The 144,179-nt window shown below is 44.6% G+C and overlaps 4 protein-coding genes across 16 annotated transcripts; 2 read left to right on the plus strand and 2 right to left on the minus strand.

The window, feature by feature from the left end:
• Positions 1-11,168: 11,168 nt before the first annotated feature.
• On the minus strand, positions 11,169-38,220 carry CGA (glycoprotein hormones, alpha polypeptide). Of its 6 annotated transcripts, none has more exons than XM_069974722.1 (5): positions 38,004-38,219; positions 27,510-27,597; positions 18,891-18,997; positions 16,331-16,512; positions 11,169-13,233 (listed from the first exon to the last, which is right to left on the minus strand). In XM_069974722.1, exons 3-5 carry the CDS (start codon positions 18,988-18,990, stop codon positions 13,156-13,158), a joined length of 360 nt encoding a protein of 119 aa, XP_069830823.1. In that variant the 5' UTR covers positions 18,991-18,997; positions 27,510-27,597; positions 38,004-38,219; the 3' UTR covers positions 11,169-13,155. The 6 variants fall into 6 exon arrangements, with proteins under 6 accessions (XP_069830823.1, XP_069830824.1, XP_069830827.1 ...); XM_069974723.1 differs by lacking the exon at positions 38,004-38,219 and adding an exon at positions 37,906-37,926; XM_069974726.1 differs by lacking the exon at positions 27,510-27,597 and having other exon boundaries at positions 38,004-38,220.
• ZNF292 (zinc finger protein 292) lies at positions 38,018-77,104 on the plus strand. The gene is made up of 8 exons (XM_069974721.1): positions 38,018-38,606; positions 58,276-58,430; positions 61,405-61,483; positions 62,692-62,827; positions 66,467-66,669; positions 67,415-67,551; positions 68,319-68,460; positions 69,708-77,104. The coding sequence occupies exons 1-8, from the start codon at positions 38,436-38,438 to the stop codon at positions 76,728-76,730; spliced, it is 8,046 nt and encodes a 2,681-aa protein (XP_069830822.1). The 5' UTR covers positions 38,018-38,435; the 3' UTR covers positions 76,731-77,104.
• A 28,819-nt stretch (positions 77,105-105,923) lies between these two features.
• On the minus strand, positions 105,924-141,450 carry GJB7 (gap junction protein beta 7). 3 transcript variants are annotated; one of them, XM_069973544.1, is made up of 2 exons: positions 141,241-141,450; positions 105,924-107,644 (listed from the first exon to the last, which is right to left on the minus strand). In XM_069973544.1, the coding sequence occupies exon 2, from the start codon at positions 107,622-107,624 to the stop codon at positions 106,866-106,868; it is 759 nt and encodes a 252-aa protein (XP_069829645.1). In that variant the 5' UTR covers positions 107,625-107,644; positions 141,241-141,450; the 3' UTR covers positions 105,924-106,865. The 3 variants fall into 3 exon arrangements, with proteins under 3 accessions (XP_069829645.1, XP_069829643.1, XP_069829644.1); XM_069973542.1 differs by lacking the exon at positions 141,241-141,450 and adding an exon at positions 138,626-138,684; XM_069973543.1 differs by lacking the exon at positions 141,241-141,450 and adding an exon at positions 117,257-117,360.
• SMIM8 (small integral membrane protein 8) lies at positions 141,287-144,112 on the plus strand. Of its 6 annotated transcripts, none has more exons than XM_069973546.1 (3): positions 141,287-141,365; positions 142,339-142,545; positions 143,838-144,112. In XM_069973546.1, exons 2-3 carry the CDS (start codon positions 142,399-142,401, stop codon positions 143,994-143,996), a joined length of 306 nt encoding a protein of 101 aa, XP_069829647.1. In that variant the 5' UTR covers positions 141,287-141,365; positions 142,339-142,398; the 3' UTR covers positions 143,997-144,112. The 6 variants fall into 6 exon arrangements, with proteins under 6 accessions (XP_069829647.1, XP_069829646.1, XP_069829650.1 ...); XM_069973545.1 differs by having other exon boundaries at positions 141,289-141,370; XM_069973549.1 differs by having other exon boundaries at positions 141,360-141,383.
• The last annotated feature ends 67 nt before the right edge of the window (positions 144,113-144,179 follow it).

Here is a 144,179-nt window from a genome sequence, read left to right on the forward strand (position 1 = left end):
ACATTTATGAAAGGTACGCCAGGGAGAAGGTGCAGATTTGCCCCTTCTCCCTGGCGTACGCCTGCCATACGCCCGGCTCACCTGATTGGTGGGCTGGCGGAGCTTGAAAGTGTGTGATAAGGCGGGGAGGAGGGGTGGCCTCCTCCCACGCCTTATTTATCATGATTTGCGTCTGCTGGAAGCAGGTGTAGATTTGTATTGCACTGCACTGTATTACTACCAAGGCACCTTCCTTGTATTGCACTACATTCTACTAAGTAAACTGTTCTGTTTTCCAAAAGCAGTGGACTCTGGCCTATTTCTTGTGCACCTGCGCCTGCACCTGCACATACACCTGTACACTTGGGTTTAAGCTTTTGTGGTGTTGGTGAAGTGTCAGACTGTCCGGAGTGGGTCCTACACCACTCCAGGCTACAGTGACAAGTCCCAAGTGACCTTAGACCCACTTAGCTACCACATCACCGTACCAGCTGACCCGGCAGGAAGTCCAACCAAAACTCTTCTTACCACTTCACCTCGCTACATATGTAAAAAACATATAACATTACCCTAGTTGAAGACGTAAGCTTTGTGTATGCATTACATACTGTATATTAATGATTACAAAAAACTGAACCGTCATTGTGTTACTGACTTTTTGGACTTCTTCACTTTTGAAGGAGAACTCCGCAGCGCAGCATCAACAACTCACTGACAGCTGACAGCCCCCTGCAGCTCCTGGTCCTGCGGCTGAGAAAAGCCCACTCGGCCAGTCACTGGGGCGGGGCACCTTTGCAGCTGCTGACTAGCTGAGCGGGTAGTTCCTGCTAGGACGTGACAACGCAGGAAGGCGAGAGAAACAGGAGACAGGCAGCTGTCAGTGAGCTGGTGACGTTCCACTGCAGGGGCACAGGGGAAGGGTAAGCATAGTTTCTGCATGATGTTCCCCAATACCACCCAAGTGCCCCCACCCAAGATTTTTATATTTCCCTGGAATCCCCCTTTAACTCCTTTTATTTCTATCTTGTTCTCCACCATGTACATTTGCTAGACACCTGGCCCTTGCTGGTGTGAACATAAGGGCTTGTACACACAGAAGAAGCAGGATTTCTGTGTTAATTATGCTCTATGGAGAGGGGAAGAGTCGAGGGGGGTGAGTGAGCATGGAGAGGAGAAAAGCCAGCCCTGCAAAACACTTCATCTTAAAATCTGCCTTCACCAAGCTCAAAGATACACACTGACCTTTCTGACCTGTGAGTCCAGTGTTTTATGTGCCCAGTCTCCAAACTGTACAGCTGCTTCTCTGCTCTCCCTGCTCATCCCCCCCCCCCCCTCAATGGGTTAGGAGGGACTCAGCAAATCTGTCTTCACTTTGCTCCTCTGTAATAAAGATGGCTTTGCCTGATATTGCACAAGTAAGAAGTGAAGGGGGAGGCTGGAAAACAGCTTTTTAGGTACAGAAAGTGGATTTTTTTTTGCCTAATAAAACCTATAACAGAGTTTCTTAAAATTTTAAGTAGACATTCACCAGAGCACACTTGCTTTGGATTTATTAAGAGACGCATGCAGCTCACTACAATTTACATTTCATAGCTAGTACACATCACAGTACATGCCCCCCCCCATATGAAACCACGCCCTCTTAATGACAAGCCACACCCACTCACTGAGCGCTGCATACCCGGCCCAAAAGTGTAAGGATTTTGCACACAGCAAACAGTTTGCATAAAAATGTGAAACTTTTGTGTATTTTATGGCAGGTTTAATGCTTAATAAATTCACCGCATTGTGTCCAAATAGTTAAGAATGGCCTGTTAAGAGACCAATAGATAGCAGGCAGTATGTGGCCACTAACAGAGTGTGGGTCCCTTGTTTAGATTCGTTTGCATTATGGGAGATGAACAGCACTGCTATGAGTATTCTAGTGTCTCATTTGTCATATATATATATATATATATATATATATGGTGTCAACATATAATGAAAAGGGGAACACTATAGTGATATTGGGGTTCCCTTATTGTGGTACCTGAGATGTGCCTTTGCATTATACTGTTTATTAGAATATATTTGTAGTGTTGTTCTTGTGTCCCATACTTGACTGACTGAAGTATTGTCAAGTATATGGGTGATTCATATAGTATTATACTATGCAACTGTATACGGGGATGCATAGGGAAGATAAGAGTTCTGTGTCCTTCTGCTAAACCCCTAATGTACAGCAGTGTGTAAGTGACTCAATGTTCACTTACATGCTGTAACATTAAAAAAGGCTTAATAAGCAGAAGACAAGTAGATCTCTGCTTCACTGCACTGTTAACCCCTGACCTCTGTTCTCCAGAGCTCCATGCAGAGGTCAGAGGTTATCAGTGCACGAGCAGTGAAGCACAGATCTCCTTGTCTTCCTTTTTAACCCTGTTTTGTGTTGCAGCATGTAAGAGAACACTGGGTCACTTACATACTGCAGTACATAAGGGGTTAAGCAGAAGGTAGTCAGCTTCTGCACCTATGTATTTAACCATAAGGGCTCCTAATGGGCCCTTATAGTTATATACAGTGGACTGACAGAGCAAGCTACCAGTGACTCTCTGCTCTGCCAATCACTCCTGTAGCTGCAAGCAGGATTCTGCCTCTGGTCACAAGAGATTTTAGTTTTTGGCCACATCACCGAGCCTGTATATATACAGTATGCAGTACTTTGTGTTGTGCATAGGGGAGGGGAGCCCCATACAGTTTTTTGCTATAGGGCCCCATGAACTCTAGCTATGCCCCTGCTGGGAACAGTAAATTTCTTTACTTTTTCGGTTGTTGGAAAGGGACCACCAGGTGGAGGACTGTGTGGAACCATATTTAGAGGGCTATCTATAATACAAGAACAGTATTATGGGGCTAACTACTGTGTTGGGGTACTATTGTTATCTATGTTATGGACACATCGAGACTCAGTTTAAAGTTACCTACCTGCACTTTATTGGATTAAAGATACAGATACAGAAAAAACAGCACCAGATATGGTAGGGGAGCTGGTTAGAAGCTAAGCTTTGGCTGTCCATGCATGATGGGTGTTGTAGTTTTGCAATAGCTGGAGAGCCAAGGTTCCCTACCCCTGCTATAGGGAGTGCAGGTGGTGGAGTTGCATCTAGGCTCAGGAGCCCATAAAGTCTTTCTTTCCCATGATTTCGACTTTGCACGAGGACCCACTGGCTCCAAGTCACGCCTGTTGACCGGTGCAGTCTGAAGGTAGCAGAGAACAGCAGAGCCGTGTCAGCCCTTGGTTAGCTGTAAGTAGGGTTTCTGGATGTTCTTCTGATATGGGGAACTCCCAGAAACACCATAGACTGTAATACACTTACAATTCAGTCTGTGCAACCCCCCCCCCCCCCCAGCTTTCACTCTGTTCACATAACTTTATCCAAGATGCTTGCGGACATAGAGAAACAGCTATTGCCCGTAGCACCTTATTACCTGTTTCATTAAACTACATCTGGACTGATGAGTGCTGTGGTCTTCATCCTTTTTATCCCTGGATCTATCGTATGTGCTGTTACTGCTGAGCAATATGATGGGAAACATCAACTAATGAGTGAGTGAGTATATATTGTTGGTGATTTTATGCCTAACATCTTGCTGGCAGGCTCCCCTTAGGTTTGACACATACATTCTTTGGTTTGAATGCACAGGCAGTGACAGCTCTGTGAGAGAGAACCTGCTGTAAAAGTGGAAGAAAAACTTCAAAAAGATGTGCTTTTATAGGATATCTCATGGGTCTCCATCAGCTCAATCCATACAGACTTTTCAGACACAGTTTGAAGCACAGTCCAAGCACAGCAAATAGATGCAATGATCTGGTTGTATCTTTCTTGCCCATTGTTTAACCCCTTCAAGACTGAGCCCATTGATGCACGGATAAATTTAATGCAATGTTCCTCCCCGCCTTCTAAGAGCCATAACGGTTTTATTTTTCCCCCTACAGGGCTGGTTGGGGTGTCATTTTTTCCGCCATGATCTCTAGTTTGTATTATTATCATATTGGGGTAACAGAAAAATTTTGATCACTTTTATAAAAAAAAATTCTGATACAGTGCAGCATAGCAGGGATCAGTGTTATCGGCGATCTTCTGACAGAGCCTGCCTGTGGCAGACTTTATCAAAAGAAGAAGGTAAGAGACCCCTCGCCCCTCCCCCGGCAATCAGGACCACCGCAGACACGTTGCAGGGATTCCGGTCAGTAAGTGACAGGAGCTGCTACTGTCACTTACACTTAAAGGGAACCTGTCACGTGGGATGCAGACACAGAGCCTGCCCGACCCCCCGGTGCTCCATTCATTCTCTATGGGCATCAGACTCATCTCAGGTAATTTACATACAGCGGCCGGGACCGGGTCCAGGAGCGGGACTCACCGGAACAGGTATCCAGGGGCTGCACCCGGTGACAGGTTCCCTTTAAAAATACCTTACCCATATCAGAGCAGCCTGGTTATGTCCCCAACGCACGTTTCGCTAATGCTCGCTTCCTCAGGGGGCATTCCCAGCATCTGCAGCAGTAGCTTTACATGGGGGGAAAAGGTGTTTTATTCAAGCACATGAGGCTGGAAGAGGGGCGGCAACTAGTCATCTGGGCAGGGAGCCAGCCAGCCGTGACACACATAACACACTTAACACTTGAAGCATATATTCATATACAATAAATGTAAACTCTTAACGGTTTATCTCAAGGCATCTCATTGGTAAGTGATTCTGCACCGCCAGGTCTGGCACCGTGATATAAATCTAACCAGTCAACGTGGAAATAAGCCCCAATTTATTTCTCCAACATAACATTTTGAATGAGATTGTATTTGGTAAATGACATCGGAGTCTACTCCACTTTTATTTTTACATGTCCACCTCTAGTAAATAAAATCGATCTGGCCTTAGGGTCCCATTAAACGGCCATCAATAACGTTAACAAGCACCGATGTGCTAGACCGGCGGACGTTTACTGAGCCTATAAGACGGCTCGATTATCGTGTAGCAAGGGCTGCATGGACAATGTTAAAGGGGTAGTGCGGCACTAAACTTTAATTCACAAAATAACACACATTACAAAGTTATACAACTTTGTAATGTGTGTTATGTATGTGAATGGTCCCCTTCCCCGTGTTCCCACCCACGCTAGACCCGGAAGTGTGGTGCATTATACTTACCGCATTTGTGTCGACCCCCGGCCACGTCATCAGCTGCTCAGCCGCGATTGGCTGAGCACAGTTATACTCAGCCAGTCACGGCTGAGCAGCTGATGACGTGCCAGAGGGGGGCCGGCATGAGGGACGGCTGGAGCGGTCTGGCTGGCCTCCTGAAGATGACATCATTGTCACAAGATTGCGGCCTGGGGTCGACACAAATGTGGTAGTATAATGCACCGCACTTCCGGGTCTAGCGTGGGTGGGGGGAACACGGGGAAGGGGGCCATTCACATACATAACACACATTACAAAGTTGTATAACTTTGACATGTGTGTTATTTTGTGAATAAATGTTTAGTGCCGCACTACCCCTTTAATTATGTCCATGCAGTCCTAAACTGTTCATACATCACCTCTCCACGCTCCCCGTCTCCTCCTGCCTTCTGGTCTCTTTCTGGCACCGTGTGCTGCAGCTTCTCTCAGCTGACAGGCCGCTCAGCCAATCACTGACCGTGGTGATCCCGGACAGTGATTGGCTGAGTGGCCGGTCAGCTAAGAGAAGCTGCAGCAAATGGTGCCGAGAAGAGACCAGAAAGCAGGAGGAGACGGGGAGCGTGGAGAGGTGATGTATGAACAGTTTATTTAATTGTTAGCCGGCGTTCGCATATCACTATTACACGTAGCGATGCACGGTCAGCAGCTGATGATTTTAAGTCTGGACCTAAAGTAACAATCAGCCAATGTTTCTCTATTATACAGAGCAATAATCAGCCAAAACGATGTGATTTAGCCCATAAGCGCTCCCTGTAATAGGGCCCTTACACTGTTCTTGATTTTGTAGGAATTCATACTGTACCATCATTTGCATGTGGGTGCAAAAAACATTCTCTAGTTTTTGCTGGATTATGTGGGCATTACTAAAATTACATACACTTAAGTTCTGACATGGAGAAGTGAGTACGCGTCAAATGCATGTCGTACGGTGATATAAGTGCACTAATGGATATTTGGATGGGTTCATTATCAAACTATAATAACTAAAATGCCAAAAGCAATGGAAAAGTATTCAAAAGAGAAAATGTCAACTCCCTTATGGTTTATAAACACACCCCAGTAACTTGTAGCTATCGGACACATCAACCAGACAGGCCGTGTTTGTAAATCTCCAGCAATGTTGTATTTTCAGAAAAAAACAGAGCTCCAGCATAAATATTACTTTAGTGAAAGAATAGTAGGTGCATGGAACAAACTTCCAGCAGATGTGGTTGGTAAATGTAAAGTAACAGGATGTAAACCTGCCTGGTGTATACACATATCTATCCTAAGATAATAAGAAGGAAAATACTAAGGGGCCTTTATCTACCGACAATTTTCTATGTTTTAATGTTTCCAGCAGCATATAATAATATATAATAACTACTGCAGACTTATGGGCACAGTACAAGGTACTAGGGAGCTGACTGTTTCCCTTTAAGTAATTAGATTAACTGTTGAAATACACTGTGTGCACAATAATCAGGTAAGTTGTATTTTTGAGGATTAACCCTTGGAGGACCAGGCCCAAAATGACCCAGTGGACCGCGCAAATTTTGATCTTTGCGCTTTAGTTTTTCCCTCCTCACCTTCTAAGAGCTCCAGCACTTTCAGTTTTCTATCTACAGGTCCATGTAATGGCTTATTTGTTACAAGAATAGTTGTACTGTGTAATGGTGTCTTTCATTTTACCATAACATGTATGATGGAATCCCAAATATATTATTTATGAAGATATAAATAGGTGAAATCGTAAAAAAGAATGCAATATGGTAAGGTTTGGGGGGTTCCTGTGTCTACGTAATGTACTATATGGTAACAGCGACATGATACCATTATTCTATAGGTCAGTCCGAACACAACCATATGCAGGTTACACAGATTCTCTTATGTTATATATATATATTTTTTTTATGAAATCCTTTTTTTTGGCAATTAATTATTAATAAAATGGGCCTATTGTAACCCTTATAACGGTTTTACTTTTTCAATATATATAGTAGCCGTTCCGCGCTGTGCCAGCGAGTGGCAAGGGGGCAGGGTAGTTTATTGTAAACAGCCTTGCTGAAAAGATACACTGTAATTGCTAGCAGTATTGTCACTATAGTGTAGAGTATACCGCTGTTGCGTGTGTATTAGCACTGGTATCGCGAAACTGACCTGTTCCTAGACGTGGGCTGCTGGCTTCAAAGATGAGATGCTGAGATGATTGGTAGCAGAGAATGTCGGTATCCACATCGATGGTCTGTAGGTAAGTAGTGATCCACTGGCAATAAAGCTGGTTAATGAGTGAAGTTGTATCGACTTGTTGTCGATATTGGTCGGTATATTTATTTTCTGGCACATGGCGCGCTCCGGCCGGTAGCGCGCTCACCTCTGCCAAACAGTTTGATCAGTCACTGGAGACTGCGTGACGTCACAGCAGTATCAACGAATCCTGGTAGGGGTCAGAAGGCTACTGCACTTCTACATGTTTCAAGAGTCCTGGCTCTCTTTCTCAAGAAAGAGACTCCTCCTGTCACTTACACTTAAACGTTCAGCGTTTAAGGAGTTAATGGCACGCTGCAGCGCGAGCACATTAACGGTGAAGTGCCGACTGCTGAGTGCAGCCGGCCCCCACCTGCTATGAAGCGCGCTCCGCTGCGGAGCGCGCTTTATAGCTCAGGACGTACCTGTACGTCCTGGGTCGTCTGAGCACAGACTTCCAGGACGTACCAGTATGTCCTAGGTCGTCTAGGGGTTAAAGGAGAAGTCCGGCAAAAATTTTTATTAAAGCATTGCATCGTCCCCCAAAAGTTATACAAATTACCAATATACACTTATTACGGGAAATGCACATAAAGGGGGAGATTTATTAAAGGGTGTAAATATACACCTGGTGTAAACTGCCCACAGCAACCAATCACAGCTCAGCTTTCAGCTCTGGTAGAATAAAAGAGGAGCTGTGATTGGTTACTGTGAACAGTTTACACCAGGTGTATATTTACACCCTTTCATAAATCTCCCCCTAAGTGCTTTTTTCCCTGCACTTACTACTGCATCAAGGCTTCACTCACTGGATAAAATTGTGATGTCACGAGCCGACTCCCAGAGCTGTGCGGGCTGTGGCTGCTGGAGAGGATGATGGCAGGGGGACACTGAGGGACATAGGGCACTGGAGGGACACTGAGCATCCCTCTGCCATCATCCTCTCCAGCAGCCACAGCCCGCAGAGCTCTGGGAGTTGGCTCGTGACATCACCATGTTATCCAGGAAGTGACATCACCATATTGTCCAGGAAGTGAAGCCTTGGTGCAGAAGTAAGTGCAGGGAAAAAAGCCATTTATAAGCATTTCCTGTAATAAGTGTATATTGGTGATTCGTATAACTTTTGGGGGGCAAAACAATACTTTAATAAAAATTTTCAACGGACTTCTCCTTTAATTTTATTATTGAAAAACTACAGTTCTGTAGGTCAATCGGGTCAAAATGGTAAAAACTTTAAACCTGACTTTGTAGAAAGTAAAAGTGAGGCTTTGGTTTTCATAAAATATCTCTATTAGGGAGATTTCCATCACACGTCTTTATTTTCATCTGTTCAAGTGAGAATAATAAACAACAAAAAATTTACAAGTGACACTTGCCCCCCCCCCCAAAAAAAAATAAAATTCTATGACAAACATCACCACCCTCCTTTTTTTTTTTTAATAACAATCATAAGCCGTTCATCCATGGAGTCTGTCTGTTTTGTTCTGTTGACAATCGAGTTTTTGTGCAGAAGCAACTGACTATATGCTTTTCTTTCGCGTAGATCTCCCATTTAAGAGGGTTCTAAAAGTTCTTAATAGGATTTAGGTCAAGTGAGAAGAGGAATATTGCCATCTCAACTAATATAGTTACACTTGTAGGACTGGTCAAGTTAAATATTTTTTAGCTACATGTATTTAAAAAACTTTCCTCCTCTCGATATGCCGCTCATTCCCATTGTTGACAGCTCATTGTCTAGGTTACCGACCAACACTATGCTCCAAAAGCAGTGGTCTGGCTGGTATACAGTCCACCACTGTCATGCCCAAACATCAGTTTTCTTGAAAGATGCAGACTTTTTCCTCAATCACTGCTTGAAGAAAGTAAAGTGAAGTAAAACTGGCAGTAGGTTTGGGAACGGACTTTGGGTCCAAATTCAAAACGAATAAGACCAACTAGCTGATCAATAACAATACCAGCCTACAGCAACACCCGTCTTCACCTTACTGGCTTCTGAGACAAAGCACAGCTCCGTCCTCCTTAATGATCCAGCCACAGAGCCGTTCATCTCATCAGTCCGTAAAACATTTAAAAAATCTGTCTTCACTTGTTTCTTGGCCCTATCTTGATGTTTCAACTTATGTGTCTTGTTCAGAAGTGGTCTGGTCTTAAAGAGAACCTATAACCTAATGTTAATTGTCTCTATTCTTAACCTCTCTCTTTCCCTAAGTACACTGATAGAGGTAAAGACTGCCTTTGCAGTCTAATCCTGCTGTCTCTAATCTTTTCTGTCTGGTGCCGACATCTTGTTTTCTTCTTTGCATTCCAGCGCTGCGTTCCAGTGGAGTTTTAAACTCTATACTTACCTGTTCCCGTGCCCCCGCGGCGCTGCGTCATGGGCTCACTGACTACCTCCAGGCTCTAGTTTCTCTCGGTTTCAGTTGCTGTCACAACCTGGCTTCAAGGTATCCCGCTCCAGTCAGGGAGGGGACGACGGTGGATGTTGCCAGGCTAGCTGCTGCGCTAATACACTGTTGAGGGATGTGTGGGTGGGAGATGCAGGGGATGGCACAGACTGCATCTTCTAAGAGGGCGCTAGTGTCAGAGGATGGTACCAGCTGCAGCAGCTGCCGCGTGGTGGTGGGGGGTGTGGGCTGCTGGTGAGCTCTCAGAGGCAGTGCTGGAGGGGCAGTTCGTTAGTACCATGGAGGCAGGCCATGTGGTTTGCTGAGGGAAGCCCGAGCTCCCATGCCCCACAGGCACCATGGCAGCTGTGTGGTCAGCCTCCATGGTAGCTATGCTACTGTAGCTATGACACTGGAGGCATCCAGTTGTCATAGCTACCATTGCCTCAATGGTCTTGTTTTGCCCCAATGTTGAACAGAGGGAGAAATCTATAGGGGCAGGACAGTGGCTTAGTGGTTAGCACTGTAGCCTTGTAGCCCTGTAGTTCAAATCCCACCAAGGACAACATCTGCAAAGAGTTTGTATGTTCTCTCGGTCTATTCAAGCAGGCTTACCAGGTTCCCTAATTTTGACTGCTACCCTCAACCTCCCCCCTACACACACACAACTACCTCCGCCACACACACACACACACACACACCAAGCATTTAAGCACCTAGACCTGTGCATGCAGGCATTGGCTGGTGACAGGTTCACCCACCCTTACCTGCACTGCCTTATTTATAATGATGGCCGGACCATAAGTACAATGAAGCACTTTGCCCCTCTGCTATTCTGTCCCGCACCCCATCCTGATAGTGTGTAAGCTGATGCATGCGAGCAGGGCCCTCACTCATGTATGGATAATTATATGTAGATCTCTGTAATGTCTATTTTTTGTCTATGTATGTACCCCAGAATTGTAAAGTGCTGCGGAATCTGTTGGTGCTATATAAATAAAAATTATTATTATTATTATTATTATTTGTGTGGGTTTCCTCCCACACCCAAAGACATACAGATAGGTGAAGTGCTGCGAAATCTGTGTGCGCTATACAAATAAAAACATTATTATTAGGATTAACTGCTGCAATCCGAGCTCAGCTCGGGTCTCAGCAGTTGTGGCAGGTATCCGGCTATCACTAACAGCTGGAACCTGTCCTGGATGGCAAGGACACAGAAAGAATTTATAAAAATAGGTTGCAAAGCAAACGTATGCTCCGATATGTCTATGACCTATAAGTACAGATTTACTGATGATTTACTTACGTTTACTAATACATTGAAAGACAAAACAAAGTCATATGATAATTACACCGAGGATGTTTAATGATACGAATGTCAGAAGACTGCAAAACATGCTTAAATTAGAATATTCCCACTAGTTAAGACAAATTTTGTCAAATGCTATTAAGACACCCTAAAGGGACACTGTCACCCAAAATCACATAGAAATCATAAGTAGAGACGAATACAAGTAGATATGGTTTGAGCATGTTGTGGCTTAAACATTACATAGATATTAGTATAGTCCTGATGAAGTTTTCTGTGTGACTGCATTGCAAAGTTACAGATCTATTTTTTACAGAGTATTTTCTCAATTTTGTAACCTTTCATTTTAACCTGGGCGGAGAGTATCTTCCAGCTGACTGCATTGTATAAGGTATATCCATACCAAAGGACACATTGAACCTTGAATCCTTACTCAAATACAAATGATGATAACATACATTGCAGGAATAAACCACAATGAAACTGCTCCTTGAGTTAGTGGCCTTTAAAATGTGGTCCTGACCATACCAGAACTATACAACATTGGGGGGACTCATCACATTGTGAGTCTACCCTCTGTATGGTGGTCATTAAAGGAAAAGTCCCTGGATTTCTATAATATGGCAGCCGGCAGGGTGAAAATTGATTACAAGTAGGAACTTACCTCTCCCCAGTGCCCATGGTGAGCGGCAGGGCTGGCCTCGGGACCCCCGCTAGAAGTCATGACGTTGTGATAACGTTAAGACTCAGGGGAAAATGCCCGTTCCAGGTGATGGACTGGACGCCCAGCCAATCAGTGACTGGAGTGGCGTCCCTTCTTAGTCACTGACTGGCTGAAAGGCCAGTCCATCAGCCGGGTCGTGACGCTTCAGTGCCAAGGTCCCAGAGCCTAGGGGGTCCCGAGGCCAGTACTGTCGCGCACGGGAAGTTCCTACTTGTAATTTCCCCCCTGCCTCTGCCTGCTGACGCATTTTAGAAATCTCCGAACTTCTCCTTTAAGGCTGGGTTCACACACTACGTTTTTGCAATTCCTTTTTTTTTTTAATCCGTTTTTGCAAACATGGATGCATTTATGTGCATACATTTTGGTCCGTCTTTCCATTGACTTCCAATATAAAAAAAAAAACGGATCAAAGCCGATCTGTTTTTTTTTTAACAGACTACTAGTGATGAGCGAATACTGTTCGATCGAATATCTATTCGATCGAATAGTGAGATATTAGAATATTCAATATTCGTACGAATATCCCGCAAATATTCGATAAATATTCGATAAGCGTTCAAATCCCCCAGCCTCCGGTTTTACCCTCCAAATGGTCAAATAGATGTTTTTCACTAATCGAATACTTGTTCCCATAGACTTTAATGGGATCGAATATTCGATCGAATATTCGCGGGATATTCGTACGAATACGAATATTCGCTCATCACTACAGACTACATTTTTGTGTACGCTAAAAAAAAGTTTTGATCCTTTTTTTTAAATAATGGAATAATGGAAAAATGTTTCCATACGTTTTTTCATCCGTTCTTAAACGTAGTGTGAACCCAGCCTTACTGGTGGATCGACTAGTTGTTGTAAAAGCACAAATCCCTACAGGTTGTCAGAAGATGCTGAGAGTTGTCCTCCTGCAGCAGCTAGAGAACCATGAGTTGTAGACCATTGCTTTATAGTGGTAGCGGGATGTGTTTATCTGTTCTGTGCACCCGTCTTCCGGAGATGAATCAGTCTGTTTTTCTCTCTCGGTTTACAATTAGCATCTGCAGACAGTGACAAGTTGTGGTGATTTACAAAAGGCACATCACATGCTTACATTCCCAATAAAGCAAAGAAACCTAAAAAAAAAAGTATCAGTTCTATCTTATTGGATGCAGAAAGGCATTTTCCATTTTATTTTAATGCACTGACAGTAATTATAGTGAAGAATAAATGTACTGACGTTTAGACACAGAAGCCTAGGAACAGTTTTTGATGTAAAAAAAAAAATAAAAAGAAAGATGTTTAAAGCGAGTATTTCCGCATAAGATGTAGCATTCAAGATTTGTGGTACAGACATGTACTGCAGTGACAAGCAGTGTGGTTCTCAATCCTCACATTATCCATTATTTTCACCTGGAAATGAATGAAACAAATATTAAAAATCGAGAATAAACTAAAAAAAAAGACCATGAAAACTATGATAGAAGTAATTTAAAGGGGTACTCCGGAGACTCAACTTCTTTTATTTTGCTAATACATTGCTTTAAAGGGGTACTGCAGCGAAAATCTTTTTCTTTCAAATCAACTGGTTTCAGAAAGTTATATAGATTTGTAATTTACTCCTATTTAAAAATCTCAAGTCTTCCAGTACTTATCAGCTGCTGTATGTCCTGAAGGAAGTGGTGTTTTCTTTTCATTCTAAAACAGTGCTCTCTGCTGCCACCTCTGTCCAGTGCAGCAGCAAATTTCCACAGAAAACCTCTCCTGCTCTGGACAGTTCTTTTCTCAGACGGAGGTGGCAGCAAAGAGCACTGTGTCAGCCCAAAAAGTAAACACCACTTCCTACAGGACATACAGCGGCTGATAAGTACTGGAAGACTGGAGATTTTTAAATAGAAGTAAATTACAAATCTATATAACTTTCTGAAACCAGTTGATTTGAAAGAAATTGTTTTTTACTGGACAACCCCTTTAATAAAGAAATATAACTTGGCAATATAACTTCATTGAAATAAATTATACTTTTAATTATACTTTTTTTTTTGTAAGGGGCAGAATGGGCTCCTCTGCTGCCCCCAACATTTATATCTTACAACCCCCTGCAGTTCCTGATCCCCTGCTTTGATCAAGCGGGCGCACACCGCTTTTGATACAGAGTAGTGCCCCCTGTCCAATGTACTTAGAAAGCTCTGCAGTTCCTGACACAAACGTTGTTAGCAGCAGAAGGTCCGGTGTTGTCCCTTACTGCAGCCACTTAAAGGAGAAGTCCGGCAAAATTTTTTATTAAAGTATTGTATTTTCCCCCAATAGTTATACAAGTCACCAAAATACACTTATTATGGGAAATGCTTATAAAGTGCTTTATTCTCTGCACTTACTACTGCATCAAGGCTTCACTTCCTGGATAACATGGTGATGTCACTTCCTGGATAACATGGTGATGTCACTTCCTGGATAACGTGGTGATGTCACTTCCTGGATAAACATGGTGATGTCACTTCCTGGATAACGTGGTGATGTCACTTCCTGGATAACATGGTGATGTCACGACCCGACTCCCAGAGCTGTGCGGGCTGTGGCTGCTGGAGAGGATGATGGCAGGGGGAGACTGAGGGACACAGGGCACTGAAAGGACACTGAGCATCCCCCTGCCATCATCCTCTCCAGCAGCCAAAGCCCGCACAGCTCTGGGAGTCGGGGCGTGACATCATCATTATTTTATCCAGGAAGTGACATCACCATGTTATCCAGGAAGTGAAGCCTTGATGCAGTAGTAAGTGCAGGGAAAAAAGCACTTTTTAAGCATTTCCTGTAATAAGTGTATATTAGTGATTTGTATACCTATTGGGGGGCAATACAATATTTTTATAAAAAATTTCGCCGGACTTCTCCTTTAGTAGAAGTTTTATTTATATATATATATATATATATATATATATATATATATATATATACACACATTTATTTTAATAAAGCTGTATTACAAAGTAATATAACTCCATGAACTCAATGTATTAGCAAAAAAAAAAGTTGAGTCTCCAGACTTATAAACTTATCAAAAGCGAGCTCTCCGATGTTCTCAGCTCAAAGAATTGACATGTCAATTCTTTGAGTGGAGAGCATAGGCCCACGAGGCATCCCATTGAGGCAAGCAGGAGTCTGCCACGGGGGCTCCGCGTGGAATTCCGCCTGTTTTACTCAGTGTGAACAGACCCTTATAGTCAGAACTGTATAGTCATCTCATATTTACCAAACCCTTCCACTACCTAGCTATGTAGCAATTCAGTATTGGAGGCTCAGCGCCCCCCAGAGACAGTAGGGGTACAGTACATGCACAGAATGGTGGCAATATATGTGTAAGACAATTGAATCCAATATTCTATGACTTATGGGTAATGCAGTGACCTGGTATAGTTTATTATCACTTGTACAGTAACAAATCACTATAGATACAAGTAGAGTGTGAATGATAGATGTGGTACAATAGACATAGGTACTGCATTATCCTTATACACATGCAGTTTGCATAAAGGAATTGAAGGGAACAAATCAGCAATCTGAGACTGGGCTCCCAGAGCGGCTGCACAGACCTCACAGCCTGCTCTCCTGTGGTTTTGGGGTTACGGGCTCCGTAGGCTTTATGTTGGGTAAAATTTCCGCTGTTTTCCGCAGTGTGAACAGCCCCCAACATGCTCCAGCAGCTCTCCCTGACCACTAACAGCAAGTAAGTCAAGTGTCTGAAGACCTGGGTCTATATACACTTATGTCACCTGATGCAGCCAGCCATCTGCTGGGCAGTAGGATCTTTCGGCCCCTTTCTCGCATGTTTATTAGCTGATTAAGGGTATGTTCATACGTACCGGATCCGCAGCAGATTTCACGCTGCAAGTTTGCAGTGAAATCCGCTGCGGATTCAGTACTGTGAAGCTGAATGGGTCCCATACACGCCACGGATCTGCTGCGTGTATGGGACCCGGCCCCTTTAAACCCCCGCACCGCTGGCCGGCCGCCCGTCCACAGCCCCGGCCCCGAGCATACATTACCTGCTTGGCGCCACGGCTTTGTAAGGCTCCCGGCTCCCCTCACTCCCCATCAGCCAATCAGTGCTGCCGTGCACTGATTGGCTGAAGAGGAGCGAGGGGAGCTGAGAGCTTCACACAGCCGTGGCGCCGAGCAAGTAATGTATGCTCGGGGCCGGGGCTGTGGACGGGCGGCCGGCCAGCGGTGCGGGGGTTTAAAGGGGCCGGGTCCCATACACGCAGCAGATCCGCTGCGTGTATGGGACCCATTCAGCTTCACAGTACTGAATCCGCAACAGATTTCACTGCAAACCCGCAGCGGATTCGGTACGTGCGAACGTACCCTAAAGCCGCGGGGAGGAGCCTAACAATTTTATTCAAGCGCCATATGGTATTCATTCACGTATTAAATACATTCGAATCCAGCTATACTCAAGCGAATAGTGAACTTGAACGAGCATGTTCTCTCATCTCTAACATCAACCACTCACCCTGACTTGTGTTTTTGCCACGCAGCACTTGGCTTCAGATGTGATGTTCTTTGGCACCAGCATAGTCTTCTTTGATCTCATTGGGGTAGGGTAAGCCCTAGAGTAGCAGCACCCACTGCACTGAAATATCGGTCCCACCTTCGAAAAATGTATGTTTTCTCTCAGCCTGCATTCTGGACAACCTGGCACGGAGAAAACAAAAGCAACGTCAGCCTTTAATATTCAGATTACGGCACAGTCGGGGTCCTGTATAAATTACATCCAAGGCGTGAAAAGCTGTCACTCATTTGAGTAATGTCTGAGTCATAGTCTTCAAAATATCTCACAATTCATGAGAGACGTCTCTTACATTGTCATGAAATATTGGCCTCTAGCAGGTTGCCAGATTCCGGAAAATGTATGAAACATATTTTGAACTTTTCTAATGTTGTATATCTTGACTAATGATTCATGTTACATTTTGGCTTGCTCCAGGACACAAGTGTGACAAGACTTTGGATTCTCTATTCGCAGGAGACGGGAAACTGAGAAGTTCTTCTGGTTCTTTTGTCTCCTTTAATCATTTCTATGTACGGCAACTTCTCTGCACTTCTGCTGAGGAGAGTGATCGTGTTTTCTCCTTCCCCCTATATAACAGACACTTTTTTGGTCATGTTTCATTTTTATTTTATTATTTGTTTTTTCACATTTGTTGGTTATCTGTAGTGTAGATGCTCAGTTTTATAACATGAATTGTGCATAATGCTATTTATTCTATGTCATGTAAAGGCTATGTTCACAAAACGTCAAAAAAAAAAGAAAAGGCGTCCGCTTTTTCTATTTAAAAAGATGTCCATTATTGCCGCGATTTAATTGACCTCAATGCAATGCATTGAAGTCAATGGGGTGACGGGCATCCAATGCACACAGTGTACAAAATGAGGGACACTGTCTGCGCGGACGTCAAAATAATGATCATGTCAATTATTTTCGGACGTCTTTTGCAAACAGCGGATGTTTTTTATTTGTTGTTCAGACCGTCTTTTCACCATTTTTACTATTAAATTCAATGGACTTTTCAATTAAAGACACATCCAAAGGCCAATAAATCCATCTGATCTAGAATAATGCACCAACAGCCATTACTGGAATGACGGGCAGCCAGACAGCTAAATGATGTCCGTCGTTTTAGGTTCAAAATGACGGACGTCATTTTAAACGGAGCTGAAAAAATGTTGTGTGAGCATAGTCAAAAAAATCCTATACATGTAGCCAATACATTTCTTGCTATGAAGGAACGGTTATATACTGTATTTTCCGGCGTATAAACTGACTGGGCATATAAGACGATCCCCATCTTTTAAGAAGATTTTCAGGGGTTCAAAAGTCATATTATACGGCGTAAAGTGGCGGAAACTCCTGACTGACTGCAGTAGGGCTCACCAGCTGCAGTCAGTCACCTACTTCTAAATTATAATCTATACAGATTATAATTTAGAAATGGGTGACTAGCTGCAGATGGGTAGCTTTACGGCAATCAGGCGGGGGATAACCCAAGCAGGAGGCGGAAAAGCCTGCAGTGTAGTCTCCCTATTAGGTTGCATTTACACTGAGGAATCCGGGCGGATTACGTTGCTCGCATCTCCTCCCGTGCCGCAGACTCCATTCTATGGTCGGGTGAATTCCACCATCCGCCCAAAGAATGGGCGCCGAAGTGCGTGCTGGTGGGTTCCTCAGTGTGAAATGACTCCCACCGCCCGACTCCCGCTGGCTGCAGGACCCCCATTGCAAAAAAAACAAAAAAAAACATCAACTCACACACAGGAACGGGTGTCAGGTGAGTTGATGTTTTGGTTTTTTATTGTTTCCTACGGGAGGAGGGGGTTGCGAAGCAGTCTGCGAGGCAGTAAAGTGCTGCGGAATCTGTGTGCGCTATACAAATAAAAGCATTAATATTATTATACGCCAGAAAATAAGTAATAAGGTAATTGTGCTGTTAAATAGTGTTGGGCAGAATGGCCAAACTGTTATGTGTCCATGTTTTCCCTGACTCCTCTCAGGACTGCATCCAACCTCTGCAGCATCAGGGAGTCAAATAATGAGCGTTAGGGTTCAGAGAACGTTGCCAAAGACGAACAGTTTGGCCTCTCTGCTGAACACTACTGCTAAGCCTCCTGACAAAATTCTGATATGAACCACATGAAAACATAAGGGCCCTGTTACACAAAGCGATAATCAGCCAAATTGGCCTAATTCGGCCGATTATCACTCTGTGTAAGGGCGCCTTCACACCTACCGGATCCACAGCGGAAATCCGCTGCGGATCCGGTAGGTGTGAAGGCACCCTAATAGAGACAACAATCAGCTGATGCCAATGATATGGGGGAGATTTATCAAACATGGTGTGAAATGAAACTGGCACAGTTGCCCCTAGCAACCAATCAGATTCCACCTTTTTATTTTCCAAAGAGCCTGTGAGGAATGAAAAGTGGAATCTGATTGGTTGCTAGGGGCAACTGAGCCAGGGTCACTTTATATTTCTATGAATAACTCTATAGCTAATAGTTGGCAGAATTATTACCTGGAGGCGGTGGATTCTCTTCAGGAAAGGAATGAATGATGTGCACACAGAGTGAGAAAAACACCAGGACAACTGCTATGTACTTTCCATAACAATCCATAGCGTTCCTTCAAGAGAAAGAAGCAGTTTATTAGATTCATCCTATACACGCAGACATACAAATTATAGAGACAGCTGATCTTTACACATTTAGGCTATGTTCACACTGCGTACGATTCCGTCCGCAGTTCTTACGCCGCCGTACATGTGCGGCTTAAACTGCGGGCGTGGGAAAAATCGACATGCGGCCGGATGCGTACGCACCACGAACATACACCCGTAGTGCAGTTATGCTTCCCTAGCTTGTTTCGAAGCGATCTGAGGCAGGTCATTTACTTGGAAATCTTCGCCCAGCCCAATAAAACTCACAGAACCTTTTGGATCGAAAAATCAAGTTCATTTTGGCTGAAATAAGTACATACGGAACCGCATGGAAATCCACGGCGGTGAGTTCGAACATTTCCGTCCTCAAACAATGGTCTAGTTCATTTTTCACGGCGCCGCTTACGATCCGGCTGTAAGCTCATACGTAGTGTGCACTGTGCGGGCGTATATCGTATACTTTCAAGCGAACGCATCAACCTCAAAACTACCTGCGTATATTCGCGGTTCGCACTACGAGCAGAAAGATACGTAGTGTAAACCTAGCCTTATGGTGCGTGCACACTACGGAATCGCAATGGAAAACCCGCTTGCCAATTCCGCAGTTCGCACCCTATGTGTCTATGACACAGGTGGAGATGCACGCGACCGCCAGAGTCCGCGAGCGGGTGCGAGCTGCTGAAACTGCAATTGGTTTTCTGTCGCGATTCCGTAGTGTGCACGCACCCTTACAGCACCCTTACACATATATGAGAAACAATGTTGCATTGAACAATATTACACCCCACTCCTGACTCTTCCTCATCACTAATCTATAATTTGATCAGCCTTATAATTACAATTTTCCTTTATTCTCCGTCCCTTTTCTTTCTCTCTGGATGGTGAGAATGGCCGGCGGTAATTGTTTTTTTTTCTTTTAAAAAAGAACCTGTCTTTAAAAAATTTTTCGTTTGTCAGAGAGTAAAGGCCCTATTACACGGAACGACATCGGCCGATATCGGCCGTTATGGCCGATAATCATCTTGTGTAATAGAAGGCAACGATCAGCCAACATGAATGATGTCTATGTCGCACGCGTAATAGGGGCGTAAGTGTTCAGATCCTGCACATTCTGTTCAAGACTGTTTAGGTCAAATGACACAAAGTCACAAGGGAATTCTCTGTGTGCCAACTTCTTCTGGTTCGTTCTTCTGATCGGTTGCAGTCTAAAACTTTTAATATGTCTCTCTGACTGTCCAGAGCAGGAGAGGTTTTCTATGGGGATTCGCTACTACCCTGGACACTTCCTGTCCCGGACAGAGGTGGCAGCACAGAGCACTGTGCCAGACTGAAAAGAAACCTTTCCTGCAGGACATACAGCAGCTGATAGGTATGGGAAGACTTGAGATCTTTAAATAGTAAGTAAATTACAAAACTTTCTGTAACCAGTTGATTTGAAAGAAAATATTTTGGCGGAATAACCAGTGACCATTTATGATATGAAAGTTATATATGTTCTATACACTTTTTGACTTATTTAAGACAGATAATTACCATAGATATATTTAATATTAACTGTATTCTACACATGAAGGGCTGAAAAGACTAAGAGCTACAAAACCAGTAACGGTAATGTTAGAAAACCAACATTGATTGGTGCTGTTTACTGAGCTAAGCTGAAGAGTGAAGAATGGATTGACTGCCACCTAGTGGCAAATTGATGGATTGCTATTGATGATATCTAACCACAGGCTTTCCAGGTGAGTGCGAATATGAGTGAATTCTGAACTACAAATCCTCAGCAAATTATTTGTGGGGTTATGCAAATGCTGTTATCATGTAGTGGAAAGAGCACACATAAAAAAGAAGCATGATCCACCAAGTTCATTATCTTGCAATGATGGTGCAGATTTTCATCACAGATTTCAGTGTATGAGGTGATGTGAGAATAAAATCCACCTGTAAGGGTGCCCTCACACACTTTTTGTCTGGTGTTTTTTATGCTCTTGCATTTTAATTTTTGGGGGCATTTTTTTTATAGCATTTACGCCTTTATGTGTGAATGATCTTGTTTGTGGTTTAGGCATTTTTGTGTGTTGAATTTTTCCCTCCGCCATCACTTGACCTAGCAGCTGGACAACAAAAGATGACAAAAACGCTATATGCACAGCAATAGTGTTTTTGAGACAACCAGAACAATCCCTTTAAGGCTTGGTTCACACTACGTATATTTCAGTCAGTATATGTATATTTCAGTCAGTATTGCAACCAAAATCAGGAGTGGATTAAAAACACAGAAAGGCTATGTTCACACAATGATGAAATTGAGTGGATGGCCGCCATTTAATGGCAAATATTTGCTGTTATTTTAGAACAACGGCTGTTATATTCAAATAATGGCCGTTATTTACTGATATATGGCGGCCATCCTCTCAATTTCGACATTGTGTGAACAGATCCTTTCTGTGTTTTTATTCCACTCCTGCTTTTGGTTGCAATACTGACTGAAATATTAGTAGTGTGAACCCAGCCTAAAAGTCTATGGGAGGAAAAAGCCAAAGCTGTCTCTAGTTATTGCCACGGCTGGGGCTTCACCGCCCCCAGCCGAGCGGTATAGGTGAGGTTAATTAAAGAGACAGTGACTGGCGAGTCAGTCAAATCACAGTATCTATTGTGGAGCTGGAGTCGCAGCTCCAATCAGTCCTGGGGGTTGGAACTCCGGGCTCCATATAAACCCTCCCCTGTCCATAGTTCTCTGCCTGCAATAGTGCCTAGTTTACTAGTGTATCTTGACCTAGCATTATCCTGCATTGTATTTCTGGTTATCTGGCTTCTGACTTTTTGACTACCCCCTTGAACACGTTTATGTACTGTACCGCTGTTATTGACTCCTATTTCTGACTTCGCTCCTATTGTGTTGAGTCTGTCTTGTTTTGTTCTGTTGCATTTTGGTTAGCTTAGGGACTGCCGTCCAGTTGTCCGTTGCTGCTTAGAGCATCTGAGGCAAGTAGGTAGGGACAGAGGGGGAGGTGCCAGGGCGCACCTGTCCTTGTGTCTTCCTGTCCCTATCCTAACATTAGGCCTTTCCTCGTGTATAACTCTGTCCAGATGTGACAGGAAGAGTCATTTACCCCTTGCTTGTGTATCTTGTACCAAATAATCATGCCAGAAATAACCCTTTCTTCATTACTAAATTCACTGAGAAAACATACATCCCTCTAGCCACACTCTTTTTCGAAGCAAAATCTCCAAGAATGAACATATCTAAAAAGTAGTGTACAATAATAATAAATCACATGTACCTGCCATACGCAATTTGTGCACGAGGAGACAAAAATGTTCCACATTCAGAATAGTCACTGACATTTTCATAGAGACGTTTCAAAAGAAGACCGTTCTCACGATCGGTACGGGTCTAAACACTCGATCAAAACTTGAACACCCACACCTGGACCAACTAAAACTTTTGACATGTCTCTATGACATTCTAACAAAGAAAGTGCAACACCTTGTGGGAACAATCCTCAGTAAGACCACTACGTTTAAAGATGGAATGCACGCTGGAAAGCCCACTATCCTCATGGTGGGCAGTGAAGACTTTAAGGAAAAGAATCCCTACAACATCCGTAGTAAAGCAACGTGAAATTTATTCACCTATCAGGGTACAGGGATGCAACATTTCAACCCTATGCTAGGGTCGAAATGTTGCACTCCTGTACCCTGATATGTGAATAAATTTAACATTGCTTCACTACAATTCTTCTCCTTAATGTCTCTATGACATGTCAAAATGACCGTGACACTTTAATTCCCCCCAATATATCTTTCTTCTGAATAGAAGTGTAAGAAAGTGCTCTTCTACCTGTATCCTCTGGGGCAGAGACTCTGTAAGCCTGTAGTCAGATTCCCTCTCACTGTCAGACTGAAGTTCTCTTGCAGTTTCTTGCTCCTGTATCCTGCTGTCCCCTTTTATATCAGTCTGCTCCTATAACACTAGATATTCTAGATAAGCTTGGGATCAGCTCCCCGTCTGTTGGCTGCCGAGCAGCTCTCCATGTAATTACTTTTAAATCCACTTAATCACTTGGTGTTTTTAAAATCCATATTAAATGTATCTCTTATCGCACTGCCGGTGTCAGGTCTTAAGATGTACAATCATAGAATTAATTCCCGAATCATCGGCTTGCATCATGTCCTTCCTGACACGAGTTACCTGTGGCAGCTGTAAGTTAAACAGTTTATAAGAGTGCAGAGATTGTTATATATAACATATGATGGGTTCATTATAACTGTCTTATAACATTTTATGCACAGACGGATTCCGCTTTCTGTCCAAAGAATAAACCAGTTCAGCAATTCAATTAGCTGATGTGCCCAGAGCCTCATAAGCAACAAGTCTAAACTAGCCTGTAGCCTATAAAGATGGCTCAGAAGAAAGATAAAAACCAGGAAGAGTGGGATTGGGGTTAGATGACTATCCATTTATTTTTACTTTACAGCACCCAGGGGTCAATATTAAGTTGGGGTGGGAGGCAAAAGAGATAAGATTTGTGACCTGGGGGCCAACATTTATTACTGGGGGCAAGAATATTATTTAGTAGGGGCTAAATGGTTCAATATTGTGTGGGGGCACAAAAGAGGGCATGTTACTGTGAAGCATCTAAAATAGGCACTATTAGGGTCCGATTCCACCGGCGAGAAGGGCCTGATCGACGATGTAAACGAGCGCCGATCTGCTAGATGGGCGCTCATTTACTGGGCCAATTCCACGGCCCGACAATCGTTTAGCAAGGGCTGCAGGGACATTGTTACCGATGTCCTTGCAGCCCTTGTTTCATACATTACCTGTCCAGGCGCAGGTCTTCTCCTTCTCCCGGTCCCGCGCCGCAGCAGCTTCGGAGCGGCCTGTCTGAACTGACAGACCGCTCATCCAATCACTGGCCGCGGCGGTTCTGGCCAGTCATTAGCTGAGCAGTCTGTCAGCTGAGACAGGCCGCTCCGAAGCTGCTGTGGCGCGGGACGAGGAGAAGGAGAAGACCTGCGCCTGGACAGGAAATGTATGATGTTTTAAAATCGTCGATCGCCTGCCGCACCCACTATTCCACGTAGTGATGCGCAGGTGGCGACCGATGATTTTAGGTTTGAACCTATATGAACGATCAGCTGGTGACACGATTATCGGCTGATCGTTCTCTCTATTCCACGTAGCCATGATGTGGTTATATTTTTTTGTCCTTATAGCGTTGTTATTATTGGTATTATAAGTAGTGTCCTTTAGGCTGGGTTCACACTACGTATATTTGAGGCTGTATGTTTGAGGCTGTATAGCAACCAAAACAAGGAGTGGATTGAAAACACAGAAAGGCTATGTTCACATAATGTTGTAATTGAGTGGATGGCCGTCATTTAATGGCAAATATTTGCTGTTATTTTAAAAAAAAGGGCTGTTATATTGAAATAATGGAAGTTATTTACCGTTATATGGCGGCCATCCACTCAATTTCAACATTGTGTGAACAGATCCTTTCTGGGTTTTCAATCCACTCCTGGTTTTGGTTGCTATGAGGACCTGACATGAGGACCAAATACAGCCTGAAATATACATAGTGTGAACCCAGCCTTAAAGGAGAAGTGCAGAGAAATTTTTTATTCAAGTACTGTACTGCACCCCAAAAGTTATACAAATCACCAATATACACTTATTATGGGAAATGCACATAAAGTGTTTTTTTTTCCCTGCACTTACAACTGCATCAAGGCTTCACTTCCTAGATAACATGGTGATTTCACTTCCTGGATAACATGGTGATTTCACTTCCTGGATAACATGGTGATGTCACGACCCGACTCCCAGAGCTGTGCGGGCTGTGGCTGCTGGAGAGGATGATGGAAGAGGGATGCTCAATGTCCCTCCAGTGCCCTGTTTCCCGCAGGGTCACTTGGTTGTAAAAGGAGAAGTCTAGCCACAAGAAGAAATCTTTGAAATGCAGGGACAATGGGGAACATAAACTATCTAGAATCACCTCTCCAGCTCTGGATTGCCGCTCTAGGACTCCCGTCAAGCTCTGGGATATCCTGCACTGCCAACGTCACAACCCGGTTGGTGGACAGCCCACTCAGCCAGTCAGTGATTTTGGCGCAATATTTCTCCAGTTACTGATTGGCTGAGCATGCTGTCCATCAGCTGGAAAAGGCATTTTCCCCTGAGTAATGAGGTCATCAGAACATGGGTGTCCCGGAGCCTGTCAGATGGTGCATCGCGGGCACGGGGAGAGGTAATCAATGCTTCATTGTTATGATATCCCCTGCCCTGCCGCGTGTCAATTTATGCAAATGGACAGGCTTCTCCTTTAAGTAATATGGCCCTAACAACCGGCATGTTTCAAACAACAGGCTGTACCAGCTCCTTGCTGTGCTGCCAGTGAGCACGAGAAGGGACAACTGCTGGGAAATACTGATCTGTGTCTTTACCTATCTCAGCTGGACACGGTATGAATTTTATTTAAAATATCCTTACGTAATGTTCCCCAGCACATCTGGTAACATAGATCGCTAGGGATTGCCACTAAATCATGTGATTATTTTAAGAATAAATATTTAGGAAGCAAAATACAATACAAACAACTTTCCCCACCATTGTAACAATGTGGGGCTAGTATACCTAAATTTATTTATAAAACCTAAATTTCCCTATTTGTAAAAAATCTTTTCTGAACAAGTAACGTCTACACCAGGGATGGGGAACCTTTGTCCCTCCAGCTGTTTCTAAACTACAATTCTCATCATGCCTTGACAGCCAAACCTTTAGGGTCCTATTACACGGAGCGATTCCTAACGATAAACGATCGCAAACGAGATTTTTTTATCATTAACCTGAAATCCTTCACCATATTACACAGAACGAAGGTCATCAGATACGATCGTTACTACAATCGTTATTGCGATTGTTACTATGATGGTTAATTCCCTCTGATCCCAGAAAAACAACGAACAATGTGCACTTACACTGAACGATTAGTGAAAAAATGCGAAACTTGAGCAAACGAATGTGGAATTACAGCGAACAATTACCAATAATTTTATGTTCAGAACTAAATTGACGATCAACGACATACGAACGATTTTTCAATCCTTCCCTGCAATTACACAGAACAACTATCGTTTAAATTCGAACGATATAACGATTTTACACACGATAATCGTCCAGTGTAATAGGGCCCTTAGCTTTGGCTGTCCAGGCATGATCAGAATTGTAGTTATGCAACAGCTGAAGGTTCCACATCCCTGGTCTAGAGGAACATCCATAAGTGTTCTATTGCATTGCTTCAAAACTAAACGCGTAGACGTAGTCGGTGGACCTCATCAAGCAGTTGCATTTTACATATGTCCTCGATTCGAATATTTAATCCGGTAAGTCGATAACCATGCTTCTTGTCGTGCAATAAACAATTTCATACACTGTTGAACTTCCCTTTCATACTTCTCCTCTTCGAATTCTCATGTACCCAACCATATGTGTCATCAATGCTTCCTCTATAGATTTGGCACCGGAAGGATGTATGAACAGTTCCAATTTAGAAATGGTTTTCACTCTCCGATGAACTTAGACCGATATCCTTTCCCCCCCCCCAAAAAAAAAATATACAGTGGGGGATTTTGCACATATACAGCCCTGTAGATTTCAGATTTTCATGTTTGTTCGTAAGTCAGCATTGCATCCAAGATTCTTGTAAGCCTAGCTGAAACCCATAAAGCTTTGTTTGTATACCTTTCATAGGACGGTCATTCACCCTACCTATAAGAGGTCAAATATTGCGTGGTATAGAATAACCGCATATGTTGTTTGCGATATATTAAAAACCTTTATTGCTTAAGGGAATCCTAATGATAGGGGTCCACATTCTACTTTTAGCCCTTCAGTGTTTACCTACTATGTATGTTCTGCAGCCCCTCCCTTGTGTTCCTCCTATCCTACAGTGTAGCCACTCCTTCCTTTACAGCTCGGCTCTTTCACTTCATTGCTCCCTCTCTGTCTACTCTGCAGTCCTCTGTATCTCCTCTCTTTTCCTCCAAGTAACTCCCTCCCAAGCAGTATGTTTACTTTCAAGCTATTTTCTCAACACTGCACTGAAGTCTATGGGAGAATCAGGATTTTATTTTATTTTTTACTGTAGAGTGGAAAGACTGCTCTTCACCCTTTTACACAAAGAAATCCTCCTGCTCTTCCTTGCATTGCAATCTCTCAGCTCTTCCCTCAGACCTTGCCTTGTTTGCAGTTTCCCCAGCTATCATGTTCTTCTGCCATTCAGGTCGTCATCCTTTCCACCCTTCTCTGTAATGGAAACAGCTGAAAACCAGAAACATGTGGCCCCACCTCTCTCTGACACGGTATCAGGAGATCAGGAAACAGAAGAGGATAGACCAGCTTGCTTCATACGCATGATGCCTGCTCCTAGGAAGTAATTGAAGAGGAGGGAAAAGTAGGCATTTTGTAGTTACCTTCGGAAATAAACCGGAAGTCGTTAACATTCCGTTAATAATCAAGTTGAAACTTTGGGTTGCTGAAACTACAATGGCTCTGGCCGTTCTGGAGAGAAAATGCAAAAATAAGAGAATATTAAGTGTGTTACTACGTAGACTGTATATATCAGATGCAAAAACCTGTGGGCTAGACGGCCTTACGAATTGTGAATGGAGTTACGGCAGAAGAAGGAGGAAAACGCAGAATAGAATTTGGTTTGAGAGCCAAGTCTGCATTTTACTGCTGCTGTTTGAGCTTCAGATAAGGAAATTCTGCAGCATTGCCTTCCTTGTCTCTCGGTAAAGCAAAACTGGATATACTGAGACGAGCAAGATCCTAAAAAATGACCACATGGCACATGGAATCAATGGGCCTTCTTCAAGCAAGAGTTCTTGAAGGACCTGCGCCTAAAACCACATATTCCATTTGCTGTTCCCATTGAGACAGGTACTACAATAATAGAAAGAATGCTTCTAAAGTATTGTTTTCTTACAAGTGAAGGCAGCTTTGGCTTATTCTAATGTTATAAAGATATATTATGTTACATGAGGCCTGTCTATGGAGGATCTGCATCTTTTTATATGCAGCGTATGCAGAGTATTACTTGTCTTTTGGTGACCTCTCTTGGTAAGATTGCTAGACACTGTTGTTTTCGAGGTTCGTGTTGAGGCCTACCAGGATATCTCGGAGGCCAGTTCAAGTCGTAATGCGTTAGATTTCAGGTTAGTTTTAGAATTCTCATTTAAAATTCTGCAGCCGGAAGGGGGGAATTTGATAACGAGTAGGAACTTATCACTCCTCGTGCCCGCAGTGAGCAGCAGGAACGGACGTGTGTCCCTCGCCAGCACTGCACATGTCATGACCTGTCTGATGGACTGGCCGCTCAGCCAGTCAGTGACTCGGACAGGACGCCGCTCCAATCACTGATTGGCTGAGCGGTCAGTCAATGAGCCAGGACAGGCATTTTTCCCTGAGTCATGGCGTCATCACAACTTGGGGAACAATGCCTTTTGGCAGGGGTCTCATGGGCGGTACTGCTGCTCACCACAGGTAAGTTCCTACTCTTATCAAATTTCCACTTGCCGGCTGCCGCCGGATTTTAAAAATGGCCAGACTTCTCCTTTAAAAATCTCTGTTTGGGATACCATTGGACATGATATCCAAGAAGATGTTCACATGACATTTGTTCTCAGATGTATTTTTGAACAGTTGTAATTTTGAGGCGAAAATACGGCCATCCAAAAATGTGGCTGATCATAGCCAGAACCTGTAAAAAAAAACCTAAAAAACAAGGCCGTTAGAAAAAGCAATGGATCGAGCCAGAGAGAGGGGGCTTAACGGACGCTAAGCCCCACCTAGGTGACACTGTCCACCGATGAACTAAAGCGATTTTAGAGTATAAAGAAGTTTCTTAAAGGGGTTATCTGTTGCTCATACAATTTCAACATGTTGATGCCATTTAAGAAAACATAACAAACATTATATGCTTACATCTCCGAGCTACCACTCTGTCTGTAGCTGCCGTTACTTCCTAGACAAGCTTCTATTGGGAGTGACAGCCCGCTCAGCCAATCACTGGCCGCGGTGCTGTCCCATCTCAGTCAGTGATTGCCTGAGCTGCCTGTCACACCCAAGACGAGCCTGTCTCAGGAATATTGGCGGCTGCAGACAGCAGGGACACCGGCAAAAGCATCAGGAAACCGGGGCAAGGAGCGCAGAGAGGTAAGCATAACATGTTTGCTATGTTTTCTTATATGGAAACAACGTGATAAAAATGCGTTAGCGCTGGATAACACCTTTAAGATTCATGGTAACTCTTTATTAATTTTACTTCCATTATTTAGATATATGTCTATAGAAGAGACAGGATTGGGGGAAAAATAAAAAAAAGAAAAACTGTTAAGCAACCACAGTGTTTGTTAAGATTTGAAAGCTAAGCTCTGATTTTTTGCTTTGGGAAAGCGAGACAATTTTTTTTGGTAATTATTTTTTTTAATGTTTAACTATTCTGTGGGGGTTACTATATTGCAGGTGAATACTTCTTACTGTATTGTCAGTTTATAGAGTACAGCAGTATGCTTTATGGCAGTTGAAATTAATGGGAATAATTTTTATAGAGAAATATCATACAAAATTACAGTCTCACAGAACTTGATGGAGTATAGCTTGCTCTTTTAGCGTAGCAAATGCACAAATCAGAGCTACTGTGTGACAGAAAGAAATGTTTTTTTTAATAGCTAAACATTAGGCAGGCCTCAAACAAATGAAAGTACATAATTTTAATTATTGGCGTATCATTTTTCAGATCAAGTAAAAGCATTATAGAATCACTGTATGTTGAGGATCAAAATAAACAACCCGCACTTTTTCGAAAATAAATACCGGCACAAGTCTGAAAATGTAAATTAGTCTGCTGGTAAAAGGGAAGGCGCTTACAGACCTTTAAAAAAAAAAACAAGGCCATTACAAGAAAGTTTTCAGTTGAAACAATGTTTATAAAACTGCTTCACAATGGAAATCCAACACAAAGTATGGCAAAAGATGCAGGTTGTTCCCATTTAGCTGTTTGTAAAATTTGGTGCATGTATTAATAAAAGGGAAAAGTTACAAAAAGAAAACACAGCATAGAGCAAAAAAGACATTACATATATCAGGATTTAAAATGCACATCAATATGCCTTAAAAACAAAACATGCAGAATAAAACAAATGAAAACAAAAATGGGTAGGAACAGGAATCTGTGTCTACAACAGAACGGTAAGAAATTAACCCATTAATGACGAGCCAATTTTAATTTTTGCACTTTAGTTTTTTTCCTTCTCGTGTTTTAAAGGCCACACCTAAAGACCCCAAAAAATCCATAAAATATGCTGTGAAACAGAAAAATAAATATTTTTTTTATTTGGGGATATTTTGTCTTTTGGCTATTCACCGCATGGTAAAACTGACATGTTATCTATGTTCATATAGAAAACTATGCTGGTGCTATGTACACTGTGTGACCCAAACCAAGCCGCTAACTTGGTGTTATCTATGTTCCTCAAGTCAATACAATTACAACGATGTATAACTTTATTTTTTATAAATTTATACATAACTTTTTATTTGACAAAATTTTAATTTTTTTTCCTTTTTTAAAATAAATAAATGTGCATAAGGCTATGTTCACACTACATATAAACAACGGCTGTTATTTGCCACTCAAAACAATGGCCTTTGTTTTAAAATTATAATTGCATTGAAGTCTATAGACGATGGCCGAAAATAATTCAAATGATCATTATTTTGATGACTGTAGCAAACAATGGGCATTGTTTGCATTGACTTAAATGCACATTATTGCATTATGGAAAGAATGGCCATTCTTTTCATAAAATGTATGTTGTGCAAACATAGCCTAAAATTGCTCTATAACATTTCATTCTTATTTTTTGGTCTTTGGCGCTATTTGAGGGCTAATTTTTTGCACTATAATGTGTACCTTTTATCGGTATCTCACCTGCGTATATGTGACTTTGTGATCACTTTTTATTAAATTTTTCTGGATCTGATGCAACAAAAGTCAGCAATTGAGCACTTTGCACTTACACAGTTTACCGTGCTAGATCAGGAATCTGATAATTTATTAGTTCAGGCCATTCCGCTGTGGCGATTTTACCTTAATTATGGAATGGGAATTTTTATATTAAAAAAAAAAAATTGTACTCCCACCAAGTGACTACTATGAGCAATACCATGATTGCTCATAGAGATCAATGCAGTTCCTATGTACTGCATTGATCAATGTTATTAGTACTTTATTGCCACAGGCTGCCGAAGGACAACTTCAGATTGTCACAGAGGCCTTGGACGGAAAGTATAAAAGATAGTCTTCCTGTGATCGCATCATAGGGAGCCAAACCCCCTATGGGTCACCATGAAAGCCATTCTAAAGCCATTTAAATGCCATTGTCAGTTTTGACAGCAGGATTTAAATTGTTAAATAGCTGGCATAGACGATCAGTCCGGGTTGGCTATAAGGTGTAATCCCCGGCTAATAGCATGCCTAGAACCGTTTCTGTACTCCCTTAGGGATGCCATCATGTACTAGGTATGACACGGCTCGCTAAGGTTTTGAAATGAATGCATCAGCACTCAGTTTTCAGACCCTTTCACTATTTCACATTTTGTTATGCTGCAGCCTTGTGCTAAAACAGAAATGAAAATAAAGGTAAGTGTAGGTTCACACTGTTTTTGCAGTCCATCCAACAGGACTGTTTTTAAAAGGTTACTTTTATAATACACAAAAACGTGATCAACAATGTTTTTGTGTACACTTCAAAGAAGAAAAAAAAAGGATTTGATTGGATCCTTTTTTTAATGGAAGTTAATGGAAAAATGCATCCAAATGGATGCGCACAATTGCATAGTTTTTTCCCCCCCATTAAGCATATCCATTAAATGGACTGCAAAAACACATTGTGAACCTACCCTTACTAAAATATTGTACTGACATTAAGTATTCAGTCCTTTAAAGGGGACCTGTCACCCTGGCTGCCGGGGTGAAGGACGCCCGACCCTTGGTGAAGCTCCTTATACTTATCCCCCTCTCTTGAAATCCTGGACCCCGTCCCGCCGGCGAGATATCCCCGTTGGAAGCCGTGCACACGCTCACCAGAGATGAGTCCGACGCCCATAGAAAATGACAAGAGCAGCCATTCTCTATGGTCGTCGGACTCATCTCTGGTGAGCACGCTCACGGCTTCCGACAGGGATTTCTCGGCAGCGGGACGGGGTCCGGGACTGGGACTTCAAGGGGTAAGGAGAAGTAGCTCTACCTGGGGGTCGGTCGGGCTTCACCCCGGCAGCCGGGGTTACAGGCTTCCTTTAACGTCAAGGAAGGGGTAAGTATAAGTAGCTCCACCAGGGGGTCGGTCGGGCTTCACCCCAGCAGCCGGGGTTACAGGCTTCCTTTAACGTCAAGGAAGGGGTAAGTATAAGTAGCTCCACCAGGGGGTCGGTCGGGCTTCACCCCGGCAGCTGGGGTTACAGGCTTCCTTTAACTGAGCTACTCCTGTGTTAGCTACTGTCCTGTCCCTGGCTGTGTGCTTAAGGTCATTGGGGAACATCAGGTTTTCATAAAGAATATCGCTGTACTTAACTCCATTTAGCTTTCCCTCAACCCTGACAAGACGTGAACCCTCTTTATAGAGATCGTCCATGCCGGCTATTTAAAAATTAGATGCCCGCGATTAGGTTCATGGAAATCTGATCCATTGCACAGACAACCCAAGGCCTCTGTTAGGCCTTAGATGCTGCAATAGCTCGGCCATTTAGCAACCTGTAGCAATACAATGAAGAGAACATCAATCAATGCACTGATCTGCATTGATCTTTATAAGCAATCATAGTATTGCTCATAGAAGCAACTTTTTTTGTTAAAAAAGTATCATATATAAATAATCCTATCGTAATAATGTTAAATTACTCCCCTTTTCTATTTTTTAAATATGAAAATATAAACATTGCCACATGCGGAATTGTCTGAACTGTTAAATGATCACATTCCTGATCTCGCATGGTAAATGGCGTAAAGCGCAAAAACCCGCCAAAGTGCAAATCAATGGTTTTTGATCACATTGCATCCAGAAAAAAATTTAATAAAAAGTAATCAAAAAATCACATATAGGCTAGTAAGATACCGGAAAAAAATTACTCAATATGGTGCAAAAAATGCATGCTCAAAAAGACCAAAAATTTTAAAAAGTTTAATAAACTAGGTATTGTAATTGTACTGACTCAAGGAAAGTAGATAACATCTCAGTTTTATCACTTGGTGAACAAAGTTAAGACGAAACCCTCTCAAAATTTAAATCGTTTATTTTAAATTTCCCCACGCAAATCTTCCCCCCACCTTCCCACCCCCAGTATATTTCATGAAAAAATGAAGTGTGTCATTACAAAGTACAATTGGGGTGGCAAAAAATAAGACTTCATATGGATCTGTAGGTGAAAAAAATGCTATGGCCTTCTAAATACAAGGAGGAAAAAACTCAAGTGCAAAAACCAAATTCGCTCGGACCTTAAAGGGGTATTTCACTCAGATAAAATACATGCAAAACATTCCCCCCTCCAGGAGACTAACAATTCATTCCATATATGTCATTACCTTTTCTGTCTCCTTCCCCCAACTCTGAGCCGGCTGCTTCCCGATGAACACTTAGAAAACTGTATAAAAACTGTTCTCTCCATCTCCCCCTCCCCCCTCCTTTCTGAGACAGCTCAAGTAAACAGTGTCCCAGCCCACCTGTATCTGTACTATTTCTGCTCTTTGTGAGGCCGGGACAGTTAATCATAGTAAGGTCACAAGTAGCGCCCCTCACTTATTGAGCCCATACACGGCTTGATTATCTTGCAGCAAGCCTGTTTATATGTATCTTTAGCGATGTTCGTGCAGCCCTTGCTTTTTACATGAAAAATAATAAAGTTAATACTTACCTATTTTCCCCTGTTGACCTGAAGCCTTTCTCCCGTCTTCCCTGCTCACCGCTGATGCTTCTAGACTCATCTCTACAGTGACAGGCCACTCAGCCAATTACTGGTTGAGACAGGACAGTGATTGGCTAAGAGCCCTGTCACTGAAGAGATGGGTCTAGAAGCATCAGTGGTGAGCATGGAAGACAAGAGAAAGGCTGCAGGACAACGCATAGGTAAGTATAAACTTTATTATTTTTACAGTGTCATCAGTGGTTGGCCACGTACAACTACACATAGTGGTTTTTATTATTTTGAAGCAGGTTTAAATGACAATCGTTTCATCGGCTGATCGTTGTCTTTATTACACAGCGCGATAATCTGCTGATCCCTGTGTAATAGGGCCTTAACTCTCCTACATTAAAGACTGCATTGTTAGCCAGCCAGGAACACTGTTTACATGAGCCACCTTGAAAGGCAGGAGGGAGAAAAGGGGGAGACGGAGAGAGCAGCTCTCATACAGTTTTCTGTGTCTTTATCACAAAGCAGCAGGCTCAGAACTGGGAGAAGGAGACTGATAAGGTAATGACATGTATTGAACTGTGAGTCTCAAGGGATGATTCAGTATGTATTTTACCTGGGTGGAATACCCCTTAGGGCTATGTTCACACTACGTAAGAGACCGGCCGTTCCGTGACCCCAGCCGGGTCACGGAACGGCCGATCTCTGCCCGGATCATCCCAACCGGTACTTAAGTGCCGGACGGATGATCCGTCCGGCCGCACAGCTCTGATGCGGGCGCATCAGCGCGCGCCCGCGTCAGAGCTTCCCATAGCCCACAGTGAAGCAAGCGGCTCTGGCCGCTCGCTTCACTGTGTGAACTGACAGGTCTTTCTGCGGCCAGAATTCATTGAATTCCGGCCGCAGAAAACTGACATGTTGAGTGTGACATGTTGATGTGTGTACGCTCCGGCCGGGATCCCATAGCTTAATAGGCTGTGTTCCGCTGCACTAAAACTAGTTTTACGTAGTGTGAACATAGCCTTAAGGTGTTAATATGTCTTTTACTAAGGAGTGGCTTCTTTCTGTCCACTCTGCAATAAAGAACAACCTGGCTCAGAAATGACTGCTAGAGATATTGTAAATCTTAAAGTGTATTTCTGAGACAGTTGCTGACTTTTTTGATGCTACATGCCCTCCTTCACTTTGGAAGGAAAATTTGGATTCAATATGGCGGATTTCAAGATGGCTGCCACGTTCAAGACATAGCCTAAAAAAAGGCTGGGGTATTCAGATATGTCATTTTTCCTTTCATTTTTTAAATAAAAGGGTGTCCTGAGACTTTTGACTTTTTTTCTGTATTGTGGATTTTAAGGTGTGTTTTGGATCATTATACATTTGTAAAGTCATCCTCTTCTCAACTGCATTTTTTTTTTAAGAGGAACTATCAGCAGGTTGTACAAATTGCTGATGGGGTGCTGAGGATGAAGGTATGTCTTACCTTCATCCTCAGCACCGTTCCTCTGCGCTTAATAGTATAACCCTATGTTTGGTATGGCCGTTTTGTAAGTCTAAAGAATACAACTCTTTTTTTCTTATACAGAACAGAGTGGACGCGCTGGAGCACAGTCCTCTCCCCACTCCCAATCAGTACGAGTGATCAAAAGTTTTCACAAACCACACATACACTTTAAACTACTAAGTCTATTAGAATGGCGCCCAGGATGAAAGTGAGAAACATACCTTAAACCTCAGCTCCATGTGCACAATAGGGACATATCAGTGGTAAGATTTCCTGCTGATAGTTCCCCTTGGGGGCTATGTTCACACTACGTATATTTCAGTCAGTATTGTGGCCTCATATTGCAACCAAAACCAGGAGTGGATTGAATACACAGAAAGGCTCTGTTCACACAATGTTGAAATTGAGTGGATGGCCGCCATTCATTGGCAAATATTTGCTGTTATTTTAAAACAACGGCTGTTATATTGAAATAATGGCCGTTATTTACTGTTATATGGCGGCCATCCACTCAATTTCAACATTGTGTGAACAGATCCTTTCTGTGTTTTCAATCCACTCCTGGTTTTGGTTGCTATATGAGGACCACAATACTGACTGAAATATACGTAGTGTGAACCCAGCCTAAATCCATTATTTCCTTTATCTGTGAAACATTTCCTGTGCCACTGGCTGCAACACAACTCCAAAGCATGAGTGACCAATCCCAATATGTTTAATGGTTGGAGAGGTGGTTTTTCTTTTTTCTTTTCATGAAATACCCTTTTTCCTCTAAGTTTATTTTTGCTGCCATCTAGCCTGATATTTTTTTCATCATTTAAAGCGAATCTATACTCACTAACCCACCCCCCAAATCATTGGTACCATCCAACTGCTGACAGTAAATCCTTCCTGGTTGTGTTACTCATAATTCGCCTGGTGCTGAGGGTAGGGTGAAAAACTTTGTTTTGTTTATGAGCAGAGGCGTCACTAAGGTGTGGCCTAGAGCTTCCATTCCCTAGGCCTGCAACGCCTCTCCTCCTTCTTCCTCCCACCCCTCGACTTTAGTTCTGACCCCTGGCTGTATTTCTTCTATTCAGCCCTGGTTACAATACTGCGCATGCACTGGAGCGATCGGAAGTGGCACTGGTGCACTGATGTGGCCAAACTTCTTAGTTCTAGGCTACCATGTCAGTGCGCCTGCTGTCTTCATGAGTATTTGGGATCTGTCATAACCTCTACCCGCTATTAGAGGTAGGGGCTCCACTTTGCAGTCACCCACACAGCGCTTGCGCCACACAGATCCCGGATGCTTACCTTACAAAAAAAACTTTTAACATGTCACAGATATATCAAAACTTTTGAATGTTTGGGTCTGAGTGTTCAGACTGCTACCAATTAGGAGAATGAGGCAAGAGAAGTATCCGCTTAAAGGAGAAGTCCGGTAGATTATAAAAACTTGCAGGGGGAAATTGATTACAAGTACTAACTTACCTGTCCCGTACCTTCACCCGAGTTGTGATGATGTCACGACTTGGGGGAAAAGTCCTGTCCCGGCCGCTTAGTCAATGAGTGACTGGAGTGGTGTCCTGTCCCAAGTCACTGACTGGCTGGCGGCTAGTCCATTGTGACGTGTCAGCTCGAGATCCCAGAGCCCAGTGGGAGTCCTGGGGCCAGGCCCGCTGATCACCCCAGGTTCGTACTTATAATCAATTTCCCCCCTACTCCTTTTATTCTATAATCCGCCAGACTTCTCCTTTAACACGTTCACTCCCATCTCTGTTTCACCAGGACTCCCAATGAAAGGCTATGGTACCGTCCAAAGAGTTTCAGAGGCTTACCTGAGCTGAGGAGGCCTGACCTAACAGTGCACAGTTAGCAGTCTGGAACCTGAATTACAGCAGACGCTTTACTGCCATAGCCAAGGGTCAGAACACTTAGATCCGTGCAACATTTTAATTCATTTTTAATAAATCTGCAAAAAATTATTTTCACTTTGTTATTACGGGGTCGTGAAGGCCGATCGATGGGGGAAAACTTGGTAACAAAATGTGAATTAAAACTCACTTTGGGGGAGATTTATCTAACTGGTGTAAAGTGACACTGGCTCAGTTGCCCCTAGCAACCAATCAGATTCCTCCTTTCATTTTTCAGTCTGTGAGGAATAAAAGGTGGAATGTGATTGGTTGCTAGGGGCAACTGAGCCAGTTTCACTTTACACCATGTTTGATAAATCTCCTCCTTTGTTTTACGAAATGATACGCTTATAGATCAACCTTGTATTAGAACCTTCTTCATCCTGAATCTCTATGAACAGGCTGACACTTCTCTCCTGTACAGTGGGACTGATTGGGCGGGCTCAGTCATGCAAGGGGCGGGGTCAGTGTGGGGGCGGAGTCCTGCTAGGGGCGGGGCTATACCTCACTGACAAGGGGGAAGTCTCAGTGTATTTGCCCATTGTCCAGTGTGAGGAGACATGTTGGTGTGCTGTCAGTCCCGTGACCCACATTACACCTACCTGATGCCAGTGCCAGGATCCTCGTGCACCACATGACACCTTAAGCATCACGTGACTACACCCTGGCACCGGGCAGACTGTAACCACCACATAACCATCCCCCTTAGGGCTGTATCCGTATTGCCGCAGCAGAGCTCCCCGTATATTACGGCTACACTCTGTAAATATACTACATAGCACCGACCAGCTCCCTCCCTCAGCCGGTATAACGCAGCGGCCACCGCGGGCTCCCCGCTGCAGTTCCGCGGACTGAATACGAAAAGGAAAGCCGAAGGGGGGACGAGTCACGTGACCGCGCGCCGAGAGCACGTGACCTCCCCCCACGTCAGACCTAAGCAGGCGCAACTCCATTCTAGACACGACCGCCGAGTGGCGGTGTGTGTGTGTGAGAGAGAGAGAGTTTGTGTGTACGAGACGGAGCGGGGTGTGAAGATGGCGGACGGGGAGGCCGAGAGGGAGAGCGGCCCCAGCTCCGGCCCCGACGTCTCCACCGAACTCCCCCACCTGGAAGAGAGACTGCGGGAGCTGGAGAGCCACCTGCGGCGGGTGGGAGAGGACGAGGCCTTGCAGGCGGCCAGCGATTACTGCCAGCGCTTCTGTCAGGTGAGTGAGTGTGAGGCGCTGAGGTACGGGGGGTACGCCGCGGTAATGGTGGCTCCTGCACTGGGCGGGCTCTCGCCTCCTTTGTGTGTTTACATGCATGTGCGGGCCTGTCAGCCGGTGCCTGAGCCGCCTCCTGGCTGGGGGAGAGGCCCGGGGCCGCCGGCCATTGTACGTGCAGGGAGCGTGACCTCCCCGGGATCCCCTCGCATCCTCCGTGCATCTCCCCGCCGCCGCTCGGATCCGCCATTGGCCTGGTTTTGTCCCTCGCCGGGCCCTGTAGCGCTATGTGTGATGGGCTCTGCACGGAGGGAGCCGCCGCCTCGCAGCTTTGTATTGTGAGGGGAGACATCGCTGCTCACGCCCCCTCCTCCCTCCTCCATTCAAGTTAGATCCAGTTGCTGCTGCAGCACAGCCTGAGGGGATTAGGGGTTAACTGCCCCCTGCAGATGGGGGGGACTATTGGCAGGCCACCTGTCACTAGTGGCTTCATGGTTCACCTTGCTCCCTATAGTGCTGCACTTGGAACAGGATTGGGCCTGACACTGTTGCCCATAGCAACCAATCCACCTGTCATTTCTTAAACCAGGGATGGGGAACCCTCCGCCTCCAGCTGTTGCAAAACTACAACTCCCATCATGCCTGGACAGCCGAAGGCTGTCCAGGCATGATGGGAGTTGTAGTTTTGCAACAGCTGGAGGGCCGAAGGTTCCTCATCCCTGTCCTTAAAGGGGTTATCCAGTGCTACAAAAACATGGCCACTTTCCCCCTACTGTTGTCTCCAGTTTGGGCGGGATTTTGAAACTCAGTTCCATCGAAGTAAATGGAGCTTAATTGCAAACCGCACCTGAACTATAGACAACAGTAGGGGGGAAAGTGGCCATGTTTTTGTAGCACTGGATAACCCCTTTAAACTGATCTGGTAAAATGAAAGATGGACTCTGGTTGCTATGGGCAACAATGACAAGACTTCGAAAATCTGCTCATGTCAATGCGTCCTTGTTGCCCACAGCAACCATCCAGGGTCAGCATTTAAAGGGAAACGAACAGGTTTATTTGAATGTATGAATCTTCTGGTATTTACCTGTAGTTCATTTAGGGTACTATTACACGGAGCGATAATTGGCCGATTATAGTTCTGTGTAATAAACACAACAATCATCCCATGATCGTTGATATAGGTTTGTACCTATAATTGTCGGCCACCCATCGCACACCGCCGCTACGTGTAATAGGGGTTGCGGCTGACTATTTTCAAAGTAAATACATTACTAGAGATGAGCGAACCTGGAGCATGCTCGAGTCGACCCGAACTTTCGGCATTTGATTAGCGGTGACTGCTGAACTTGGATAAAGCCCTAAGGCTATGTGGAAATCATGGATATAGTCATTGGCTGTTTCCATGTTTTCCAGACAACCTTAGAGCTTTATCCAAGTTCAGCAGCCGCCGCTAATCAAATGCCGAACGATCAGGTTCGGATGGACTCGAACCCAAACCTGATTCGCTCATCTCTAGTTTGGACCTATAATTGTCGGCCACCGATCGCACACCGCTACGTGTAATAGGGCGGTTGCAGCTGACGATTTTCAAAGTTAATACATTACCTATCCATGGGCCAGGGCAAATACATTACCTATCCATGGACCAGGGCTTCTCTTGCGCTCTGCTTCTCCCCGGGTCCCGCACGCTGCAGCTTCACAGTGGCCTGTCTGAGCTGACAGGCCTCTCAGCCAATCACTGGCCAGGACCACCATTAGTAAAAAGCCAAAATTGTAAACTGGGTAGTTTGGTGCGCTGGGGGCATTCCCTGTTTCCTCGGTACTCTGGTCTGCCTGTCTCTTCCACGCCACCTGCCTATGCATATTGCCGGCCAGGCCCCGTACTTGTGTTGTATCTTTGGACAGGGAAAGGATTATTACTGCATTATACGTAAATATGCATAAGTAGGTTGTGTGGAAGGGCCTGGTGGGCAAACTGGGACAGAGGGACAGGGAACACCTTGGATTTTGCAAACTGATTGGGCAGCAAAGGTTATTATTTGAATATGGCCTGCAGGTGCGTACCAGTAGGTTCATATGTACCAACCTGCTGAGGTGCTGCCAGTGTGCATTAAAATTACTGTACCACCAGGCCCAGGCTGAAGCACTGGAGGCGGGCCGACCCACCCTTAATGGGAGGAAACCCCCGCCCCTCTATGATAGGGTTCCATTGATTGTAATGGAGTCACGTCATGGAGGGGCTGGAGTTTCTTCCCACTAAGGGTGGGTCGGCCCGCCTACAGTGCTTCAGCCTAGGCCTGGTGGTAGTCACTTTAAGTGACAGCTCACTAGGTAGCAGGTTCCCTTTACCTAATGTGTCGGATTCGTGGCACACCTCAACACTGCCTTCTCCTCCCACTTATTCATGAGCCAAAGGGAACCTGCTAACTAGTGAACTGCCTTTTAATACGCGCTGTCAGCGCCTCAGGTCGGGTCTGAAAGGCTGCAGTTTGGAGACCCATGACCTACTGTGATGTCTCCCCTGTCTCATCATCCTACTTCCTGAACTCACAACGACAGTAACGTCCCGCACAGCCAATCACTGACCTAGGTGGGATGCTGTTGCGGCCAGTGAATGGCTGAGCGGCCATCACTACCGAGATGTCACATTGGGAGCTGGTAGGTGGGTATGTATATTTCTGTATTAGCCCAGCAACATATAAACATTCTTTATGCCCAGAATACCCTCTTAATACAATGTGATTGGGGAGGGCAGGGCTTTACCTGCAATGTTTTTTTTAATTTTTATTTATTACTAAAGAGTACGAAAACAGTTTGCATGGCGTGACCGAGTGTGTGCTGTTCTTTCCCACCTTGTTGATGAATGTGGTAATTGCTGCATTGAGTAAGGGGGCACACTGGCACATTGTGTAATAATAATAAGGCAGGGGCTACACAATAATCTCCTGCCATTGTGACATGTCATTCTGTAGACTGTAGAGAGAGAGAATATTGCTTTGGTATAATGGGTTACTGTATCCCTGCATCATAGCTCTATGGGGCTTATCGCAAGATATAATAAGTCCTTTTACACCGCCATTTTATTGCCTGTTAATGAGCGTCAACCAATTGTCTACTAATCGGTCAATATTCATTCAAAGGACCATTTAGACAGCCTTGTTGTCAGACGTGAACAGGCGCATGAGGGCTTGTTCATATGTGCGGGCGTTTACTTCCAGTATTGTCAGCAGCACATACTCTGTTTACATGGAGAAATGTGTTTTGCTAACAATGTGTTTTATGTCCTTTTTAAAAGTGCCAAAGCGTAGGGGCCTGCGATCGGCAAATGTTCATATCCCTGTGTAACTTGAAGGGATATTCCAACAATGGGTTAAAAAATATTGCACATATATATAATTTTGCTTACTGGGCGGTTTCGGGAAAAATTAACTTTTCCCCTATCCAGGGAAAAAGTACAAGATCGTGTGGTGTCCCGACCCCTGAACCCTCTGGCGGTTTCTGTATCGGGCCCCAGCTGGCTCTGTTATGAATAGAGCCCCGGGTCCAACATGTGACCTGCAGCTCTATTCATTCCTATGGAGTGTTGGAAAGAGTAGAGTACAGCGCTCTTCCGGCGCACTCGGCTCTTTCCGACACTCCATAGGAATGAATAGAGTCGCGGGTCACATGCCAGACCCATGGCTCTATTCATAACAGCCAGCCGGGGTCCGATACAGAGATCGCTGGGGGGTTCAGGGGTCGGATACTAATTTTCCCCTGAATACCCCTTTAACCCCTTAACGACATCGGGCGTAAACTTACGCCCTCGCGCCCTGGTACTTGGCGCATCAGGGCGTAAATTTACGCCCGATGTTTCCCCGATCGCTGCGTGTTCACACACAGCGGTCGGGGAAGATGGCCTGCTATAAATCATAGCAGGCCATCATAGCTTCTCGGCACGGGGGGTGGTTAACACCCCCCGTGCTTACGATCGCCGCTATAGGCTGATCAATTCAGATCAGCCAATAGCGGCGATCGGAACCTTTCCGGGTCATCGGCGACCCGATGACCCGGAAAAAAATGGCGGTCAGTGCTGTCCGAGGACGGCACCGACCGCCATTACTGTAAAAAGTAGTGGTGATCGCCGTGCCACCGGCCCGATCGCCGTGAACGGCCGGCCGGTACCGGCCGGCCATTCACGGCGATCGGGCCGGTGGCACGGCGATCAGAGTCCCACAATATAGTAAATACCTGCCCTGGACCCCTCAGCTAGGTAGCCGAGGGGTCCAGAGCAGGTATTTGTACATTACTCACCTGTCCCGGGCTCCTGATCGGCGTCTTCCGGGTTCGCGGCGTCCTCGTCTTCGTTCGGGTCTTCGGCTTCTTCCGTGACGTCACGTTGGGCTTCTCTCGGCTATTTTCGGCTCCAGCGTCGGCTTTTTCCGTATTTTGCGCTCTGCTGCCCTCTAGCGGCTGATATGTGTAATACACTTATCAGCAGCTACAGGGATGTTCAGAATGTAGAAATTTTTTTTTTTTTTTTTTTTTCTATTTTCCGCACCCTATCGCCGCTGAGTGTTGATCAGCATCGCACGAAAGTGCGCTGCTAATCAGCAACTCCTCCTTTTTGGCGTAGGGTGTTTTTTTTTTCTATATTCTACTGCCACAGTCTGCTAATAAGTGCCGCACATAAGTGCGGCATTTATCAGCAACTCCTTTGTTGGCGTAGGTTTTTTTTTTATACTTACTGTAAAAAAACACGTAAAAAACACTACATTACACCACACTACATTGAATAAAGTTTGACACTACACCACTACATACCCCATATACTAGTCCCCGTATAAAGATGGCCCCTAGGGTGTTTTCGGCGTCAGACGCATACGTTATTATTGCCTCCGACACCGAAACAGCCAGTAAGGATGAATGGGGGGATCCTTCTTTCCTCCATTCATCCTCATCATCCAGTGACGTGTCTGGGGGTAGCGTAGCGTACGCTGCCCCCCAGACACGTCTTTTCCGCCAGTACCGTCCCAATAAGAGATCACGGTATGGTGTGAAATTCTACAAACTCTGTGAGAGTACCTCAGGGTACACTTACAGATTTAGGGTAGGTGCACACTGCGGAATGGCGAAGGATAACCCTTCGTGCATTCCGCAGCTGGCACCCGCCGGCGGACTGATGCGGGCGCATGTCTCTACCCGTGTCATAGACTCCATTCTATGCACGGGCGGAATCCGTCGTCCGTCCAAAGAATGAACACGTTGGACGGAGAGCGGAATCCGCCCGTGCATAGAATGGAGTCTATGACACGGATGGAGACGTGCGCCTGCATCACTCCGCCGGTGGGTGCCAGCTGTGGAATGCACGAAGGGTTATCTGTCGCGATTCCGCAGTGTGCATGTACCCTTAGAGTGTATGTAGGAAGGGACACCCGAATGCAGCCCCCAGATGCCCCCTCCCCCCCCCCCCCATCCTCGGAGTTAGTGGGAAGATCGTCCGGGAACTGATCTTCCCACTGCTGGATAAAGGTCACCACCTGTACGGGGATAACTTTTATACCAGCACCCCCCCCTCTTCCGGTCCCTCGCTGCCCGAGCTACTGTAGCTTGCGGCACGATGCGAACATATCAGAAACAGTAATAGCGCCCTAATATTTAGCAGCCATGGAGCGGACCCAGCGCTTCTGGATATGAAGGACCCCGTATCGCACCAGGACAACATTTTCCAGGTGACGTCCCCCACACTGGAAAACAGGAGACCCCAGAAGAAGTGCAGAGTGTGGGGTAACAGGGGGATCAGGAAGGACAACATTTTCCAGTGTGACACCTGTCCTGATCCCCCCCGGCCTCTGCATACTGGATCGCTCCAAGGCGCACCACACGTCATTGGGGTTCTACATTATCTAAATTCTGTCCCTTATTCCTATTTCAGGGGTCACGTTGATCCAGGGATTATTCTGATCGCCATTATGGAGTCGGGAAGGAATTTTTCCCCTGTGATGAGGCTACTGTCGTCTGCCTCACGAGGGTTTTTTGCCTTCCTCTGGATCAACACAGGTTGAATTTGATGGACTCCTGTCATTTTCAACCTTATAAACTAATAATTGGCCTAATACCCCCAAATAAATTAGAATTGTCCCTTTTCCCCAGCTAAGTAGGTATGGCCGCCATTCCCATTAGAGGATGCCATGATGCAATTACAAAGCCTCTGTGCGGCCAGGACAGTAGAAACCCCCGACAAGTGACCCCATTCTGGAAACTACACCCGATAAGGAATCTAACAAGTGGGGCAGCGGGGATATGGCCCCCTGGTGACGGCCACATTTGGGACGTGAAAATGAAAAAAATTGTATTTTTTATTTTCTCGGCACATGTTCTACGTAAGTGCCCGTCACCAGTGGGGTACATATGCTCACTGCACCCCTTGTTAGATTCCTTATGGGGTGTAGTTTCCAGAATGGAGTCACTTGTCGGGGGTTTCTACTGTCCTGGCAGCACAGGAGCTTTGTAATTGCGACGTGGCCTCCATCCTCCATTCCAGCCTCTAAATGGCGCTCTGTCCCTTTGGTGACTTGCCCTGTGCCCATATGGCACATTATGCCCACATGTGGGGTATTTTCGTACTCAGGGGAAACTACCCTACACGTTTTGTGTTCATTTTCTTTTTTAACCCCTTGTGGAAATGGAAAAAAATCAAGGCTAGACCAACATTTAGTGTAATTTTTGTAAAATTTTTACTCTAAATCATTAATCTTGTCATGATTTTTTCATTTTCACAAGGGGTTAAAAGATAAAAAAAAAACATTTAATGTGTAGAGCAATTTCCCCTGAGTACGGAAATACCCCACATGTGGACATAAAGCGCCATGCGGGTGCAGGGTAAGCCTCCGAAGGGAAGGAGCGCCATTTGGTTTTTGAAGGCTGGATTTGGATGGAATGGATTTCGAGGGGCCATGTTGCATTCAAAAGGCCCCTGTGTTGCCAAGACAGTTGAAACCCCCCACAACTGACCCCATTATGGAAACTGCACCCCTCAAGGAATGTAATAAGGGGTGTAGTGAGCATATGGACCCCACTGGTGACGGACACAAATGTGGAACAATGTGGCGTGAAAATGAAATATTACATTTTTTACACTATAATGTTGGTTTAGCCTTGAATTTATCATTTTCACAAAGGGTTAAAAGAGGGAAAAAAAACAAAATGTGTAGAGCAATTTCCCCCCCGAGTCCGTAAATACCCCACATGTGGACATAAAGCGCCGTGCGGGTGCAGGGCAAGCCTCCGAAGGGAAGGAGCGCCGTTTCGTTTTTGAAGGCTGGATTTTGAGGGGCCATGTTGCATTCAAAAGGCCCCTGTGTTGCCAAGACAGTTGAAACCCCTCACAAGTGACCCCATTATGGAAACTACACCCCTCAAGGAATGTAACAAGGTGTGTAGTGAGCATATAAACCCCACTGGTGATGGGCACAAATGTGGAACAATGTGGCGTGAAAATGAAATATTACATTTTTTACACTATAATGTTGGTTTAGCCTTGAATTTATCATTTTCACAAGGGGTTAAAAGAGAAAAAAACACACAATATGTGTAGAGCAATTTCCCCCGAGTCCGTAAATACCCCACATGTGGACATAAAGCGCCATGTGGATGCAGGGCAAGCCTCCGAAGGGAAGGAGCGCCATTTGGATTTTGGAGGTTGGATTTGGCTAGAATGGATGATGAACGCCATGTCGCATTTACAGAGCCCTCGTGCTGCCAAGACAGTGGAAACCCCCCCACAAGTGACCCCATTCTGGAAACTGCACCCCTCAGGGAATCTAACAAGGGGTGCAGTGAGGATATGGACCCCTTGATGACGGGCACATTTGTGCCATGAAAGTGAAAAAATGAAATTTTTCCCTTTCACGTCACATTGTTCCACATTTGTGCCCATCACCAGTGGGGTCCATATGCTCACTGCACCCCTTGTTAGATTCCTTGAGGGGTGTAGTTTCCAGAATGGAGTCACTTGTGGGGGGTTTCCAGTGTCTTGGCAGCACGAGGGCTCTGTAAATACGACATGGCCCTTGAAATCCTTTTCAGTGAAATTCAGCTTCCAAAAGCCAATTGGCGCTCCTTCCCTTTGGAGGCTCGTCCTGCGCCCCCTTGGCACTCTATCGCCACATGTGGGGTATTTCCGTACTCGGGAGAAACTGCGCTACACATTTTTTGTCTTTGTTTGCCTCTTATCCCTTTAAGAAAATGAAAAATTGAAGGCTAGAACAACGTTTTAGTGTAAAAAATAAATTTTTCTTTTTTCACGCCATATTGTTCGGAAAATCTGTGAAGCACCTATGGGGTCCAGATGCTCACCGCACCCCTTGTTACATTCCTTGAGGGGTGTAGTTTTCTAAATGGTGTCCCTTTAGGGGTGTTTTTTAGGTTTTGGCACCCCAGAGCCTCTGCCAACCTGAAGTGGTACAGTCAAAAATGACCAAATATAATGGAGGCGTTGAAATTCACTAGGCGCTCCTTTATATCTGAGGCTTGTGGTTGCGTCAAATAGCGCAATAGGGTCACATATGGGGTATTTCTATAAACTGCAGAAACGGGACAATAATTATTGGGGTGCATTTCTCTGGTAATAGGTTTATAATTATGAAAAATATTGGATTACAATAAAATCTCTGCACAGAAAATTAAAATTTTCAAATTCCTTACACACTTAGCTTTTATTTCTGTGACTCCCCTAAAGGGTTAAAACACTTTCTGGATATGCTTTTGCAGAGTTTGGGGGGTGCAGTTTCTGAAATGGGGTGCTTTGTGGGGCTTTCTAACATACAGGCCCCTCAAATACACTTTAAACCTGAACAGGTCCCTAAAAATATCTGATTTTGAAATTTTACTGGAAATTTGGAAATTTGCTGCTAATGTTTTAAGCTCCCTATTGTCTAAAAAAAATGAAAGATAGTTTAATAAATGCCGCCAACATAAAGTAGACATGTTGCTAATGCTATTTAATATATAATTTATGTGGTATAACCACTTTCTGTATACGCAAAAAAGTTTCAAAGTTGGAAAAATGCATTTTTTCACATTATTTGGGTTTTTTTCATAAAGATTTGTTATGAGTATCGACTCCAATTTACCAGAAATGTAAAGTACAATATGTCACGAGAAAACAATCTCAGAATCAGCCGGATAGGTAAAAGCATCCCGAAGTTATTAATGAATAAAGTGACACTGGTCATATTCATAAAATTTGTCTCTGTCATTAAGGCCTTTTCAGGCTCTGTCCTTAAGGGGTTAAAGGGGTTATCCAGTGCTACAAAAACATGCCCACTTACTTCCAGAGACAGCACCACTATTGTCTCCAGTTTGGGTGGAGTTTTGCAACTAAGGGTCCTATTCCATGGAGAAATCATCGGCCGATTATCACTCCATGGAATTGAGACAATGATCAGCCGGTGATCGTGTCATCGGCTGATCATTTATTTAGGTTCAAACCTAAAATCATCGGGCATCGCTGCATGGAATAGCAATGCGCGGCAGGCGACCGACGATTTCACAAGCACCATACATTACCTAACCATGTTGCAGGTCTTCTCCTGCGCTCCTTCATCCTCCCGGTCCCGCGTGCAGCAGCAGCTTTGGTGCGGCCGGTCTTAGCTGACAGACCGCTCAGCCAATCACTGACCAGGACCACCACGGCCAGTGATTGTCTAAGCGGTCTGTCAGCTCAGACAGGCCGCACTGAAGCTGCTGCTGCACGTGGGATCGGGAGAAGGAGCGCAGGAGAAGACCTGCAACATCCTTAGGTAAAGTATGGTGTTTTAACAAGGGCTGCAAGGACATCGGTAACGATGTCCCTGCAGCCCTCGCTAAACAATTATCGGGCCGTGTTATAGGCCCATTAAACGAGCGCCGATCTAGCAGATCGGTGATCGTTTACATTATTGATCGAGCCCCCATAGGCTCGTGGAAAAGTACCCTTAGGGTCCATTTACACAGAAAGATTATCTGACAGATTATCTGCCAAAGATTTGAAGCCAAAGCCAGGAATGGATTTGAAAAGAGGAGAAATCTCAGACATTCCTTTATGAGCTGATCTCTGTTTATAGTCTGTTTCTGGTTTTGGCTTCAAATCTTTGGCAGGTAATCTGTCAGATAATCTTTCTGTGTAAATGAACCCTTAGGGCCCTATTACACAAACAGATCATCTGTCAGATTTTTTTGAGCCAAAGCCAGGAATGGACTATAAACAGAGAACAGGTCATAAAGGAAAGACTGAGATTTCTCCTCTTTTCAAATCCATTTCTGGCTTTGGCTCAAAAAAAATTCGTCAGATAATCTGTTGGTGTAATAGGGCCCTTGGTTCCATCGAAGTGAGTGGAGCTTAAAGCGACTCTGTGTTCCCGAATCCTGCCTGGGGGCACACCTAGTGAAGAGGATGGGGAGGCGGTTCAATCCTACAGCCAGAGCATTGGTCCACTCCTGTCCAGCTGGACCCTTTGCATAGAGCAGGGATGGGGAACCTTTGTCCCTTCAGCTGTTGCAAAACTACAATTCCCATCATGGCTGGACAGTCAAAGCTAAAGCGTTGGCTGTCCAGGCATAATGAGACTTGTAGTTTTACAACAGCTGGAGTGAAGAAGGTTCCCCATCCCTGGCATAGAGAATAAACTGCACGGAAACAGCGCCAAAGATAAAGGAAAGAAATCACCAAGTGATGAGGAGGATGGGGAGGCGGTGCAATCCTACAGCCAGTGCACCGGTCCGCCCCCGGCCAGCTGGACCCTTAGCATAGAGCAGGGATGGGTAACCTTCAGTCCTTCAGCTGTTGCAAAACTACAATTCCTAGGGCGGACACACACTCTAGGCCACGCCAAATTTGACACAGGGCTGCAAGTTTAAAAGTTGTTTTTTTAAGGCAATAACTGCATCAGCTGCTGAATGGACCCCAGGAGACAGACCTTGGATTAAAAACAACTATCCGAAGGTACAAGAGGTTTGGGGGGGGGGGCAGATTATGGGTAAAGAGTCGCTTTAATTGCAAACCACACCTGAACTAGAAACAAGAGTGGGGCTGTCTCTGGAAGAAAGTGGCCATGTTTTTGTAAAGCTGGTTAGCACCCTTTAATAGTCTACTCTAAATCTGAAACCACCGAAAACATATTTGTTTGTGAGTCTCATGTCAGAAAATCGCTGTGCTTCCTGTTTGAAGAATTGCTCAGTACTACAATTCCCAAAATGCATTGCTTTCACTCAGTTGTTCATTACAGTCCTTTCACCCTGCGAACTCCTGTCAGCTCCCCACCCAAAGGTTTCTCTACAGGGCAGAAACTTTTTACACTGCAAGTCCGCTAAAGCTGCTGTTTTCATTTCCTTCCCCTCTGCTTGTGGCATTGTTAAGCACAAGGCACCATGCTGTAAGCACATCACCCAATAAAGTTATGTATGTATGCATAAATGACTTGTAGATGGTGATGTAGTCCTGAGGGGTTGGTCGGAGGGGATGACAACACCCTGGGGGAGGTGGGTACTAAGAGGCTAGATCCAGCCAAGCCTCATGAAAAAGCAGAGGAGGATGTGTTGTCTCAGAGAGAAAGAGGGAAGGGGTGCGGGGGGGATGCACAATTTTCTGTCTTCATTATATTAAGCAAAACATGCATCTGCAATTAGAGATAACACTATATATATTAGTGATATGTCTTTTTGTACCGCAGTGCATCAGGGGCCTACGAACAAAAGCCAATCAGTGAGATCTGTTCAGACCATGTAAAATGGTCTCTTAAAGGGAAGCTTTCAGTAGGTTAGAAGAGTCTAACCTGCTAATATGTCCCTATAGCGCATGGGGCGGTAAGGATGAAGATAAGTTTCTTTCCTTTATCTTTGGCGCTGTTTCAGTGCAGTTTATTCTCTATGCCAGGGATGGGGAACCTTCTTCACTCCAGCTGTTGTAAAACTACAATTCCCATTATGCCTGGATAGCCAACGTTTTAGCTTTGACTGTCCAGCCATGATGGGAATTGTAGTTTTGCAACAGCTACAGGGCCAAAGGTTCCCCATCCCTGCTGTATGCTAAGGGTCCAGCTGGACAGGGGCGGACCGATGCACTGGCTGTAGTCGCGCCCCCAGTGCGCCAAAATGCCTCATAAGCATAGGGAATAAACTGCTAATATCACACACAAATTTCAGAGGATGAAGGTAAGAAACTTGCCGTTATGCTCAGCGTCCTGTGCACTATAGCAAGGGAGAGAAAAAGAAGAAAGCGGGCACCGGCGCCTCATGTGATACCTCAATACACCAAGGATAAGGATTATGTGAGAAGGTGCTCACCTGGATGCCACGTGTGCATATCACCCCTCAACAGGGTACAAATCTGAATCCAGGGTCTTGTTTGGTGACAGTCCACTGTATAGGGGCCTACTACCTCTAGGGATTGCTAAGCTGACTGTACCAAAAACACAGGATACTCCCAAAATAATGGGGCCCGTGGAGAGAATAAGTGAATAAAATAAAAAGGAATTAAGGTACTCACGGTCAGCGCTGTCCACATAGAGAAGTGGCCGAAAGATTTATAGGTCAGTATCTACTACAGCCATGTGTAATGCTTTACTGCTGATGTTGTGAGTGTCAGGACGCTACTTCCATGAGGCAGCTCCTCATCACAACATCAGCAGTGAAGCATTACACATGGCTGTAGTAGATACTGACCTATAAATCTTTCGGCCACTTCTCTATGTGGACAGCGCTGACCGTGAGTACCTTAATTCCTTTTTATTTTATTTTCCTGTGCACTATAGGGACATATCAGCAGGTTAGATTCTTCTAGTGCTGCGTTTACACGTAACGATAATTGGCCCGATCGTACGATTAACTATGTCGGAGTAACGTTTTTTTTTTCATAACGAGCAGCGTTTAGATGGTACGATATATCGTACGGAAAATTCGTTGTGCGATCGTTTTGCGAACGCTTAAGCCTATCTCACACATTGGTTAAATCGGCAAACGACTGTTCACACGGAACGATTTGCGAATTTTTTGCGAACGACGAACGTCGTATGACCGTTCGCTGCGTTTACACGTATGATTATCGTTCGAATTTGATCGTTATCGCGCAAATTCGTACGATAATCGTTACGTGTATAACGCATCATAACTTGCTGATATTTCCCTTTACACCTTCAGTAAGCAGCAGCTAAATGATCATTTGGCTCCTCTCTCCCATTTGACCCCGTCCTTCCTATACACAATAAACGTTTGGCACTGCCGAGCGCTCCTTTGTTCTCAATGTGGAGGTTTAAGCCACGGCTTGGCTCTCCCAGAACAAAGAGGGGCGCAGGTGTTTCTCAGTCGTGCCCTATCCCTATCTCCAGCAACCTTATCGGTCAGTGGATGGTTGGGAGAGCCCCACACACCTTATATTGAGGGGCGGGGGCTGCTGACACAGCTATTGCTATAGGAAATATTCCAAGGTCCACTGTTCTGGGGAAGCGAGCGCAGACCTGTCAGTTCAGTGCTCCCTTTCCGCTTGTTCCCTGCTTGCTGCCTGTGCTATTACATGTACACACAGCGGGAGGGGCCACCCGTACGGTCCACCTGGCCCATACACGGAGCGACGTGCAGCAGACTGATTGTGATTTTTCAACACTTTGAAAGACCACAGTATCTGCTGATCATTGCCTTTCAACATGTGCTATTACACTAAACGATTATCGCCCAGAGGGGTCACTAAATTGGCCAAGTAAGGACGATAATCATTCAGTGTAATAGGGTCTCTATATCGACTGATAACCAGACCTCTTACACAGAGCAGTAATTGGAAACGTGCGTTCCAACAAACATGGGTTCGGCCACACAGAAGTTTGGCTACCCTGAAGGCGTGTTTTTTTTATTTTTTTTTATTTTATATTTATTTCTATCTATATGTATATCTATCTATCTATATCTCTTGCATGTTTGCTGGGAATATTTTCTAATACTAGAAATGTATTAAGTTTATGAGAGGAATTGGCTTTTTAGAAATGTCTGTAGCGCATATAGGATAAGCTTCAGGGTGAAGGTCTATAGGTCTGTTGTGAGTATAAACGTTGGAGAAAACACTGGGGCATGTCGGCAAGAACTCTTGTCTCTTTGTCACAGCTATGGGTGTTACGATTCCAGAAGTTTTGAGTTTGATACTGATACCCACTTTTTCATTTCGATACTGAATACCAATTTGATACTTAATGAAAGTTTGTAAATACAAATATAATGCTTTTTCCCCGCCCGGTCTGCGGGTATGATGCCCTCCCCTAGACTGCAGGTGGTTTTTTGCGCCGTGATCTGTACCACATTTTTACTTACGTGACTTCTGCCTTCAGGATTTTCTGATACATCCCAAGATACATCCCAAGATTGATCACTTCAAACATACCTGTAGTTAGTATAGCATACCTCCTTGTGGACTGCAACTGCGGGATCGTGGTCTGCAGTCATTAGCAGTGGGGGCCCTGCCACATATAGGAGCCGGCTGGCTATGAAGCGGCTCAGGAGGGGTTAAAGGGGTATTCCCATCAAAATTATTTTTGCATTAATACGCTGCCCACCCATAGCTTTCCATCTTTCCAATATAAAGTTATTATGGATTCTGCACAGTTTTGCTGTTATCCAGCTGCATTGACCCCCACGGATTGCATAGAATCATCAGACCTCAGTCCACTCCGACATGCTCCCTGCTCCTGGCCCCCACCCTCCGTGTCGGCATCACGTGTCCTCAGTCCCAGCACAGTGACTGAGAACACTGATGGGGTGGCTGCTGATACAGACGGAGACAGTGATCAGCGCAGCTGTGACTATCTCCCTCTCTAACAGCAGCCATCCGGTCACCCCCAGCCCAGAGCTCACCCTGTGTCCAGAGCCTCCCGGCAGCACTCGCCCACAGCACACAGCCCCCCGCCCCTCAACCAACCGCCCCCCCATCACCCGTGGCATCCCTCACTCACTCGCAGCATAGCCTCCGCACTCACCTGCGGCAGCCCCCCCCCCCCCCCCCCCCCGCCCGTGGCAAGCTCCGCCCCCCGCGATCGCCCATGGCAAGCTCTGCCCCCCGCAATTGCCTGCGACTAACTCCGCCCCCAGCAATTGCCTGCGACTAGCTCCGCCCCCTGCAATCGCCCGCGACTAATGGGGGTTTTACACGGAGTGATAATTCGCCCAATCGCACGATTAACGATTTTGAATGAACGATTTTTTATTTTTTTTTATAACCATCGGCGTTTACACGGAACGATACATCGTACGGAATATTCGTTTTGTGATCGCTTAAGCCTATCTCACACAAAGGGGAAATCGTTGAAAGAATGTTTACACTGAACAATCAGCGAATTTTTTGCGAACGATCAACGACGATTTGAGAACTTGTTGAAAGATCAAAATGAACGATTTCTCGCTCCTCGCTTGATCGTTCGCTGCGTTTACACGTACGATTATCGAACGATCTGGCAAATTCGAACTATACATCGTTCCGTGTAAAACCACCATAATTCCGCCCCTCGCAATCGCCCGCATCACTGCCAACTCAGCTCTGCTACGCCGGCGTCCCCGCCAACTCAGCTCTGCTACGCCGGCGTCCCCGCCAACTCAGCTCTGCTACGCCGGCGTCCCCGCCAACTCAGCTCTGCTACGCCGGCGTCCCCGCCAACTCAGCTCTGCTACGCCGGCGTCCCCGCCAACTCAGCTCTGCTACGCCGGCGTCCCCGCCAACTCAGCTCTGCTACGCCGGCGTCCCCGCCAACTCAGCTCTGCTACGCCGGCGTCCCCGCCAACTCAGCTCTGCTACGCCGGCGTCCCCGCCAACTCAGCTCTGCTACGCCGGCGTCCCCGCCAACTCAGCTCTGCTACGCCGGCGTCCCCGCCAACTCAGCTCTGCTACGCCGGCGTCCCCGCCAACTCAGCTCTGCTACGCCGGCGTCCCCGCCAACTCAGCTCTGCTACTTCACCATCATCAGGCAGAACAATTGCATGATGGGAAATGTAGTTTCCTATCTTGGATATAGACCATGTTTTAGAAAAAGTTGTAACTCAGGAACGGCAGCAGCTAGGGAGACGGCTCAAAATACTCAGGGGGACTTGGTGAATAAGACCAGCTAGGTTTGGGAGCATTTCGTTTTTTTTTTTTAGCTCTTGGGGGGAATGCCCCTTTAAATGCCGCTGTCACAACTGACCACATGTACACAGTAAAATAGCTGGCACAAGCGATTGCTTGGTGGGCGGCTGAAGGGGTGATGCTAGGGGCAGAGGGCGACACACAGAGAACATGGCCGGCGCTCAGCTAGCTGCCCGCAGTGTTCTCTGCACTATATGTTAGCACTTTATGTGCTATTACGCAGCTTAACTTAAAATATCGAACACCAGAAAATCCTTGTACCAAACCTGTTATTTTGCCAGAGTATTGATATTTTGGTGCATCACTAGTCACAGCTAGGTATTGCTCTAGCCTCCACATACAATTTTTTTTTCCCCCTTTAACCAACCATTCACATGTTGTGGGAAAATTTGCTGAAAATCTGTGGAGAAATTGATTTCACAGTCCACCAAAAATCCACAGGGAAATTGCATTGTTGCAAATATTTGTACAGATATGCTACAGGTCCATGCAAATTGTCTGCCAAAAACATTACAGTAGAATCTTGTTGACCTTGAAGTATAAAGAATGTGAATGGATATATTGTATTAGAATTGTAATGATGCAGTGTGAATTGAGTGTTAATGCATACACGGATTAAAGCGTAACTGTCATTTTTCTGAAAACAATAAATATCAACAGTACAAGCGATTTTAAGAAACTCTGTAATAGGTTTTATGTATTAAAAGAGTTTCCTTCTGTACTGAAAAAGCAATCTCCCAGCCTCCCCCCTCACATCAGATGAAGCAGGATTTCTGTCTCCATTATGTGGCTATGGAGAGGGGAGGGGCTGTTAGGAGTGACTGAGCACGGAGCAGTCCTGCACAGCACAACGCCCTGCAATCTTCTCTCAGTAAGTTCATAGATAAGCACTGACCTTTCTGACCCCAGAATCCTGTGTTTTAGCTGCCCAGAGAGTCTACAAACAGCTGACCTTCATGTCACCTCTTCCTGCTCACTCATCTCCCGCAGCCCCTCCCCCCTTCATAGGCTTACAATGGAGAGAGCAGAGCCCGTCTTCACTGGCTTCTCTGTAATGAAGACGTGTTTGCCTGATAATGCACAGATAAGAAGTCAGGGGGGAGGCTGGGAGATTGCTTCTTGAGTACAGAAGGAGGCTTTTTTGGCTGATGAAACCTATTACAGAGTTTCTTAAAATCGTTTATACTACTGATTTCTGCAATAAAAAAAAAACATGACAGTTACGCTTTAAGGGTACAAACACACACACACCAAATACGCAGCAGATCTGATGGTGCAGATTTGATGCTGTGTTCAGTTATTTAGATCTAATCTGCTGCGTATCTGTTGCGTATTGCAGCAGAAAATACGCTGCGTACATGGTGTGTGTGTTTGTAGCCTTAAGGTCGATCTGTAGTATTTTTTTTTTTTTTTATTATTTTTTTTACGGAAATGTTTATTATGCAGAGAGCTTGCTACCTGCCAACCAGTCATAGTATGAGAATTGCTCTGGGCTTTGTGAGCAGTGATGCAAGGGGTCAGACCTACTCTTTTTTTTAGGCTAGTTAGACATATGTCACGTTACACACCAAAAAGGCATGCCTACCACTAACAGAAATATGTTTTGCAATTCAACTGTGGTGCTTCCCGCCCCTTCTTCCCCCCCCCCCCCCCCCAAATAAACCTCCCACACGTAATGTAGGCATAAGATACTTTACATGGCCACATTATAGGCATCAAATGTGTCTACACAGAATGCATGCCCTATGTTGCATTTAAATGTGTGCGCAAACAATATAGCAATTGTTTGTGCAGCATGGCCGCTTGCTTAACCGCGGCATGTAAGGGCACGACAAACTAGCGCTGATCGGTGCTCGTTTGCGCCCATGTAAAAGGGCTACTATTTTACCACCCTATTTTTCCCTAAAGTTCCCACCCATCTGACTATTAAAGGACAACTCCCACGAAATTTTTTTTAGCTTATTTAACACACATTACAAAGTTATATAACTTTGTAATGTGGTTAAATACCCGGTCTGGCCCCCTTCCCCCACTTTCGCACCCCCGACCCCCCCCTCCCGGAAGTTAAAGAATATATACATTACCTATTACGATCGTCACGGTCCTCTTCTCCCGGGCGGCATCTGGTGACGACTATGTCAGAGCCGGGGGGCGGTCCGTGTCTTCTTCCTCCTCGGCGTCTTCATTGAGAGTGAATGGGACGGAAAAGGCTGCTGGTGCACATGCGCACCAGCAGCCTTTTCATTGGCTGGAGCGCATCACATGGCTTCCAGCTTCGTCAGCCCTGATTGGCTGAGGTTGCTGGAAGCCATGTGATGCGCTCCAGCCAATGAAAAGGCTGCCGGTGCGCAAGCGCACTGGCAGCCTTTTCCATCCCCAGGACCCGGAAATCAGAGACATCGCTGGAAGGCGGTGACGGCGGGCGAATGGAGTGGCGATCGTCACTGGAGGGATGGTGAGTATGGTGTCTGTGTGTGTCTGTGTGTTTTTTTTTGGGGGGGGTCCCGCGGGAGTTGTCCTTTAAGTCACTGACATAGTCAGTTAAATAAATAAACCCCCATATTTCTAGCCAACAGGGGAGGTATAGCAAGAAGGAAAAGCACTGTTTGGATCGGGGCCCTGCATGATTGATGTACAAGGTTCTGCATATCCATCATGTGGGGGGTAGAAAAGGAGGCATGCATGCTGCAGCCCAGGTAGACACCAACAACTCTTGAGCACCGTTGATATCAAGGGCCACATGCATCCTGCAAGAGCACTGCACATGCACTGAGTGGCTGAAGCCTAAGGCTGGATTCTGAAGGAAGGAGTGGTAAAATGTAGCGTAGCATTGTGCCACGCTCTGCCACGTGTCCTTTTTGACGCTTCTTTACTAAAAGAAAATAAAGAGTGCGCTAATTCTCCTCCACGAACAGCTATACAAAAGGTACTACAGGGGAGCTGTCATCTGTATCTCGCTGTCAGCACTGTGAGTCGGAGCAGAGTACTGACAGATTCACTAAAAGGACACCTGTCACCCCCCGTGCCTGGGTGACAGGCTCCCAACCCCCCGTTACAGCCCCCTATACTTACGTGATCCCGCCGGGTCCCGCATCCTGAGCCGGCCGGGTCCCGGAGATATCAGCTCCCGAAGCCCGGCGCGCGCGCTGACAGCAGAGTCAGACGCCCATAGAGAATGAATGGGGAGTCCGATGCTCCGTCATTCTCTATGGGCATCGGACTCCTCTCTCAGCGCGCGCGCCGGGCTTCGGGAGCTGATATCTCCGGGACCCGGCCGGCTCAGGAAGCGGGACCCGGCGGGATCACGTAAGTATAGGGGGATCCAACAAGGGATCGGGAGCCTGTCACCCCGGCATGGGGGGTGACAGGTCCTCTTTAAGAATCAGAACAAGTCTCAGAAATGGGACTGAAATGGGTGTGATCTAACTTTTTGACTTGTCTGGACAACATGTAAGAACTTTTTACAAATGACACTAACCCTTCAAACACTTTAGGATGTCGTTAAATTTGTATTGTCTGCCTGTACATTGTTCTAACTGCGCGCTCCTGTTTAAACAGACTCTCCTTGAGTATGCTGAAAAATGGAAAGCTTCTGAAGATTGTCTGCCCTTGTTGGAAGTGTACACAGTGGCCATCCAAAGTTACTCCAATGCCAGACCATACCTTACCTCGCAGTGTGAAAATGTCAGCTTAGTACTTGAGCGGCTAGCTTTGTAAGTATTTAAGTATTACTCTTTTAACGTCTCTTATTTTCTTCTTAAGGTCAACTCTAATATGATGAGCACCTGGTCTTTCGTCTACAAAATGCGATCCCATGTAAATAGTTTATAGTATCCTATCTTAACGTTTTTCGTTCAATTTTCCGTATGTGCAGACGGATTGAAGGAGTACAGGTATGTTCACACTGAGTTAGAGTGGGGAATTCCGCGGCAGAGATCTCTATGCTGTGGAATCCCGCTTGCCTCAATGTCCCACAGTGTCTCTTATGGGAGGACTCGAGCGACATAGAGACACTGTGGGACATTGAGACAAGCGGGATTCCGCCGCTTTTACTCAGTGTGAACGTACCCTAATGGTGCGTTCACACCTACAGGATCTGCAGCTGATTTTCTGCAGCAGATTTCATTTAAATAACTGAACACAGCATAAAATCTGCTGCAGATCTGCTGCAGATCCTGTAGGTGTGAACGCACCCTAAAGCAGAAATCAGAATCATCTGTAGACTGCAGTTTATTCTGTTAGGAAAATGTTGCAATAAAAAGAGTAAAATCTGCATATGAATAAATATTTGCAGTTTAACGATTCTGTTATGCCCTGATGCACCCTTATTAAAACACTTTCCATGTACAAATTACAGAATATAATAGTATTACAGAATATAAAGTAAGGTGAAGCTTACATCACAGTTATGCCCTCTGCGGCATGGATACATAATATTAGTTGCATGCCAAAGTATGTGTGCAGGCACAGGACCCATTCAATGGTCTGAGTGTGGTCAACGAATGACCACATTTGGGTAATTTTTGGACTCAAAGTACAGTAAACCATGTTTTTAAAGTCCCTGTGATGATGCCATTGAAATTAAAGAGGCCTGTGCCTGTCCCCCTTGACATTGTGATGTGTATAAAAACAACCAATGTAATGGGCTATGGATTACTAGAAGAATAGAGATTGGGCAATTTAGAATTTGCTGGAAAATGCTGGATTTTTGGGAGGATAAACTTGTTTGCGTTAGTTAGAGGGGCTTCATTCCTGAGGAAATGCTGTACCAGGAGGGTGTGGTAAATGCTGAGACAGTCCCACAGGTCTAAGTGAGTTAAGGGTAGTTTCACACCTACTTGATCCGCAGCGCATCTCACGCTGGAGATTCGCAGCGGATCCAGTACCATTCACCCTTATGATAGCACATGCTTGCAGCGGGATTGACATCCCGCTGAGAGTATGTGCATTAACCCCCTGCCGCCCACAATGCAGTCCTGCCGCCCGCATCCCCGCCCCCATCAGCCCCGGTGCCTGCAGCCCGCATTCATTACCTGCTCGGCGGCGCGGCTGCAGAGAGGCTCCGGTCCCGCTCAGCGCACACTGATCGGCTGAGCGGGGCTCATGTGTGGGCGGGAGCAGGATGGGGGCGGCGGGGCTGCGTTGTGGGCGACAGGGGGTTAAAGCACATACAGCGGGATGTCAATCCCGCTGCAAGTATGTGCTATCATAAGGGTGAATGGTACTGGATCCGCAGCGAATCTCGCTGCGAATTCGCAGCGTGAGATCCGCTGCGGATCCGATAGGTGTGAAACTACCCTTAAGCAATTATTGTAGAGGAGCAGTGATCCAGGATCACCTATACCCAAAGTCAACCCTGTCATTCTCATCTGGTCGTAGAGGTTCATATAAACTCTTTAAAATATGGCTCTTTAAAGGGTTTGGGAGAATGACCGAGCCAGTCTCCAGTAAGTCAGGTTATTTGGAGATGATATTAATTATGATTTATAATCTGATTTTGTAAGGTTAGGGCTTGGCGATCAAGTGATAATGCCATTTCAACCAACCACGATTCTGACTTTCATCAGAATTATGATTTTGCTATTAGCCCCGCACCATAGAGAGGGCTAATATCTGTCTGGCAGTGTGGCAAATTGAAGAAAGAGGCTGGAGAGGTGGACGTTGCCTCGCACAATCTAATATCGGGAGCACTGGCAAGAGGAGGGAGAAGCAGCCGCATCCAGATTTAACTTATGCAGAAGAGTAGCTGGTGCAGGTACCTGCTCAGAAACTACACTACAGATAACACAAAGTGAAAAAGTCTACTAAATATAGTACTTATACTATACCATAGTATAGTTATCCCTGTGTGATGATTTTGATTTTACATAGGGCTGCAGGAAACGTTGTACTACACTATCTATACGCTATTACCTTACACTACAGATAACACACTGATAACTGAGTATAGATGACTTTGGGTTTGGCTGCTGGTATCACCACAGATTACAGTAGTGATACCAGTCTACCAGTTTGAATGGAGTGGCAGTCAAAATGGCCAAGCACTGTACTATGGGCATGACTGCCACTTTAGTCAGACTGGGGTGAAGCCCCACTGTGTGGGGGGGATATTAGCATTCAGACTCCCACCAATCTCTTGTAGGATTGCTGGAGGTCTGAACGCTCAGGCTCCTACTGATTTCAAACTTTTAACGTCAAGTTTTTAGTTTTTTTTTAAATCAATTGATAATTTTTTTTAAAAATTGATAATTATCCTTGCATTTAAGAAAACTTGAGATTTACATTTTTAGCTTTATCGCCCAGCCAGTAGGTAAGGTTTATTTTCGTAAGGAACATTGATATCTGCAGGCATATTGTTTCTTTTGCCCAGCAATTTATAGTAAAAAAAATTTATAGATGGAACATGCTAATAAAGTTAGCAGTCATTGTGAATAAGTTGTTGGTTTCAGATGTCCGATTAAGCGGCTATGTTAGTCTTTAGATTCGTATACCGAATATCTAATTTAGCATTATTTGTCTGATGTATAAGTAATATGAAAGTAAATTCTATCTAGCTGTCTGCTTTCATCTAGCATATATACTGAACAATTAATAAATTACCTTTTGTAACGCCCACATTATCTGTTTTCTAACTTTTTCTTATACATGATCAAGCTAATGATTTGACTTTTTTCATTTGTTTTTTAGAAGCTGTGTTGAACTTCTGTTATGTTTGCCCCAAGAGTTACCCAGTGATCACTGGGAAAGATTTCAAGGAACAATAAAGGTAAAGTTGTGTGTTTTAAGTTGTAGTTTCTTCAAAGTGTTGGGTGATCCATGTCTGCTACCTTATAGGATGGACAGCAGTGCCTCTTACTCATGTTGATAATGAATTGTTGTATACATGTTCACTATTTTATGCCCTGTACAGACCCTTTTACACTGGCCAATTGAGCACTCCCAGGTGACATGCATCTGACAATGTATTGAATAGGCCACACGAATAATCCAGTAATTTATGCAGCCTGGCCACCCAACTGATTGTAACTTGCGAAGGCACAACAAACAAGTGCCGAACAATGTACTGATAGTCATTTGTGACTTTAGAAACCAATTGGGCATTTATACTGATCTGGAGCCCCCTAATACCTGAAAAAGTAAGGGTATGTTCACACGGAGCAAAAGCGGGGGAATCCCACTTTGGAATACTGTCTGCCTCAGTGTCATGAAGTGTCTCTATGGAAGGGCTCATGCACCACCGCTTTCGTCGCTTTCTGGTCAAAGGATTAACATGTCAATTCTCTGAGTGGCACACTAGTCCTCCCATAGAGGCACTGAGGCAGACTGGATTCCAAAGCGGGATTCCGCCACTTTTGCTCCTTGTGAACATAACCTTACTTAGAGGGCTTAGGATGTTAGCAGCTCTATGTATTGTCTCAACAATGATTGGCTGCAGCAGTGTCCTGGGTCAGAATGAGGAGTGTTGGACTGGATGACTTCACACCAAAAGCTGAAGGGGACCCAAGTAGTTGAATAGGCCTTTTATTTTGTAGCAGCCCAAGCAAAATAGCAAAAATTTTATAAACCCAGAATCCCCTTTCCCCTGTCTGCTGGACCAATGCAGGAGCTTGAACTAATTGAACCCAGTTGGGCACTACCTTGAATCTGACCCTATTCATTGGTGAGAAGGTATGAGCATATAAACTCTCCCAATTAACCTCATGATGCGGCCAATAGCAGCATTCCCTAATTACGCCCTTTTTCTACAACGCGTTTGTGGGGTGCTAATGTCTTTTTTTGCAGCTGCGCCCTCCAATTACACCCGGCCTCCTGTTTCTCAAAAAGACTTTTAGCAGTGCTTTCAGTGACTGATCAATACAGGACACGATGGGAAGGAGAACTGTCTCATTTTAGAAAAATGCCCCATAAATGTTAAAGCTTCTTATATTCAGTTGTTCCAAAATACCATGTTACATTTTTTTTTTACTCTTCCAGGCCGCACATACAAGATTAACTGAAAATGGCAGCCATGAGCTTTTGCTCTTGTACAATATGTCTCAAGAAGATGGTGTGTGGACGGATCCAATGTTGGATAAAATTTTTAATGAAGAAATCCAGGACCCTTATGAGGGTAAGCACTGCCAGGCTTAAACTTTGTAGTTACATGTAGAAGAGATGTTAAAGGGCAGTATCTAACCTGTTGCCATAGGGCACTGAGAATGAAGGTAAATTTTGTAGCTTGATCCTCAATGCCATTTTTGGGAAATAATGTCTGTATTCACTATGGAAAGGAGGTGGTTTGGAGCACTGGGGTTGGGGGCCTCTCAGTGCACCAATCTACCCTGCCATCCTGCCCCTCCTTAATGGGCAGTGCTCTGAAGTGTCATCACTCTGATGCTTATTACTGTAAAACGAATATTCATTAGGTTAGCGAGACAGTTTGGTACACTGAGAGGCGGTAGTTCTGTCCCCAATGCACAAAATCTCCTAATTTGCATAGTAAGTAAAGAAAAGATTTCTTGAAAAAGGCGCTGAGGATCAATGTATTAAAATTGGAGCTTAAAGGACAAGTGCCATGAAAAACTTTTTCTCAGTCATTGAAGCACATTACAAAGTTATATAACTCTGTAATATGCTTCAATCACCAATCTGCCTCCCTTCCCTGTCTTTTCCCCCCTCCACCCCCCAGCAGGAAGTGTAAGAAACTCACACAGACCTAATTACTGTCGTCACCAAGCTCTCCTCTCAGCTTCTTCTTGTGAGATGAGTCATCAGCAGGAGGGCTGCTCTAGCTCCTGTTACACCAGCCTTCCCCCTCCCCCTGCCTTGTCAGGTGACTCAGCTTGCTTAGCTCCGATTGGTTGAAGAACTGCAATCCATCTGAGTCATGTGACTTGCTGAGTCTGTGTGAGTTTCTTACACTTCCTGCTGGGGGGTGGAGGAGAGAAAGGACAGGGAAGGGAGGCAGATATGTGATTGAAGCATATTACAGAGTTATATAACCTTGTAATGTGCTTCAATTACTGAGAAAAAGTTTTTCATGGCACTTGTCCTTTAATTGCAAACCAAGCCTGACCTGGAGAAGAGAGTGGTGCTATCTCAGACTTGTAGGGCTCAACAAGACTTGTAGGGCTCAAAACTTTCTTCCTAATATGCCGCTATTTGCCTTTGATTGTTTAGTTTATCTAGGTTACAGACCACCGTGCTGCTCTAAAAGTGATGGTCTGGCTGGTGCCTGTATAGCTTGTCTGTATAACATTTTAACACAGTGTATATTTACTATGGGTGGGATTCATCAGGAACTGCATCTTACATGCCAGTCTTGAAAAGCCCCCTGTGCACCGTCGGTGACATCTTGGATCTGGCGTAGATTTCACCAACAGTTCACTGCCCGTGCAGTTTGATAAAATCCCAACTATAATTTTATACACCTACATTATAGATATATATACACACCAGCCAGACCACTGCTTTTAGAGCAAAGTGGTGGTTGGTAACCTAGACAACGCGCTGTCGCCAACGGGAGGAAGAGAGCAGCATATCAGGAGGAGACAAAGTTTGCTAAATGAATGAAAAGAGCGGCAAGTTCACTAAATAAATGTGTTTGCAAAAATATTTAACTTGACAATTCTCAATAGTATAACATTATATATTAGCGGAGACTGGATCACCCTTTTAAATTGTGTATTGTGTTTTCTGCAGAGCTTTTTCTCTTGCCTTGGCCCTGTATGAAAGTCTAGCTTTCTAAGCTGCTGTTGATGATTTTCCTTGATCTCACTCGGTTAGATCTGACTGCGTGGGATACCAAGGTCGTAAATATTAGGCAGTCAAACATCATTTCAATTAAAATGATTGCACTTGCGAGCATAAAATATCACGGCTTTCCGTTGATGTAATCTTTAAGTATTGTGTTTCATACATTTGCTTTAAGCTGATATTTTTTAACTCTGCATATTCAGATATGTAAGGTTATAGGCAAAGAGTATTTGTATATTTTATGTAATATCATAGATTACTACAGAATGCGAGACACAGCTTATGTGATAGTTTTATGAGGAAACCAAATCTGCCTACTACCATCACTTCTGGGCTAAGTTTGGTTTTTAATTTAGTCTCACTAAGCCTAGGTAAAAAGTTACTTCAGCAACCAAGATTTTGTGATAAAATGCTGCGTCCATCATATTTTCCTTCAGTTATGTAGCCAGTGGCACAAACATATTTGCAATCTGTGTATCGATAGCATTATTATATAACGATGACCTTTTCATTGGGGATTTTTTTCAGTCTGTATGGTAATGGAGATTTCAGAATTCAACTCTGTTACTGGGTTTCCAAAAAAATACCAAAAAACTCCTAAATGCATATTCATGTCAGTTTTAGTTTCAAAGACTCTTGTTAAATAACAGCGAGGGTTGTACTCGGTCATTCTCACCTGGGCCCTGCTGCTCCTCTACCTCCCGCTCTGATACCGGCGTCCCTGCACATAACGTGCAGGGCTCACGCCTGGCCGCACGCGTGTGTGCGGGGGCACTCTGACGGGACAGGTGAGGGGAGAGGTCGCTCTGATGGGTAAAAAATACCGCAGATACCGTCCTGGCTAAGTTGAGCTCGGTTAACAGACGCCAGTGACTGTATCAGTATTTTTGCGGTATACCGCCCAGCCCTATATGCAGGGCCGTATTTACCACTAGGCACCCGTGGTCCGGTGCCTAAGGCAACAGCTTTCAGGGGGGCAGCACCAGGAAGCAGGGGGGAAGAAAAAAAACTTGTTTTATTTTTTTACGCTTCCACCTCCCCTTCAGACTTGCCAGTAAATCTGGTGCATTTTCAAGGTGGTAGGGGGTCTTTGGGGGAGTGCATGTGGCGGAAACCACGCTACCATTTCTTCCCCACTAGTCATGTGCTGTTACCAGGATTGTTGACCATACACCTATTGGTTACCGCATGACTGGTATCTGCTGCATGTGGTGACGTAAAGTAAATGTGTGAACGCAGCCTTTGGCTGGGTTCACACTATGTATATTTGAGGCTGTATTTGTGAGGCTGTATAGCAACCAAAACCAGGAGTGGATTGAAAACACAGAAAGGCTCTGTTCACATAATGTTGTAATTGAGTGGATGGCCATCATTTAATGGCAAATATTTGCTGTTATTTTAAAACAACGGCTGTGGTATTGAAATAATGGCCGTTATTTACTGTTATATGGCGGCCATCCACTCAATTTCAACATTGTGTGAACAGATCCTTTCTGTGTTTTCAATCCACTCCTGGTTTTGGTTGCTATGAGGACCTGACATGAGGACCAAATACTGCCTGAAATATACATAGTGTGAACCCAGCCTAAGACTGATCAGATATCAATGTGATGGGGAGTAAAGATGGGGCTTCTTAAGGTTTAGTGCCTAGGGCAGCAGCAGCTGTTAATACGGCCCTGCCTATATGAACACTTAAAGTTTTACAGGGTGCACAATTTTTCTTAATTTGTAAGTATAGGTGAGCGAATTTACAGTACAAACAAAGCAAGATGCTTTGTTAACTTTCAATTCAATTCCGCTCTGGGTGCCTGGAAAAGCTGGATCCAGTTAAGACTGTCCTGGCTGATGGACTGACCGCTCAGCCAATCGGTGACTGGAGCAGCATCCCGCCCCAATTACTTACTAGCTGAGCGGCCAGTCCATCATTGGGTAGTGTTTTCTTTACATTTTGCATTTGTTTCCATTTAAATGAAAAGTGTGTCTAATGTGTGCTGTGTGTCTCCCTTTTCTACAGCCGAAGAGCTTTTTCATTCCGAGGGCCCATTACTACTGGAAATGAGAATTAAGCGTCTCCTCAAACTTGGCAAAGTGGCGGCTGCGACGTGCCTGGCAAAGATATGTTCAGAGCACCAAGAAATGAACAAGAAAGGACACTTCAAACAGCTCTACCTGAAATGTCTATGCGCAGCCTCTCCAAATATAAAGCTTATAGAGGAAGTTAGTAGTTTTCTTTTAAGGCACTTTATCCATTTTGCACATTTTTTAAAATATTTAAAATTAACTATAAGTTAAAGGGAACCTGTCACCCCCCGTACCGGGGTGACAGGCTCCCGACCCCCCGTTAGAGACCCCTATACTTACCTCATCCCGCCGGGTCCCGCTTCTGGAGGTGGTCGGGTCCCGGAGATCTCAGCCGCTGCAGCCCGGTGCGCGCGCTGAGAGATGAGTCCAACGCTCATAGAGAATGACAGGAGAGTCCAGCGCTCCGTCATTCTCTATGAGCGTTGGACTCATCTGTCAGCGCGCGCGCCGGGCTGCAGCGGATGAGATCTCCGGGACCCGACCGAATCCAGAAGCGGGACCCGGCGGGATGAGGTAAGTATAGGGGGCTCTAACGGGGGGTCGGGAGCCTGTCACCCCGGCACGGGGGGTGACAGGTTCCCTTTAAATATAAAACTAATTTTCTTTATCTAGTTAGGAAGCATTAAATTTTTAAAGGGAATTTTAAGGGGGTTTCTCATCTGTGCATGTTATCCCCATCTAGTAGAAGAAGCAAAGTCTATGACTGACCACTCATCCATTCAGACTTCTCACATTGCAGTCATGTAATAAGTAGGAAGTTCCTACAGTGATCATACATTTTACTTCATATGCTATAGATATGTGATGACCCCTTTATTGGCTAATATCCTTTAGCTTTGCTTTCACTATCTACTACAGTGTATTGCCTTTGTTTTTTTAGATTGCCAAAGTAGATTGCAAGGATGCATTGGAAATGATCTGCAATCTGGAGTCTGAAGGGGATGAAAAAACATCACTTATATTGTGTGCGGCCTTTCTATCCCGCCAGCTACAGTTTGGAGAAATGTATTGTGCGTGGTAAGTATATAGAAAACTAAGTAAGAAAATTGTGCAGTAATAAGATGACAAAATATTGTTTAGAGGATACGATGTGCCGGACCATAATAATGGATTCGGTGATCAGGACATACGGCAGCTGATCGGTACTGGAAGACTTGAGAATTTTTAATAGTAGTAAATTTCAAATCTCTGGCACTTTCTGGCACCAGTTGATTTGAAAGAAAAATTACTTGCTGAACTACCCCTTTAATGAGTCGGCAAAAATTTAATGCATTATGTGCTTCAGAACATGGCAAACTTGCTGTGTAACTTTACATGGTCTGTTACAGGGCTGAGTTGCTGTGGTTTCTAAGTGCCTCCACTTTTCAGTATTTCCACTCTCAGATGATTGTTTAAGGAAGGATGACATTTCCTAAATTGTCATAGCAGTTGTGGCAAACTACCACGCTAGAGTTCAATGAGTTTCCTATAACAACCGATTCTTCAACAAATGTTTGTAAGGGCAGGTTGGCAGTGACATGCCAGTATATGTAGTTGCAAAAACTTAAGTAAAGTAACTGGTCTGAATTGCCAGCTGCCAGAGGGGGAAGGAGGCTAATTCTGTCCATATCCCACCCCCAGCAGCACAGACTAGCATCAGCCATAGGGAATACATATATATAATTTTTAGATTTTTTTTAGATTGCCAGAAACACTGCAAATTATGTAAAATGTTTTGAAAGGCTGCTAAATACTGTTTTTAAGACACAAAACGTGGTGTTATTAATACCTGTGTATGTTTTTAGGGAATTGACACTGTTTTGGAGCAAGCTGCAGAGAAGAGTTGAACCATCAATACAAGTATATTTAGAAATATGCCGTCAGCTGTCTCAGTTAACGAAAACTGTGTATCACATCTTCTTTCTCATCAAGGTTATCCAATCAGAGGTTAGTCTTATTTTGTTTGCATTTATACCATTGTTTTCAGCAAACATTTTAAAAGCCTGCACTGGTACACTTAAGGTCCTATTACACAAAGCGATTATCGGTTGATAATCATCTTGTGTAATGAAGACAACGAACAACCGACATGCGTGATGTCGGCTGATCGTTCTCCTTCAACACATTAAAAAATCAACAATCACGATAGCAGCGATATGCCGCCGTCGCTCCGCGGAATAGGAGCTACGGCAGCAAACCGCTGCTATCTTCTATGAGTTGCCCAGACGATCTAGCGATCACCCCAGTTTAAGTCTTAATTACCCCCTTTTCCCATTTTTCAAATAAACATAAAAAAAAAACATGTTAGATATTGCTGCATGAGGAATTGTCTGAACTATTGCAATAAAACATTATTGATCCTGCACTGTGATCAGCGTAAACGAAAAATGATACCGATCGCCAGAATTGCATATTTTTGGTCCCATTATCTATCATATAAATTTGAATAAAAAGCAAATAAAATGTCAAATCCACCCAAGTCTGGTGCCGTCAAACGACAGATCATAGTTGAAAAAAAAAATTCTTTGTAGATGAACAAATTACAAGGTTATTGAAGTCTGCATATGGTGATTCAGAACCAAGTTTATTATTTTTGTAAAATTTTCATTTCAACATTGGTAAAAAAAAGTCTATAAACTGCCTTTCCCTTTAATTGTTCTGTACTACAGAATAAATAATACTTTTCAGTGTTACTGCAAAGTGAACAGAGCAAAATCCCTCAACAGATGGGAGCATTGCAGGGTTTTTTCTGTTATGCAGTATTTTTTAATGATAAAATGAATGCTGTTTGCTAAAAATCTTGTACAGGGGGAAAGGGTTTAAATAGTACAAAAAAAAATAACATTAAGCCGCAAAGTACTCATTTTAAAATGAATTACAAAAATAGAGAGAGACAGCTTCAAATTGGGTTGAGGTACTGACCTGAAGAATCAAGATAACATGTAAGTTTGACTGCACGGTAAACAATGTAAAAAAATAGCAAATACTGGCAATACTGTATTTAATTGCCAAAATACCACTTTAAGGTATGTATATTGTGTATTGTATATTGTTATTCTATTGTTTAGCTGTTAACATATTTTAAGATACACATTGTTGCGCTTGGTAACTGTTGAGACTTGTGCAAGATTGCTAAAGCATTTGTTAACAGATTATTAGCCATTTATTTTTTTATTTTTTTGTTACTTTTTCAGACTGAGGCCGCCGGACTTCCAACTTGTATTGAGCTATGTGTACGAGCCCTCCGCTTAGAGTCAAGTGACAATGCTAAGGTTAAAATCTCAATCTGCAAAACAATCTCTTGTTTATTACCTGATGACTTGGAAGTCAAAAGAGCTTGCCAACTTACAGAATTCCTTTTGGAGCCCACTGTGGATGCATACTATGCTGTCGAGATGCTATATAACCAACCAGACCAAAAATATGATGAGGAAAGTCTTCCTGTACCAAACTCTTTACGCTGTGAGTTGTTGCTAGTCTTGAAAACCCGATGGCCATTTGATCCAGAGTTTTGGGACTGGAAAACTTTAAAACGTCAGTGTCTGACCTTAATGGGAGAGGAGGCTTCTATTGTTTCTTCGATTGATGAATTAAATGACAACGAAGCATATGATCAAGTGGATGAGTTCCAAGAGTTGACTAAGGACACTACAGAAAATGGACTTGATTGTTTTAATGACCCCGCTCCTGCTCCTGAGGTCGGTGAAGTAAAGAAAAAGAAGAAACGTATTAAGAAAATTCAAGAGCATGGATACATATCTGCAAGATTTAGAAATTGGCAAGCTTATATGCAGTATTGTGTCTTGTGTGACAAAGAGTTCCTGGGTCACCGAATAATTCGCCATGCACAAAAGCACTGTATAGATGGCATCTATAGCTGTCCAATCTGTGCAAAACAATATACCACTAAAGAAACCTTTATCCCTCATGTAACATTACATGTCAAACAATCCTGCAAAGAGAGACTGGAAACTATGCAGCCTCACAAGAAGTTAGTGAAATTGCCTAAAAAACCTCAACTGTGTAAGAGTAAGAAACCTGTGACTGTTACTAAACAAGAGCGACAAGTTAAGAAAAACACCCTTTACTCTGATGACTTCATAGTTTTTAATGACAATGACAACTCTGATGAAAATGATGACAAAGGTAATCAGTCCGAGAATTTACAGACAGACAAAGACAAGCCAACGTTGGTCAATGAGTTCCCTTGTCCTGTACAGTACTGCAACAAAGTATTCAAATATTTCAAAAACTTAATTGCACATGTGAAGGGTCATAAAGACAGTGAAGAAGCAACACGTTTCCTTGAGATACAGAGCAAGAAAGTAGTGTGCCAGTATTGCCGAAGGCAGTTTGTCAGTCTCACTCACTTAAATGATCATTTGCAAATGCACTGTGGAAGTCAACCTTACATTTGTATACAAATGAAGTGCAAGGCAAGCTTTGACACTTATGCTGACTTGCTAATTCACAGAAAGGAGCATCGGGATTTTAAAGCAAGGTGTATGTTTCCAAAGTGTGGAAGAATATTCTCTGCAGCTTACATGCTCTTTGACCACGAAGCACAACACTACAACACATTCACATGCAAAATCCCTGGCTGTGGAAAGATATATCATTCTGAACTTCAGTTACAACAGCACTTATCTGAACATTCATCAGGGTCTCCAGTGCCAGAGTCTAAAAAGCCTGGGGATCTTCCTCAGATGACAGCAGGTGGCAGTAAATGTGTTAGTGTCAAAGGAAAATCACTACAGAAGTCTAATGCAAATAGAAGCTTTAATGCACTGCCTTTACATTCATCAGATGTTCCCAGTTCTACCATAGCAAAAGACCCTAGTAGGCCTAATGCATCCCTGCTCGACCAGAAAGCTGATCCAGTGAGTTCCGGTGGACTAGAGAATTCTATGCATATACTCAGTCAACTGCTTCCATCTTCTAATGAGGCACTCTCTAATTCGGATTTGTTAAATCAGGTTTTACCAACAGCTTCTGTGGCTCAGAGTATTGTACCTAAAGCAGAAATGTTGGGTCATTCTACTTTTCCAGCAGAGTCTAGAAATATGAAATTGCCATCACTTGTTGAAGGTCTTCACAATATGTTAAGTGAAAATAAACTACTCACCAGTGCAGATCCTGCAGACGAAGCCCTAACGATAGCAAATACAGGTATGGGGGACCAGTGCCTATCGTTGTTTCAAGAAGCAAAAACTTGCATCCAAGGTCAGCCATGTAAAGCTTTATCTAAGGCTGTAAATTCTACTGAAATCAAAATTGAACCAGACCAGCACATAGGTAACATAATGCCGTTTAATGATGCTAACCACACTGCACAGCTGTGTGAAAATAATCTAGTGATGTCGGGATATGAAGACCGTACAAAGGCAGAAAATCTTTTGCCACTTTCACTTGAAACAAGTAATGCGCTCTCAAATGTCTTGCCCCCTGTCAGTGACTCCACCGTGACTCCTGTACCGCCAGCTCCAACTGAAAGGTTTAAATGCAATGTGGAGGGATGCACACGAATATATAATTCTGTCCAGAGCATTGGCAAACACATGAAGAGTACTCACCCTGAACATTATAATTTTTTTAAAACTGAACGCAAGAATAGAAAGAAACGAAAACCTTCACCGCCTGATGAAAAACCTACCTACCTTATACTTGCAGGACCAGGAGGCCAAAATAATTCTAGTTTTCAGTCACCCCTGCAAAATGTAGTTAATCCTAGCTTCTGTAACCAGCTGCAGCATCTACCTAATCCAGTCTTCCCAACACATCTTGGAAACCTAGTTAATCCATTATTGAATCCGGTAGAGACTGTTATATCCCAAGGAATGCCTAAAAATGTGTCAGAAACGCTCTTGGGACCCGAAGTTGGAAATTTGAGTAATGCTACCTTGACATCACAAATAGAAGATTTGGCAAAAGTTTTACCTATGAAGTTTGAAAACGGTTCAGACCCATTTCTTCCTATGCCAACAGAAAACGACCCTCTGCCAGTCATGTCATCTTTAAGTGGAAGTACAATGTTCTCTCAGCTTGGAGGTGGTTCAGATCACGTTCTTGCTGGCAATGAAGCTAATAGCTCTGTCTTTTTGAAAGAAGATGTTGATTCTGAGGCCGCGTTTTCCAAACAGGTTGATGGAACTGAAATGGATGCTAATTTTAATCTTGATAAATCTTCTACAATGCTGTCAAACTCTGCAGATAAACAGAATAGTGCAAACAAAAATAAAGAGCGAAGATCAAAGTGGCCTCGTGCTAAGTGCCCTGCAATTGTCAAAGATGGCAAATTTATCTGCAGCAGATGTTTTAGAGTGTTTTCTAATCCACGTTCTTTGGGTGGCCATTTGTCTAAAAGAGCTGTGTGTAAGCCCCATAATGATTATGACCTTCCTCCAGTAGTTCCACAGAAAGATGGTCAGCCCTCTGTTTTGGCAAGTATGATTCTTGCTTCTAGTCCAAAGCAAAATGTGCAGCCACCTGGACAGACATTTAACCCTGAAATGACAATTAAAGATGAACCCTTTCTGACACCTGTTCACTCCGACACTGATAACACTCAATATTTACAGTGTGGATTTATACATCCTAGCATATCTAGCTATTCACCATCTGGGAACAAAACAAGAAGTCCTGTTAAGCAAAATTTTGAAACCTCAGAAAATATATGCACCAAAATGCTGCCTCCCAAAATACCTTCAGACAGTTGCATTACCACTAGTCATCAGATAAACACAGCCGAAGCTTCGACCGCAATCCCTTCACAGGTCTTGCCGAATAATTACCGGACAGAGCGTGAACCCAGTCTAGAAAACATCAGCATGAGTAACTGTGCTATCAGATCTGGACATCCTGAAATGGAACAAGTAAAGGCAAGTAATATCATCTGTCCCATTCTAACTGGTAATTCAGTAGAAGAAAACAATTGTATTGCCAAACCAGTAAGCAGCGCCCGAGTGTCTGTCATTAGTGGACCCCAGAGCTCTTTAGCCACCCCCAAAAAAAGGAGCAACAGTGCTAAAAGGAAGAAGAAAACAGATGGCCCTGCAGCAGTAGATGCTTCACATGAACTGGCAAAAAATATCTTGGCAGCTGTTGGGGGAAACCTACAAATGGCTTCTGAGATGCAACCAAACTTTATGACCTATGGTTCTGATTTATTGGAAAACCTTGCAAAACATTTGAGCAGTGCTGACAAGGAGTTGTTCATGTCTTGCATCAATGAAAGTCTGAAGGCAAGTTCTGAGACACATGCAGTATCCCAGCTTTCTGCAAAGCAAGAAAAAGACACACTGCAATTTCCTGCCTTCACTTCCGATAATAAAGGAACTGAAAAATTAAATGTCAACACTGACTTTAGGGAAAAGACATTTGAAACCATGGCTCCTGACCCCACTGACATTTACTCTGTTAATAGTAACATTCAGAATATTTGTTCTGCCTTGCCACCGAGTCAGTCTAGTCTTTCTAGCAGCGTGGATGATGAGATAGCTGAGGTCATGAATAGCGTAATATCTACAAACACTGCTTCCAGCCCAACTAACAAAATGAATATACCAATTTGCTCAGTTTCCCCTACCCAGGAAACCAGTGTTAAGTATGATGATCAGGTGTTGGAAATTATGGACTTGGTACAGAAGCTTCAGCTTGTAGATAATGTGATTTGTGAAGGATTAGGAGCAGAAGAGAAATATCCACCTTTTGAAAAGTTACCCATAATGTCTAGTGTAATTGTTCCGAATCCAAGTGTAAATTTATCGTCTGAACAAACACCTGATGCAGCTTCACAGATAGGTGATAAATGTAATGAAAAACCATTTATTTGTCAAGAGGAAAGTTGTAACTATTGCGCAATGACTAAAGATGCTTTGTTCAAACATTATACTAAAGTACATTATTACACAGAAGAAAAACTAGGAGAAATAAAGAAACATCAGCTAAAGTTTGCTCCCTTCAGATGTGTTGTACCTTCATGTACAAAAACATTCACCCGAAACTCTAATCTCCGTGCTCACTGTCAGTCAATGCATCATTTTACCTCTGAACAAATGGTACAATTAAAAATAAAAAGGCCTTATGGTAGGAAATCGGCAAGTGAAGGTATTGACTTGTCTCCTGAAATGCCTAGTGGAAGTCCAGAATTAAAAAAAAGTGAACCATATGAAATTCCTTTAGGAATAACTAAGCAAGAACCTGTAAACCCGAACCCTGATATGTGCCAGGAATTGCCACCAGTAAAACCAGTAGAAGCCCCAAAGGTTGAAGAAATTGGAGAGCCTCTTAACTTGCCGTCTGAGTTGCATTCTGTCTTGATTGATCAAAAAGGCAAAAAAAGACCTAAAATACGCCGGAAACCGAAAGACAAAGAGCATAAGCTTAAAAAGACAATAGAAAAAGATGGCAAGCCCAACCAGGGGTCTACTACATATAAACCCTATAAGTGTGTTCATGAGGGTTGCACTGCAGCTTTTACAATTCAACAAAATTTAATACTTCATTATCAGATTTTCCACAAGTCAGATGCTTCTAAGTTTTCTCTAGAAGATGATCTAAAAGAGGATAGCAATGGACCAATAATGAGAGAGTTCAGGTGTACAGAGACGGATTGCTCTAGAATATTTGCCAGTTTTGCAAGCCTAATACAACATTATGTGAAACTTCATGAGATGGTTGCAGATGAAATTGAAAATGTGATCTCCACTGGTAATATAGGACAATTTAATTGTGATCAAAGCCAGTGTACGGCTACATTTACCACTTGCTCAAATTACATTGAACATCTTGAAGAAATCCATGGCTTAAAAATGAGGACCTTCAAAATGGATGGAGATGAAATGTACAAGTGTGACTGTGAAGGCTGCGATCGTATGTATGCTACTCGGTCGAATTTGCTTCGGCATATTTATATCAAGCACAAAGATAAACACAAGGAACATTTAATCCGGCCAAGAAAAATCTGTATGAATGATCAAGATACCTTTGATGAAAAAAACAAAGTGCCCAAACAAAAGAGTGAAAACGATGTTGATGTTCCTAAAACAAAAAAAAATAAAGTCTGCAGCGGAGAAAAGGGTCTTAAAAGCAAAATCAGTCAAAATGACACAGGGCCATCAACACTTAAGTATGGTAGACATACATACTCCTTAAAAGATAAAGAGGCTGCGTTAGCAGAATGCACAGACACTCGCACAAAGCAGTATCCTTGCATGGTACGCGGTTGTGCATCTGTTGTTGCCAATGAACAGAATATGATTAGACATTACAAGTCTCACAAGCTATCTAGGCCGTTCATTGTAAAGCACAAAAAAGCACTAATTGTATGCAGAAGGACTAGACGCACCAAAGCTAAAGTGGTGTCTCAGTCGTCCAACATGGACGCAAATGAAGACGCTGAAAAACCAGAGGGTACTGAGGGCTCCACCAATGAGACTTTGTTGTCCCAACAAAAACAAGCAGCTTCCACTTTACTTGAAAGTAGTGATGAGTCCACAATTTCAACTTCTCAACAGAGTGAAACTGAAAAGGATGAGATGGATGAACTGACAGAACTTTTTATTTCAAAACTAAGCAATGAAGAAAGCACCAGCTCAGAGAGCCAAGCAAGGACTTCATCCATTGTAGGCAGTGACTTCCAGGAATCAAGTTCTTGTCAGTCTGAACCACAGAGACCTGTAAATGTTGTAAAAAAGACCAATAAGCAAAAGCACGGGACTCCTGTTCGAAAAAGAAAAAATGACGGACGTGAGGAAATACCGCCTACCGAAACTAGTAGCTCGCCTAGCTGTGAGGAGACATTAGTTTCTGATAGTTGTGATGAGCCACCAGCATTTGACTTGGGTTCCTTCAAACCTATGGGATTTGAAGTGTCATTCCTAAAATTCCTAGAAGAATCTGCTGTCATAGGGAAGAAACCTGAAAAGGATAGTGGTAATACTGATACCGACACACAAGCAGAAACAGAGCCGAGTGAAAAAAGACCAAGGCTATCTGTTGATGAGGACTTTGACACCGACATCTACTTACTGTTTTCTAATCCCTCACATTTACCCAACATGGACAATGTAAAAATAGTTTTAAACGAGGCATTCAGTGATTACATTGAACTTGTTGTTAAGCAGCTAAATGAACTGAAACCTGTTGTGATTTTAAAAAAACATGACTTAAGCTGCAATGAACTTCCCAATGTTGCAAAGGAACAAAATGTAGACTAAGATGGTAAAGCCACATAATAGAAAGGTCCTAGTATATTCAAAGCCTGTACATTTATTGTGAACTAGCAACTATCAAGCATGCCATTAAATGTATTTTTATTAGGGTTTTTTGTGAAAGTGACTTAAATTGGCCAAAAAGAAAAAAAAAAAGTCATGGCTTAAGTCATGCAATGTTTTTATTCCATGTTATCCCTATGGGACTAAAGGAAAGAAATTTTACTCGGTTCTGTAAATATTGTTCCAAACCCTCTTTATTTCTATTGATAAATTTTGTCATTTCCACAAATTAACAACTTGTGTATTATGCGTGAGATTTTGATTTATTTACCGGGTTCACTGCTCATGTTTTACAGGATATTTGTACATATTTGGGGGGGGGGGGGAGGTTCTGTTTTTTTTTTTGTTTTGTTTTTTTTTTCCTTTTTGTAAATATCAATGTAACACATTGCTGCCTAAGTCTAAACTATTAAATTACACATTTATATTCGGATTTTAATTTGTTAATCTAGCAATCACATTTTTTAAAGAAAGTTTGTATTGGAATTATTTTGGGTTGCACATTTTATGTAATTACTTATACAGAGCATCTATTGAAAATTTTTAATTGTAAATACTTGAAAACTTGGTTGCATTACATGTGTATAATGCTTATTGCTGCAAACCAGTCTGACCGTACGGTTGACACATGTACAATCATTACAACAAAGTATGGTTCTTTTTCCTTCAACTAGAGATGGATTTAATGGGTGCAGTTTACTGTTAGATGTTTTTACAGTTCGCAATAGACCAGTCAACAGCACCCCCTATGGGTCTGAATAAAATTACATCTGTTTTCCTTGCTTCCCCTTTACCATATAACAGTATGTCCAGTTTTACAGAAATCAGCATAAGTGCAAGGGTTGGTAAAATTGCACTTTGATTAGTTTTAACACTAAAATATAGTCCTTTAACATGCTTACCACTTAGGCCACCTCTTCTAGCTTTACAACTTTATAACATGGAAATAACGGTTACTAAACCCACTAGCTTGTGATATACACTTTAATACTGTTGAATCTGTAACAGCAATGGCCCTTTTTAGAAAAACTAAGTCTTACAAGTTTGCCCCCATTTCCTATTCTTTATAGTTTACATCCTGTGTCTTAAAGGGTATCTCCAGTGTTTTTTGTTTTTTTTTGGGGGGGGAGGGAGGGATATTACTATTGTGCAGATAGTGGGATGGGCTTCCAAGCGTCAAGTCGCACTCTCCACGGCGTCTCCATAGCTCTAGTCTTCAGCGCAAGACACAGCTTAGTGTAAGAGTACTATTACACGGGCCAACTATGGCCGGATCATTTTAGTAAACGAGCGCTGATCTGCTATATCTGTGCTCGTTTACTGGACCTATTAGATGGCCCAATAATCGGGTAGTAAGGGCTGCATGGACTTTGTTAGCGATGTCCATGCATCCTTTGCCCAAACATCTTACCGCTTGCTTCTCGCTTTTGGTCTGACAGGCCGCTTAGACAATGCAGCTGCCTGACGGGAAGCTGCGGAGCACAGGAGAGAAGACCGGGTGTGGGAAGAGGTAAGGTGTCAGGTGTTTGGGGATTCCTCAGCCGTTGGCTGCTCATCACTATTGCACATAGTGATGCGTGGTAGTCGCCCGACAATTTTAGGTCCAAACGTAAAACAACGATCAGCTGATGTCGGTCATCGGCCGATCATTGTTTCTATTACTCAGAGCAATAATCGTCCAAATCGGGCCGATTATCGCTCCACGTAATAGGTTCCTAACTCTATGGTGCTGGGTCTCATGCTGGAGATGCCAGTGAAACAACAGGCATTCAGAAGCATGATAGGAAAACTTTCACAAAACTGACCCCTGCTACTGGAGAGTTGTAGCCTTTTAAAGGGAACCTGTCACCCCCCGTGCCGGGGCAGAGCCCGGCCAACAACCCCAAATCCTTATATTTAACCTGTGCACGAAGTCCCACTCCCGCAGCCGAGATATCACCGTCAGAAGCCCGGCGCACACGCATCAGAGATGGGTCCGACGCTCATAAAGAATGAATGGAGCGTCATTCTCTATGAGCGTCTGACTCGTCTCTGATGCGCGTGCTGGGCTTCCGACGGTGATATCTTGGCTCCAGGAGCAAGACTTCGTGTGCGGGGTAAGTCTCTAGCGGGGGGGGTTGACAAAGCTCTGCCCCGGAATGGGGGTTGACAGGTTCCCTTTTAAGTTTTTGTTTATTCAAAGTGTTTAACTGCTGGACTTCAGATCAGAAGGTTTTTGTTTTTTTTAACCAGGCTCTCTTAATCACAAGGCCATGCTTACATAGAGGGAGTTTGCAGACGTAAATTCCGGTTTGTATTTTCTGTGAAATCAGCAGCTCAAGCTCAGGGTATTTTTCTCACTACTTTGCAACTGCTACAGCTAGATTCATATGCAGATTAGCATCATTAAATTTCAGTCAGCTAAACCATGGCTTTTTAGTGTTGAATCCACACGAAGGTGAATATGCTGCAGATTATAAAATCCATGGTGTGCTCTTTAATCCACACAGTTTTTTTTTCCTGTTGTGTTAAGAGGGAATAAAACAAACAACAAAACCTATCATGCGCCAGCAGATTTGCAAATGGCTCTGTTAACATGGGCTGAAGTGAAAGTATTTGCTAAAGGAAGCTGAAAATACAGATTTTACCTGCTGGTAGACTTCTGCAGTTAATCGCTAGTATACTTTATCCAAATGTCAGTGCAATAACAGTGCACTTTACATGACCAGTTTAAAGAAAGTATTCTACAAAGCAGCATACGTTATCAAATTTTAAATACCAGATTAAATTATTACGGTCACAGGGTTGGTCTTGAGCTGTTACCTGTTAATGAATTTTAGAGCAGAGTCCCAGCAGAGGTAATTGTATAATGCTGGGGGCCACAGAACACCCATGCTCAATTTTTACATGAAATGAAAGTATGCAGTACAAACTGTGTGTCACTGTGTTACGGGAACCTTATGTGAATGTCCTGGAACATTTATAGTTGTGTGGAGCAATGTATATATTTCAGGTGATTTGTGAAGTAGCCCAGTGTTGCCTTAAATAAAAGTTAAATTTTTATAGACTTATTTGGTCATTCAGTTTTGCACATTTTATTTTATTTTTAGCTGGATGGCTGCCCAGGACAATGCAAACTTGGTATATGGTCTATATCTAATCACTTTTGCAGTTTTATAGTGGTTGGTTTTTTTGTCCTCCATTGAGGCCATGTTTGCAGCTTGTATTTTTAGCTGTGATAAAAATCAACCGATTTTCATGAATGCATTTTTTTAAATGCATTAAAAACTTTTAAAAGGGAATCTGTCAGCTGTAATTCTTGAAGAGTAAGGAGATGTTACAGCCGGGTGCATTTCAGGAGCTTGGGAAAGTCTGACTTCTTTTTTGCTATGGAAATAAATTACTTTTCTATGTTATAGAAGAACAGCTGAATATATAAAAGAAGTACCATGTGTCTTCTGGCCCAAAAAGCTCACTTAACAGTGTCAGCAGTTTGGAATGCAAGATAAGAGTAAAACACTCATTGTTCCCTGCAGCACTGGCAGTATTGCCAACTATGAATATATCCAGGACAACCCCTTTAACAACTAATGGATTATACAGAAGACTTACTATGGTACTGTTTGTTCATAGTGAAAGTGAAATATGTTTTTGCATGCATTTACACATGGAAACCTGCATGTGAAATATCCTCAAACTACCTGATAAATTAAAGGGAAATAAGTTACTTACCTTCAACCTCGGTTCTATTTTCGTGCTGTTAGCAGTCTAATCTTTATGCTAGTAAGTTTAAATGCACTGGGGTTGGGATTACCGTCCCCAGTGCACAAATATGCCACCGGCTGGTCCTCCTCTAACGAATATTTGTACAGAGGGCTGGTCATGGCAAATCAGTGGGCTGAGGCCTGTAGTCCCACCCCCAGTGTGGGGGTATAATATATATTACGGCACAGAGAATGAAGGTAAGAACATCCTTAACGCTCTGTGCACAATAGGGACATATCAGAAGGTTAAATTCTTGTAACCTATGTATGTATGTATTGTATGTACGGCTGTAAAACACTTTTTAAACGTGTAAAACATGTATTGAATGGACGGCTGTAAAACACTTTTTAAGCAGGGTAAGACAGGTAACTGCTTGGATTGAATATAAACTGTCCAGGGAAAAGCATGGCGCTGGTCCACATGGGGATCAGAGGAGGTACAGTCTCAATATTATTTTAACATTAATGCAAATTTTGGTTTAAAGTGTCACTGTCGTGAATTTTTTATTTTTTTTGCAGAAATCAATAGTCCAGGCGATTTTAAGAAACTTTGTAATTGGGTTTATTATCCGAAAAATGCATTTTTATCATGAAAAAGCAGTTTGAAGCTCTCCCCCCTGTCTTCATTGTTCTCCTATGGAGAGAGCTAAAGAAAAGACCAAAACAGGACAACAAAGAGTTAATCTACAAATCCCTCACGGGATATCTCCTGTGACAGTCACCAGTGACCTGTCTGAGCTCGGATTACAGCTGTCACCCAGCTCCGTGCCTGTAATCCTCTGTTATCTGCTTTCTGCTGCCGGCTAACTCCCTCCTTCCTCCTCCCCCCTCCCCTCTCCCTAGAACAGACAGGGTACGTCTCCTGCAACAAGTCACAATTTTCTGATTTTTCAGAGTGGATGAAAAAGAGGAAGGAGGGGGGGACCTGGGAAAAGGCTTTTTACATGCAGATAATGGCAGATTTGGCTAATAAACCCAATTACAAAGTTTCTTAAAATCGCCTGGACTATTGATTTCTGCAAAAAAAAAAAAATACGACAGTGACTCTTTAAGCGAGCATCGGTCTTTATTGTGATGTCTAAACACGTCCCATGGGAGATATGTCTCTTGGAGACATGTTGGTTCGGGGGCAATAAGTCTTTTTATATTCCACTCTATTTAACATATACACGAGGGGCATCTGTATTTCACACGGTGGTGGAATGAACACTATTGGGAAGAAGCACTGATATGAAAGGTAGTTATATATTTTTGTTGGTAGAATATAGAGAGGAAATAAAAGTTGGTGATGGTTATTTTTGTCCCTCCACCATACACCTCTGCAACTATGCTAGCACCATGTCGGTATATGCATAAGTGAAACATTCCAGTAATCTAAGCTGGGGACTTTTAACTGTTATAAATAAGAGATGTACAAGAAAAGGTATCTCCTCCCTGCATAGGTTTAAGGGGGTTGCCTGGGTTAAACTCTAATGGCAATCAAATCCAGACGGGATGTCTTTTTCTGGTATAATATCTCGTGAATCTTTTTAGTACAGAGGAATGGTAAACTATTAACTTTGATCGCACACTCTTCTGGTTCATATACGTAATATCACAGAGCAATCACTGCTGCTGATCAGAATGGAGGACAAGCCAAGTAAAAGATCTGACCTGAGAGTCCAAGACAAAGGGATATAAATAATTCAGCTATTTATGGAACAGTGTTTGAGTGGGTGGTATTGGATATGTTAAAAGAATATCTGAGGGCTATTTCTACTCACCGTAAATTCTTTCTTGTAGTCCGAAGCAGCAGAACATAATGGAGAGATTCTATCTTCCTGCAATGGTAGGACAGATGGTAACAAGCAATTAAAACGTTAAATGTCCTGCCTATTAGAGCCCCTGCTGACGTACTTTCCTTGTCTACCTCTGACAGCAATGAACTGAAAAGATAGACTAACTCAGCATATGATGCATAAAGATTTTATTGGGTTTGTTTGTGCTGCTGCTTTGGACTACAGGAAAGAGAATTTACGGTGAGTAGAATTTACGCTTTCTCTTACGTCCTAAGCAGCAGCACATAATGGGGATATAGTAAGACCACAAAAAAAGGGGGGTACATGAAACAGCAGCCATATTAGAACACTACTTCCAAATGACAGCTATTCTGAAGCTCTGACATCAGTCTATACTGCCTGGCGAAGGTATTAGAAGATGACCAGGAGGCAGTCCTGCATATTTGGTCAATGGACACATAACTTCACCCAGGATGTGGACATTGCTCTTGTTGAATGAGCCTTGATGGAACTTGGCACTTGGACATTTTCTCCCTGGTATTCCATGATCGTCTCTTTTGTCCATCTGGATAAAATGGCTTTGCAACCCCTTTTCCTTCCTGCAAAAGACACAAAAAGATTCAGATCTTCTGAAATCTCTTGTTCTTTCCAAATAAACTCTCAAAACTGCCCACATCCAGAGAGTGCAGCCTTGGCTCATCCTCAATGGAGGAGTTAGGAAAGAAGACAGGCAACTCAGTCTGTTGTTGGGGAAAAAAAGGAACCTTAGGGGTGAAGGACGGAAACGTTTTTAAAACAACTCTATCCTGGAGGAGAATGAGATAAGGCTCAATGTACCCTAATGCCTGGATTTCACTTATGCGCTTAGCGGACGTAATTGAGTATTCACCAAAGACTCCTTAAAGTCCTCTGCCCATCAGTAAGGGCCTGTCAATTTCCAGTCATCCAGCAGAGGAATCGGTGAAAGTCTCCAAAATGTTCCTTTGGGCTAATGCTCTTAGAATTAAGGAGCTCTGATCCTGTATTGTCTTTTGCAAGACCTTTTCGGATCATTTTTATTTGTGGAAATGCATATCCCAGATGAAACTTCCACTGGAAAGACAGAGCATCTAGTCTCCAACGCTTGACTGCCCTTTACAGGGAACCGGGTGACTTTTGTATTCCAGCGGGTGGTCATTAGGTCCACCCACAGAAACCCTCAAGCCTGAGTTATTTGAAGGAAAACTTCCAAGTTCAGAGACCATTCCCCGGGTTTGGGGAGGTCTCGACTGTCTAAGACATTGCGGCACCCTTTCACAAGAGTGGCTGACACCCTGAACAACGTTTTCTATGCCTCTAACAAGTGTAGAAGCAACCTTGCGCCCCCCTGACAGTATATGTATGAAACCATTGTGGCATTGCCTGACCTCACTCTGACCACTTTTCCCCGAATCATCGGAGCAAAGTAAGGGTCCGTTTACACAGAAAGATTATCTGACAGATTATCTTCCAAAGCCAGGAATGGATTTGAAAAGAGGAGAAATCTCAGGCTTTCCTTTATGACCTGATCTCTGTTTATAGTCTTTCTGGCTTTGGCTTCAAATCTTTGGCAGATAATCTGTCAGATAATCTTTCTGTGTAAATGGACCCTTAGTCGAAGCCATCCTCACTACTTTCATCTCCCTGACGTTGGATGACCGATTCCTGTTAAAAGGGGCCTACTTCCCCTTTGTCCATTGTCCCACCATATGGGCACCACAACCTGGGCCTGAGGTGATGAAGTCAATCTATGTCTGTGGTGCAAACGATCTGCCCTTGATGGGAGAAAGCAAACCAGGCCAGAGAGGCCCTGGTTTCTTCTGAATTCTTCTGTGATGAGCGTCCTCTCTTTGAGTGTGATCCTTCACCTCTTTCACCATTGGAGCCTGCGGCAAAGACTTCAGACTGTCTATTTCGGCCCCAAAAAGTTTATTGGGCCTAAACTCCCAATGCTTAATCCACAGAGCAGGCCTGCCTGCGGTAAAGAGTGACATTGCCCTGGCAGCAAACCATACCTATTGGACAACCACATCACATAGAAGCCAAAGCGAGCCCCAGTGATTAACAGCATAATCAACCATGGACAGTTAACCCCATTCTTTACCTTGCTCAGGATCAATGGACAACAACATTAAACTTATTTTGGAAAGGTCCTTTTATCAAGAGCTCTCCACTCGTTCACCATAAGCGTCTTGATTATAGGATCATACCTTCATAGAAGAGCTGTCATCATCTGTGTATTCTGCTTGCACACAGTTTCCAACATTCAAGGATTTAAACAGCCTGTTTCTTCTCTTTATACGAAAGAAGTTGAAGTCCTGTTCCTCCTCACTTTCAAACATGGAAGAGTTGACTTTATCAATAACTCTGAAATCATCCAGACAGACACTTGAGGAGCCATGAAAATGTAAAAAGCCAGCTCTCAACGTTCCCAGGTTCATGCTCCGCACGATCCCCACTTGAAGATAGGCATGAAGAAAGTCACTCAGGATCAGCATTGTGAGCAGAAAACATATTCAATCTTTATAGCATACGACTTATAAAACAGATGGGCGTATTCACCCAGGATGCACCTCTACACGTTTCAGATGGCTTAAGGAGTTGAAGAAACCATGTTTATGTAGCCACTCCCTTTAACCCCTAGACGACCCTGGACATACAGTTACGCCATGGAAGTCTGTCACCAGACGACCCTGGACGTAACTGTATGTCCTGGGTGTTCCTCCTGCTATGAAGTGCGCTTCGGAGCGGAGCACGCTTCATAGAAGGTGGAAGCCGGCTGCAGTTAGCACACACTACCCCAAAGCCCCTCCCCCAATAAAAGTTTAAATCACCCCCCTTTCCCATTATATAAATAAAACATAAGAGATCATGGTGGAAAAAATGACACCATACAGCCCCGTAGGTGAAAAAATAAAACAGTTATAACAGTCACAATAGGCCCATTTTATTAATAACTAATTGCCATAAAAGGATTTTATAAAAAAAAAACATATGACAATAGAGAATCTGTGTAACCTGCATATGGTTGTGTTCGGACTGACCTATAGAATAATGGTATCATGTCACTTTTACCATATAGTGCATTACGTAGACACAGGAACCCCCCAAACGTTATCATATTGCGTTCTTTTTTACGATTTCACCTATTTATATCTTCATAAATAATAATTTTGGGATTCCATCATACATGTTATGGTAGAATGAAAGACGCCATTACACAGTACAACTATTCCTGTAACAAAGTGCTAGAGGAGGGAAGGGGAGGAGGGAAAAATGAAAACACTTAAGATCAAAATTTGCGCGGTCCACTGGGTCATTTTGGGCCTGGTCCTCAAAGGTTAAAGGGGTTATCCAGTGCTACAAAAACATGGCCACTTTCCCCCTACTGTTGTCTCCAGATTGGGTGGGGTTTTGAAACTCAGTTCTATTAAAGTAAATGGAGCTTAATTGCAAACTGCACCTGAACTGAAGACAACAGTAGGGGAAAAAGTGGCCATGTTTTTGTAGCGCTGGATAACCCCTTAAGAACCAGGCCTAAAATGGCCTTAAGGACCGGAGCAAATTTTATGAATATGACCAGTGTCACTTAACCTATAGCTGCACCAGGACGTTACTGAACGTCCTCGTGCCGCTATGGGAGTTCAGAGGGGGGTCGCGCGGCGACCCCCCTCTGAACTGCCGCGATCCCGGATGCCGCATGTAGCCCGGGATCACGGCTATTAGTGGGCACGGTCCGATCGCCGTGCCCGCTAATTAAGTACTTAGAAGCAGCTGTCAAAGTTGACAGCTGCTTCTAAATACTTGCTTTTATTCATCCCTGGTGGTCTAGTGGGGGGATCGCCCCCCTGCGGTGCAATTGCGGGGGGTGATCCCCGCATCCATCCCGGGCCGGGGTCTGCGCCGTAATGGCGCTGATCCCGGCTCGGCATTCTATTGCTTTTGGCTGCAGCAGCCAAAAGCAATAGAACACCGATCTCATGGATTCATGCAGTATAACTATACTGCATGGATCTCTATGAGAGATCAGAGTGCATATACTAGAAGTCCCCCAGGGTATATAACCCTACCCCCAGGGGGAATAACCCTAACCCCAGGGGGGCTTCTAGTATATGTGTAAAGAAAAGAAAAATGTATTTTTAATAACACAAAATCCCCTCCCCTAATAAAAGTCTGAATCACCCCCCTTTCCCCATTTTATAAATATAAATAATTAATAAACAAACATGTTTGCTATTGCCGCATGCGTAATCGCCCGAACTATTAATTAATCACATTCCTGATCTCACATGGTAAACGGCGTCAGCGCAAAAAAATCCCAAAGTGCAAAATTGCGCATTTTTGGTCGCATCAAATCCAGAATAATTATAATAAAAAGCGATCAAAAAGTCATATATGCGCAATCAAGGTACCGATAGAAAGATCACATCATGGCGCAAAAAATGACACCTCACACAGCTCTATAGACCAAAGGATAAAAGCGCTATAAGCCTGGGAATGGAGCGATTTTAAGGAACATATATTTTCTTTAAGGTTACAAACCCACTTGGCGGGTCTGCAGCGAGTCTCCATGCTGCGTTTTTGCAGCGAGACTCGCTGCAGATCCCGGCCCTATACTTTTAATGGCAGACAAACACGCAGCAGGGATGTACATCCCTGCTGCAAGTTTGTCTGCAGCCCACCCCATTAACCACCCGGCCGCCGGAGCTGATACTTCAACTGATCCCGGCTCCGGCGGTTCCCGATGTCTTCAGCAAGCAGGAGCGGGGACCAGGTGAAGTATATGCTCCAGCCAGCCGCCCGCAGCCCCGGCCGCCCGATCGGCCGCCCGATCGACCCCCCCCCCCCCCCCGCAGCCCCGGCCGCCCGATCGACCCCCCCCCCCCCCCCCCGCAGCCCCAGCCGCCCGATCGACCCCCCCCGCAGCCCCGGCCGCCCGATCGACCCCCCGCAGCCCCGGCCGCCCGATCGCCCCCCCGCAGCCCCGGCCACCCCCCCGCAGCCCAAGCCGCCCGATTGCCCCCCCGTAGCACCGATCGCACGCCCCCCCGCAGCAACGATCGCACGCCCCCCCCCCCCCCCCGCAGCACCGGTGCTGCGGGGGGCGTGCGATCGGTGCTGCGGGGGGGGCGGCCGTGGCTGCGATCGGACGGCCGGGGCTGCGGGGGGCGATCGGGCGGCCGGGGCTGCGATCGGGCGGCCGGGGCTGCGGGGGGGCGATCGGGCGGCCGGGGCTGCGATCGGACGGCCGGGGCTGCGGGGGGGCGATCTGGCGGCCGGGGCTGCGATCGGACGGCCGGGGCTGCGGGGGGCGATCGGGCGGCCGGGGCTGCGATCGGGCGGCCGGGGCTGCGGGGGGGCGATCGGGCGGCCGGGGCTGCGATCGGACGGCCGGGGGGGCGATCGGGCGGCCGGGGCTGCGATCGGACGGCTGGGGCTGCGGGGGGCGATCGGGCGGCCGGGGCTGCGATCGGGCGGCCGGGGCTGCGGGGGGGCGATCGGGCGGCCGGGGCTGCGATCGGACGGCCGGGGCTGCGGGGGGGCGATCGGGCGGCCGGGGCTGCGATCGGGCGGCGGGGGGGCGATCGGGCGGCTGGCTGGAGCATATACTTCACCTGGTCCCCGCTCCGGCTTGCTGAAGACATCGGGAACCGCCGGAGCCAGGATCAGGTGAAGTATCAGCTCCGGCGGCCTGGGGGTTAATGGGGTGGGCTGCAGACAAACTCGCAGCAGGGATGTACATCCCTGCTGCGTATTTGTCTGCCATTAAAAGTATAGGGCCGGGATCTGCAGCGAGTCTCGCTGCAAAAACGCAGCAAGGAGACTCGCTGCAGACCCGCCAAGTGGGTTTGTAACCTAAAAGGTTTTAATTTTTTACAAGCCATTAAATCAAATAAAAGTTATACATGTTACATATCGTTGTAATCGTAACAACTTGAGGAACATATATAACGAGTCAGTTTTACCCCAGGGCGAACAGAGTAAAAACATTCTCCCCCCCCCCCCCCCAAATAAAAAAAAAAAAAAAAAAACATTTTTTTTTTCAATTTCACCACACATATAATTTTTTTCTGGTTTCCCGGCACATTTTAGGCAAAAATTACATCTGCCATAGCAAAGTACAATTAGTTGCGCAAAAAATAAGGGCTCATTTGGGTCTCTAGGTGGAAAAATGCAGGCGCTATGGCCTTATATACATGAGGAGGGAAAAACGAAAACGCAAAAATGAAAACTGGCTGTGTCCCCTAAGGGTTAATTCATTAATAACTTTGGGATGCTTTTACCTATCCGGCTGATTCTGAGATTGTTTTCTCGTGACATGGTGCTTTACATTTCTGGTAAATTGGAGTCGATACTTTTAACGAATCTTTATGAAAAAAAATAAAAAAATAACATGAAAAATTGTGAAAAAATGCATTTTTCCAAGTTTGAAACTTTTCTGCTTATACAGAAAATGGTTATGCCACATAAATTATATATTAAATAGCATTAGCAACATGTCTACTTTATGTTGGCAGCATTTATTAAACTATATTTAATTTTTTTTAGACAATAGCTTAAAATATTAGCAGCTAATTTTCAGTAAAATTTCAAAATCAGATATTTTTAGGGACCTGTTCAGGTTTAAAGTGTATTTTAGGGGACTGTATGTTAGAAAGCCCCACAAAGCACCCCATTTCAGAATCTGCACCCCCCCAAACTCTGCAAAAGCACACCCAGAAAGTTTTTTTAACCCTTTAGGGTAGTCACAGAAATAAAAGCTAAGTGTGTAAGAAATTTGAAAATTTTAATTTTCTGCGCAGAGATTTTAATGTAATCCAATATCTTTCATAATTATAAACCTATTACCAGAGAAATGCACCCCAATATTGATTGCCCCGTTTCTGCAGTTTATAGAAATACCCCATATGTGGCCCTATTGCGCTATTTGACCCAACCACAAGCCTCAGATATAAAGGAGCGCCTAGTGCATTTCAATGGCTCCGTTATATTTGGTCATTTTTGACTGTACCACTTCAGGTTGGCAGAGGCTCTGGGGTGCCAAAACCTAAAAAACACCCCTAAAGGGACACCATTTAGAAAACTACACCCCTCAAGTAATGTAACAAGGGGTGCAGTGAGCATCTGGACCCCACAGGTGCTTCACAGATTTTCAGAACAATGTGGTGTGAAAAAAGAAAAATTTTTTTTTTACACTATAACGTTGTTCTAGCCTTCAATTTTTCATTTTCACAAAGGGATGAAAGGAATAAAAACCAAAAAAACGTATAGCGCAGTTTCTCCCGAGTACAGCAATACCCAACATGTGGACATAAAGTGCCAAGCGGGGGCAGGACGAGCCTCCAAAGAGAAGGAGCGCCAATTGGCTTTTGGAAGCTGAATTTCACTGGAAAGAATTTCAAGGGTCATGTCGCATTTACAAAGCGATCGTGCTGCCAAAACACTGGAAACACCCCACAAGTGACCCCATTCTGGAAACTACACCCCTCAAGGAATCTAATAAGGGGTGCACTGAGCATATGGACCCCACTGGTGACTGGCACAAATGTGGAACAATGTGACGTGAAAGGGAAAATTTAAATTTTTTCACTTTCACGGCACAAATGTGCCAGTCATCAAAGGGTCCATATCCTCATTGCACGCCTTGTTAGATTCCCTGAGGGGTGCAGTTTCCAGAATGGGTTAACTTTCGGGGGGTTCCAGTGTTTTGGCAGCACTAGGGCTCTGTAAATGCGACATGGCGTTCATCATCCATTCTGGCCAAATCCAACCTCCAAAATCCAAATAGCGCTCCTTCCCTTCGGAGGCTTGCCCTGCACCCACATGGCGCTTTATGTCCACATGTGGGGTATTTACGGACTCGGGGGAAATTGCTCTACACATTTTGTGTTTTTTTTTTTATCTTTTAACCCCTTGTGAAAATGAAAAAATCAAGGCTAGACCAACATTATAGTGTAAAAAATGTAATATTTCATTTTCACGCCACATTGTTCCACATTTGTGCCCGTCACCAGTGGGGTCCATATTCTCACTACACCCCTTGTTACATTCTTTATTTTTTAATCTAAATGTTGGTCTAGCCTTGATTTTTTCCATTTCCACAAGGGGTTGAAAAAGGAAATGAACGCAAAGCGTGTAGGGTAATTTCCCCTGAGTAAGAAAATACCCCACATGTGGACATAATGTTCCATAAGCGCACAGGGCAAGCCACCAAAGGGACAGCGCCATTTAGAGGCTGAAATGGAGGATGGAGGCCATGTCGCAATTACAAAGCTCCTGTGCTGCCAGGACAGTGGGAACCCCCCACAAGTGACCACATTCTAGAAACTACATCCCATAAGAAATCTAACAAGGGGTGCAATGCGCATATGGACCCCACTGGTAACAGGCACATATGTAGAACATGTGTTGTGAAAATAAAAAATTCCATTCTTTTCATTTTCACGGCACAAATGTGCCCGTCACCAGGGGGCCATATTCCCGCTGCCCCCCTCGTTAGATTCCTTATGGGGTGTAGTTTCCAGAATGGGGTCACTTGTGGGGGGTTTCTACTGTCCTGGCAGCACAGAGGCTTTGTAATTGCATCATGGCACGCCTCTAATGGCAATGGCGGCCATACCTATTTAGCTGGGGAAAAGGGACAATTTTAATTTATTTTGGGGTATTAGGCCAATTATTAGTTTATAAGGTTGAAAATGACAGGTGTCCATCAAATTCAACCTGTGTTGATCCAGAGGAAGGCAAAAAAACCCTTGTGAGGCAGACGACAGTAGCCTCATCACTGGGAAAAAATTCCTTCCCGACTCCATAATGGCAATCGGAATAATCCCTGGATCAACGTGACCCCTGAAATAGGAATAAGGGACAGAATTTAGAAAATGTAGAACCCCAATGACATGTGGTATGCCTTGAAGCGATCCAGTATGTAGAGGCCGGGGTGATCAGGACAGGTGTCACTGGAAAATGGTGTCCTTCCTGAGCCCCCACACTCTGCACTACTTCTGGGGTCTCCTGTTTTCCAGTGTGGGGGACGTCACCTGGAAAATGTTGTCCTGGTGCGATACGGGGTCCTTCATATCCAGAAGCGCTGGGTCCGCTCCATGGCTGCTAAATATTAGGGCTCTATTACTGCCTCTGATATTTTTGGATCGTGCTGCAAGCTACAGTAGCTCGGGCAGCAAGGGACCAGAAGAGGGGGTGCTGGTATAAAAGTTATCCCCGTACAGGTGGTGACCTTTATCCAGCAGTGGGAAGATCAGTTCCCGAACGACCTTCCCACTAACTCTGAGGATGGGGGTGGGGCATCTGGGGGCTGGATTCGGGTGTCCCTTCCTTCATACACTCTAAGGGTACGTGCACACTGCGGAATGGCAAAGGATAAACCTTTGTGCATTCCGCAGCTGGCACCCACCGGCGGACTGATGCAGGCGCGCGTCTCCGCTTGTGTCACACTCCATTCTATGCACGGGCGGATTGTGCCCTCTGTACAAAGAATGAACATGATCATTCTTTGGATGGACGATGGAATCCGCCCATGCATAGATTGGAGTCTATGACACGGGTGGAGACATGCGCCCACATCAGTCCGCCGGCGGGTGCCAGCTGCACAATACACAAAGGGTTATCCTTCGCCATTCCGCAGTGTGCACGTACCCTAAATCTGTAAGTGTACCCTGAGGTGTACTCACAGAATTTGTAGAATTTAACGCCATACCGTCATCTCTTATTGGGACGGTACTGGCGGAAAAGACGTGTCTGGGGGGCAGCGTATGCTACGCTACCCCCAGACACGTCACTGGATGATGAGGATGAATGGGGGAAAGAAGGATCCCCAGATTCATCCTCACTGGCTGTTTCAGTGTCGGAGGCAATAATAACGTCTGAGTTTACATAGCCCCAACATACAAGTAAAACCAGTTTGTATTAAAAATATCATAGCAGTTTGCATGCATGAACCACACTGTATAATACAAGGGAAAAATGTATATATAGTACCTGTAGCAACCTCCTGTTTCAATAATGTAAAAGGATTTCACTTCTCAGATTATGGCCCGCTGGATGCATGGTCTGCAATTGAAAAAAATCCACCACGCTTTTCTGTCTTATCAATCTTTAATGCCTATCACCACCTCTAGGTGGCACTGTTACTCTGTCAATTACAAACACCCTCAAACATTCCACTGACCCATTGTGCCTGTCAGAAAAATGTTGCTATACACTGGAAGGATTTTTAGTGCTTCTATGGTTAACATCATAGATGTGTTCAGCAATTCTGTTTTAACCTTCCTTGTAGTGCAGCCCATATATGACAGGTTACCAAAACTGCAACCCGTAAACTGCAATCACGTAAAGTTTGTGTATGTTTGGGGATATTACCATATTTTCTGGCGTATAAGGCAACTGGACGTATGAGACAACCCCTGACTTTTAAGAAGATTCTCAGGTATTCGCCTTGTACGTCGGAAAATGTTAACCCCTGCTGTGGTCAGGCAGGGGTTAGCTGCAGCTTAAGAAAAAGAACAACAACAATCAACTCACTTGTGACCTGTTCCCGGCAGTTGCGCGTCTCATGTCCCGTTCCCGGCGCAGGCAGTGTGACGCGCCGGAGGTCCCCAAAGCTTTCCTGGTCAGCAGAGTGTCTCATTGGAGAGGCTTGGAGGTGCTCGGCTGCCATGAGAGCTTTGGGAGAATGGCAGAGGCGCCAGAAGTTCCCGAAGCCTCTGCCATTCTCCCAAAGCTCTCAGCAGCTGAGTGTCTCCGATGTGAACGGGTCACAGGTTAGTACAATAGCTTCAATAGCATCCCCACCTTATGCTAAAATAGCATAAGGTGGGGATGCGGCAATTTTTTTAGCTCCCCCACCATATGGGGCGACCATACCCGGCGTATAAGACAACCCCCGACTTCTAAGAAGATTTTTCGGGGTTAAAAAGTCATCTTATACGCCGGGAAATATAATACATCCATCTTTTAAAATCTGGTCCAACACTGGGTGCCCCCAAAGTATATACAGAAATCTTCAGAATTATGTTTTTAGTGTCCCTAAATTGCTGACTATATTTAGTAACTAGGTAAGGTTTATTCAAACACTTATTCTGTGTTGAACTTTTAGCGTTCGAAATCAATTCTTGTTGGTTTCGTGTATTTGCTCTTGGTTGTGCCCATTAGAGCATCCACTCTGGGTATTCCTTCCTTCTAAGCCTTTCTGTGGCAACACCACTCTCATATTGGAAATCATCCATTGTGCTCAAATTGCATGTCGTGTAACAGTTTCCCCACATGAATTGAGCGGGATCACAGTTGGAGGCATGAAGAGTGGTGTTGCCCAACAAAGGCTTACGATGGGTTTTTGTAAGCACAATTTGTCCTAAAACACCTTTTAATTCAAGATCAAGGAAACCTGAATCCGGAAATTGATGTGTGATCTCAAGTCCCCATCTATTGGAGTTAACATACTTCATAATTGGTGGTATGGCAGATACAGGACCCCACCATGCCAATAGAAGGTCATTAAAGGGGTTGTCCAGCGATAAAAAAATTATTCACAGAATAACACACATTACAAAGTTATACAACTTTGTAATGTATGTTATGTCTGTGAATGGCCCCCTTCCCCGTGTCCCACCACCCCCACCCGTGTACCCGGAAGTGTGGTGCGCTATACATTACCTGTCACGTGCCGACCACGGTCTCCGATCGTCAGCAGTGACGTCTTCTTCGGGAGGCCGGCGGATCTTCCCGAGTGCCGGCCGCCCTCTGCAGCGTCATCCGAAGCTCAGCCGCGATTGGCTGAGCATAACTGTGCTCAGCCAATCGCGGCTGAGCAGCTGATGACGTGGCCGCGTCATCAGCCGCGATTGGCTGAGCACAGTTATGCTCAGCCAATCGCGGCTGAGCTTCGGATGACGCTGCAGAGGGTGGCCGGCACTCGGGAAGATCCGCCAAGCTCCCGAAGAAGACGTCACTGCTGACGATCGGAGACCGTGGACGACACGAGATGCGGTGAGTATAATGCACCACACTTCCGGGTCTAGCGTGGGTGGGGGGAAACACGGGGAAGGGGGCCATTCACAGACATAACATACATTACAAAGTTGTATAACTTTGTAATGTGTGTTATTCTGTGAATAGTTTTTTATCGCCGGACAACCCCTTTAATGTATTTGCCATGCCAACGGCAAATACTTCCAAAAAAAAGGATTGCTCAGTAAATATATATTATGTTGTTCCCAATAAGACATAGCCAAGTAGGCTGTGGACAGGGAGTGTTTGGCCCCCATGGACACTCCTACGATCTTAAAAAAAAAAAAAAAAAAAAGTTTCATGGCATTTAAAATAGTTATGATTCATAAGGTACCAGGCAGCTTCCTTAATGAAGTTTTGTAAATCATGACGATAGTTACTGTGCTCGATCAGATGGTAACTTAGAGCTTTCATGGCTAGCTGATGTGACACATTGGTATACAACAATACTTCATCTAAACTGAGCCATACATAATTAATAGAGATGAGAGAACCTTGAGCATGCTCGAGTCGATCCGAACCCGAACTTTCGGCATTTGATTAGCGGTGGCTGCTGAACTTGGATAAAGCCCTAAGGCTATGTGGAAATCATGGATATAGTCATTGGCTGTATCCATGTTTTCCAGACAACCTTAGAGCTTTATCCAAGTTCAGCAGCCACCGCTAATCAAATACCTAACGTTCGGGTTCGGATTAACTCGGACCTGAACTTGTTTCGCTCATCTCTAATAATTAAATTTTCATTCAGAATCACTGAATGCCTGTAATACTGTGCCAGTATCCCCTGGTGTCCCGGAGCAGTCTGTACAAGGGCTGCAGAAGATCATTGTGCCAAGAGCTCATACATTTAGGGCCCGTTCACACTGCAGAAATCTGGTGGAGATTCAGGTGGACATTCTTTGGGTGGAGAGGCGCCATTTGGGTGGAGAGCTGTTCCATTACCCACTCCTGAAAAACATCCATTTGGGGTATTCGTGCCTGTAATGGGTAATACTTAGGGTTATGCATCTGATATCTATAATTACTATTAACATCATAACTTTTCTGCATGTTAACACTTCCTAACTCTATTTTTTAATGCCATCTGTTCCTGGAATCCCAACATTGAATTCATTCACCAAATTATCATGCAAATGTACACATTTATTTTGATCTTTTTCATCATCATGCTCATTATAAAAAAAAAATAATTTTACACAGCCAGATCTCGTATGAACCTATTGACGTCAACAATAGTAGTAAACAAATCAAAGTCTGAAAGGGGCAAAGTTCAGACCCAGCAATAATACCTTTGAATGTCCATTAAAGTCTGACTGGACAAATTCAATACATTACAGTGCTCTATTTGGGCCGGTTCCTGAGGCCCATGGTTTCTCTTGGTGTTCTTGTGCTTGCATCCTGCCTGCTGGTGCCTTTTGGCGTTTTTTGGCTTACAGGTTTTTGTGTCTTAAGCCCCTATTACATTGGGCGATGTGGAGAGCAAGCGAGGCTATGGGGCTGTGTGAGGTGTCATTTTTTGCGCCATGATCTGTACTTTCTATTGACACCTTGTTTGTGTATATATGTGACTTTTTGATCACTTTTTATTACAATTTTTCTGGATTTGATGCAACCAAAAATGTGAAGTTTTGCACTTTGGAATTTTTTTGTGCTTACCCTGTTTACCGTGTGGGATCAGGAATGTGATAATTTAATAGATTGGGCAATTATGCACCCGGCCTATATCAGCACAGATTCAGTGAACACAAGTCTGTATCAAGATAAGTTATTTAATGCCAAAGTGTTCTGTATTTCAAAAGACTATTCAGTAAAACCATTATATTTATTTTGCTGGGACTCAGTCATCATTGCACCAGCACCTATACACATCGTGGGTCGTTTTCCCCTTTCTGTGAGTGGTGGTACCGATAGTCCGGATGGGTCAATCTCCACTCAGGACTACAGTGAGAAGTAGCCCAAGGGACCCATTATAGCCCGGCAGATCACCTGCCATTGGGGAACAGTACAAACCAGCCACATATATAAAGCGGGTATTAGCACCACACCTGTGTGCTGGACTAGCACTGGCCATACACCACAGAATTGGTGTCACGGTTAGCTCAACTACTGGTCGAGTACCACACTATAAGTTAATGTAATGACAAGGGAAAAACCAAGGCCAGGTATCCATCCACATACACTATGCTTGAGAAAGAAGGGTCAGCTTCAAAACGTCGCAGACGTGTAGACGTGGATCTCCATGCGAACGCTAATCCGTGAGTGCAGCTGGTAGCTCTGGATGAGCAAGGACTATAACAGGCAGCAGGGCGATGGACTTTACTAAATTCTAATCCAATGACTCCCCCTTAATGACAGCGTTTTTTGATACACAGTGGTGATTAATTTCAATGGATGTAATTTGTCATAAGAAAAATAATATAAAAAGGAAAGGAAATTGCATTGGAAGCTGGTGTGGTTTATTTATTGGATGCATCCACAGGCAGCTGTTTTGGCATGTTGCCCCATCTGGCTAGGTGGGAGCAATGCCTAGTAGAGTCATACGGGAAACGGATACCTCCTCCTGAGGAAAAAAAAATGTATAAATATATGATCATAAGGATAACTAGCCTAGCCGCTCACTAGCAGAACAACAAGAGAGTAACCCAATATTCCCTTACGTCCACAGCGGCACAATTGGGGTTAATTGCCCCTGTGAGCTTAGGCAGGACAAAAAGAATTTTTAATAGTAAAACAGAAATAGTTTAATAACATAATGGATCTGGCCCCTCCCCTTGGAGTATAAGAGGAAGCCAGTCCCCCACTACTGTGAGTTTTATTTTTGTCCTGAGTATAGGCAGGACGGTTTTTCTTCCCTCCCTCCACCCTTACCTTTTCTCTCTCTTAGCCTAGGACGCCAGTCGGACATGGGGAGCGCGATGCGTTCCACGGTCCGTGTTTCCGGAAGTGACGCGTCTTTCGTCACTTCCGGTCCGGACGGCGTCCGAATTCAGCAATCTGGAGCGTAGGAAGCTCCGAATTGTTGGAAGGCAGGCTCAACCAGGTGAGCTGTCTCTCCTCTTACCTCCAGGAGAGATTATGTCCTCTCCCTCTTCGGCTGAGGTCGCCGGCGGCGGTGGAACGCAGGTGCGTTCCACGGCCGCAGACCGGAAGTGACGCGTATACTGCATTTCCGGTCCGGCGGCGTCTGACTCGGCATCAGAGGGTGGGATCAACCAGGGGGCGTGTATTCCCGGGGGGGGGGAGGCGGCGGTCTTTTGGCGCCATTTCTTGTTTATAAGCAGCTCAGAAAGACACATTCTTGCTGTCTGCTGAGCCAAGCTATTGACTTCTTTTAGCTTTCAGCATGGAAGATTCAGGACGCAAAGCAGCTGCTAAAAAGCATCATTTCGCCTGCAGGCACTGTGGTGTGTATAACTGGAATCTTGACCGCAGGATACTGGTTTGTATACTAAGTACTGATATTTTTTGCAGATATCCCTCTTCCGGATGACTCGGAATTTACCACCTGTCTGGACTGCAGACCCAAAATCCAGGATAAAGAGGAACCATCTATCCAGGACGTAGTCATCTGGGTTAGTGACTTGGTTAAGTCCTCTGTGGATGGCCTCAGAGATTCCCTCACCCAGACAAGGAAGAGACCCAGGAGAGATGATGAGGCTTCCTCTTCATTTACAGAAGAGGGCTACAAAATCCTGGATGAGGTGTATTCCTCTGATTCTGAAGCCGAAAAGAGAAAAAAGGAGAAGTTTCTCTTCAATCCTGACAGAATCTCCAAGTTGGTCAAATATGTCAGGATGGCCAACCAGCCTGAGGAATCATCTTCAGGCGAGAACAGGGCGTTCAGGATGGATGAGTTTATTTCGGATCTCATAAAATCCGAGTGGAAGAAGCCTGACAAGGCTCCGGCCATAGGGAAGAGATTCTGGTCTCTCTTTCCCATTAACGAGGAACAATCTAGTTCCTGGATAGAGCCACCTAAGGTTGATGTGGCAATTTCAAAGATATCTAGGAATATCCTGGTCCCGGGGGATGACGGTTCAAGTCTAAGGGACCCCATGGACCGCCGTATAGAGGCAACTCTTAAGAGAGTTTATACCACAGCAGCGGGACAAAGTGCTATAGCCATATCCAATCACGAGGTCTCATTAGCCCTTAGAAAGTGGCTACAAAAGATCCAGGAGGATATAGATGCTGGGGTCGCCCGAGATGAAATTCTTGATTCCTTTAAAGAGGTGAATCTCGCTACGCAATATATCGCAGACTCAGCCACTCACCAGGCTAGGCTAGCAGCTAGGTCTATTGCTTTGTCCACTGCGGCTAGAAGAGCCTTGTGGTTGCGTCCATGGTCAGCTGATAATCCCTCCAAATTTAACTTGTGTAATCTTCAGTACACTCCGGGCAAACTCTTTGGCTCAGAGCTAGATTCCCTCATGGAGGAGCTTTCGGACCGCAAGGGCAAGTCTTTGCCTAGCAATAAGAAAAGCTCCTTTCGTAGGTATCGGGACAGGTCTCCTCCCAGAGACAGACGGTACCGATACAGAGGAAGAGGTAGAGGATATGGAGGTTCCAAAAGAGGAGGTCCCTCCAGATCCTCCCCTAAGAAGAAGGGAGACTTCTGACGCCAGCCTTCCTGTCGGAGGTCGCCTCTCCCATTTCCTTCCAGCATGGGAGAGATGCACCAGGGATTCCTGGGTTCTAAATATAATAAAGAGAGGATATGCCCTATCCTTAGAGCCTCTGCCACCAGAAAGGTTCGTGATTTCATCGCGGCTTTCTCCAGAAAGGCAAAAGATACTAGAGACCTCCATCTTAGATCTCATAAGAATCTCTGCACTGGAACCAGTGCCTATGGAGGAAAGAGGCCAGGGGGTATACTCCCCAGTATTCCTGGTCCCGAAGCCGTCAGGCAAGAACCGACTCATCATAGACCTCCGATTTCTCAACCATCATATTCCAAAAGTCAGGTTCCGGATGGAAACCATAAGATCAGTGAAGACAGTATTAAGCAGAGGAGACTTCTTAGCCTCCCTGGATTTAAAGGACGCATATTTTCACATACCAATCTTCCAGCATCACAGGAGATTCCTACGCATAGCAGTTCATGTAGGAGGACACATACTGCATCTCCAATTCAAAGTTCTCCCCTTCGGGATATCATCAGCACCGTTCGTGTTTACGAAGGTGGTGGCTTCGGTGGTAGCGTCTCTGAGATTACAGGGCATAACGGTCGTCCCATACCTAGACGACTGGCTATTAATAGCCAAGTCCAGGGATCTACTCAGTCAGAATGTCTCTCAGACTTTGGATCTTCTTTCCGACCTAGGCTGGCTGGTGAATTGGGAGAAAACAGACTTGACTCCCTCTACCCAGAAGACTTACCTGGGGTTTGTAATAAACACCCAGGACATGAGATTATTCCTTTCTCCAGAGAGAAAGACCAGGATTTTAGAAGGATACCGCTTTCTGAGAGTTCCTCGCCAGGTCTCTCTGAGAACCCTGATGAAATATCTAGGACTCCTAACATCCACAGCAGAGGCCGTGCCTTGGGCATTATTTCATATGAGAGCCCTTCAGACAGAGGTACTCCGGCGTTGGAACAGGTCTTCTTCGGACCTGGACAGGAGGGTAAGACTTCCCCTATCTGTAAGACAGTCTCTTCGCTGGTGGGCAAAGATAAAAGACGGAGCAGAGATAGAAGAGCCAGACTGGATAGTCCTCACCACAGACGCCTCCGGGACCGGGTGGGGAGCTCATCTAGCTCAGCAGACGGTCCAGGGGAAATGGTCATCGTCAGAAAGAACCCTCTCTTCCAACGAACTGGAGTTAAGGGCCATATTCAAGGCACTAAAACACTTTTCACCTCTGCTCCAGGGTCAAGCGGTCAAGGTAAGAACAGACAACATTGCTTCTGTATATTACCTGAGGAAACAGGGTGGCACCCGGTCCAGACCCCTCCTCGACAAAGTGGGGAAGATTCTGCGATGGGCAGAAATGAACCTTTCCAACATCACAGCCATCCATATCAAAGGCTCTCGGAACATCTTGGCGGATCAACTGAGCCGGAATCTGATAATTCCAGGGGAGTGGTCTCTGAACCCGACGGTATTCAATCAGATTGTCACCAGGTGGGGAATACCGGAAATAGACCTCATGGCAACACGCCAGAACGCGAAGCTTCCGAGATTTTGCTCTCTTTATCAGGAAGACGACCCGGAAACACTAGATTCGATGTCCATCGTATGGGACTTCAACCTAGCATACATTTTTCCGCCAGTACCCATGATCCCGAAGGTCCTACTCAAGATCAAGCAGGACAATGCTTCGGTAATAGCAATAATTCCGTTCTGGCCGAAGAGATCATGGTTCTCCCTGCTCATGTCTATGAGCAAGGGGAGATACTGGAAGTTGCCACCTCTGCAGAACCTGGTGTCTCAGGGCACGCAGCTCTGTCAGAACCTGGGGTCCCTTCACCTGACGGCTTGGAACTTAACCAGTCCCTATTGAGAGCCAAAGGTTTCTCTACCAGGGTCATGAATACGCTCTCCCACTCAAGAAGTGAGGCCACTAATAGAGCCTATATCCGGATCAGAAAGATCTTCCAGACATGGTGCTCATCTCACAGGGTAGACCCGAATACTCCATCAGTACCACAGATCCTGGAATTCATACAGGAAGGATTTGATAAAGGCCTTTCTCCTAGCACCCTCAAAGTCCAACTCGCCGCATTGTCGGCATTTCTCCATAGGAGACTTTGTCAGATCCCTGAAATTAAGGACTTTATAAAGGCAGTCGCAAGACTTCGTCCAAGGATATGCAGACCTGCAGATCCTTGGGATCTATCTCTAGTCCTAAAGACTCTAGCTAAACAGCCATTTGAACCACTCTCTGAGATTCCTCTGAAGCTTTTAACTTTAAAGACAATTTTCCTTCTAGCCATTACATCGGCAAAACGGGTGGGTGAACTACAAGCTCTTTCTTCAGTTGAGCCATACACTATTTTTCTAAGTGACAAAGTCCTCTTAAGATTTCTTCCGACATTTTCTCCTAAATGTCCCACCTTCTCTAACCTCAATCAGCTTGTAGTCATCCCGGTCCTTTCTCCAGAACTTACAACTGAAGACCCGGAACTTGAACACCTAGACGTAGTGGAATGTCTAAGGACTTACCTTGCCAGAACCAAGGACTTCAGAAGGTCAGAAAATTTATTTATATCATTTTCGGGTCGGAGCAAAGGTTTGAAGGCATCAAAACCATCAATCTCCAGGTGGATCACGGAATGCATTAACTATTGTTATCAGTTGAATGACAGGGATCCACCAGGATTTACTAAGGCTCACTCTACGCGAGCAATGGCTACTTCATGGGCCGAGAGAGCCCTCATACCACTAGAACAGATATGCCAGTCAGCATCCTGGTCTACACCGAATACCTTTTTTCGACATTATAGAATAAAGGGATCTACTTCTTCCACCAGTGATTTTTCGTCTACGGTTATTAGTCAGGCCTTTAGAGGTCCCAACCCTGGGGATTGATGTACTTGCTAGATCCCCAATTGTGCCGCTGTGGACGTAAGGGAAGTGTACATTTGATTGATAATGTGTTTTCCCTTAGTCCATCAGCGGCACAACACTCCCACCCTAAATTAAGTGTTATATTTGCTTTTGTATTTAACTCACAGTAGTGGGGGACTGGCTTCCTCTTATACTCCAAGGGGAGGGGCCAGATCCATTATGTTATTAAACTATTTCTGTTTTACTATTAAAAATTCTTTTTGTCCTGCCTAAGCTCACAGGGGCAATTAACCCCAATTGTGCCGCTGATGGACTAAGGGAAAACACATTATCAATCAAATGTACACGTCTCAACCAAAGACAAAAAAAAAAAAAAAGGAGAAAAAACTACACTTCCCTCCACATGACCATACAGAGGAAAGGAAGAAAGTTATAATATATATATAATTGAATGAAAAGGAAACTGGAGGAATACATAGGCACCTCTCTTTTCCCACCACCTGTCCCACAGAAGGACAGAAAACACACAAGGAGAGTAGTTTAGCAGGGGCTCTTATAGGCAGGCCAATTAACTCTTTAATTGCTTGGTACATCTGTCCTATCATTGTAGGGAGATAGAATCTCCCCATTATGTGCTTCTGCCTAGGACGTAAGGGAAAGTGATATTGTCTCCTGGGCAAACATGGGTGACATAAGAAGTAGATGCTGCAACAGCAGCTGCTGCACATTGCAGATTTACTATTGGTAGGTTTCTCTGTGGATTCTGTAGCTCTAACCGTTTTAATCATTGGTGGACAGTGTCACCAAGGCGGGGCTTCTCTGCCATTGAGTCCTGTTCTCTCCGCCTCGGTCTGACGCTTACTTTGCTCGGATCATTCCATATTGCTCTGGACGTCATCAATAGGGAAATGTGGACTACAGAACCAGACTGAACCAAGGAGAAGGGGATTCAACAGCAAAGAAGTCCCGCCTCAGTCTGCAGCATGATATATATGACCATTGGTATTAGATAAATCGGTCATAAGTAAGTAAATCATTAATGTTGACTGTATCAGTCACATTTAATCCTCCTAGTGTGTAATTACATGCATCTGTGTAATAGTAGTAGAGCTAGTTGTAACACTAGGTTGCTATGCACATGTATATATGAGTATGACATATTCTCAGCCCTTACCCATGTACAGAGTATCCCACATGTCACCCTAATCAGAAGGCACATGAACAATTGACTATAGAAGAGTATTTATTTACAGGTCGGTCATGTATCAGTTTGTTTATAGAGGACAATAGCAAGGAGATATCTATGCTGGTAGCATCTCTCTATTTCTATATCAGACTATATGTTCCAGAGAAATACATATTGTCAGGTAAGATCAATTAAAAACCTTAAAGTGACAGCATGAAATCTTGTTACTTAAAGGAGAAATCCGGCGAAAATGTTTAGTTGAATATTGTATTGTCCCCCCCAAAAAAATTACCAATATACACTTATTACGGGAAATGCTTATAAAGTGCTTTTTTCCCTGCACTTACTACTGCATCAAGGCTTCACTTCCTGGATAACATGGTGATGTCACTTCCTGGATAACATGGTGATGTCACTTCCTGGATAAAATGGTGATTTCACTTCCTGGATAAAATGGTGATGTCACTTCCTGGATAAAATGGTGATGTCACGACCTGAGTCCCAGAGCTGTGCGGGCTGTGGCTGCTGGAGAGGATGATGGCAGAGGGATGCTCAGTGTCCCTCCAATGCCCTATGTCCCTCAGTGTCCCCCTGCCATCATCCTTGATGTAGTAGTATGTGCAGGGAAAAAAGCACTTTATAAACATTTCCCGTAATAAGTGTATATTGGTGATTTGTATACCTTTTTTTTTCTTTTTTTTTGGGGGGGGGGGGGGGCAATACAATACTCAAATCAAATTTTTTGCCTGAATTCTCCTTTTAAGGAGCGGTGTAATGTTAAAATACAATACTTACATTTTTTTTTGCAGTGTGGCAGTGAACTTATTTGATGCTGGTTCACCTCATCTCAACAAAAACATGAGTGACAGAAGTGCACAAAGGTGACATCACTGTAGCGCTGTAGGAAAGAGCAGTCTGATGGCAAAGCTGTTTTTTTTAAGTGCTAGGGTGGGGGAGGATAAAAGAAATAACATACTCTTACCTCCCCCACTTCAGTGCTGGTGGCCGCTTCCTGGTCTGAGCCGGACTCTGGTCATGACGTGTGAGGTCTGCTGAGTCAGTTAGCGGCCCCCTACAGCTGCTGACTGGCTGAGCAGACATCACATCCCCACTCAGACCAGGAAGCGGCCACCAGCCCTGCAGCAGGGGAGGTAAGAGCACGGTATTTCTTTTATCCTTTCCCCTTCCCAGCAAGCTCTTTGTCACATCATAAAGCACCTTACTTTATCTTCACATTTCTTTTTTCACTACTATATCTACAAGGAGAGAATAGGCAAGCTCTGTAACACCCATGTAACCAAGGCTCACAACCAGCAAAGGCATAATTAAAGAAAAGCACGCAAAAAGATTTTGGGATTTTTTTTTTTAACTGTTTATTTTTTTTTTTAACTTGGTTCTTCTAGCTTAATCTAAAAAAAAGGCCACAGTGTAAATAAAGTATTTTTTTCAGAGCCAAAACGATACCTGGTATATTAAAATGTTTTTTTTAAATAAACTTTAAAATAATTTATTAAAAATAAAAATAAAAAAAAAATACAAAACCCCTGCATATTGAAGACATGGCCCCAAGTAACAGCATACTGGAGCAGTGACCACTCTACAAAGACAAATATATGTGTTAATGGCCACAAATGATCTTCTATAAGAAATAAGCTTTCAGCACATAAAACCAATGTGAATGTTATAGTACATCTGAGTGTTATAATACAAAAACTGAAATGTAATAATCCTGCAGACTTCATAAAAACATATAATATACATCAACCACTTTTAACGCCAGCTGATTTAACTAACATTATCTTGTCATGGAGTGGGACATATTAGGCTACATTAGGGCCTATTGATTTCAAATGACCTTTTCACACAGTCTGTATATTTATAGATCCGCAATCTGCAAACTTTGCGTTTGCAAAAATTACTGACCGGGCGGGTTCAGACTACGGAATTCACGCGGATAAAATCTGGCGGAATCAGTTGCTCGTGCGCTTACGGCTGCGTGCCTCTCCGCCCGTGCCATAGACACCATTCTATGCACGGGCGGATTCCGCATTCGGCCGACAGAATTGACACGTCAATTCCTTTAGCGGATAGAGGAATCTGCCTGCAGCCTGGTGTCTATGGAGCCATCGGAAAGGCGCACGGCCGTGAGCGCGCACGAGCAACGGATTCCGCCAGATTTTATCCGTGCAAATTCCGTAGTCTGAACCTGTCCACAAGCTGTAGTACAGACCATAATTGCGGCACATAATTGCAGCTACAGATTGAAGTTTTTGTGGATTGCAGACGAAGAAGCGAATGATCGCAGACATCATATGGTAGTGGAAAACTACTGAATGTGTGAATGTAGCCTAAGGCAGTAAGTGACCCCTCCATTCTCAAAGTTGATCTTGGAATCAGAAAATTTGTTCACGCACACCTTTGACCTAGGTGACCTTGTGATAACTAAATGACTGAGCGTCTAAAGCGGGTTTGGTCAGATCTTCCCAGTGTGCAGTGATTAGTAACCACCAAATGTGGTCCACTTACCTAATCAATGTTGCCTGTCTCCTAGCTTTAAGAGGATGCACCATCACAACAGTAATATAGACATATGCATACCATCCTGTCGGCGCTGCTCTCTAGAATCCGATGCTGTGGAGCATTTTCACATCTGTTGCTCGGTTGCTGTTAAATTTAACGAAATATAAATATGCTAATTAGCAGTGCTGAAGCACTGGAGGGCAGCCCGGCATCTGTGATTCAAACTCCTCTCCTCCCCCCTCCGTGAGCAGAAACCGTCTCGGAGGGGGGAGGAGCTTGAAACACAGACGCCAGGCCGGCCACCTGTGCTTTAGCACTGCTAATTAGCATATTTATATTTCGGTGACTTTAACAGCAACCAAGCAACAGATTTGAAAATGCTCCACAGCATTGGATTCTAGAGAGTAGAGCCAACAGAATGGTGTGCATATGTCTATATTACTGTTGTGATGGTCCATCCTCTTTAAAGTGTCATTGTTGTTATAACTCTCAAAATATAATTCAACAGTAGATGTGATATTAAGCAAGTTTGCAATTTACATTCATTATTTTTTTATTTTTAGTTATCATGGAAAACACGTCACTTCCTGTTTTGTTTTGTTTTTTTCCTCAAAAAACAGGAAACGGTAAGAAAACAGGAAGTCCTGTGTATCCCAGGCCATCTGAGCGCTCACAGAGAGAAGGCAGTCATGTGATTGATGGACACATTGAGCCGGGACTCTCTGTACTGGCTGGACTTCATTTTTAGTTTGTTTTTATCCAACCAGAAAATCTGCCTTCAGGAGACTGCACCTGGATATCTGGTAAGTACAGCTTTGTTTTACAGCATGAGAACAACCAAAAAAAAAAAAAATAATGAATGTATATTGCAGACTTGCTTTATATCACATCTACTGTTTGATTTAAATTTTGAAAATGTTAACGACAGGGACACTTTAAAGGACATAAAAGATTTGCTGCTATTGTCTTGGTGTCAGATCACACAAGGGCAGCCTAAACAATATTTAGGAACATTTTAATGTTATGGCTGATTGGTGTATATTACAATTAGAGATGAGTAAATTTGCAGTGGGAACGAATCAAATCGCTTCTCCCAGTTTTACAGGACTGGATCCATTTCCCAGCAGCCGAGGAGGAGCGGCGCAGAGCAGACTTCAAAGCCCACGGCCTGATGAGCAGAATACAAATAGGAACCAAGCAGTTTTTTCCGTTCCTACAGAAAATTCGCTCATCTCCCATTACAATATTAGTGCTATATTAAAAAAAATAATAATAAAAAAATCTGTTCAAGAACACCCTTAAGAGTTTGCAGTGTATTCAATAGAATTAGCGATGGGTTGTTGCAATGTTATGTCCTGGTCTGGGCCCTCATGTCGGTTCTTACAGCCACACTGTTCGGAGCTCAGTTTCTTCGCGTACCGTTTTATAAAACATTTAGAAAAATATTTGGAGAGTAGGTAAACCAGTTCACAGAGGTTGAGTATGATGCAGAGTGCTGATGTTATAACTACAAAGTACAGGAAAATCTTCTTCTCCGTAGGCTTAGAGATATAGCAGTCTACAAGGTTCGGGCAAGGATCGATTTCACACTTCACGAGTCGTGGAACACTGAAGCCACCGTATAACTTGTAGAAGAGCATAAGGAAACCAAACTCAAACATTGTTTTGAATATGAGGCTAATGACGTATGTACAGAACAGACCGCCATCCATGCTTCCGGTGTCTTTATATAGCTTCTTGTTATGTCTCTTCTCTCGGCTTTCACGATAGGCCACATGGAGGACCACAAGAAGAGAAGGTGTAGACACCATTATTAACTGTAGAGCCCAAAGCCGAACTTGAGATATGGGGAAGAAGTGGTCAAAGCAGACGTTCTCACATCCTGGTTGTTTGATGTTGCACTCAAACTCCTTCTGTTCGTCTTTCCAAACATTTTCTGCCGCAACAACATATACTAAGAGCCGAAATATGAAGACCACGGACAACCAGATCCTTCCGATGCCAGTTGAATATTTGTTAACACCACTCAAAATGTCTCGTAGAAAAGACCAGCTCATCTCTCTGTAGGGGAAGTGTTCTGCGAAAAGAAAAGGTATCTTATAGTTGTATGTATATATACTTATAATTCTAGTTATTTCCAAACGCTTTAGGATTCAGTTATTGCGAGATGTGTTAAAGGGATACGCCGGTGGAAATCTTTTTCTTTCAAATCAAGTTATATAGATTTGCAATTTACTTCTGATTAAAAATCTCAAGTCTTCCCATACTTATTAGCCGATGTATGTCATGCAGGAAATGGTGTTTTTCTTTTCAGTCTGACACAGTGCTCTCTGCTGCCTCCTGTGTTCAGAGCAGTAAAAAATCCCTATAGAAAATCTCTACTGCTCTGGAGAGTTCTTGTCTCGGACAGAGGTGGCAGCAGAGAGCACTGTGTCAGACTGGAAAGAATACACCGCTTCCTGCAGGACATACAGGAATGAAAAAAAAGGTAAATATTTACTGGTAAATTGATACATTACTTAAAAAAAAAAAAAAAAAAAGTAGGGATGGGCAATTTACAGTATTACCCTGTTTCCCCAAAAATAAAATCAATAAATAAAAATCAATAAAATCATCTTATATACATTTTTTTCTCCCAAAGGGGATGTCTGATTTTTCCATGAAGATGAACTCACACTTCATGTTGAACAAATGAAATTAACATTTATTATATACTGTACTGTAGTTGTCATCACAGATCAGCATAACCAGACCCCCTCCGGCCCCCTTTCCCCTCCGGTGGGGCCCTTACTTTCGAGAGATGCCATATTTTAAGCTATCCTGTAAATCCTCCACTTTGCCTTATTTTCGGAGGATGTCTTATTTTGGGGGAAACGGTAGCAAAGAGAAGCGCTTCACTAGTAAATTTGCTAATTTCTAAAAAAGAGGGGGGGGAGCTTTTGAATATTGAAATTATTTTTATAGTTTTATTGATGGTCTGCACATAAAGACAGGCCTACTTGCTATTGTCATATTAGGTGGATATGGTCTACATTTTCTAGACTGAATATCCTGGAACATGGAAATTTCATTCAAATGTTAATACCTCTGACATAATGGAACAGTCCTTGGAGCTAAAACTATGTAAAGTATGGGCTGCTGGAAATGCCTGATCTAGCTGGAGGAAATGTTGGTGTTTGCATTATAAATACACATTGATCAACCACAACATTACCAAAATTTTTGTTTGCATGCACAATCTTTGGCTAACAAAACTTGGCTAAAAAAACTATATCGGGGGAGGAGTGGAGTAGTGCAAACACAAAAAAAACAACACAAAGATTAGGGCTTGAAAAGGACTTTTCAAGCCTTTCAAAAGTGTTATCCAGAAAAACATGACCGTTTTTTTTCCACAAAAATCTTGTCCTTAGATTGTGTTGTGTTCTTTTCCTAAGCATTGCCTCTGCTAGGGTCTAAGACAACTTCTAATATGGTAGATTGCTTATGGAGTGGGCTTAGCTCCAGCTATAGCAAATCTCAGGTGGGGTTAAAATCTCCCACTGCTTCCAGGCCATTATGAAACTTTTACTTAGGGCCCTATTCCACCGGACGATTATCGTTTGCATAATCGTTAACGATTAACGATCTCAAACGACCGCTATTGCGAAAGGCCTGAAAAAGTTCACTCATTTCCATGGAACGATAATCGTAACTTATGATCGTAATTGCGATCGTTTTTTCTTCGCTATTTATTCGCTATTGCGTTCGTATCTATTGCAAACGACCGAACGACGTCTTATTCAATGCGAACGATTTGCAAACGAGCAACGATAAAAATAGGTCCAGGTCTTATAAAGCGATCAACAATTTCTCGTTCGGTCGTTAATTGTTAACTGCATTTCAACCGAACGATTATTGTTTAGATTCAAACGATTTAACGATAATCTGAACGATAATCGTCCGGTGGAATAGAGCCTTAAGGGGGCATTCACACGTACAAGATCTGCAGCAGATTTGCTTTGCTTTGTGGCCTCACTTTTGTGTCTGTTTTATTGTCATATGACGCAGACCCTACGCAGTTTAAATGAAAAGAAAAAAACTTGGATCACCATAAAGCCCTATAGGGATGTGATTTAAAGGGGTTATCCAGTGCTACAAAAACATGGCCACTTTCTTTCAGAGACAACACGACTCTCCAGTTCAGGTGCGGTTTGCAATTAAGCTCCAATCACTTCAATGGAACTGAGCAGCAAAACCCGGCCCAAGCTGGAGACAAGAGTGGGTCTGTCTCTGGAAGAAAGTGGCCATGTTTTCGTAGCCCTGGATAACACCTTTAACTGTTGAACCTTATGGGGGGGCTGTTTGGTTAGGGCCCAAAAAGAATCTGGTGAGGGTTTTTCTTCTATAACTCACACTCAAAGCTACATCCAGCTACTTTATATGGCTGATCAATCAGATGGATTAGCAACTAGGCAATGCATGGATGTGCCAGTCCTGGTAGAGCGGGAGCAGGTTGTACAGAGCAAGGGACCCTCTCTCTACGATATCTATATGTCCTTTAAAACATCTAGACTGGGATTGTCTTTACTTTGATGCAGGTCTACTGGTTAGGTCAAAAATAGAGACTTTGAAAGGGTAAAGACTAAAAACAGAGTCTCAAATTGAAACCATAGACGCATAGGTTCCAAGTATATGGAACACAAATGCTCGACAATAGACTTCTGCTAAAAATGATTATCAGTCGATCTCACCATTAAGTTAAACTTGTTTGCAGTATTTTTACCACCACAAATATTTACACTTGAGGCTGGGTTCACACTATGTATATTTGAGGCTGTATTTGTGAGGCTGTATAGCAACCAAAACCAGGAGTGGATTGAAAACACAGAAAGGCTCTGTTCACATAATGTTGTAATTGAGTGGATGGCCATCATTTAATGGCAAATATTTGCTGTTATTTTAAAACAACGGCTGTGGTATTGAAATAATGGCCGTTATTTACTGTTATATGGCGGCCATCCACTCAATTTCAACATTGTGTGAACAGATCCTTTCTGTGTTTTCAATCCACTCCTGGTTTTGGTTGCTATGAGGACCTGACATGAGGACCAAATACTGCCTGAAATATACATAGTGTGAACCCAGCCCCCGGCTGCGTTCACACTACGTATATTTCAGTCAGTATATGTATATTTCAGTCAGTATACTATTTCAGTCAGTATTGTGGTCCTCATATTGCAACCAAAACCAGGAGTGGATTGAAAACACAGAAAGGATCTGTTCACACAATGTTGTAATTGAGTGGATGGCCGTCATTTAACGGCAAATATTTGCTGTTATTTTAGAACAACGGCTGTTGTATTGAAATAATGGCCGTTATTTACTGTTATATGGCGGCCATCCACTCAATTTCAACATTGTGTGAACAGATCCTTTCAGTGTTTTTAATCCACTCCTGGTTTTGGTTGCAATACTGACTGAAATATACTGACTGAAACATACGTAGTGTGAACCCAGCCTTAGGCTATGTGCAGACTACGTATTGGACCGGCTGTTCCGTGACCCAGCCGGTGTCTGAAAAGATAATCCCGGCCGGTACTGCAGTACCGACTGAATGATCTTTGCAGCCGCAGAGTTCTGATGCAGGCGCATCCGTGCTCGCCCGCATCAGAACTCCCCACAACACACAATGGAGCGTGCGGCCGGAGCCACTAGGGATCCCGGCCGGGATCCCATAGGCAACAATGGCACGTATATTTTCGTAATATACGTTGTGTGAACATAGTCTAAAGAAGCACATGCAGCTATTAGGAGTCATCCTGAATAGAACTGCTGCTCTCCGTTACCGCCTGAGAAATCACATTGCTTGCTGCAAAATCATACTCAGGAGAATGCAGACTGCCAAATTCTCATAGTAACAAGACGGCAAATTGTTACAGGTCAGTAATCACATCAGGAAACCTCTCTAAATATCATATCTATCTCTTGTATTTATTTGCATTTGTATTGTATTTATACAATTATATGTTGTGCAATATGTGTGTGTGTATATATATATATATACAATATATATATACACTACATGTACAATATATATCCACTACCTTCTAATGTGATAGGAAGAGACCTGTAGATGGTTTCGGCACTATAAGCAAGATAATGCCCTCTTTTACTTGAATTAATACATTGCAGAAACAGGTAGCATACAAAATAAGGAATCTGCATATGGCTTCATTTAGTGTACGGCCAGGGTCGGACTGGGCCACCGGGGAGCCGGGGGATCCCCCGGTGGGCCCCACCCCCTCCTCCCTCTTGCAGGGCCCTTCCCCTAAGCCAGAGAGGGGCCTCCCGTTTGGAAGCTGCCTAGTGTCGGGAGCTCAAGGGGCCCCCTGCTGGCTCCCACACTGCTGGGGTGAGTTCAGCACGGCATCAGGGCCCGTTCTTTCTGCAATCATGGGCCCTCCCCTCCCCCCTGCTCACCTGACTCCTTACATCAGCTCTGGGCCTCAGCGCTGCCCTCTTCCTGCCTGTCAGGAGAGCGGCAGCAGCAGCAGGGCCTCCTCCATCCCCCCTCCCCTCTGCAATCACGTGACTCTCCTGTTGCTGTGTGCAGTCGGTGCACAGGAGATGGGGAGAGGCTGCAGGCTGCCCAGGAGAAGAGAAGATGGAGACAAGAAGACTGAAGCTTCCTGCCCTGCTGAACATGTGAGTGTGTGTGTATATACTTGTCTATCTGTCATCAGTGTGTGTCTGTACGTGTGTCATGTGTCTATGCATGTGAGTGATATATATGTGTGTTTTCTATCATGTATATAGTGTATATATTATGTAATGTAGTTCTATAGATGGTTTATATGTGTATTCTGCATGCTTTTGTATCTGTGTATCTATGTTGGTGAGTCTGTGTGTGTGTGTTAGTATGATTAGATGTATATATGTAAGATGTGTTGTGTCTGCATGTTTGTGTATGTCTGCAGTATGTCTATTTGTGTATATATGTATACAGTGTGTATGGCTGCAGTATGTCTATTTGTGTATATATGTATACAGTATGTATGTCTGCAGTATGTCTATTTGTGTATATATGTATACTGTGTGTATGTCTGCAGTATGTCTATTTGTGTATATATGTATACAGTGTGTATGTCTGCAGTATGTCTATTTGTGTATATATGTATACAGTGTGTATGTCTGCAGTATGTCTATTTGTGTATATATGTATACAGTGTGTATGTCTGCAGTATGTCTATTTGTGTATATATGTATACCGTGTGTATGTCTGCAGTATGTCTATTTGTGTATGTATGTATACAGTATGTATGTCTGCAGTATGTCTATTTGTGTATACATGTATGTCTGCAGTATGTCTATTTGTGTATATATGTATACAGTATGTATGTCTGCAGTATGTCTATTTGTGTATATATGTTTACTGTATGTATGTCTGCAGTATGTCTATTTGTGTATATATGTATACAGTATGTATGTCTGCAGTATGTCTATTTGTGTATATATGTATACTGTATGTATGTCTGCAGTATGTCTATTTGTGTATATATGTATACTGTATGTATGTGATGAGAAGTTCACACTTTGGAGGTCCAGTTGTGCAGGAGATCCGTGAGGCTTGGGCTCTGATCAGCTGAGGATTCTCACATCACAGATGATAGGTGTTGTAGTTGATATAACAGTAAGACTTTAATCAATGGATGACGTGTTTCATCAGATGAGATCATCAGATCTATTGAGGATTCCCTTAGAAACACATTATCCATTGATTTGTCTTACTCCTACGTCTACTACAACTCCTATCATCTGTGATGTGAGAATCCTGACTCAGCTGATCAGCACCCAAGCCTCACGGATCTCCTGCACAACTGGGACCTCCAGAGTGTGAACTTCTTCTCAACTATTGTACTGACTCAAGAATAAAGATATAAGCAGCAGACACAGACACAAGTGGGATAATGCACCCCTCACCAGACTGCACCCCCTCCGGAGCAGCAGTATCAGTGATAGGTAGGATTATGCCCCCCCCTCACCAGACTGCACCCCCTCCGGAGCAGCAGTATCAGTGATAGGTAGGATTATGCCCCCCTCACCAGACTGCACCCCCTCCGGAGCAGCAGCAGTATTAGTGATAGGTAGGATAATGCCCCCCTCATCTGACTGCACCCCCTCCGGAGCAGCAGCAGTATCAGTGATAGGTAGGATTATGCACCCCCCCCCCCCTCATCTGACTGCACCCCCTCCGGAGCAGCAGCAGTATCAGTGACAGGTAGGATTATGCCCCCCTCATCTGACTGCACCAGTAGTATTAGTGATAGGTAGGATTATGCCCCCCTCACCAGACTGCACCCCCTCTGGAGCAGCAGCAGTATTAGTAATAGGTAGGATTATGCCCCCCCTCACCAGACTGCACCCCCTCCGGAGCAGCAGTATCAGGGATAGGTAGGATTATGCCCCCTCATCTGACTGCACCCCCTCCGGAGCAGCATCAGTATCAGTGATAGGTAGGATTATGCACCCCCCCCCCCCCTCATCTGACTGCACCCCCTCCGGAGCAGCAGCAGTATCAGTGATAGGTAGGATTATGCCCCCCTCATCTGACTGTACCCCCTCCGGAGCAGCAGTATCAGTGATAGGTAGGATTATGCACCCCCATCTGCCTGAACCCCCTCCGGAGCAGCAGTATCAGTGATAGGTAGGATTATGCACCCCTCACCAGACTGCACCCCCTCCGGAGCAGCAGTATCAGTGATAGGTAGGATTATGCACCCCCATCTGCCTGAACCCCCTCCAGAGCAGTAGTATCAGTGATAGGTAGGATTATGCCCCCCCTCACCAGACTGCACCCCCTCCCGAGCAGCAGTATCAGTGATAGGGAGGATTATGCACCCCCATCTGCCTGAACCCCCTCCGGAGCAGCAGCAGTATCAGTGATAGGTAGGATTATGCACCCCTCACCAGACTGCACCCCCTCCGGAGCAGTAGTATCAGTGATAGGTAGGATAATACCCCCTCACCAGACTGCACCCCCTCCGGAGCAGTAGTATCAGTGATAGGTAGGATTATGCCCCCCCCCCCTCATCTGACTGCACCCCCTCCGGAGCAGCAGTATCAGTGATAGGTAGGATTATGCCCCCTCACCAGACTGCACCTCCTCCGGAGCAGTAGTATCAGTGATAGGTAGGATTATGCCCCCCCTCACCAGACTGCACCCCCTCCGGAGCAGTAGTATCAGTGATAGGTAGGATTATGCCCCCCTCATCTGACTGCACCTCCTCCGGAGCAGTAGTATCAGTGATAGGTAGGATTATGCCCCCTCACCAGACTGCACCTCCTCCGGAGCAGTAGTATCAGTGATAGGTAGGATTATGCCCCCCTCACCAGACTGCACCCCCTCTGGAGCAGCAGCAGTATTAGTAATAGGTAGGATTATGCCCCCCCTCACCAGACTGCACCCCCTCCGGAGCAGCAGTATCAGGGATAGGTAGGATTATGCCCCCTCATCTGACTGCACCCCCTCCGGAGCAGCATCAGTATCAGTGATAGGTAGGATTATGCACCCCCCCCCCCCTCATCTGACTGCACCCCCTCCGGAGCAGCAGCAGTATCAGTGATAGGTAGGATTATGCCCCCCTCATCTGACTGCACCCCCTCCGGAGCAGCAGTATCAGTGATAGGTAGGATTATGCACCCCCATCTGCCTGAACCCCCTCCGGAGCAGCAGTATCAGTGATAGGTAGGATTATGCACCCCTCACCAGACTGCACCCCCTCCGGAGCAGCAGTATCAGTGATAGGTAGGATTATGCACCCCCATCTGCCTGAACCCCCTCCAGAGCAGTAGTATCAGTGATAGGTAGGATTATGCCCCCCCTCACCAGACTGCACCCCCGCCAGAGCAGCAGTATCAGTGATAGGGAGGATTATGCACCCCCATCTGCCTGAACCCCCTCCGGAGCAGCAGCAGTATCAGTGATAGGTAGGATTATGCACCCCTCACCAGACTGCACCCCCTCCGGAGCAGTAGTATCAGTGATAGGTAGGATAATACCCCCTCACCAGACTGCACCCCCTCCGGAGCAGGAGTATCAGTGATAGGTAGGATTATGCCCCCCCCCCCCCCCCCTCATCTGACTGCACCCCCTCCGGAGCAGCAGTATCAGTGATAGGTAGGATTATGCCCCCTCACCAGACTGCACCTCCTCCGGAGCAGTAGTATCAGTGATAGGTAGGATTATGCCCCCCCTCACCAGACTGCACCCCCTCCGGAGCAGTAGTATCAGTGATAGGTAGGATTATGCCCCCCTCATCTGACTGCACCTCCTCCGGAGCAGTAGTATCAGTGATAGGTAGGATAATACCCCCTCACCAGACTGCACCCCCTCCGGAGCAGCAGCAGTATCAGTGATAGGTAGGATAATACCCCCTCACCAGACTGCACCCCCTCCGGAGCAGTAGTATCAGTGATAGGTAGGATTATGCCCCCCCCTCACCAGACTGCACCCCCTCCGGAGCAGTAGTATCAGTGATAGGTAGGATAATACCCCCTCACCAGACTGCACCCCCTCCGGAGCAGTATCAGTATCAGCACTAAAGTAGTAATAATTCTTGTGATTTTATTCACACCCTCTAGCGCGATGCTTCGTTTTAGCTCTGAGAAAGGCAAAACATTGCACAAGAGGGAGTGAATAAAGTCACAAGATTTTTGACTACTTTGGTGCTGTCTTCACTGCTGAATTATTGTCCAAGTCTCCTGGTTCCGTTGAAAGGGCTGCAAGCGGCATCAAGGTGTACAAACCACCGCTAAAGTGACTGGCGGTGTTGGGCTTGTAGCATGACCGCCCGAGGTGAGCAGCAAGTTTAGCCACTTACACACATTTGTTCTGCAGTAATACGCTATGTGCGCCGCATGGTGTTCTCTCTCTTCTACTAGTAGATGTATAAAATGGCAGATTACATTTTAAAGCCAGGTTTACACGCTGACCACTGATATGCCTTATGGTGAGGCTAGAATAAACAGTCATGGGTCTCCTCTGCTGGACATTGTAATAGAGGAGCAGACTAGATGGTCATTTTTTCCTTCATCTTCTGAGGCTGTGTTCACACATGACATTTTTTATGTGTTTTTACAGCAATATTGTTGGAATTTCATTAAAGTTTCTACCTAAATGGTGCAGTTTTACCACAACTGCATAAATCAGTAACAACTGTATAAGTGACTGGCAGTGCACTAGCGTTGCTGGTCACATACACAGCTCTATGCAAAGTCGCTGTAGTAACGTGAAAGGTTTGGCGCTGATTATGTCTTTATATATTGGGTGGGCCCCAAGAATCAATTTCCCTGGTGGGCCAAGGTACCCCAGTCCGACACTGTGTACGGCTCTTAGGCATGCAATAAAGCCCCGTATAGGTTTGCATGGTCATCTTTTCCAGGCTGTAACAACAATACAGGACAGCATAGCATAGAGAAACATATCCTCCTCTAATCTGAAGCCTTATCCATGTATCATATCAAATGCAAAGTAATGAAATAGTTAAACCATCCTGCAGAAGGATAGGATAGTAGGATACCTGCCTTTGATAATCATACACTAAATTCACAGCACGGCCACTTGTCCTTGCGTATGTTCCATGGAAGACGTAGCTCCCACCACTGACGAACGGGAATGATAAAATAACAGGAGAAAATGATAAAGACTTACCTGATGTGTGTGCAGACGGAGAGCCTACAGCATGCTCAGCGGATTAAATATTCATACCATTGCTATTTCCTCTGTCTGTTACAAAGCAACAATGCTGTCACCAAGGGATGGCGAACAAGTGTAACCTGATCATCTGTTGTGTGTATGAGATGAGAACACCTCAGCTGTTGTGAAAGAGCATACGAGCCAGGGAGGTTGTCGTAAGCATTGTATATTTACTAGACAAATGACTGGAACACGGCATAAACTTACCTGTACCCGATACCAACTTGGACACACATTAAGAAATTGATAATGTATATATAATCCTATCTATATTTTACCTTGAAATACTCCTAAAATTTGCACAAAAAATTCTTGATCTCAGCAGGTTGGAAATATGCTCAGGTGTAAGGGTCCTATTACACGGGCCGATGGGGACCTGATGAATACTGTAAACGGGCGCCCATCTGCTAGATCAGTGCTCGTTTACTGGGCCCATTTCACGGCCCAAAATTCATTTCACCCATCCACGCTCCAGGGCTCCTCTTGCGGTTTGCTTCCTCCCAAGTCCCGCGTGCTGCAGCTTCAGAGCGGCCTGTCTCAGCTGACAGGCCGCTCATCCATCCACTGGCTGGGACCGCCGCGGCCACTGATTGGCTGAGCGGCCTGTCAGCTCAGACTGACCACTCTGAAGCTGCAGCGTGCGGGACCTGGGAGGAAGCAAACCGCAGGAGGAGCCCTGGAGCGTGGATGGGTAATGTATACTGTTTGTAGAATCATCAGCCGCCAGCTACGCATCACTATTGCACGTAGCGATGCCCGGTCGGCGCCCAATGATTTTGGGTTTGGGCCTAAAGAAACGATCAGCCTATCGTTTCATTGGCTGATGGTTGTCTCTATTACACTGAGCGATTATCGCTCCTTGTAATAGGGGCCTAAGGGGGCTTTTACCTCATCCTGCAGTAGGTCCAGAATCTCTACATTCTAGCCAGGGTGCCCAATTTATCATGGGTGTGCTCTTGGTCAGCTTCTCCATACTACAAATTTGGTTTAAACTATTGAACCATCAATCCATAGTGGGAGTTATGGTATTTGTTAGAGACTGCCAAAAAGAGATGATCTTCGGACACATCCACCAGATGTGGAGCAGCGACCCTCTGGTTGCCTCACACTGGCAAATTATCTGAGTCTGACAGCCCCATAGGGTGAAGAAGAACAGGTGTTTTATACCACATGGACAGAATTTTATAGTGATTTTCACACGTCTTGACGCACCTAGAAAAACCATAAGCATTTTTAAGTATGCCCATCTGCTCTGAATCAGATAAAGTTCTATTAAGTTCTTTTTCCCTGGCCAATAGGTACAAAGGTGGCCCTTGTGATTGATCCTCTAGTTAGTGATTTACATTCCTTGTAATTTTGTACTTAAGGGTGACTGGAGACAAGAAGGTGCTCTAGACACATTAGTTCCCTCCATCCAGTATGGTATTTAAGGTAAGTCTCGCAAGTGTGGTTAATGTGGAGATCTGATGTGGTGGCAGAGCGCCTCTCAGTAGTTGAGGGTAAGGTGGTTTGGAGTCCTTCAACAAGGATGCCAGTGGTATATAAGCTAGTTTGGCCCATATCGTGTCACGAGAGGAAAGGTGTGAGTCGGTGAGATACGGCAAAAGCAGGCTAGGAGCTATAGGTGGGGATGTGGAAGGGTGATCTGAGAAAGCTATGTAAGCCAATCTGACAGTGTCCCCTTAAGGAGTGTATTATTTAGGGTACCAATTTCTTATTTGGTAGGGTACCATGGTGCCTTTAAGCCTTTCGGTCCCAGTTGAGCATGTTCCAACTCAGAACCCACCAAGATGCTTCTCATGGAGGCCATGGGTACATCACTGTAGGTGAACCGCCTGGTATAAGAGTTCCACATTTGAAAGTCCTAGACCTCTGTGGTGTTTCTTTTGCACAAGTAGTCTTTAGGTAAGTCTAGGTTTCCTCTGGGATCAGAGGAAAGTAGATCTCAATCTCCTCCAGCTCAGCAAGTATGACCTCGGCAATTCCATGGGAAGCATTTGTAGAGTGTACAGAAGAGAGGACACCACGTATGTTTGCAAGAGGTTCCTTCTCTCAAACCAAGATAAATATGGTATATTGTAAAAGTGCAGCAGATTATTCTTAAACCAGCCTGGGTCCATAAAATGTGCGTTCCAAAACCAGACAACTCTTTTAAAGCATATCTGTACTCCATTATATTTCCCTTTGCCGGAATACCACAAGGTATGAGGCTCTTTTTTACTCTTTAAGGGTATGTGCACACTACAGGACCCGAGCAGATCACCCGTTGCGGATTTCACAGCTCGTCCCCGCTCGCGGCCGTACTCATCTCTGCCTGTGCCATAGACTCCATTCTATGGTCAGGCAGATTCCGCTGTCTGCTCGAAGAATGAACCTGTTTACTCTTCGGGCGGATGGCATAATCTGCCTGTGCATAGAATGGAGTCTATAGAGCAGGCGGAGACTAGCACGCCCGCAAGTGGGGACAAGCTGTAGAATCCACGATTCGCCCAGGCTCCGTAGTGTGCACATACCCTAAAAGTAACCTAAAAGTCCACCTTTTCAGGCAGGCTTGCAACATAATATAACCTTCTCTACTATATAACAACTGTTATTCACAGTCCTTGCGCTCTGGATCCACACAATGTACACGCATATTTTCAGTATGCATTTCATTGTTCATATACAGGAGTGGAGAGCGTAATATAGTTTATATAGACAGGGTTCCCATTATATTGTGTTGCTGTATGCTGGACAGACGGGTTTCTTTTAAATATCTATAATCATTTCCTATCACATAACAAAGGAGACTTTTCAAGTACAATGCCTATTTCATAACTGCACAGTGCTGAGTGACAATGTTATTTTATGTGCTGTACTTCCTTGTAATTTCCTCAGCTGCCTACATGAAGAAAATCTGATTCTTGAGTCTGATGGTTAATGAATTAAATACTAGGTGTGTCACTCCTCATGGTAACTAAATAAGCAATGGAATAGATGACAGCCAACAACAACGAGAGTCACATGTCAATTTCTGGAAGCCAAGTGCCTCTCCCACAAATGCTTCTTCATGCAAACCTAGCTTTACAGCAGGATGGGTATTAGTTCTGGGCTGTAGACAAGAGTGAGAATTCTACAGAGTTAGGCCACTTATAATGATCGCCTAAGTATCAGTGTATCAATATCGAATTATCAGTGTATATCATACAGTAACCGCAAAGCAGAAGAGATTTAAAGGGGTTGTCCAGAGAAAATCTTTTTCTTTCAAATCACCTGTTGTCAGAAAGTTATATAAATGTGTAATTTACTTCTATTTAAAAATCTCAAGTCTTCCCGTACTTATCAGCTACTGTATGTCCTGCAGGAAATGTTTTATTCTTATTCAGACACAGTGTTCTCTGCTGCCATCTCAGGCTGAGACAGGAACTGTCTAGAGCAGGAGAGATTTTCTATGGAGATTTACTTAGAAACCTCTCCTACTCTGAATCACTGTTCTGGCCCCCTTCCCTTGACCCGGAAGTGTAGAAAATACATACCCGATTATGGTCAAACACAGGGATCTTTTGCCGGCGCCATCTTGTGTCGGTGTCGTTATTAAGAAGGAGGCTGGTTTAACTTCCGTTTCTTATGCTACGTTTACACTGAGCGATAATTCGTCCGATCATACGATTAATGATGTTGGAGTAACTATTTTTTTTTCATAACAATCAACGTTTAGACGGTACGATATATCGTACGGAAAATTCGTTTTGCGATCGCTTAAGCCTATCTCACACATTGGTTAAATCGACAAACTACTGTTCACACGGAACGATCTGCGAATTTTTTGCGAACGATCATCGACTATTTGAGAACATGTTGAAAGATCAAAATGAACAATTTATCGCTCGTCGTTTGATCGTTCGCTGCGTTTACACGTACGATTATGGTTCAAATTCGATTGTTATTAGTGTGCGAATTCGCACGATAATCATTCCGTGTAAACGCAGCATCAGTTAGACCAGCCACTCCTTTTTTAAGTGCTGGAGTTGTCCTTTAGAGCGGCTTCACATACAATGGATCGCAGCGAAAGCTCCGTTACAGACCGCCTTGAGTAAGTAAATCACCCGCCTCCTTAACCCACACGCTGCTGGCACATACATTGCCCGTCCTAGCTCCCGGCTTCTTGCTCTCCCACTCAGCCAATCAGTATGTTTCTCAGCTGGAGCCCCTGATTGGCTGACCAGGAGAGCAGAAAGTCAGGAGCCCATGCAGCAAGCAAGAGCAAGGACGGGTAATGTATGTGAAAGATCCGCTGCAAGAATGTATTCACATAGAAACTGACAGGACCTTGGATCGTAATGGATCTCGCTGCAAAACTCGCAGCAAGATTTCGGCTGCGATCACGTCGATCGGCTGCATTTCACGTCGGCGGCGCAGACGCGGTGCAGACGTCTTCTGTAATCTGTGCATGCGCAGTACGGCGGGAGACGACGCCGACGTACTGCGCATGCGCAGACTCCGGAGGAAGACGGCGCTGCGCGCGGATGATGTCAGCGCGCCGCCGACGTGACACGCAAGCCTCCGGGTCACGTGGATGGAAGGCAGACCTCAAGCACGCCCCTCTGGGCGTGATTACAGCCATTACAGACGCCCAGGACCTGTGACTGATCCTGCCCACCTTGACTAAATCCGCCCACCGTGACTACTTGCCAGAAATTTACATACAGCGCGGGACTTCTTCAAAGTAAGATTACTGACTGATGGAGGGGGGCTCGGAGGTTACAGGGGGATGTTTAGGAAACGTGCTGGGTGATGTGCCAGCACGTTTCCTTATCTTAAGATGGATTTTCGGCGTGATTGGTTCCCTTTAAAGGGGTTTTCTGTGCAAAACAGACTGATGAGTTATTCACAAAACACTGACACCTGACAATGAGCACCCGTACAATACACTGAGCTGTAGTTACGTGTCACAACCATACAATGAATGGAGCCAACTGCTTCTAGCCCTATACACTGTGCAGGGTGGGTGTTGAAGAGCAGATTAGCAGGGGTGATGTGTCAGTACCCCACCCATCAGTGACTGATGATGGCCCATCCCGTGGACAGCTCATCAGTCTGTTTTGCCTGGAAAACTTCTTTTGATCAGAATTGGACTTACTGTAAATCTTTGCATAGGCAATGTGGTATGACACCATGCACTTCCTCATGACGGGAAGCATGTATACATGGGGTCCAAATTGGTGGTGGCCTTGAGATTTAATTCCCCATGTGATAAGGATATTTTCCAGCTGTTTATAGCAAGGTGTCCCATAGTAGCCACCACACTGGTGTAACTTTACAGCACACAGTGGAACACTTTACTCCACAGAGGCACTTCAAGCTTGGTTGTTTCAATAACCCTATATACACACTGCTTGGGGGTTATGTACTAGAATAACAGTGGCAGTAATGACAGAAGGCTTGTGGTTCTGTGTGACTCATTCTTTAATCACAGTTTTAGTCTCTCTCCCATGAGCCAGGAGAATATTGGCACAAACACTCAGCTTTAACCCTTGAGCCAAAGGTATAAGTTCTCTGTATCAGTGGCTAGCTTCACATGGTCTTTTATTTGTCATCGTGGGCTTCATACTACTACTCTTCTCAACACGGTGTCTGCTCCATCTCAGTGCCACTAAAGGCCCTATTACACCAAGCGATTATCGTCCGTATTTGGTCGATTATCGTCCATTACGGCCAATAATCACTTGGTGTAATAGCTCCTGTTAAAAGTCAACGATCAGCTGACATGCACAATGTCGGCTGATCCTTTTTTTTTCAATTTGTTGAAAAAATTTTGAACGATAGTCATGGTCTGCTGGCAGCCACTCCATGTAATAACTGACAGCCGTACTGTCAATTTTGACTTTCTATTCTGATTTTTCTTTAAATCTCGGCCACTTTGCTGTGAATATAATTGCAGCAGGTTTTCCTCAAGGACGTTCTTCCAAGGCAGAAAAATGGCAGCATTTCCACCTTGTGTGACCCTACCCTAACACGACTTCTATTCTCCCACACAATCTATACTTGGCACCATTGTCATCCTTAATTACTAAATGGATATTAGGCAGAGATGTTCGTTAATTCAGCCACTCCCATTGTTACATAACTACTGCTTTATCTTTCGCAGGAAAATCTTACATGTATTTCCTGTACTACTTGTCCTCAGTTATGTAAGCTTGTATGTCTTTTTTATAGAAAATTATTTATATCTTTAGCAACATGAAAAAGTAACCAGCTGTTACTAATTTGGTACATCAGTCCCATATGCCTAGAAGTAAATGGTTTCTGATGCAAAGACGAAAGGGGACATTTACGAAACGTCCGCCCGAGGCATACACCTGCTGTACGCCCCGCTCGCCCAATGGGCGGGCTGGAGGAGCTTGGGGAGGGCGTGGTGTGACGGGAAGGAGGCGTGGCCTTTTTCATGCATTTATCATGATTTGCGCCTGCTCGAAGGCCAGCCGAATTTACTAAGAGGCGTGCGCCTCTTAGTAAATCCTGCTGGGGAAAAGGGGGCAGGGCCTAACACAAGACCGGCGTACTTGTACGGGCGGGCGGACTAGCCGACAGCTATTGGGCACTAGAATCCATGAACATCCATAGGTGTGTAGAATTCCAGATACCAGCTCGTAATTGTAGTCAGAAAAATCTGAGAGATAAGTGCAAGAAAGATCGGGGAATAAAGAAAGAAAAGAGGGAGAAAAAAAAGAAATTAACAATAATTAAACAAAAAGAATACACTAGAAATGATAACTAAACATAAAAAAATAAAAAAGGAGTAGGAATGGGAGGGAAAGGAGGGGGCAGCAGCACCATGATGACGCAGGAGAGGTCATCCATGTCTTTAAGGAGATGCAAGCCAAGTAACCATGGCCCGGACTATCACGGAATTCCAACCAAACCATCCAGGTGCGTTTGAATTGATCATTACGATCTTCAGCTACCATCACCTCCATATACATAATATGGCCCTCACACACAGGAAGATGATATATGACTACAGCCTAAGGCAATGTTCACACATACCGTAATATTTTCAGAAGTCTTTTGGACAGTTTTTTTTTTTCCAACCAAAATCAGGATTTGAACTGACAGGGCAAAATTATGCCGAAAAGATGTGCACCGTTACCGTGTTTTCAACCTGCTCCTGGTTTTGGTTGATAAAATACTGATAGAATTACTGTGTGTGAACATAGCCTTAGGGTGTGTATGTCATATTGGAGATCAATTTGTTATGTTATTGGCAAATGATGATGAGGTCATTCATGTGATTACATGAATATGCTAAATAAATGTGGGATCACCGTTCACACATTCTACTATTGGAGAAATACTCTCTTTTAGTGCAGTAGTTAACCCCTTCAAGACCAAGCCTATTTGCACCTAAAAGACCAGGCTCATTTTTCAAAATCTGACCTGTCTCACTTTATGCTCTTATAGCTCAGTGATGCTTTAACGTATGCTAGCGATTCTGAGATAGTTTTTTCGTCACATATGGCACTTTATATTAGTGGCAAAATTTGGTCACTACTTTGTGTGTTTTTTGTGAAAAACATCAAAATATCATGAAAAATTGAAAAAATTTGCATTTTATGAACTTTGAAATTCTCTGCTTCTAAAAAAGAAAGTCATATCACATAAATTAGTTACTAAGTCACATTACCAATATGTCCTCTTTATTCTGGCTTCATTTCATAAACATATTTTACTTTTTTAGGGTGTTACGGGGCTTAGAAATTTATCAGCAAATTACCACATTTTCGTAAAAGTTTCCAAAACTGATTTTTTTAGGGACCAGTTCTTTTCTTAAGTTGATTTAGGAGGCTTGTATACTGGAAACCCCCATAAGTGACCCCATTTTGGAAACTAGACACCTTAAAGAATTAATCTAGGGGTATAATGAGCATTTTAACCCTACAGGGGCTGGAGGAAAGTATTCACCATTAGGCCGTAAAAAAATGAAAAATTACAATTTTCCAATAATATATACGTTTAGATTAAAGTTTCTCATTTTCAAAAGGAACATGAGAGAAAACGCACCCCAAAATTTGTAACGCAGGTTCTCTTGAGTACTACGGTACCCCATATGTGGGCGTAAACCACTGTATGGGCACACAGCGGGGCTCAGAAGGAAGGGAGCGTCATCTAGCTTTTCCATTGCAGATTTTGCTGAAGAAGTTTCCGAGCGCCAGGTGCATTTGCAGTGCCCCTGTAGTGTCAGCAGAGAGAAAACCCCCCATAAGTCACCCCATTTTGGAAAGTACAGCCCTCAAAGAATTCATCTTGGGGTAGGATGAGCATTTTGACCCCACAGGTGTTAGAGGAAAGTATTCAAAATTAGACAGTAAAAATGAAAAACTCGAATTTTTCCAATAATATGTTCCTTTAGTTTAAAATTTCTCAATTTCACGAGGAACAGGAGAGAAAATTCACCCCAAAATCTGTAACGCAGGTTCTCCTGAGTAAAAAGGTACCTCATATGTGGGCATAAACCACTGTATGGGCACACAGCAGGGCTCAGAACGGAAGGAGTGCCAATTAGCTTTTTCAATGCAGATTTTGCTGAAGAAGTTTCTGAGCGCCAGGTGCGTTTGCAGTGCCCCTGTAGTGCCAGCGGAGTAAAATCTCGCCCATAGTCACCCCATTTTGGAAAGTACACCCCTCAAATAATTCATTTTTGGGTGTGGTGAGCATTTTGACCCCACAGGTATTAGAGGAAAGTATTCAAAAGTAGACAGTAAAAATGAAAAACTCGAATTTATCCAATAATATGTTCCTTTAGTTTAAAATTTCTCAATTTCACGAGGAAAAAGAGAAAAAAAGGACCCCAAAATTTGTAACACAGGTTCTCCTGAGTAAAAAGGTACCTCATATGTCGGTATAAACCACTGTATGGGCACACAGCCGGGCTCAGAAGGGAAGGAGCGCCAATTAGCTTTTTCAATGCAGATTTTGCTGCAGAAGTTTCTGAGTGCCAGGTGCGTTTGCAGAGCCCCTGTAGTGTCAGCGGAGTAAAATCTCACCATAAGTCACCGCATTTTGGAAAGTACACCCCTCAAAGAATTCATTTTGGGGTGTGGTGAGCATTTTGACCCCACAGGTATTAGAGGAAAGTATTCAAAAGTAGACAGTAAAAATGAAAAACTCGAATTTTTCCAATAATTTGTTCCTTTAGTTTGAAATTTCTCAATTTCACAAGGAACAGGAGAGAAAATTCACCCCAAAATCTGTAATGCAGGTTCTCCTGAGTAGAACGGTACCCCAGATGTGGGCATAAACCACTGTATGGGCACACAGCCGGGCTCAGAAGGAAAGGAGCGCCAATTAGCATTTTCCGTGCAGATTTTTCTGAAGAAGTTTCTGAGCGCCAGGTGCATTTGCAGCGCCCCTGTAATGTCTACAGAATAGACCCCCCCCAAAAGTCACCCCATTTTGGAAAGTACACCCCTCAAAGAATTCATCTTGGGGTAGGATGAGCATTTTGGCCCCACAGGTATTAGAGGAAAGTATTCAAAATTGGCCAGTAAAAATGAAAAACTTGAATTTTTCCAATAATATGTTCGTTTAGTTTGAAATTTCTAAATTTCACAAGGAACATGAGAGAAAACATACCCCAAAATCTGTAACGCAGGTTCTCCCGAGTACAACGGTACCCCATATGTGGGCATAAACCACTGTATGGGCACACAGCAGGGCTCAGAAGGGAAGGAGTGCCAATTTGCTGGAGCAAAATAGTAGCTAGTAATAGTTATTAGAATAGCGCAGTTACTAAAATAAAATAAAAAAAATTAGATTACAGGTAATGTGGGGTGGTTCCGGGTAATTTGGAGGTGGTTACGGGCAGTCTGGGGTGGTTACGGGCAGTCTGAGGTGGTTACGGGTAATCTGGGGTGGTTACGGGTAATCTGGGGTGGATACCGTCAACATGGGGAGGTCACGGGCAACCTGCTGTGGTTACGGCAACCTGGGGTGGTTACAGGCAACCTAGGGTGGTTACAGGAAACCTGGGGTGGTTACAGGCAACCTGGGGTGAATACGGACAACCTGCTGTGGTTACGGACAACCTGCTGTGGTTACAGACAATCTAGGGTGGTTACAGGCAACCTGCTGTGGTTACGGGCAACGTGGGGTGGTTACAGACAGTCTGGGGTGGTTACAGACAATCTGGGGTGGTTACAGACAATCTGGGGTGGTTACAGGCAACCTGCTGTGGTTACGGATAAACTGAAGTGCTAATAGGTAATCTGAGGTGGGTACCTGTAATTTGGCGTGGTTGCGGGCAATCTGGAGGGGGTCACTGGCAATTTGGGGTGGTTAGAGGCAAGGTGCGGTGGTCAGAGGCAAGGTGCGGTGGTCAGAGGAGATGTGCGGTGGTCAGTGGCGACGTGCGGTGGTCAGTGGCGACGTGCGGTGGTCAGAGGCGACGTGCGGTGGTCAGAGGCGACGTGCGGTGGTCAGAGGCGACGTGCGGTGGTCAGAGGCAAGGTGCGGTGGTTAGATACGACGTGTGGTGGTCAGACGCGACCTGCGGTGGTTGCGTGCAATCTGGGGGGTTACATGTAATCTGGCATGATTACGGGCAACCTGGGGTGGTTATGCGCAACCTGCGGTGGTTACGGGCAACCTGGAGGGGTTACAGACAATCTAGAATTGTTACGGATAGACTGAAGTGCTTATAGGTAATCTGGGGTGGGTACATGTAATTTGGGGTGGTTACAGGCAATCTGGGGTGATTACGGACAATCTGGAGGGGGTCACTGGCAACGTGCGGTGGTTACGGGCAGTGTGCGGTGGTTACGGGCAACGTGCGGTGGTTACGGGCAACGTGCGGTGGTTACGGGCAACGTGCGGTGGTTACGGTGAACGTGCGGTCGTTGCGGTCAACGTACGGTGATTACGGGTAATCTGGGGGGTTACGTGCAATCTGACAACCTGGGGTGGTTACGGGCTAGCTGCGGTAGTTACGGGTAATCTGGGGGGGTTAGGGGTAATTTGGGAGTAAACTGCAATTATTACTATAATAGAAAGTGTGTGTTTTATTTTTTTGTATGTTTGTCACTTTTTGTACTTTTCACATTCTTTTTCACTGTATTACTATGATTACTGTGATATTTTCTATCACAGTAATCATAGTTTAGTGACAGAGACCAAATTGGTCTCTGTCACTTTAAATTTTCAGAGCTGGCTGGTTGTGGAGCGCATGCGCACTTCATAACCAGCCAGGACACCGAGGAGGAAGGAGCTCCAGGATCAGGTGAGTATATGGGGTAGGGGAGGGTGACTCGGGGACGGGGGTAACTGGGGGGACATCACTTTTTATCCCCTGTCACCAATCATTCATGGTGACAGGGGATAAAATGTTCCGGCGGCACATGGCACAAGCGATCAGCGGTATATAGTATATACCGCTGATCGCTTGTACCGGGACCCCACATGGGGGGTCCCCGATGACTGCCCCATGCTCTCCGCTACCTCCGGTGGCGGAGAGCATGGGGTTTTCATTCATTTTTACTAAGAGATCACTGTGAACAGACATTAGTGTGTTCACAGTGATCGCGGCGGCCATCTTGGATCTGATGGCCGCCGCGGGGAGGGGGAGTTAGATACCGGGCACTAGGGGGGCTGGTCTGGGGTCTGATTTTAACTATTTCATCTCCCCCCACCGTGGATTCACGGTGGGGGGAGATGAAATATAGCGGCGGCACCGGCCCATTAGTGACCGCCGTTTCGGCGGTCACTAAGGGGTTAATGGGGGTCAGCTGCGGGATCGCAGCTGATTCTCATTATCTCCGGTGCCTCACTCAGATGAGAGCGGGATCGCTGTCCCTGCAGCGATCCCATTCTCATCACAAACCCCCGTCAAAGCAGGAACGTATATGTACATTCCTACTGCACGGGGCATGTGCAATAGGAACGTATATATACAAATGGCTGACGTGAAGGGGTTAATAGTGGTTCTTTATATCTCCAGCACAGACAGGCAGGACTCTTTGTTCTCCACATCTTTCAAGGCCGGCGAGCTGTTGTTATGTATAGAAGATTCCAGCTGGTACGTAACTGATTGTTTTACACGGCTGCAAATTGAAAAGCGTTTTGAAAATGCTGCAGCCTGACATCATGGAGCAGCGGCCGAACAAAGGGACGTGTATTCATTACAAATTGTGCCCTTAAGGGTAAGCAGGGTAAATAGATAAGACAGCTGTTTAAACAGGGATACAACATGTATAAAAGGTCTGGCAGGTTTATGCAGTTATCCAGGATTAGAAAAGAAACACAGCTAAGTTCTTGCCAAAACAGTGCCACCTCTGTCCTCAGGTTGTGTGTGGTATTACAATTAATTTTTATTCACTTTAATGGAGCTGAGCTGCAAAACCACACCCAAGTGGTGCTGTTTCAAGAAGAAAGCTGCCATGTTCTTCTATGCCTGGATAACCCCTTTAAATTGAACCTGTCATCTGCATTTCACTTTCCAAAGATAGCTGTTAAAGCAAGGAGACACATAGTAGCTTTTATATCTCTCTCTCTGTGCTTCTATAATGTAAAAATAAAATGTTTTTATTCTCTAGTGCAAAGTGTCAGTGGGGCGTTCCCAAGCTCATGAAGTGCTGAGGGCTAAAATGTCTCCTCACTCCCCCTCCCATTTATTTTTATTTATTATTTGCATTGGGGCATGTAGGGATTATGAGGGAGATTTATCAAACATGGTGTAAAGTGAAACTGGCTCAGTTGCCCCTAGCAACCAATCAGATTCCACCTTTCATTTTCCAAAGAGTCTGTGAGGAATGAAAGGTGGAATCTGATTGGTTGCCGGGGGCAACTGAGCCAGTTTCACTTTACACCAGTTTGATAAATCTCCCCTATATGTTTATTTCACTTTATTATTATTTTTTTATTTACATTTTACTGTCCCACTAGCGGACTTGCCACAGAGGTGCCAGATGGTTAGGGCCCGTTTTATCCACACGCATAACTGTACATCAATTTGCAGGAACTCACCACAAAAATGGACGCACATAGGCCTATATGCGGGAAGAGTTTATCTGCCAGAAGGGGTGTGCAAAAGCAGCGTGCTGTGTCTTTTTGTGTAGCACACTTCACTCCCTGGTTCGTTGCATAGTTCAGCTGGTCACAGGAAACTGGCTCCATAGTCTATAATGTAGCCCATCTTCTGGAATCAGTTGGACTGCCAAGCCAGCTATAACCAGGAATTCAAGGGGGTATCCGCACTTAGACACTAACCAATCTTAATTTATAAGATGTCTGTTCAACATGTCAAAAGTTAAAGGGGAACTCCAGGTAGAGGTTAAAAAAAATGAAACTTCTGCAGAACCATAACGCATTACTTTTCTATCAATCCCAGTTTTGAAACTACCAAAAATCCATTTGTTTGGGGGGGGGGGGGGGTTTGTTCTGTATTGTGTTTCTGTCCTTCCTGGTTGAGCAGTTCCCAAAATGCAATGCTTTCCTTCAGCTGATCATCATAGTCCACAGTCCTTGCAGCACCTGCTTCTGGCGGGTCAGAGATGGTGAATCACTCAGGGGATCCAGCCAAGCCTCCTGTGACATAACGCCCTGCCCCCTGTCTGCATCATCAGCCTGTCCTCAGCAAACACACACAATGTAAGTCAGAGGCATGGAATATTTGTCTCCTAAGGGAGGAGAGCAGTGGGAGCAGGAGACAATGTGAATTGGCACAGAGGCCATTTTTCTTCACTTCCTGGATTTCTATCAGCTACCAGTGTGGCAGAACCGCACAGATATGGTAATAAATGATATACACATCTATATAACTTTTAATGTACTTTTAATAGAAAACAAATTTCCCTTATGTGAAGTTCACCTTTAAGTGACACTGTAATACTTTAACTCCAAATACAGTCCAAAAATAGCAATAGACACTGTAAAAAAAGCCAGATAAAAAAACAGCAGCAGCGTAGTAATATCAAGATGTGAAGGGCCATTTATTTTGGCCCTTTCCAGCCTAAAAATACTAGCCTGCTATGGCACACACCTGGAGCACCATTTTAGACGCTCTGCTGCTGACGGTCTTTCCTTGAAGGCTGGGTAGCAGTCACACAATGTATGCCTCCTGCTCAGATGGGCTGCTGCTGTATTGCTGTATAGCAGAACCGTTCTATTCTTTAGTGGGAGACACTGTTCAGAGCAGGGACTCCTGGCAAAATGATGGGAGTCCAGGCTCCTGTACAGTAAGCAGCGTTATGCTATGCACTCCTGCTTCCTATATGGATCTAGAAGGTGATTGCTATGTTCCTACCACCCCCTGCGCTCCCTGATTTTTTAAGTTTGCCCGGAGTACCCCTTTAACTTCTTACACTCCTTGGCCCATGCACTCTGTAACTGACCCATAGAGCAATAAATTATGTAAAATCTGTAGTAAAATACGTCCATGGACACCATTACTATCAGGCTGTAAATTTTAATACGGTGGAACAAAGTGCTGGAGTTTCCTCTGCAGAATCCTATGTATATTTACAGTAATAGATACAGATTATGTACATGTACACACACACACTTTACATTCTGTACTTACACCATATATACACAACACACATACTGTTTACTTTACATACATAGTCACACTTCACACAGATACACTTATTTACATCCATACACACACATTTGAAAATCTTCCAGCAACTAAGGCAGTAGTATCCCATACCTAATACACATTTCCAGAAATACGTCATGCCTGTGAAGCTGAGGGGCCCACCCTCACTAGAGAATGCAACCATATACCGCCCATTAAGGAGCGGTGGGAGGCGGATTTGTGGCCCGTAAAGGACACCCTCTGGTGGAATATTATGAAAATGACCCCACAACATGCTTTGGGAGAACAGTAGAGGTGGTTGTCTCCATTATAGTTGTTACACCGAGTGTACCGCAAACCCTTGGTTCTACATCGCATCGGGTTCAGACAGGATGCACTTTGTCAAAGGGATCAAGGTGGGATCTTACATACGTTCTCGAGGTGCCCGAAATTAACATGTTACTGGCCGTAAGTCCTACCCACAGTTCATAAAGTATATTTAAAGGGGTAGTGCAGCGTTTTTCTTTTTCTTATTAAGTAGCACACATTACAAAGTTATATAACTTTGTAATGTGTGTTAATAAGCTACCTGCCCCCCCCCCCCCAACTTACACACTGCAGTACATAAAGGGTTAAGCAGAAAGACAAAGGAGGCTCTTATCTCCCCCCCCCCCCCCCCCCCGACCCACCTCCTGCAGGGGCCCCATAGCAACTGCCTACCCTGCCTATATGGTAGCTACGCCACTGTCTGGGGCAATATAAGACATTAGTGGTTGCCCATTTACTGTTTATGGCCAGGAAAACCATAGCAAGGCAGTGGCTAGATCATGATCCTAGTGAGGTGTCTGCTTTCATTGCCAATGTTAACTTGTTAATCCAAATTAAAAAAACAAAACTATGAAATACTTGAAATACTTAAAAAAAAAATTGAGAAAACAAGGGCAGAATGACTTGATAGCTCCGATCTGGCTCTCCCCGCTCTGACGAGAGGGAAACCCTCCTCCATACCTGGACCATGAGCTCTACTTTGAAGGGCTAGCTATTGCAGTATTAATCTTTATAAATTTTGGCCATGTTCACACACTGTAAAATAACGGCCGCCAATTTAACGCCAATTGTTTTCATTCTTTAAAGATACCTGTCACCCTCCGTAATGGAGTTAAAGGCTGCCCGACCCCAGCTAGAGCCCCGGATACTTACCCCATCTCGCCAAGTCCCGCTCCTGGAGCTGGGACGGAGGTATCCTTGTCGGAAGCCCGGCGTGCGAGCTGCGTAGATGAGTCCGACGCCCATAGAGAATGAATGGAGTCGTCATTCTCTATGGGCATCAGACTCATCCGCGCGCGCCGGGCTTCCAACAAGGAGATCTGCATCCCGGAACTGGCTCCAGGAGGGGGACGTGGCGAGATGGGGTAAGTATCTGGGGCTCTAGCGGGGGGTCGGGCGGCCTTCACCCCGGCATGGTGGGTGACAGGTCCCCTTTAATTATTTCCATTACAGTCTATGGAAGCAATGGCCGTTGGTTCAGGCAATGTTTAAAATAACAGCCGCTGTTCGCAGCAGCCATCAAATTAATGCTCATGTCATTAATTCATGGACATGCAGATGTGTAATCAGCCGATTACAGGACCAAGAGTCGAATCCACACCAGGTATAATAAGCGCAGGAGTATTTAGATTTGCACACAACGGTGCAACCAGGGATCATCCAGAGGTAGATGGCATAGTAAACATATACTCTTTATTGCAACGGGTTTCGGCCCTATATTGTCTAACATGGGCCTTTATCAAGCATTGCTTGATAAAGGCCCATGTTAGACAATATCTTAAAACTGCAAAATCTTGAACTGCAAAATCAATAAAAACTATATAATTTCAAAGAAAAAAAAGGAAAAAAAATTTATGTATTTTTACTACAACCATAATGTGTTTTATATAGGTCAGGAACTCAGGATGTTTGTGGTGGGACGCCTTATCATTTTAAATATACCTATTTGCTGACTACCATGAGTTAAGGTTTCCAGTAAGAAAGGAGATCTGTTTGTAGTAAATATACAGAGCTATGTGCTATGTACGGCGTTCCTTATTGATGGACAAACAGAAGTAAGGAGGGGCAAATGTTTTCAGTACTGTGAGGAACGCCACTATCTAAGTATCACTCACCAACAGCTGGTAAACTAAACAGAATGCATCAAAGTGAGCCTGGGCGCATATAATGTAGACAATGGGGCACGTTTTTCGATGTGTGTCTCTGGCCTACGCTACGGAAAAGGCGCTGATATTTTTCCCAGACAGATTGGTCAATCAGGACCAATATCCAATATATACAATATATAATAATGTGCGTGTGCATTTACAGCTGTTCACTACTGACTTCAATAGAATTAAATTGGAATAAAATGGCAGAATTTTTAAATTACTTAAACTGACGCTAAAGGGAATCTGTCTTGATAAATATCCTCCTTTCTGTACACATACCTCCCGACTTTTGCTGGGAGGAAAGAGGGACATTCACGGCAATGTGTGACGCCCCTATAGCTATGGTCCCATAGCCACATCCATTATAATATAGTCGCCACCCCCTAGCAGTCCCTATATAATATAGGCCCCATTCCTGTGCAGGAGCCCAAAAAAAACCTCCCTCTGTGCAGCAGCCCCAACAAAGTATAACCCCCACCTAGTATAGTCCCCACATAGTATTTCCCCACTTTGTAGCCCCCCCACATAGTATAGCCCCCTCTGTGTAAGCCCTACCTAGTATAGCCCTCCCCCTTTGTAGCCCCCCACATAGTATATCCCCCTTTGTATATCACCCCCTCCCTGTAGTACCTTCTATGTGTAAAATAAAAAACCCAGAAGGATACTCACTTCTCACCTCGCTTCCCCGTTCTCTCCTTCTGCTGTTTCCAGGTACAGACTTATGCTTATTCTTCCTGTACCAGCCCCGCGGCGCCCGCACTCTTCTCTCCTTCTTGACTCTGGACACAGGCCCGCTTCTGCCATGAGGCGGAATGAGTATTCCGCCTCAGGCGGCAGATTTTGCGGTCCTGCAGGGGGCGGCATGCCCGGCTGATAATCTGGCGGACCGGGCAAATGCCCACTGGGCCGCCCAGATTATCAGTTGCCGGGCCCCTCCAGAACATACACTACCGCCCCCACCTCACTGGAACACCCAGGGGACGCGGCCGCCGGAGCTCTTCAAGGCGGATCTGCCGCTTTAAAAGTAGGGGGCTCCGCTACCTGTTCTAACCAGTCCATTGAGCTTCCGGGACAGGTCACCTGATGCACGCCGGCCCCGTAAGCTCACAGCTCCAGCCGCGTGCGCCGCACCTCTCCCGCGGTCCTGTGCGGTCAGCTGTTACATGTATGCCACTGAGCAGGAGACTAGAGAGGTGCGGCGCGCGGGGCTGGAGCTGTGAGCTTACGGGGCCGGCGTGCATCAGGTGACCTGTCCCGGAAGCTCAATGGACTGGTTAGAACAGGTAGCGGTAGCGGAGCCCCCTACTTTTAAAGCGGCAGATCCGCCTTGAAGAGGTCCGGCGGCCGCGGCCCCTGGCTGTTCCAGTGAGGTGGGGGCGGTAGTGTATGTTGGTGGTGGGCTTGCCGCGGGCCCGCGCGCGCGGGGGGGGGGGGGGGGATTGGGGGCGGGGGGGGGGCTTCGAGTGCCAGTGAGGGGGGCGGCAGCCTGAGGTTTGCCTCAGGCGGCACAGACCCCAGAATCGGCCCTGTCTGGACATGACATCACATCTTGGCCAAGCAGGAGAGGAGTGTGGGTGCAGCTGGGCTGGAACAGGAAGCCTACAGCAAACCTCTGTGCATTACCTCTGCGACTCTTCAGGGTCCGGGTGGAGGCGGAGCTGCTAATGACCCGGCCAGTAGGTGTCACTCTGAGCGCTCCTAATGAGCCCAGGAGAGCGCTCCTAATGAGCCCAGGGATGGGGACAGACGGGGGCTGGTTGGGAGGTATGTATATTGCATCCTTTTTTTTTTAATTATAGTTTCTGTTCAGCATCTTGTAGTACTCAAAGAGAATTTATAAAGACTGGGGTCTAACACAATGGTTGAAGCCCAGCTTGTTTCCACTTATCTTAGAGATGCACAGCTCCTAATAATTGGGCAGTAAGCGGGATATAGTGCGTCCACTAGGCGAGCATGATAGGTTAAAAATTTCCATAGAGGCATTGATACAGTTATAGTACCGGCACATCAGGCTAGTGGAGCCTCAGACTAGACTAGAGATGAGCAAACTTTTTAAAAATTCGGTTCGGCAGTTTCAACGAACTTTGGTGTAAAGTTCAGGTTTGTCTGAACCATACCTTAACCTGTTGGTGACTACCAATAGACCTTTTAACGGTGGTCGCTAATGGGCCTTTTTCCTATACGTATGTCTTTTAGGGGTATGTGCACACTGAGCAATTCTCGCTGAATTTCGCGGATGGTTTCCGTGCTGAATTTCCCTGTTACTACCCAGAGCGGAGAAGCCTCCGTTCCGTGTAGCTTAACCTGTTAAATGCTGCTGTCAGATCAATCTGGTCCCCTGATGTTCTCCATGGTAATCCCAGGGGCCTATTGATGGTCCCTGGGATTACCATGTATATGACTGAGCAGATTGCCTGTCAACATGATGCTGACATATACAATGCAGTAGTAGTGCAATGTATTGTACCAGTGATCAAAGATGACTGTTTAGTATTAAACTAGTGTACAGTAATGTACACTAGTGTACAAGTAAAAAAAAAATAATAATAAAAAAAAAAAACAGCCCCCCCCCCCCCCCCCAATAATAAAAATGCATTACATTCCCTATATATAAAAACATCTCAGAAACACAAATCCTATACATATTTGGTATCGCCAAATACCTTATCCAGACTTGTGCTGCTTGGGGGCGACCTTCTCCGCCGGCGGTGCTGGCCGGGTTCTGGTGTGGTGTTTTTGGGTCTGGTCCTGTGGCATGGGGGTCGCAGGGCCGTCCCATGGCCCCCGTTCCCTGGCTGTGCACGCCTGTGGGGTTGGTGGCCACTGACTGGCACGGTGTGGACTTAGTGTAGGGACCCATGTGTATCAGATACCGGCACGAGGTACATGGGGCAGTATGGCTTGATCAATTCATACACAAAATTCTGATGTGTTTTTTATTTAGCCTAGCGGCACTAGTATCAGCCATAGGTGTGAGGTGCAGCACTCCGTTTCTTCCCTGAACCGTTAACCTGTTAAATGCTGCTGTCAGATCAATCTGGTCCCCTAAAGTTCTCCATGGTAATCCCGGGGGCCTATTGATGGTCCCTGGGATTACCATGTATATGACTGAGCAGATTGCCTGTCAACATGATGCTGACATATACAATGCAGTAGTAGTGCAATGTATTGTACCAGTGATCAAAGATGACTGTTTAGTATTAAACTAGTGTACAGTAATGTACACTAGTGTAAAATAATAATAATAATAATAAAAAAAAACAGCCCCCCCCCAATAATAAAAATGCATTACATTCCCTATATATAAAAACATCTCAGAAACACAAATCCTATACATATTTGGTATCGCCGAGCCCGTAACGATCCAATCTATAAAACTATATCATTAATTATATCGCAGAACACATGCTGTAAAAAAAAAAAAACAGCACCAAAATTGCTGTATTTTACCAATCCATTTTAGAAAATACGTCATAAATGAGATCAAAAAGTCTTATATATGTAAAACTTGGTATCAGTAAAAACTACAGATCTTCCCTCAAAAAATGAGCCCCAAACCCGCTCTGTCACGCAAAAAATAATAACGCTATGGATCTTGCAATGTGGCGACAGTTTTTGTAGGTTTTTGCTACGAAGATAATTTCTATTGTGCCAAAGTGGTAATAGTTAAAAAAAAAAACTACATATTTGGTATCGCCGTAACCATGGTGATCCAGAGAATACATTTATTAGGTTTTTTTTACTGTACACTGGATAGCATAAGCTTAAACAAACTGCATTAAAACAGCTATACGTTTATAGGCCTTTGACTCTTTTAGTGCGATTCAGCAAGTTCATCATCACTACCTGTTCACGCTCCACCGATGTCCCCTGCTGATTGCAGCTGCCTCTAGGTCCTGACTCAGATGAGAGTGACAGCCAACTCACTGAGAGTGACCGACTGAGTGGGCTGTCGCTTATGTGTTGCGAGTGATAGACCACTCAACCAATCACTGACTGAGATGGGACAGTGCCATAGCCAGTGATTGGCTGATCGGGCTGTCATTCCCAAGAAGAGAGTGACAGCCCACTCGTGACTAGCTGAGTGGGCTGTCACTCTCATCTCAGTCAGGAAGTGAAGGTAGCTGCGATCAGCAGGGGACACTGGGGACCTGTAGGAGGACATCAGGGTAACTTTGCAAAAAGTTCAGTTCTGTAACAAAACAAACTTTTTGCCAAGTTCGTAACGAATCTCAGTTCATTAAGTTCGGTTGGCTCATCTTTACAACGGACCAAAGTGATTCTGGGCTTGACCATCTAAAGTGGACGTCCATGCCGAAATTTTAAATATTGTCCAGTCTACCCTTCAGAAGTTTGTAGGACATTAAAATAAGTACAAAGTGAATCAATAACACTGCAAAACCAGGAAAAGGAGTGTGCAGCGTAGATGCAAACTATGCCCCCTTGTGTTCTCCAAAGACTCTGCAGTGTTGACAATAATAATGTGTGAGGACACGAAAGGCATGGTTTCCAATGCATTCGTTTACTCGCATGTGTTACTATGACCTTAGGGCCTGTGCACATGGACATAATCCGTACCTGTGTGCGGTACTGTGCTGTGGTGGATGCCAAGCCCTGAAGCTCCCATTGCCTTCGGCAAGTAACTGTGTGGGAAATAAGTAATATATCACTTTTTTAACATGGTTCTCTTTCTCCCATTAAAGTCAATGCAATCAGGGTTCCTAGTGTTTAGGCCACAGAACTTTTGCCACAGAAATAGGCAAATGCCATATTGGCCACCCACCCCACAATTTGAGAAGCACTGCTCAACACCATTACCGAGGTATTACCTTCCAGGATAGTTATGTCCTTTCCATAGTATGCACAGGATAGGGCATAACTAAGAGATTACGGGAGGTTCGACCACTGCCCCAACCCCACCCCCCAGGATCTCGGCCACACAGGGCCACACTGTCACTGCAGTCAATCTGTACAGAGCCTGCTATGAAGGTGCGGTCATTCTCTACAGAGCCTGCTATGAAGGTGCGGTCATTCTCTATAGAGCCTGCTATGAAGCTGCAGTCATTCTCTATAGAGCCTGCTATGAAGCTGCAGTCATTCTCTATAGAGCCTGCTATGAAGCTGCAGTCATTCTCTATAGAGCCTGCTATGAAGCTGCAGTCATTCTCTATAGAGCCTGCTATGAAGCTGCGGTCATTCTCTATAGAGCCTGCTATGAAGCTGCAGTCATTCTCTATAGAGCCTGCTATGAAGCTGCAGTCATTCTCTATAGAGCCTGCTATGAAGCTGCAGTCATTCTCTATAGAGCCTGCTATGAAGCTCAGGTGGGTCAGGTGGGTTATTGTGTGCGTGTGTGGAGGGATGGGGTCAGGTTGGGTAGTGTGTATGTAGGTAAGGAGGTCAGGTGGCGTAGTGTCGGGGGATGGGGGTCAGGTAGGGTAGTGTATGGGGGGATGGGGGTCAGGTAGGGTAGTGTGTGTAGAAGGGTCAGGTAGGGTAGTGTATGGGGAGGGATGGGGTCAGGTAGGGTAGTGTATGGGGGTCAGGTAGGGTAGAGTGTGTAGAAGGGTCAGGTAGGGTAGTGTATGGGGAGGGATGGGGGTCAGGTAGGGTAGTGTATGGGGAGGGATGGGGGTCAGGTAGGGTAGTGTATGGGGAGGGATGGGGGTCAGGTAGGGTAGTGTATGGGGAGGGATGGGGGTCAGGTAGGGTAGTGTATGGGGAGGGATGGGGGTCAGGTAGGGTAGTGTACGGGGAGGGATGGGGGTCAGGTTGAGTAATGTGTGTGTGTGTTTGTGTGTGTGTGGTTTAAAATAATTATTTTTTTGGTTTATTAGGTACAGTTATATATTACAATTACATATTTTTGTTATTTAAACTACAAATAACACAAAATTATGGTGTTTTTTCTCAAAGTGACACACCATTCAAGTTATCCTTGTTTTTTTGCCGAAATGCTGACACACCAAGCTCAAAAGGTTGCCCATCACTACTTAAGGTTGAGGTAAAGAAATAGGTAGACTAAGGCTATGTACGTATGAGAACGGAATGGCCGGTCTCCGAAGAGATCATCCCGGCCGGTACTGCAGTACTGGCCGCTTGATCTTTAGCGCCGCTTAGTTCTGATGCGGGTGCATCTGTGCGCGCCCGCATCAGAACTACCCACTGCACGCTATGGAGCATGCTGCCATAGTGTGCACTGACATGGTTTTCTGTGGCTGCTATTCACTAAATAGCTGCCACAGAAAACTGACATGTCAGTTTTCTATGGCGCCGCTAGGGATCCCGGCCGGAGTGTATACTATATGTATACACTCCAGCCGGGATTCCCTCAGAAGGCAGCACTACATAAGTTCCGTGGGAATGTTACAACGGCCGTGATTCACACGGAACTTACGTTGTGTGAACATAGCCTAAGACTGGTTGTAGCAAGAGTGGTGTAGGGGCCGTGTAGGGTCCCTTGTCTAATTAGTACAGTAATCTGCCAGGATTGTAGTGTAGGTACTTAATACTTGAAAGTAGAAAGTCCTCGCTCTCACATATATCATTCCAACCAGATTGGAGACCACCAGGTTGGGTAGCAGTAGTCCTAGGTTTCTGTCTCTAGGTAGAGCTAACTCCTTAAGGTTTCCCCAGGTAGTCGAGTGTAGTCAGTAAAATACTTCGGCACGCAACAACTTTGTTCTACTGGGGTTCAGTCCCTCTTCAGTTCCTTTAGGGAGTGACTGTCCTGACGTCTGGCACAGAATACTGTAGTCTTAGTCTTTCTTACAAAACAAGGACTCCTCACTATCCTGACTGGATCAGAACTGACGAAACATTAAACCCTTATCCTATAGAGGGCTGTGTCACCGGAAGGAAGATAGAATGTGAGGGTAGAAGATCTGCACCCGATTGATTTAAACAACAGTCAGCTAAACCTTTACATACTGCAGCGGTGTCATCCATGAAATTTGCTGGGCATCATATGGCTGCTTTGGCAACATGGTAGCCCAAGTGGGAGAACAGGTGAGAGTTCAAGTTTACAGGTAACAAAACCTCCCCTGCTCATCCACTACAGTAACCAGATGTCTGTGTTTTAATGGGCCAATGGGAATTTTTCTACATTTGCACCTCATTTCAGTCTTGCCATGATGAATCTAAATGTGACATGCCGTTCCTACTCCAGCCTCTAGATGTCGCTGCATACTTACTGAATTGAAGTTCGCTCGGTTCCCTCACTTCCGGTGACCTGAGAGTGCGCTGTACGGGTTAGTGAGGGGACGGGCACGTGATGCTGTGACGTGTGTCTTCCGGGGAGCCGCTAACTCTGTCTAATGTAAGGTCCGTGATGTCGGTGTGTGCGGATTCACTGCCCAAACAACACGTCTGATATAATGCGGCGCAGGGTTCCCCAACCTGAGACCCTTTAACTCTTCTTGCAAAAACTACCACTTCCGGTCGTGCCTGCGGCCGCCCAGGGGGTTCTGGGAGTTGTAGTTTCTTAGTCAGGTTAGGGATCAGTGATGTAGGAGGGCAGTAGGGGAGTTATGGGCGCTGACTTCCTTGTTGTGTGGAAGAATTGAGCTGTCTTTCATGTTCTGTTGTCAGTGCTGGATAATGTAGTGATTATGGCAGTGTTATGTGGGGAGGTGAAGGTGACCCCAATGTTACTAATGTAGTTTAGTATGGGGAAAGAACTACAGAGGGAGAAGGAGGTATACAGTATGAGGACTGGCTGCAAAGGGGGGGGGATACAATATGAGGGAACAACTATAGGGGGGAGGGGGGATACAATATGAGGGAACAACTATAGGGGGGAGGGGGTATACAATATGAGGGAACAACTATAGGGGGGAGGGGGTATACAATATGAGGGAACAACTATAGGGGGGAGGGGGGATACAATATGAGGGAACAACTATAGGGGGGAGGGGGTAACTACAACTGAGCCAGTTTCACTTTACACCATGTTTGATAAATCTCCCCCTATGTGTCTACTTCTAACAATAGCCTAGGAACTGTCAGGGGAACTCTTATGGTCATTCTTATTCATCAGAATAGGTAATCTGGGCCCATCTAGTACTCCCCATTCTAGCTGCTAGAGGTGGAGGGTGACAAGGCGTGGGAGGAATTTCTATTTTTTTTTTTAATAGTTTATCCACATTGTTTTACACCCAAACTCATGAGATTTTTTTTGTGCTAGTCAAAAAGATTGGCTTGACCATGCTTTGATAGTATTTTTTGTTAATGGTTTTGTCATTGATTTAGCCTGATGATCAATGTCCGTGTTTTACTGCTTATGTTATTAGGCTGTGAGGTAACCATACACCAAACGCATCCGGTGGCGGCTGCTTTTTCCATCAGTGAAGATGTCCTCTTCATCACCACCATCCTCTGAGCCTTCTGGTGCTAAAAGCAACGCCCCTAAAGAAAAGGAGTATCGGACGCCTGGATTTAGAGGGGTGCAGACTACCAGCCTGTTCCGAGCCGTCAACCCTGAGTTGTTTATCAAACCTGTAAGAAAAATTCTGTATTATCCCATCAACAATACTAACCTGCACTGGCACAGTAAAGCCACATCATATTTCCTAGACTGAGGGTCCATTCACGTGTACCGTATCACAGCGCATTTCACGCTGCGAGACTGGAGTGCCGTAGTGATGTAAAAGTTCACACATTGTGCTGCTGTTATGTTAAAAAATAAAAACAAGAACTGATTCTTACCTGCCTACTCTCCCCTAAAGCCATCCGGTGGTATCTCCCGGGTCTGGGTGACAGCCCACTCAATGAAAGAGAGTGTAAGGTTCGTCCATATGAAACAGCAGGACATACAAACATAACAAAAGTGGCTACAGGTACATATCAGCAGCTTTGTGTGGAAGAACCTGTTGAGAGTTTCCCTTTAAAAAAATAAAATAAAATTAACTAACAGTAGTGGATATTATAAGGAGAAGAAAAAGTACTTGCCTGTTAAGACCTCTGGCCTCACCAGACGGTATCAGTAAGTATGGCATATGACCTCGGAGACCAGTGATTGGTTGTAGCCAGCTCATGCTGTTATGTCATTTCTCTGGAACATACTTTTTTTAGTTGGTTAAGGGGGAACTATCAGCAGGTTAGACTAATCTAACCTGCTGATAGCCCCCTAATGCGCTCGGAGTGCGGGGGGGAGGAAGTTACGTCTCTTACCTTCTTCCTTGGCGCCGTTCCCTTACAGTTAGTAGTTGAATCCACGGCCCAGGGCACCGCTAGGAGCACTGCCCTGCCCGCGTTGGGCTGAGCCAGCTCGCACCTTCTAATGATAATCAGTGGAACAGGTGCGATGGGGTTGGAGCTGTGCTCCTAGTGGTGCCCTGGGACGTTGATTCAACTAGTAACTGCATAAGAACGATGCAGAGGAAGAAGGTAAGAGACATACCTTCCTCCTTGGCGTCCCGTGCACATTAGGCTATCAGCGGGTTGGCTTAGTCTAATCTGCTGATAGTTCCCCTTTAACTATGACAGGTGCATTGCTCTAATATACGGTAAAATATCAATGTTAGGTTCAGGGGGATCTGACTCCATCCATTAAATGAAGGGAACAAGAGCACACACCTCCCCTTCATTGTTTACCAGGTACACCAAGCATTTTGTAGTGACTCTTCCTAGTATTGTAGCTCATTGAGTTCAAGTATATAGGGTGCAGAACCAAGCACAGCTGCTACAAAATGAAAAACTTTCCATAGATCAAAAGTAAAAGCAAAGGTAGAAAAGTATGTTTGTTTTTAAAGGAAAATACACATGTATATCTTTTTTTTTCCTTTTACAGAACAAGCCGGTTATGGCATTTGGACTCTTCTCCATTACATTGTGTGTTGCCTATATCGCCTATTTACACGCAACAGAGGAAAATAAGCGCGATGTCTATGAAGCAGTGGACAGTGAAGGAAACAGATACACAAGAAGGAAAACATCAAAGTGGGACTGACTTACTAAGAGACTATTGGGCTCCCTCTGGACGATATATATTTTTTTTAAAGTTGGCCATTGGTAGCAAAAAAAAGTGTTGTTGTAAAATAAGATAAATAATATTTAAAGAGCAAATTCTGGATGTGTAATAATGGGAGTGAGGGACTAGGGATGTCACGATACCAAAATTTTGAGTTCGATA

Source organism: Dendropsophus ebraccatus, chromosome 6, assembly GCF_027789765.1.
Source record: "Dendropsophus ebraccatus isolate aDenEbr1 chromosome 6, aDenEbr1.pat, whole genome shotgun sequence".
NCBI classification, from domain to species: domain Eukaryota; kingdom Metazoa; phylum Chordata; class Amphibia; order Anura; family Hylidae; genus Dendropsophus; species Dendropsophus ebraccatus.

What these genes read in the sequence shown, in the direction of transcription:
- ZNF292 (XM_069974721.1), top strand. Translation starts at nt 38,436, where the DNA reads ATGGCGGACGGGGAGGCCGAGAGGGAGAGCGGCCCCAGCTCCGGCCCC. An exon ending in GTACTTGAGCGGCTAGCTTT is followed by an intron (nt 58,431 to 61,404) that starts GTAAGTATTTAA and finishes TTTGTTTTTTAG; the next exon opens with AAGCTGTGTTGAACTTCTGT. An exon ending in GATTTCAAGGAACAATAAAG is followed by an intron (nt 61,484 to 62,691) that starts GTAAAGTTGTGT and finishes TTACTCTTCCAG; the next exon opens with GCCGCACATACAAGATTAAC.
- GJB7 (XM_069973542.1), bottom strand. Translation starts at nt 138,674, where the DNA reads ATGGGAGCTTCAGGGCTTGGCATCCACCACAGCACAGTACCGCACACA. An exon ending in CAGCACAGTACCGCACACAG is followed by an intron (nt 107,645 to 138,625) that starts GTACGGATTATG and finishes TTCTTTTCGCAG; the next exon opens with AACACTTCCCCTACAGAGAG.
- CGA (XM_069974726.1), bottom strand. Translation starts at nt 18,990, where the DNA reads ATGGATTGTTATGGAAAGTACATAGCAGTTGTCCTGGTGTTTTTCTCA. An exon ending in AGAGAATCCACCGCCTCCAG is followed by an intron (nt 16,513 to 18,890) that starts GTAATAATTCTG and finishes TCTCCGTGCCAG; the next exon opens with GTTGTCCAGAATGCAGGCTG. An exon ending in TGGCAAAAACACAAGTCAGG is followed by an intron (nt 13,234 to 16,330) that starts GTGAGTGGTTGA and finishes ATTCATTTCCAG; the next exon opens with GTGAAAATAATGGATAATGT.
- SMIM8 (XM_069973546.1), top strand. Translation starts at nt 142,399, where the DNA reads ATGTCCTCTTCATCACCACCATCCTCTGAGCCTTCTGGTGCTAAAAGC. An exon ending in CTGAGTTGTTTATCAAACCT is followed by an intron (nt 142,546 to 143,837) that starts GTAAGAAAAATT and finishes TTCCTTTTACAG; the next exon opens with AACAAGCCGGTTATGGCATT.